The following is a 144,179-nucleotide window of genomic DNA, read 5'->3' on the forward strand; positions in this document are numbered from 1 at the left end:
TCATTGGCATTATCTCTAGGGATTCTTATGTCTAAAATATGGATGTTTTATAAAGTTTCTAAAATAATAAACATTCTAATTTTTCAATCTTCATCCTTTATCACCTAAATCTATGATTCAATACCCTCTCATTCTCATCGCAAAACTTGACTAAAAGCGCCTTGACACATTCTCAATGGTTTCTTATGTCTAAAAGATTGATGTCGTGTAAAGATTCAATAATAGTTTTACATGTTTTAGCAAAGTTATGAGATGAGGATGAGATGGAGCTTTTCCTTTGTCTAAAATATTGATATTTTATAAAGTTTCTAAAATAAGAAACATTCTTTTTTTCAATCTCCATCCTTCATCATCTAAATCTAAGATTCAATATCATCTCATACTTATCTCAAAACTTGGTCAAAAGCACCTTGACACCATTAGTAGGGTTTCCTATCTCTAAAAGATGGATGTTTTATAAAGTTTCTAAAATAAGAAACTTTCCATTTTTCAATCTCCATCCTTTATCAACGAAATCTAAGATTCAATACCATCTCATAATCTTCTCAAAACTTGGCAAAAAGCTCCTTCGCAGCATCTATAGGGTTTCCTATGTCTAAAAGATTGATATTTTATAAAGTTTCTAAACTAATAAACTTTCTATTTTTTCAATCTCCACCATTCATCAACTAAATCTAAGATTCACTTTCATCTCATCCTTATCTCAAAACTTGTCTAAACGCTCACTGACACCATCTTTATGGTTTTCTAAGTCTAAAAGATGGATGTCTTATGAATTTTCCAAAATAAGAAACTTTCTATTTTTTCAATCTCCATCTTTTATCAACTACATATAAGATTCAATATCTTCTCATCCTCTTCTCAAAACTTGGCTAAAAGCTCCTTGGCATTATCTCTAGGGATTCTTATGTCTAAAATATGGATGTTTTATAAAGTTTCTAAAATAATAAACTTTCTAATTTTTCAATCTTCATCCTTTATCATCTAAATCTATGATTCAATACCCTGTCATTCTTATCGCAAAACTTGACTAAAAGCCCTTTGACACCTTCTCAATGGTTTCTTATGTCTAAAAGATGGATGTCTGATAAAGATTCAATAGAGAGTTTTAGATGTTTTAGCAAAGTTTTGAGATGAGGATGAGATTGAGCTTTTCTTTTGTCTAAAAGATGGATGTCTTATGAATTTTCTAAAATAAGAAACATTCTTTTTTTTCAATCTCCATCCTTCATCATCTAAATCTAAGATTCAATCATCTCGTACTTATCTCAAAACTTGGTCAAAAGCACCTTGACACCATTAGTAGGGTTTCCTATCTCTAAAAGATGGATGTTTTATAAAGTTTCTAAAATAAGAAACTTTCCATTTTTTCAATCTCCATCCTTTATCAACGAAATCTAAGATTCAATACCATCTCATAATCTTCTCAAAACTTGGCAAAAAGCTCCTTTGCAGCATCTATAGGGTTTCTATGTCTAAATGATTGATATTTTATAAAGTTTCTAAACTAATAAACTTTCTATTTTTTTAATCTCCATCATTCATCAACTAAATCTAATATTCAATTTCATCTCATCCTTATCTCAAAACTTGACTAAACGCTCCTTGACACCATCTTTATGGTTTTCTAAGTCTAAAAGATGGATGTCTTATGAATTTCTAAAATAATAAACTTTCTATTTTTTCAATCTCCATCTTTTATCAACTAGATATAAGATTAAATATCTTCTCATCCTCTTCTCAAAACTTGGCTAAAAGCTCCTTGGCATTATCTCTAGGGATTCTTATGTCTAAAATATGGATGTTTTATAAAGTTTCTAAAATGATAAACTTTCTAATTTTTCAATCTTCATCCTTTACCATCTAAATCTATGATGAAATACCCTCTCATTCTCATCGCAAAACTTGACTAAAAGCGCATTGACACCTTCTCAATGGTTTCTTATGTCTAAAAGATGGATGTCTTATAAAGATTAAATAGAATGTTTTAGATGTTTTAGCAAAGTTTTGATATGAGGATGAGATGGAGCTTTTCCTTTGTCTAAAATATGGATGTTTATAAAGTTTCTAAAATAAGAAACATTCTTTTTTTGAATCTCCATCCTTCATCATCTAAATCTAAGATTCAATATCATCTCACAACTTGGTCAAAAGCACCTTGACACCATTTGTAGGATATCATATCTCTAAAAGATGGATGTTTTATAAAGTTCCTAAAATAAGACACTTTTCATTTTTTCAATCTCCATCCTTTATCAACGAAATCTAAGATTCAATACCATCTCATAATCTTCTCAAAACTTTGCAAAAAGCTCCTTCGCACCATCTATAGGGTTTCCTATGTCTAAAAGATTGATAATTTATAAAGTTTCTAAACTAATAAACTTTCTATTTTTTCAATCTCCATCATTCATCAACTAAATCTAAGATTTAATTTCATCTCATCCTTATCTCAAAACTTGTCTAAACGTTCCTTGACACCATCTTTATGGTTTTCTAATTCTAAAAGATGGATGACTTATGAATTTACTAAAATAAGAAACCTTCTATTTTTTAAATCTCCATCTTTTATTAACTAAATATAAGATTCAATATCTTCTTATCCTCTTCTCAAAACTTGGCAAAAAGCTCCTTGGCATTATCTCTAGGGATTCCTATGTCTAAAATATTGATGTTTTATAAAGTTTCTAAAATAATAAACTTTCTAATTTTTCAATCTTCATCCTTTATCATCTAAATCTATGATTCAAATCTTCTCATTCTTATCGCAAAACTTGACTAAAAGCGTCTTGACACCTTCTCAATGGTTTCTTATGTCTAAAAGATGGATGTCTTATAAAGATTCAATAGAAAATTTTAGATGTTTTAGCAAAGTTTTGAGATGAGGATGAGATTGAGCTTTTCCTTTGTCTAAAATATGGATGTTTATATAAAGTTTTTAAAATAAGAAACATTCTTTTTTTCAATCTCCATCCTTCATCATCTAAGTCTAAGATTCAATATCATCACAAAACTTGGTCAAAAGCACATTGACACCATTTGTAGGGTTTCCTATCTCTAAAAGATGGATGTTTTATAAAGTTTCTAAAATAAGAAACTTTCCATATTTTCAATCTCCATCCTTTATCAACGAAATCTAAGATTCAATACCATCTCATAATCTTCTCAAAACTTGGCAAAAAGCTCCTTTGCAGCATCTATAGGGTTTCTATGTCTAAATGATCGATATTTTATAAAGTTTCTAAACTAATAAACTTTCTATTTTTTCAATCTCCATCATTCATCAACTAAATCTAATATTCAATTTCATCTCATCCTTATCTCAAAACTTGACTAAACGCTCCTTGACACCATCTTTATGGTTTTCTAAGTCTAAAAGATGGATGTCTTATGAATTTCTAAAATAATAAACTTTCTATTTTTTCAATCTCCATCTTTTATCAACTAGATATAAGATTAAATATCTTCTCATCCTCTTCTCAAAACTTGGCTAAAAGCTCGTTGGCATTATCTCTAGGGATTCTTATGTCTAAAATATGGATGTTTTATAATGTTTCTAAAATAATAAACTTTATAATTTTTCAATCTTCATCCTTTATCACCTAAATCTATGATTCAATACCCTCTCATTATCATCGCAAAACTTGACTAAAAGCGCATTGGCACCTTCTCAATGGTTTCTTATGTCTAAAAGATGGATGTCTTATAAAGATTAAATAGAATGTTTTAGATGTTTTAGCAAAGTTTTGAGATGAGGATGAGATGGAGCTTTTCCTTTGTCTAAAATATGGATGTTTATACAGTTTCTAAAATAAGAAACATTCTTTTTTTCAATCTCCATCCTTCATCATCTAAATCTAAGATTCAATATTATCTCACACTTATCTCAAAACTTGGTCAAAAGCACCTTGACACCAGTAGTACGGTATCCTATCTCTAAAAGATGGATGTTTTATAAAGTTCCTAAAATAAGACACTTTTCATTTTTTCAATCTCCATCCTTTATCAACGAAATCTAAGATTCAACACCATCTCATAATCTTCTCAAAACTTTGCAAAAAGCTCCTTCGCACCATCTATAGGGTTTCCTATGTCTAAAAGATTGATATTTTATAAAGTTTCTAAACTAATAAACTTTCTATTTTTTCAATCTCCATCATTCATCAACCAAATCTAAGATTCAATTTCATCTCATCCTTATCTCAAAACTTGTCTAAACGCTCCTTGACACCATCTTTATGCTCTTCTAATTCTAAAAGATGGATGTCTTATGAATTTTCCAAAATAAGAAGCTTTCTATTTTTTCAATCTCTATCTTTTATCAACTAAATATAAGATTCAATATCTTCTCATCCTCTTCTCAAAAATTGGCTAAAAGCTCCTTGGCATTATCTCTAGGGATTCTTATGTCTAAAATTTGGATGTTTTATAAACTTTCTAAAATAATAAACTTTCTAATTTTTCAATCTTCATCATTTATCATCTAAATCTATGATTCAATACCCTCTCATTCTGATCGCAAAACTTGACTAAAAGCGCCTTGACACCTTCTCAATGGTTTCATATGTCTAAAAGATGGATGTCTTATAAAGATTCAATAGAAAGTTTTAGATGTTTTAGCAATGTTTTGTGATGAGGATGAGATGGAGCTTTTCCTTTGTCTAAAATATGGATGTTTTATAAAGTTTCTAAAATAACAAACATTCTTTTTTTCAAACTCCATCCTTCATCATCTAAATCTAAGATTCAATATCATCTGATACTTATCTCAAAACTTGGTCAAAAGCACCTTTACACCATTAGTAGGGTTTCCTATCTCTAAAAGATGGATGTTTTATAAAGTTTCTAAAATAAGAAACTTTCCATTTTTCCAATCTCCATCATTTATCAACGAAATCTAAGATTCAATACCATCTCATAATCTTCTCAAAACTTTGCAAAAAGCTCATTCGCACCATCTATAGGGATTCATATGTCTAAAAGATTGATATTTTATAAAGTTTCTAAACTAATGAACTTTCTATTTTTTTCATTCTCCATCATTCATCAACTAAATCTAAGATTCAATTTCATCTCATCCTTATCTCAAAACTTGTCTAAACGCTCCTTGACACCATCTTTATGGTTTTCTAATTCTACAAGATGGATGTCTTATGAATTTTCTAAAATAAGAAACCTTCTATTTTTTAAATCTCCATCTTTTATCAAATACATATAAGATTCAATATCTTCTCATCCTCTTCTCAAAACTTGGCTAAAAGCTCCTTGGCATTATCTCTAGGGATTCTTATGTCTAAAATATGGATGTTTTATAAAGTTTCTAAAATAATAAACTTTCTAATTTTTCCATCTTCATCCTTTATCATCTAAATCTATGATTCAATACCCTCTCCTTCTCATCGCAAAACTTGACTAAAAGTGCCTTGACACATTCTCAATGGTTTCTTATGTCTAAAAGATGGATGTCTTGTAAAGATTCAATAATAGTTTTAGATGTTTTAGCAAAGTTTTGAGATGAGGATGAGATGGAGCTTTTCCTTTGTCTAAAATATGGATGTTTATAAAGTTTCTAAAATAAGAAACATTCTTTTTTTCAATCTCCATCCTTCATCATCTAAATCTAAGATTCAATATTATCTCACACTTATCTCAAAACTTGGTCAAAAGCACCTTGACACCAGTAGTACGGTTTCCTATCTCTAAAAGATGGATGTTTTATAAAGTTTCTAAAATAAGAAACTTTCCATTTTTTCAATCTCCATCCTTTACCAACGAAATCTAAGATTCAATACCATCTCATAATCTTCTCAAAACTAGACAAAAACCTCATTATCACCATCTATAGGGTTTCCTATGTCTGAAAGATTGATATTTTATAAAGTCTAAACTAATAAACTTTCTATTTTTTCAATCTCCATCATTCATCAACTAACTCTAAGATTTTATTTCATCTCATCCTTATCTCAAAACTTGTCTAAACGCTCCTTGACACCATCTTTATGGTTTTCTAAGTCTAAAAGATGGATGTCTTATGAATTTTCCAAAATAAGAAACTTTCTATTTTTTCAATCTCCATCTTTTATCAACTAAATATAAGAATCAATATCTTGTCATCCTCTTCTCAAAACTTGGCTAAAAGCTCCTTGGCATTATCTCTAGGGATTCTTATGTCTAAAACATGGATGTTTTATAAAGTTTCTAAAATAATAAAGTTTCTAATTTTTCAATCTTCATCATTTATCATCTAAATCTATGATTCAATACCCTCTCATACTGATCGCAAAACTTGACTATAAGCGCCTTGACACCTTCTCAATGGTTTCTTATGTCTAAAAGATGGATGTCTTATAAAGATTCAATAGAAAGTTTTAGATGTTTTAGCAAAGTTTTGAGATGAGGATGAGATGGAGCTTTTCCTTTGTCTAAATTAAGGATGTTTATAAAGTTTCTAACATAAGAAACTTTCCATTTTTTCAATCTCCATCCTTTATCAACGAAATCTAAGATTCAATACCATCTCATAATCTTCTCAAAACTTGGTCAAAAGCACCTTGACACCATTTGTAGGGTTTCCTATCTCTAAAAGATGGATGTTTTATCAAGTTCCTAAAATAAGACACTTTCCATTTTTTCAATCTCCATCCTTTATCAACGAAATCTAAGATTCAATACCATCTCATAATCTTTCCAAAACTTTGCAAAAAGCTGCTTCGCACCATCTATAGGGTTTCCTATGTCTAAAAGATTGATATTTTATAAACTTTTTAAACTAATAAACTTTCTATTTTTTCAATCTCCATCATTCATCAACTAAATCAAAGATTCAATTTCATCTCATCCTTATCTCAAAACTTGTCTAAACGCTCCTTGACACCATCTTTATGGTTTTCTAATTCTAAAAGATGGATGTCTTATGAATTTTCTAAAATAAGAAACCTTCTATTTTTTAAATCTCCATCTTCTATCAACTAAAGATAAGATTCAATATCTTCTCATCCTCTTCTCAAAACTTGGCTAAAAGCTCATTGGCATTATCTCTACGGATTCTTATGTCTAAAATATGGATGTTTTATAAAGTTTCTAAAATAATAAACTTTCAAAATTTTCAATCTTCATCCTTTATCATCTAAATCTATGATTCAATATCCTCTCATTCTCATCGCAAAGCTTGACTAAGAGTGCCTTCACACCTTCTCAATGGTTTCTTATGTCTAAAAGATGGATGTCTTATAAAGATTCAATAGAAAGTTTTAGGTGTTTTAGCAAAGTTTTGAGATGAGGATGAGATGGAGCTTTTCCTTTGTCTAAAATATGGATGATTATAAAGTTTCTAAAATAAGAAACATTCTTTTTTTCAATCTCCATCCTTCATAATCAAAATCTAAGATTCAATATCATCTCAAAACTTGGTCAAAAGCTCCTTGACACCATTTGTAGGGTTTCCTATCTCTAAAAGATTGATGTTTTATAAAGTTCCTAAAATAAGACACTTTCCATTTTTTCAATCTCCATCCTTTATCAACGAAATCTAAGATTCAATACCATCTCATAATCTTCTCAAAACTTTGCAAAAAGCTCCTTCGCACCATCTATAGGATTTCCTATGTCTAAAAGATTGATATTTTATAAAGTTTCTAAACTAATGAACTTTCTATTTTTTTCAATCTCCATCATTCATCAACTAAATCTAAGATTCAATTTCATCTCATCCTTATCTCAAAACTTGTCTAAACGCTCCTTGACACCATCTTTATGGTTTTCTAATTCTACAAGATGGATGTCTTATGAATTTTCTAAAATAAGAAACCTTCTATTTTTTAAATCTCCATCTTTTATCAACTAAATATAAGATTCAATATCTTCTCATCCTCTTCTCAAAACTTGGCTAAAAGCTCATTCGCATTATCTCTAGGGATTCTTATGTCTAAAATATGGATGGTTTATAAAGTTTCTAAAATAATAAACTTTCTAATTTTTCAATCTTCATCCTTTATCATCTAAATCTTGGATTCAATACCCTCTCATTCTCATCGCAAAACTTGACAAAAAGCGCCTTGACACCTTCTCAATGGTTTCTTATGTCTAAAAGATGGATGTCTTGTAAAGATTCAATAATAGTTTTAGATGTTTTAGCAAAGTTTTGAGATGAGGATGAGATGGAGCTTTTCCTTTGTCTAAAATATTGATGTTTTATAAAGTTTCTAAAATAAGAAACATTCTTTTTTTCAATCTCCATCCTTCATCATCTAAATCTAAGATTCAATATCATCTCATACTTATTTCAAAACTTGGTCAAAAGCACCTTGACACCATTAGTAAGCTTTCCTATCTCTAAAAGATGGATGTTTTATAAAGTTTCTAAAATAAGAAACTTTCCATTTTTTCAATCTCCATCCTTTATCAACGAAATCTAAGATTCAATACCATCTCATAATCTTCTCAAAACTTGGCAAAAAGCTCTTTCGCACCATCTATAGGGTTTCCTATGTCTAAAAGATTGATATTTTATAAAGTTTCTAAACTAATAAACTTTCTATTTTTTCAATCTCCATCATTCATCAACTAAATCTAAGATTCAATTTCATCTCATCCTTATCTCAAAACTTGTCTAAACGCTCCTTGACACCATCTTTATGGTTTTCTAAGTCTAAAAGATGGATGTCTTATGAATTTCTAAAATAAGAAACTTTCTATTTTTTCAATCTCCATCTTTTATCAACTAGATATAAGATTCAATATCTTTTCATCCTCTTCTCAAAACTTGGCTAAAAGCTCGTTGGTATTATCTCTAGGGATTCTTATGTCTAAAATATAGATGTTTTATAAAGTTTCTAAAATAATAAACTTTCTAATTTTTCAATCTTCATCCTTTATCATCTAAATCTATGATTCAATATCCTCTCATTCTCATCGCAAAACTTGACTAAAAGTGCCTTGACACCTTCTCAATGGTTTCTTATGTCTAAAAGATGGATGTCTTATAAAGATTCAATAGAAAGTTTTAGATGTTTTAGCAAAGTTTTGAGATGAGGATGAGATGGAGCTTTTCCTTTGTCTAAAATATGGATGTTTATATAAAGTTTCTAAAATAAGAAACATTCTTTTTTTCAATCTCCATCCTTCATCATCTAAATCTAAGATTCAATATCATCTCAAAACTTGGTCAAAAGCACCTTGACACCATTTGTAGGGTTTCCTATCTCTAAAAGATGGATGTTTTATAAAGTTCCTCAAATAAGACACTTTTTATCAACGAAATCTAAGATTCAATACCATCTCATAATCTTCTCAAAACTTTGCAAAAAGCTCCTTCGCACCATCTATAGGGTTTCCTATGTCTAAAAGATTGATATTTTATAAAGTTTCCAAACTAATAAACTTTCTATTTTTTCAATCTCCATCATTCATCAACTAAATCTAAGATTCAATTTCATCTCATCCTTATCTCAAAACTTGTCTAAAGGCTCCTTGACACCATCTTTATGGTTTTCTAATTCTAAAAGGTGGATGTCTTATGAATTTTCAAAAATAAGAAACCTTTTATTTTTTAAATCTCCATCTTTTATCAACTAAATATAAGATTCAATATCTTCTCATCCTCTTCTCAAAACTTGGCTAAAAGCTCCGTGGCATTATCTCTAGGGATTCTTATGTCTAAAATATGGATGTTTTATAAAGTTTCTAAAATAATAAACTTTCTAATTTTTCAATCTTCATCCTTTATCATCTAAATCTATGATTCAATACCCTCTCATTCTCATCGCAAAACTTGACTAAAAGCGCCTTGACACATTCTCAATGGTTTCTTATGTCTAAAAGATGGATGTCTTATAAAGATTCAATAGAAAGGTTTAGATGTTTTAGCAAAGTTTTGAGATGAGGATGAGATGGAGCTTTTCCTTTGTCTAAAATATGGATGTTTATATAAAGTTTCTAAAATAAGAAACATTCTTTTTTTCAATCTCCATCCTTCATCATCTAAATCTAAGATTCAATATCATCTCAAAACTTGGTCAAAAGCACCTTGACACCATTTGTAAGGTTTCCTATCTCTAAAAGATGGATGTTTTATAAAGTTCCTAAAATAAGACACTTTTTATCAACGAAATCTAAGATTTAATACCATCTCATAATCTTCTCAAAACTTTGCAAAAAGCTCCTTCGCACCATCTATAGGGTTTCCTATGTCTAAAAGATTGATATTTTATAAAGTTTCCAAACTAATAAACTTTCTATTTTTTCAATCTTCATCAGTCATCAACTAAATCTAAGATTCAATTTCATCTCATCCTTATCTCAAAACTTGTCTAAACGCTCCTTTACACCATCTTTATGGTTTTCTAATTCTAAAAGATGGATGTCTTATGAATTTTCAAAAATAAGAAACCTTCTATTTTTTTAATCTCCATCTTTTATCAACTAAATATAAGATTCAATATCTTCTCATCCTCTTCTCAAAACTTGGCTAAAAGCTCCGTGGCATTATCTCTAGGGATTCTTATGTCTAAAATATGGATGTTTTATAAAGTTTCTAAAATAATAAACTTTCTAATTTTTCAATCTTCATCCTTTATCATCTAAATTTATGATTCAATACCCTCTCATTCTCATCGCAAAACTTGACTAAAAGCGCCTTGACACCTTCTCAATGGTTTTTATGTCTAAAAGATGGATGTCTTGTAAAGATTCAATAATAGTTTTAGATGTTTTAGCAAAGTTTTGAGATGAGGATGAGATTGAGATTTTCCTTTGTCTAAAACATTGATGTTTTATAAAGTTTCTAAAATAAGAAACAATCTTTTTTTCAATCTCCATCCTTCATCATCTAAATCTAAGATTCAATATCATCTCATACTTATCTCAAAATTTGGTCAAAAGCACCTTGACACCATTAGTAGGCTTTCCTATCTCTAAAAGATGGATGTTTTATAAAGTTTCTAAAATAAGAAACTTTCCATTTTTTCAATCTCCATCCTTTATCAACGAAATCTAAGATTCAATACCATCTCATAATCTTCTCAAAACTTGGCAAAAAGTTCCTTCACACCATCTATAGGGTTTCCTATGTCTAAAAGATTGATATTTTATAAAGTTTCTAAACTAATAAACTTTCTATTTTTTCAATCTCCATCATTCATCAACTAAATCTAAGATTCAATTTCATCTCATCCTTATCTCAAAACTTGTCTAAACGCTCCTTGACACCATCTTTATGGTTTTCTAATTCTAAAAGATGGATGTCTTATGAATTTCTAAAATAAGAAACTTTCTATTTTTTCAATCTCCATCTTTTATCAACTAGATATAAGATTCAATATCTTTTCATCCTCTTCTCAAAACTGGGCTAAAAGCTCCTTGGTATTATCACTAGGGATTCTTATGTCTAAAATATAGATGTTTTATAAAGTTTCTAAAATAATAAACTTTCTAATTTTCCAATCTTCATCCTTTATCATATAAATCTATAATTCAATATCCTCTCATTCTCATCGCAAAACTTGACTAAAAGTGCATTGACACCTTCTCAATGGTTTCTTATGTCTAAAAGATGGATGTCTTATAAAGATTCAATAGAAAGTTTTAGATGTTTTAGCAAAGTTTTGAGATGAGGATGAGATTGAGCTTTTCCTTTGTCTAAAATATGGATGTTTATATAAAGTTTTTAAAATAAGAAACATTCTTTTTTTCAATCTCCATCCTTTATCATCTAAGTCTAAGATTCAATATCATCTCAAAACTTGGTCAAAAGCACCTTGACACCATTTGTAGGGTTTCCTATCTCTAAGAGATGGATGTTTTATAAAGTTTCTAAAATAAGAAACTTTTCATTTTTTCAATCTCCATCCTTTATCAACGAAATCTAAGATTCAATACCATCTCATAATCTTCTCAAAACTTGGCAAAAAGCTCCTTCGCACCATCTATAGGGTTTCCTATGTCTAAAAGATTGATATTTTATAAAGTTTCTAAACTAATAAACTTTCTATTTTTTCAATCTCCATCATTCATCAACTAAATCTAAGATTCAATTTCATCTCATCCTTATCTCAAAACTTGTCTAAACGCTCCTTGACACCATCTTTATGGTTTTCTAATTCTAAAAGATAGTTGTCTTATGAATTTTCAAAAATAAGAAACCTTCTATTTTTTAAATCTCCATCTTTTATCAACTAAATATAAGATTCAATATCTTCTCATCCTCTTCTCAAAACTTTGCTAAAAGCTCCGTGGTATTATCTCTAGGGATTCTTATGTATAAAATATGGATGTTTTATAAAGTTTCTAAAATAATAAACTTTCTAATTTTTCAATCTTCATCCTTTATCATCTAAATCTTTGATTCAATACCCTCTCATTCTCATCGCAAAACTTGACTAAAAGCGCCTTGACACCTTCTCAATGGTTTCTTATGTCTAAAAGATGGATGTCTTGTAAAGATTCAATAATTGTTTTAGATGTTTTAGGAAAAAGTTTTGAGATGAGGATGAGATTGAGATTTTCCTTTGTCTAAAATATTGATGTTTTATTAAGTTTCTAAAATAAGAAAGATTCTTTTTTTCAATCTCCATCCTTCATCATCTAAATCTAAGATTAAATATCATCTCATACTTATCTCAAAACTTGGTCAAAAGCACCTTGACACCATTAGTAGGCTTTCCTATCTCTAAAAGATGGATGTTTTATAAAGTTTCTAAAATAAGAAACTTTCCATTTTTTCAATCTCCATCCTTTATCAACGAAATCTAAGATTCAATACCATCTCATAATCTTCTCAAAACTTGGCAAAAAGCTCCTTCGCACCATCTATAGGGTTTCATATGTCTAAAAGATTGATATTTTATAAAGTTTCTAAACTAATAAACTTTCTATTTTTTCAATCTCCATCATTCATCAACTAAATCTAAGATTCAATTTCATCTCATCCTTATCTCAAAACTTGTCTAAACGCTCCTTGACACCATCTTTATGGTTTTCTAAGTCTAAAAGATGGATGTCTTATGAATTTCTAAAATAAGAAACTTTCTATTTTTTCAATCTCCATCTTTTATCAACTAGATATAAGATTCAATATCTTTTCATCCTCTTCTCAAAACTGGGCTAAAAGCTCCTTGGTATTATCTCTAGAGATTCTTATGTCTAAAATATAGATGTTTTATAAAGTTTCTAAAATAATAAACTTTCTAATTTTCCAATCTTCATCCTTTATCATATAAATCTATGATTCAATATCCTCTCATTCTCATCGCAAAACTTGACTAAAAGTGCCTTGACACCTTCTCAATGGTTTCTTATGTCTAAAAGATGGATGTCTTATAAAGATTCAATAGAAAGTTTTAGATGTTTTAGCAAAGTTTTGAGATGAGGATGAGATTGAGCTTTTCCTTTGTCTAAAATATGGATGTTTATATAAAGTTTTTAAAATAAGAAACATTCTTTTTTTCAATCTCCATCCTTCATCATCTAAGTCTAAGATTCAATATCATCTCAAAACTTGGTCAAAAGCACCTTGACACCATTTGTAGGGTTTCCTATCTCTAAAAGATTGATGTTCTATAAAGTTCCTAAAATAAGACACTTTTTATCAACGAAATTTAAGATTCAATACAATCTCATAATCTTCTCAAAACTTTGCAAAAAGCTCCTTCGCACCATCTATAGGGTTTCCTATGTCTAAAAGATTGATATTTTATAAAGTTTCTAAACTAATAAACTTTCTATTTTTTCAATCTCCATCATTCATCAACTATATCTAAGATTCAATTTCATCTCATCCTTATCTCAAAACTTGTCTAAACGCTCCTTGACACCATCTTTATGGTTTTCTAATTCTAAAAGATGGATGTCTTATGAATTTTCAAAAATAAGAAACCTTCTATTTTTTAAATCTCCATCTTTTATCAACTAAATATAAGATTCAATATCTTCTCATCCTCTTCTCAAAACTTGGCTAAAAGCTCCGTTGCATTATCTCTAGGGATTCTTATGTCTAAACTATGGATGTTTTATAAAGTTTCTAAAATAATAAACTTTCTAATTTTTCAATCTTCATCCTTTATCATCTAAATCTATGATTCAATACCCTCTCATTCTCATCGCAAAACTTGACTAAAAGCGCCTTGACACCTTCTCAATGGTTTCTTATGTCTAAAAGATGGATGTCTTGTAAGGATTCAATAATAGTTTTAGATGTTTTAGCAAAGTTTTGAGATGAGAATGAGATTGAGCTTTTCCTTTGTCTAAAATATTGATGTTTTATAAAGTTTCTAAAATAAGAAACATTCTTTTTTTTCAATCTCCATCCTTCATCATCTAAATCTAAGATTAAATATCATCTCATACTTATCTCAAAACTTGGTCAAAAGCACCTTGACACCATTAGTAGGCTTTCCTATCTCTAAAAGATGGATGTTTTATAAAGTTTCTAAAATAAGAAACTTTCCATTTTTTCAATCTCCATCCTTTATCAACGAAATCTAAGATTCAATACCATTTCATAATCTTCTCAAAACTTGGCAAAAAGCTCCTTCGCACCATCTATAGGGTTTCCTATGTCTAAAAGATTGATATTTTATAATGTTTCTAAACTAATAAACTTTATATTTTTTCAATCTCCATCATTCGTCAACTAAATCTAAGATTCAATTTTATCTCATCCTTATCTCAAAACTTGTCTAAACGCTCCTTGAAACCATCTTTATGGTTTTCTAATTCTAAAAGATGGATGTCTTATGAATTTCTAAAATAAGAAACTTTCTATTTTTTCAATCTCCATCTTTTATCAACTAGATATAAGATTCAATATCTTTTCATCCTCTTCTCAAAACTGGGCTAAAAGCTCCTTGGTATTATCTCTAGGGATTCTTATGTCTAAAATATAGATGTTTTATAAAGTTTCTAAAATAATAAACTTTCTAATTTTCCAATCTTCATCCTTTATCATATAAATCTATAATTCAATATCCTCTCATTCTCATCGCAAAACTTGACTAAAAGTGCATTGACACCTTCTCAATGGTTTCTTATGTCTAAAAGATGGATGTCTTATAAAGATTCAATAGAAAGTTTTAGATGTTTTAGCAAAGTTTTGAGATGAGGATGAGATTGAGCTTTTCCTTTGTCTAAAATATGGATGTTTATATAAAGTTTTTAAAATAAGAAACATTCTTTTTTTCAATCTCCATCCTTTATCATCTAAGTCTAAGATTCAATATCATCTCAAAACTTGGTCAAAAGCACCTTGACACCATTTGTAGGGTTTCCTATCTCTAAGAGATGGATGTTTTATAAAGTTTCTAAATTAAGAAACTTTTCATTTTTTCAATCTCCATCCTTTATCAACGAAATCTAAGATTCAATACCATCTCATAATCTTCTCAAAACTTGGAAAAAGCTCCTTCGCACCATCTATAGGGTTTCCTATGTCTAAAAGATTGATATTTTATAAAGTTTCTAAACTAATAAACTTTCTATTTTTTCAATCTCCATCATTCATCAACTAAATCTAAGATTCAATTTCATCTCATCCTTATCTCAAAACTTGTCTAAACGCTCCTTGACACCATCTTTATGGTTTTCTAATTCTAAAAGATGGATGTCTTATGAATTTTCAAAAATAAGAAACCTTCTATTTTTCAAATCTCCATCTTTTATCAACTAAATATAAGATTCAATATCTTCTCATTCTCTTCTCAAAACTTTGCTAAAAGCTCCGTCGTATTATCTCTAGGGATTCTTATGTCTAAAATATGGATGTTTTATAAAGTTTCTAAAATAATAAACTTTCTAATTTTTCAATCTTCATCCTTTATCATCTAAATCTATGATTCAATACCCTCTCATTCTCATCGCAAAACTTGACTAAAAGCGCCTTGACACCTTCTCAATGGTTTCTTATGTCTAAAAGATCGATGTCTTGTAAAGATTCAATAATTGTTTTAGATGTTTTAGCAAAAAGTTTTGAGATGAGGATGAGATTGAGATTTTCCTTTGTCTAAAATATTGATGTTTTATTAAGTTTCTAAAATAAGAAACATTCTTTTTTTCAATCTCCATCCTTCATCATCTAAATCTAAGATTAAATATCATCTCATACTTATCTCAAAACTTGGTCAAAAGCACCTTGACACCATTAGTAGGCTTTCCTATCTCTAAAAGATGGATGTTTTATAAAGTTTCTAAAATAAGAAACTTTCCATTTTTTCAATCTCCATCCTTTATCAACGAAATCTAAGATTCAATACCATCTCATAATCTTCTCAAAACTTGGCAAAAAGCTCCTTCGCACCATCTATAGGGTTTCCTATGTCTAAAAGATTGATATTTTATAAAGTTTCTAAACTAATAAACTTTATTTTTTTTCAATCTCCATCATTCATCAACTAAATCTAAGATTCAATTTCATCTCATCCTTATCTCAAAAGTTGTCTAAACGCTCATTGACACCATCTTTATGGTTTTCTAAGTCTAAAAGATTAATGTCTTATGAATTTCTAAAATAAAAAACTTTCTATTTTTTCAATCTCCATCTTTTATCAACTAGATATAAGATTCAATATCTTCTCATCCTCTTGTCAAAACTTGGCTAAAAGCTCCTTGGCATTATCTCTAGGGATTCTTATGTCTAAAATATGGATGTTTTATAAAGTTTCTAAAATAATAAACTTTCTAATTTTTCAATCTTCATCTTTTATCATCTAAATCTATGATAGAATACACTCTCATTCTCATCGCAAAACTTGACTAAAAGCGCATTAGCACATTCTCAATGGTTTCTTATGTCTAAAAGATGGATGTCTTATAAAGATTAAATAGAATGTTTTAGATGTTTTAGCAAAGGTTTGAGATGAGGATGAGATGGAGCTTTTTCTTTGTCTAAAATATGGATGTTTATATAAAGTTTCTAAAATAAGAAACATTCTTTTTTTCAATCTCCATCCTTCATCATCTAAATCTAAGATTCAATATCATCTCAAAACTTGGTCAAAAGCACCTTGACACCGAAATGTAGGGTTTCCTATCTCTAAAAGATGGATGTTTTATAAAGTTCCTAAAATAAGACACTTTTTAATCAACGAAATCTAAGATTCAATACCATCTCATAATCTTCTCAAAACTTGGCAAAAAGCTCCTTCGCACCATCTATAGGGTTTCCTATGTCTAAAAGATTGATATTTTATAAAGTTTCTAAACTAATAAACTTTCTATTTTTTCAATCTCCATCATTCATCAACTAAATCTAAGATTCAATTTCATCTCATCCTTATCTCAAAACTTGTCTAAACGCTCCTTGACACCATCTTTATGGTTTTCTAATTCTAAAAGATGGATGTCTTATGAATTTTCAAAAATAAGAAACCTTCTATTTTTTAAATCTCCATCTTTTATCAACTAAATATAAGATTCAATATCTTCTCATCCTCTTCTCAAAACTTTGCTAAAAGCTCCGTGGTATTATCTCTAGGGATTCTTATGTATAAAATATGGATAATTTATAAAGTTTCTAAAATAATAAACTTTCTAATTTTTCAATCTTCATCCTTTATCATCTAAATCTATGATTCAATACCCTCTCATTCTCATCGCAAAACTTGACTAAAAGCGCCTTGACACCTTCTCAATGGTTTCTTATGTCTAAAAGATGGATGTCTTGTAAAGTTTCAATAATTGTTTTAGATGTTTTAGCAAAAAGTTTTGAGATGAGGATGAGATTGAGATTTTCCTTTGTCTAAAATATTGATGTTTTATTAAGTTTCTAAAATAAGAAAGATTCTTTTTTTCAATCTCCATCCTTCATCATCTAAATCTAAGATTAAATATCATCTCATACTTATCTCAAAACTTGGTCAAAAGCACCTTGACACCATTAGTAGGCTTTCCTATCTCTAAAAGATGGATGTTTTATAAAGTTTCTAAAATAAGAAACTTTCCATTTTTTCAATCTCCATCCTTTATCAACGAAATCTAAGATTCAATACCATCTCATAATCTTCTCAAAACTTGGCAAAAAGCTCCTTCGCACCATCTATAGGGTTTCCTATGTCTAAAAGATTGATATTTTATAAAGTTTCTAAACTAATAAACTTTCTATTTTTTCAATCTCCATCATTCATCAACTAAATCTAAGATTCAATTTCATCTCATCCTTATCTCAAAACTTGTCTAAACGCTCCTTGACACCATCTTTATGGTTTTCTAATTCTAAAAGATGGATGTCTTATGAATTTCTAAAATAAGAAACTTTCTATTTTTTCAATCTCCATCTTTTATCAACAAGATATAAGATTCAATATCTTTTCATCCTCTTCTCAAAACTTGGCTAAAAGCTCCTTGGTATTATCTCTAGGGATTCTTATGTCTAAAATATAGATGTTTTATAAAGTTTCTAAAATAATAAACTTTCTAATTTTTCAATCTTCATCCTTTATCATCTAAATCTATGATTCAATATCCTCTCATTCTCATCGCAAAACTTGACTAAAAGTGCCTTGACACCTTCTCAATGGTTTCTTATGTCTAAAAGATGGATGTCTTATAAAGATTCAATAGAAAGTTTTAGATGTTTTAGCAAAGTTTTGAGATGAGGATGAGATGGAGTTTTTTCTTTGTCTAAAATATGGATGTTTATATAAAGTTTCTAAAATAAGAAACATTCTTTTTTTCAATCTCCATCCTTCATCATCTAAATCTAAGATTCAATATCATCTCAAAACTTGGTCAAAAGCACCTTGACACCATTTGTAGGGTTTCCTATCTCTAAAAGATGGATGTTTTATAAAGTTCCTAAAATAAGACACTTTTTAATCAACGAAATCTAAGATTCAATACCATCTCATAATCTTCTCAAAACTTTGCAAAAAGCTCCTTCGCACCATCTATAGGGTTTCCTATGTCTAAAAGATTGATATTTTATAAAGTTTCTAAACTATAAACTTTCTATTTTTTCAATCTCCATCATTCATCAACTAAATCTAAGATTCAATATCATCTCATCCTTATCTCAAAACTTGTCTAAACGCTCCTTGACACCATCTTTATGGTTTTCTAATTCTAAAAGATGGATGTCTTATGAATTTTCAAAAATAAGAAACCTTCTATTTTTTAAATCTCCATCTTTTATCAACTAAATATAAGATTCAATATCATCTCATCCACTTCTCAAAACTTTGCTAAAAGCTCCGTGGTATTATCTCTAGGGATTCTTATGTCTAAAGTATGGATGTTTTATAAAGTTTCTAAAGTAATAAATTTTCTAATTTTTCAATCTTCATCCTTTATCATCTAAATCTATGATTCAATACCCTCTCATTCTCATCGCAAAACTTGACTAAAAGCGCCTTGACACCTTCTCAATGGTTTCTTATGTCTAAAAGATCGATGTCTTGTAAAGATTCAATAATTGTTTTAGATGTTTTAGCAAAAAGTTTTGAGATGAGGATGAGATTGAGATTTTCCTTTGTCTAAAATATTGATGTTTTACTAAGTTTCTAAAATAAGAAACATTCTTTTTTTCAATCTCCATCCTTCATCATCTAAATCTAAGATTCAATATCATCTCATACTTATCTCAAAACTTGGTCAAAAGCACCTTGACACCATTAGTAGGCTTTTCTATCTCTAAAAGATGGAAGTTTTATAAAGTTTCTAAAATAAGAAACTTTCCATTTTTTCAATCTCCATCCTTTATCAACGAAATCTAAGATTCAATACCATCTCATAATCTTCTCAAAACTTGGCAAAAAGCTCCTTCGCACCATCTATAGGGTTTCCTATGTCTAAAAGATTGATATTTTATAAAGTTTCTAAACTAATAAACTTTCTATTTTTTCAATCTCCATCATTCATCAACTAAATCTAAGATTCAATTTCATCTCATCCTTATCTCAAAACTTGTCTAAACGCTCCTTGACACCATCTTTATGGTTTTCTAAGTCTAAAAGATGGATGTCTTATGAATTTCTAAAATAATAAACTTTCTATTTTTTCAATCTCCATCTTTTATCAACTAGATATAAGATTAAATATCTTCTCATCCTCTTCTCAAAACTTGGCTAAAAGCTCCTTCGCATTATCTCTAGGGATTCTTATGTCTAAAATATGGATGTTTTATAAAGTTTCTAAAATAATAAACTTTCTAATTTTTCAATCTTCATCCTTTATCATCTAAATCTATGATGGAATACACTCTCATTCTCATCGCAAAACTTGACTAAAAGCGCATTAGCACCTTCTCAATGGTTTCTTATGTCTAAAAGATGGATGTCTTATAAAGATTAAATAGAATGTTTTAGATGTTTTAGCAAAGGTTTGAGATGAGGATGAGATGGAGCTTTTCCTTTGTCTAAAATATGGATGTTTATACAGTTTCTAAAATAAGAAACATTCTTTTTTTCAATCTCCATCCTTCATCATCTAAATCTAAAATTCAATATCATCTCACACTTATCTCAAAACTTGGTCAAAAGCACCTTGACACCAGTAGTACGGTATCCTATCTCTAAAAGATGGATGTTTTATAAAGTTCCTAAAATAAGACACTTTTCATTTTTTCAATCTCCATCCTTTATCAACGAAATCTAAGATTCAATACCATCTCATAATCTTCTCAAAACTTTGCAAAAAGCTCCTTCGCACCATCTATAGGGTTTCCTATGTCTAAAAGATTGATATTTTATAAAGTTTCTAAACTATAAACTTTCTATTTTTTCAATCTCCATCATTCATCAACTAAATCTAAGATTCAATTTCATCTCATCCTTATCTCAAAACTTGTCTAAACGCTCCTTGACACCATCTTATGGTTTTCTAATTCTAAAAGATGGATGTCTTATGAATTTTCAAAAATAAGAAACCTTCTATTTTTTAAATCTCCATCTTTTATCAACTAAATATAAGATTCAATATCATCTCATCCACTTCTCAAAACTTTGCTAAAAGCTCCGTGGTATTATCTCTAGGGATTCTTATGTCTAAAGTATGGATGTTTTATAAAGTTTCTAAAATAATAAATTTTCTAATTTTTCAATCTTCATCCTTTATCATCTAAATCTATGATGGAATACACTCTCATTCTCATCGCAAAACTTGACTAAAAGCGCATTAGCACCTTCTCAATGGTTTCTTATGTCTAAAAGATGGATGTCTTATAAAGATTAAATAGAATGTTTTAGATGTTTTAGCAAAGGTTTGAGATGAGGATGAGATGGAGCTTTTTCTTTGTCTAAAATATGGATGTTTATATAAAGTTTCTAAAATAAGAAACATTCTTTTTTTCAATCTCCATCCTTCATCATCTAAATCTAAGATTCAATATCATCTCAAAACTTGGTCAAAAGCACCTTGACACCGAAATGTAGGGTTTCCTATCTCTAAAAGATGGATGTTTTATAAAGTTCCTAAAATAAGACACTTTTTAATCAACGAAATCTAAGATTCAATACCATCTCATAATCTTCTCAAAACTTGGCAAAAAGCTCCTTCGCACCATCTATAGGGTTTCCTATGTCTAAAAGATTGATATTTTATAAAGTTTCTAAACTAATAAACTTTCTATTTTTTCAATCTCCATCATTCATCAACTAAATCTAAGATTCAATTTCATCTCATCCTTATCTCAAAACTTGTCTAAACGCTCCTTGACACCATCTTTATGGTTTTCTAATTCTAAAAGATGGATGTCTTATGAATTTTCAAAAATAAGAAACCTTCTATTTTTTTAATCTCCATCTTTTATCAACTAAATATAAGATTCAATATCTTCTCATCCTCTTCTCAAAACTTGGCTAAAAGCTCCGTGGCATTATCTCTAGGGATTCTTATGTCTAAAATATGGATGTTTTATAAAGTTTCTAAAATAATAAACTTTCTAATTTTTCAATCTTCATCATTTATCATCTAAATATATGATTCAATACCCTCTCATTCTCATCGCAAAACTTGACTAAAAGCGCCTTGACACCTTCTCAATGGTTTTTATGTCTAAAAGATGGATGTCTTGTAAAGATTCAATAATAGTTTTAGATGTTTTAGCAAAGTTTTGAGATGAGGATGAGATTGAGATTTTCCTTTGTCTAAAACATTGATGTTTTATAAAGTTTCTAAAATAAGAAACAATCTTTTTTTCAATCTCCATCCTTCATCATCTAAATCTAAGATTCAATATCATCTCATACTTATCTCAAAATTTGGTCAAAAGCACCTTGACACCATTAGTAGGCTTTCCTATCTCTAAAAGATGGATGTTTTATAAAGTTTCTAAAATAAGAAACTTTCCATTTTTTCAATCTCCATCCTTTATCAACGAAATCTAAGATTCAATACCATCTCATAATCTTCTCAAAACTTGGCAAAAAGTTCCTTCACACCATCTATAGGGTTTCCTATGTCTAAAAGATTGATATTTTATAAAGTTTCTAAACTAATAAACTTTCTATTTTTTCAATCTCCATCATTCATCAACTAAATCTAAGATTCAATTTCATCTCATCCTTATCTCAAAACTTGTCTAAACGCTCCTTGACACCATCTTTATGGTTTTCTAAGTCTAAAAGATGGATGTCTTATGAATTTCTAAAATAAGAAACTTTCTATTTTTTCAATCTCCATCTTTTATCAACTAGATATAAGATTCAATATCTTTTCATCCTCTTCTCAAAACTGGGCTAAAAGCTCCTTGGTATTATCTCTAGGGATTCTTATGTCTAAAATATAGATGTTTTATAAAGTTTCTAAAATAATAAACTTTCTAATTTTCCAATCTTCATCCTTTATCATATAAATCTATAATTCAATATCCTCTCATTCTCATCGCAAAACTTGACTAAAAGTGCATTGACACCTTCTCAATGGTTTCTTATGTCTAAAAGATGGATGTCTTATAAAGATTCAATAGAAAGTTTTAGATGTTTTAGCAAAGTTTTGAGATGAGGATGAGATTGAGCTTTTCCTTTGTCTAAAATATGGATGTTTATATAAAGTTTTTAAAATAAGAAACATTCTTTTTTTCAATCTCCATCCTTTATCATCTAAGTCTAAGATTCAATATCATCTCAAAACTTGGTCAAAAGCACCTTGACACCATTTGTAGGGTTTCCTATCTCTAAGAGATGGATGTTTTATAAAGTTTCTAAAATAAGAAACTTTTCATTTTTTCAATCTCCATCCTTTATCAACGAAATCTAAGATTCAATACCATCTCATAATCTTCTCAAAACTTGGCAAAAAGCTCCTTCGCACCATCTATAGGGTTTCTTATGTCTAAAAGATTGATATTTTATAAAGTTTCTAAACTAATAAACTTTCTATTTTTTCAATCTCCATCATTCATCAACTAAATCTAAGATTCAATTTCATCTCATCCTTATCTCAAAACTTGTCTAAACGCTCCTTGACACCATCTTTATGGTTTTCTAATTCTAAAAGATAGTTGTCTTATGAATTTTCAAAAATAAGAAACCTTCTATTTTTTAAATCTCCATCTTTTATCAACTAAATATAAGATTCAATATCTTCTCATCCTCTTCTCAAAACTTTGCTAAAAGCTCCGTGGTATTATCTCTAGAGATTCTTATGTATAAAATATGGATGTTTTATAAAGTTTCTAAAATAATAAACTTTCTAATTTTTCAATCTTCATCTTTTATCATCTAAATCTATGATTCAATACCCTCTCATTCTCATCGCAAAACTTGACTAAAAGCGCCTTGACACCTTCTCAATGGTTTCTTATGTCTAAAAGATGGATGTCTTGTAAAGATTCAATAATTGTTTTAGATGTTTTAGGAAAAAGTTTTGAGATGAGGATGAGATTGAGATTTTCCTTTGTCTAAAATATTGATGTTTTATTAAGTTTCTAAAATAAGAAAGATTCTTTTTTTCAATCTCCATCCTTCATCATCTAAATCTAAGATTAAATATCATCTCATACTTATCTCAAAACTTGGTCAAAAGCACCTTGACACCATTAGTAGGCTTTCCTATCTCTAAAAGATGGATGTTTTATAAAGTTTCTAAAATAAGAAACTTTCCATTTTTTCAATCTCCATCCTTTATCAACGAAATCTAAGATTCAATACCATCTCATAATCTTCTCAAAACTTGGCAAAAAGCTCCTTCGCACCATCTATAGGGTTTCATATGTCTAAAAGATTGATATTTTATAAAGTTTCTAAACTAATAAACTTTCTATTTTTTCAATCTCCATCATTCATCAACTAAATCTAAGATTCAATTTCATCTCATCCTTATCTCAAAACTTGTCTAAACGCTCCTTGACACCATCTTTATGGTTTTCTAAGTCTAAAAGATGGATGTCTTATGAATTTCTAAAATAAGAAACTTTCTATTTTTTCAATCTCCATCTTTTATCAACTAGATATAAGATTCAATATCTTTTCATCCTCTTCTCAAAACTGGGCTAAAAGCTCCTTGGTATTATCTCTAGAGATTCTTATGTCTAAAATATAGATGTTTTATAAAGTTTCTAAAATAATAAACTTTCTAATTTTCCAATCTTCATCCTTTATCATATAAATCTATGATTCAATATCCTCTCATTCTCATCGCAAAACTTGACTAAAAGTGCCTTGACACCTTCTCAATGGTTTCTTATGTCTAAAAGATGGATGTCTTATAAAGATTCAATAGAAAGTTTTAGATGTTTTAGCAAAGTTTTGAGATGAGGATGAGATTGAGCTTTTCCTTTGTCTAAAATATGGATGTTTATATAAAGTTTTTAAAATAAGAAACATTCTTTTTTTCAATCTCCATCCTTCATCATCTAAGTCTAAGATTCAATATCATCTCAAAACTTGGTCAAAAGCACCTTGACATCATTTGTAGGGTTTCCTATCTCTAAAAGATTGATGTTCTATAAAGTTCCTAAAATAAGACACTTTTTATCAACGAAATTTAAGATTCAATACAATCTCATAATCTTCTCAAAACTTTGCAAAAAGCTCCTTCGCACCATCTATAGGGTTTCCTATGTCTAAAAGATTGATATTTTATAAAGTTTCTAAACTAATAAACTTTCTATTTTTTCAATCTCCATCATTCATCAACTAAATCTAAGATTCAATTTCATCTCATCCTTATCTCAAAACTTGTCTAAACGCTCCTTGACACCATCTTTATGGTTTTCTAATTCTAAAAGATGGATGTCTTATGAATTTTCAAAAATAAGAAACCTTCTATTTTTTAAATCTCCATCTTTTATCAACTAAATATAAGATTCAATATCTTCTCATCCTCTTCTCAAAACTTGGCTAAAAGCTCCGTGGCATTATCTCTAGGGATTCTTATGTCTAAACTATGGATGTTTTATAAAGTTTCTAAAATAATAAACTTTCTAATTTTTCAATCTTCATCCTTTATCATCTAAATCTATGATTCAATACCCTCTCATTCTCATCGCAAAACTTGACTAAAAGCGCCTTGACACCTTCTCAATGGTTTCTTATGTCTAAAAGATGGATGTCTTGTAAGGATTCAATAATAGTTTTAGATGTTTTAGCAAATTTTTGAGATGAGAATGAGATTGAGCTTTTCCTTTGTCTAAAATATTGATGTTTTATAAAGTTTCTAAAATAAGAAACATTCTTTTTTTTCAATCTCCATCCTTCATCATCTAAATCTAAGATTAAATATCATCTCATACTTATCTCAAAACTTGGTCAAAAGCACCTTGACACCATTAGTAGGCTTTCCTATCTCTAAAAGATGGATGTTTTATAAAGTTTCTAAAATAAGAAACTTTCCATTTTTTCAATCTCCATCCTTTATCAACGAAATCTAAGATTCAATACCATTTCATAATCTTCTCAAAACTTGGCAAAAAGCTCCTTCGCACCATCTATAGGGTTTCCTATGTCTAAAAGATTGATATTTTATAATGTTTCTAAACTAATAAACTTTATATTTTTTCAATCTCCATCATTCGTCAACTAAATCTAAGATTCAATTTTATCTCATCCTTATCTCAAAACTTGTCTAAACGCTCCTTGAAACCATCTTTATGGTTTTCTAATTCTAAAAGATGGATGTCTTATGAATTTCTAAAATAAGAAACTTTCTATTTTTTCAATCTCCATCTTTTATCAACTAGATATAAGATTCAATATCTTTTCATCCTCTTCTCAAAACTGGGCTAAAAGCTCCTTGGTATTATCTCTAGGGATTCTTATGTCTAAAATATAGATGTTTTATAAAGTTTCTAAAATAATAAACTTTCTAATTTTCCAATCTTCATCCTTTATCATATAAATCTATAATTCAATATCCTCTCATTCTCATCGCAAAACTTGACTAAAAGTGCATTGACACCTTCTCAATGGTTTCTTATGTCTAAAAGATGGATGTCTTATAAAGATTCAATAGAAAGTTTTAGATGTTTTAGCAAAGTTTTGAGATGAGGATGAGATTGAGCTTTTCCTTTGTCTAAAATATGGATGTTTATATAAAGTTTTTAAAATAAGAAACATTCTTTTTTTCAATCTCCATCCTTTATCATCTAAGTCTAAGATTCAATATCATCTCAAAACTTGGTCAAAAGCACCTTGACACCATTTGTAGGGTTTCCTATCTCTAAGAGATGGATGTTTTATAAAGTTTCTAAATTAAGAAACTTTTCATTTTTCAATCTCCATCCTTTATCAACGAAATCTAAGATTCAATACCATCTCATAATCTTCTCAAAACTTGGAAAAAGCTCCTTCGCACCATCTATAGGGTTTCCTATGTCTAAAAGATTGATATTTTATAAAGTTTCTAAACTAATAAACTTTCTATTTTTTCAATCTCCATCATTCATCAACTAAATCTAAGATTCAATTTCATCTCATCCTTATCTCAAAACTTGTCTAAACGCTCCTTGACACCATCTTTATGGTTTTCTAATTCTAAAAGATGGATGTCTTATGAATTTTCAAAAATAAGAAACCTTCTATTTTTCAAATCTCCATCTTTTATCAACTAAATATAAGATTCAATATCTTCTCATTCTCTTCTCAAAACTTTGCTAAAAGCTCCGTCGTATTATCTCTAGGGATTCTTATGTCTAAAATATGGATGTTTTATAAAGTTTCTAAAATAATAAACTTTCTAATTTTTCAATCTTCATCCTTTATCATCTAAATCTATGATTCAATACCCTCTCATTCTCATCGCAAAACTTGACTAAAAGCGCCTTGACACCTTCTCAATGGTTTCTTATGTCTAAAAGATCGATGTCTTGTAAAGATTCAATAATTGTTTTAGATGTTTTAGCAAAAAGTTTTGAGATGAGGATGAGATTGAGATTTTCCTTTGTCTAAAATATTGATGTTTTATTAAGTTTCTAAAATAAGAAACATTCTTTTTTTCAATCTCCATCCTTCATCATCTAAATCTAAGATTAAATATCATCTCATACTTATCTCAAAACTTGGTCAAAAGCACCTTGACACCATTAGTAGGCTTTCCTATCTCTAAAAGATGGATGTTTTATAAAGTTTCTAAAATAAGAAACTTTCCATTTTTTCAATCTCCATCCTTTATCAACGAAATCTAAGATTCAATACCATCTCATAATCTTCTCAAAACTTGGCAAAAAGCTCCTTCGCACCATCTATAAGGTTTCCTATGTCTAAAAGATTGATATTTTATAAAGTTTCTAAACTAATAAACTTTATTTTTTTTCAATCTCCATCATTCATCAACTAAATCTAAGATTCAATTTCATCTCATCCTTATCTCAAAAGTTGTCTAAACGCTCATTGACACCATCTTTATGGTTTTCTAAGTCTAAAAGATTAATGTCTTATGAATTTCTAAAATAAAAAACTTTCTATTTTTTCAATCTCCATCTTTTATCAACTAGATATAAGATTCAATATCTTCTCATCCTCTTGTCAAAACTTGGCTAAAAGCTCCTTGGCATTATCTCTAGGGATTCTTATGTCTAAAATATGGATGTTTTATAAAGTTTCTAAAATAATAAACTTTCTAATTTTTCAATCTTCATCCTTTATCATCTAAATCTATGATGGAATACACTCTCATTCTCATCGCAAAACTTGACTAAAAGCGCATTAGCACATTCTCAATGGTTTCTTATGTCTAAAAGATGGATGTCTTATAAAGATTAAATAGAATGTTTTAGATGTTTTAGCAAAGGTTTGAGATGAGGATGAGATGGAGCTTTTTCTTTGTCTAAAATATGGATGTTTATATAAAGTTTCTAAAATAAGAAACATTCTTTTTTTCAATCTCCATCCTTCATCATCTAAATCTAAGATTCAATATCATCTCAAAACTTGGTCAAAAGCACCTTGACACCGAAATGTAGGGTTTCCTATCTCTAAAAGATGGATGTTTTATAAAGTTCCTAAAATAAGACACTTTTTAATCAACGAAATCTAAGATTCAATACCATCTCATAATCTTCTCAAAACTTGGCAAAAAGCTCCTTCGCACCATCTATAGGGTTTCCTATGTCTAAAAGATTGATATTTTATAAAGTTTCTAATCTAATAAACTTTCTATTTTTTCAATCTCCATCATTCATCAACTAAATCTAAGATTCAATTTCATCTCATCCTTATCTCAAAACTTGTCTAAACGCTCCTTGACACCATCTTTATGGTTTTCTAATTCTAAAAGATGGATGTCTTATGAATTTTCAAAAATAAGAAACCTTCTATTTTTTAAATCTCCATCTTTTATCAACTAAATATAAGATTCAATATCTTCTCATCCTCTTCTCAAAACTTTGCTAAAAGCTCCGTGGTATTATCTCTAGGGATTCTTATGTATAAAATATGGATAATTTATAAAGTTTCTAAAATAATAAACTTTCTAATTTTTCAATCTTCATCCTTTATCATCTAAATCTATGATTCAATACCCTCTCATTCTCATCGCAAAACTTGACTAAAAGCGCCTTGACACCTTCTCAATGGTTTCTTATGTCTAAAAGATGGATGTCTTGTAAAGTTTCAATAATTGTTTTAGATGTTTTAGCAAAAAGTTTTGAGATGAGGATGAGATTGAGATTTTCCTTTGTCTAAAATATTGATGTTTTATTAAGTTTCTAAAATAAGAAAGATTCTTTTTTTCAATCTCCATCCTTCATCATCTAAATCTAAGATTAAATATCATCTCATACTTATCTCAAAACTTGGTCAAAAGCACCTTGACACCATTAGTAGGCTTTCCTATCTCTAAAAGATGGATGTTTTATAAAGTTTCTAAAATAAGAAACTTTCCATTTTTTCAATCTCCATCCTTTATCAACGAAATCTAAGATTCAATACCATCTCATAATCTTCTCAAAACTTGGCAAAAAGCTCCTTCGCACCATCTATAGGGTTTCCTATGTCTAAAAGATTGATATTTTATAAAGTTTCTAAACTAATAAACTTTCTATTTTTTCAATCTCCATCATTCATCAACTAAATCTAAGATTCAATTTCATCTCATCCTTATCTCAAAACTTGTCTAAACGCTCCTTGACACCATCTTTATGGTTTTCTAATTCTAAAAGATGGATGTCTTATGAATTTCTAAAATAAGAAACTTTCTATTTTTTCAATCTCCATCTTTTATCAACAAGATATAAGATTCAATATCTTTTCATCCTCTTCTCAAAACTTGGCTAAAAGCTCCTTGGTATTATCTCTAGGGATTCTTATGTCTAAAATATAGATGTTTTATAAAGTTTCTAAAATAATAAACTTTCTAATTTTTCAATCTTCATCCTTTATCATCTAAATCTATGATTCAATATCCTCTCATTCTCATCGCAAAACTTGACTAAAAGTGCCTTGACACCTTCTCAATGGTTTCTTATGTCTAAAAGATGGATGTCTTATAAAGATTCAATAGAAAGTTTTAGATGTTTTAGCAAAGTTTTGAGATGAGGATGAGATGGAGTTTTTTCTTTGTCTAAAATATGGATGTTTATATAAAGTTTCTAAAATAAGAAACATTCTTTTTTTCAATCTCCATCCTTCATCATCTAAATCTAAGATTCAATATCATCTCAAAACTTGGTCAAAAGCACCTTGACACCATTTGTAGGGTTTCCTATCTCTAAAAGATGGATGTTTTATAAAGTTCCTAAAATAAGACACTTTTTAATCAACGAAATCTAAGATTCAATACCATCTCATAATCTTCTCAAAACTTTGCAAAAAGCTCCTTCGCACCATCTATAGGGTTTCCTATGTCTAAAAGATTGATATTTTATAAAGTTTCTAAACTATAAACTTTCTATTTTTTCAATCTCCATCATTCATCAACTAAATCTAAGATTCAATATCATCTCATCCTTATCTCAAAACTTGTCTAAACGCTCCTTGACACCATCTTTATGGTTTTCTAATTCTAAAAGATGGATGTCTTATGAATTTTCAAAAATAAGAAACCTTCTATTTTTTAAATCTCCATCTTTTATCAACTAAATATAAGATTCAATATCATCTCATCCACTTCTCAAAACTTTGCTAAAAGCTCCGTGGTATTATCTCTAGGGATTCTTATGTCTAAAGTATGAATGTTTTATAAAGTTTCTAAAGTAATAAATTTTCTAATTTTTCAATCTTCATCCTTTATCATCTAAATCTATGATTCAATACCCTCTCATTCTCATCGCAAAACTTGACTAAAAGCGCCTTGACACCTTCTCAATGGTTTCTTATGTCTAAAAGATGGATGTCTTGTAAAGATTCAATAATTGTTTTAGATGTTTTAGCAAAAAGTTTTGAGATGAGGATGAGATTGAGATTTTCCTTTGTCTAAAATATTGATGTTTTACTAAGTTTCTAAAATAAGAAACATTCTTTTTTTCAATCTCCATCCTTCATCATCTAAATCTAAGATTCAATATCATCTCATACTTATCTCAAAACTTGGTCAAAAGCACCTTGACACCATTAGTAGGCTTTTGTATCTCTAAAAGATGGAAGTTTTATAAAGTTTCTAAAATAAGAAACTTTCCATTTTTTCAATCTCCATCCTTTATCAACGAAATCTAAGATTCAATACCATCTCATAATCTTCTCAAAACTTGGCAAAAAGCTCCTTCGCACCATCTATAGGGTTTCCTATGTCTAAAAGATTGATATTTTATAAAGTTTCTAAACTAATAAACTTTCTATTTTTTCAATCTCCATCATTCATCAACTAAATCTAAGATTCAATTTCATCTCATCCTTATCTCAAAACTTGTCTAAACGCTCCTTGACACCATCTTTATGGTTTTCTAAGTCTAAAAGATGGATGTCTTATGAATTTCTAAAATAATAAACTTTCTATTTTTTCAATCTCCATCTTTTATCAACTAGATATAAGATTCAATATCTTCTCATCCTCTTCTCAAAACTTGGCTAAAAGCTCATTGGCATTATTTTTAGGGATTCTTATGTCTAAAATATGGATGTTTTATAAAGTTTCTAAAATAATAAACTTTCTAATTTTTCAATCTTCATCCTTTATCATCTAAATCTATGATGAAATACACTCTCATTCTCATCGCAAAACTTGACTAAAAGCGCATTGGCACCTTCTCAATGGTTTCTTATGTCTAAAAGATGGATGTCTTATAAAGATTAAATAGAATGTTTTAGATGTTTTAGCAAAGGTTTGAGATGAGGATGAGATGGAGCTTTTCCTTTGTCTAAAATATGGATGTTTATACAGTTTCTAAAATAAGAAACATTCTTTTTTTCAATCTCCATCCTTCAGCATCTAAATCTAAAATTCAATATCATCTCACACTTATCTCAAAACTTGGTCAAAAGCACCTTGACAGCAGTAGTACGGTATCCTAACTCTAAAAGATGGATGTTTTATAAAGTTCCTAAAATAAGACACTTTTCATTTTTTCAATCTCCATCCTTTATCAACGAAATCTAAGATTCAATACCATCTCATAATCTTCTCAAAACTTTGCAAAAAGCTCCTTCGCACCATCTATAGGGTTTCCTATGTCTAAAAGATTGATATTTTATAAAGTTTCTAAACTAATAAACTTTCTATTTTTTCAATCTCCATCATTCATCAACTAAATCTAAGATTCAATTTCATCTCATCCTTATCTCAAAACTTGTCTAAACGCTCCTTGACACCATATTTATGGTTTTCTAATTCTAAAAGATGGATGTCTTATGAATTTTCAAAAATAAGAAACCTTCTATTTTTTAAATCTCCACCTTTTATCAACTAAATATAAGATTCAATATCTTCTCATTCTCTTCTCAAAACTTGGCTAAATGCTCCTTGGTATTATCTCTAGGGATTCTTATGTCTAAAATATGGATGTTTTATAAAGTTTCTAAAATAATAAACTTTCTAATTTTTCAATCTTCATCATTTATCATCTACATCTATGATTCAATATCATCTCATTCTCATCGCAAAACTTGACTAAAAGCGCCTTGACACCTTCTCAATGGTTTCTTATGTCTAAAAGATGGATGTCTTCTAAAGATTCAATAACTGTTTTAGATGTTTTAGCAAAAAGTTTTGAGATGAGGATGAGATGGAGATTTTCCTTTGAATAAAATATTGATGTTTATATAAAGTTTCTAAAATAAGAAACATTCTTTTTTTCAATCTCCATCCTTCATCATCTAAATCTAAGATTCAATATAATCTCAAAACTTGGTCAAAAGCACCTTGACACCATTTGTAGGGTTTCCTATCTCTAAAAGATGGATGTTTTATAAAGTTCCTAAAATAAGACACTTTTTAATCAACGAAATCTAAGATTAAATACCATCTCATAATCTTCTCAAAACTTTGCAAAAAGCTTCTTCGCACCATCTATAGGGTTTCCTATGTCTAAAAGATTGATATTTTATAAAGTTTCTAAACTAATAAACTTTCTATTTTTTCAATCTCCATCATTCATCACCTAAATCTAAGATTCAATTTCATCTCATCCTTATCTCAAAACTTGTCTAAACGCTCCTTGACACCATCTTTATGGTTTTCTAATTCTAAAAGATGGATGTCTTATGAATTTTTAAAAATAAGAAACCTTCTATTTTTTAAATCTCCATCTTTTATCAACTAAATATAAGATTCAATATCTTCTCATTCTCTTCTCAAAACTTGGCTAAATGCTCCTTGGTATTATCTCTAGGGATTCTTATGTCTAAAATATGGATGTTTTATAAAGTTTCTAAAATAATAAACTTTCTAATTTTTCAATCTTCATCATTTATCATCTACATCTATGATTCAATATCATCTCATTCTCATCGCAAAACTTGACTAAAAGCGCCTTGACACCTTCTCAATGGTTTCTTATGTCTAAAAGATGGATGTCTTCTAAAGATTCAATAACTGTTTTAGATGTTTTAGCAAAAAGTTTTGAGATGAGGATGAGATGGAGATTTTCCTTTGAATAAAATATTGATGTTTATATAAAGTTTCTAAAATAAGAAACATTCTTTTTTTCAATCTCAATCCTTCATCATCTAAATCTAAGATTCAATATAATCTCAAAACTTGGTCAAAAGCACCTTGACACCATTTGTAGGGTTTTCTATCTCTAAAAGATGGATGTTTTATAAAGTTCCTAAAATAAGACACTTTTTAATCAACGAAATCTAAGATTAAATACCATCTCATAATCTTCTCAAAACTTTGCAAAAAGCTTCTTCGCACCATCTATAGGGTTTCCTATGTCTAAAAGATTGATATTTTATAAAGTTTCTAAACTAATAAACTTTCTATTTTTTCAATCTCCATCATTCATCACCTAAATCTAAGATTCAATTTCATCTCATCCTTATCTCAAAACTTGTCTAAACGCTCCTTGACACCATCTTTATGGTTTTCTAATTTTAAAAGATGGATGTCTTATGAATTTTCAAAAATAAGAAACCTTCTATTTTTTAAATCTCCATCTTTTATCAACTAAATATAAGATTTAATATCTTCTCATCCTCTTCTCAAAACTTGGCTAAAAGCTCCGTGGCATTATCTCTAGGGATTCTTATGTCTAAAATATGGATGTTTTATAAAGTTTCTAAAATAATAAACTTTCTAATTTTTCAATCTTCATCCTTTATCATCTAAATCTATGATTCAATACCCTCTCATTCTCATCGCAAAACTTGACTAAAAGCGCTTTGACACCTTCTCAATGGTTTCTTATGTCTAAAAGATTGATGTCTTGTAAAGATTCAATAATAGTTTTAGATGTTTTAGCAAAGTTTTGAGATGATGATGAGTTTGAGATTTTCCTTTTTATAAAATATTGATGTTTTATAAAATTTCTAAAATAAGAAACATTCTTTTTTTCAATCTCCATACTTCATCATCTAAATCTAAGATTCAATATCATCTCAAAACTTGGTCAAAAGCACCTTGACACCATTAGTAGGCTTTCCTATCTCTAAAAGATGGATGTTTATAAAGTTTCTAAAATAAGAAACTTTCCATTTTTTCAATCTCCATCCTTTATCAACGAAATCTAAGATTCAATACCATCTCATAATCTTCTAAAAACTTTGCAAAAAGCTCCTTCGCACCATCTATAGGGTTTCCTATGTCAAAAAGATTGATATTTTATAAAGTTTCTAAACTAATAAACTTTCTATTTTTTCAATCTCCATCATTCATCAACTAAATCTAAGATTCAATTTCATCTCATCCTTATCTCAAAACTTGTCTAAACGCTTCTTGACACCATCTTTATGGTTTTCTAATTCTAAAAGATGGATGTCTTATGAATTTTTAAAAATAAGAAACCTTCTATTTTTTAAATCTCCATCTTTTATCAACTAAATATAAGATTCAATATCTTCTCATCATCTTCTCAAAACTTGGCTAAAAGCTCCGTGGCATTATCTCTAGGGATTCTTATGTCTAAAATATGGATGTTTTATAAAGTTTCTAAAATAATAAACTTTCTAATTTTTCAATCTTCATCCTTTATCATCTAAATCTATGATTCAATACCCTCTCATTCTCATCGCAAAACTTGACTAAAAGTGCCTTGACACCTTCTCAATGGTTTCTTATGTCTAAAAGATGGATGTCTTATAAAGATTCAATAGAAAGTTTTAGATGTTTTAGCAAAGTTTTGAGATGAGAATGAGATGGAGCTTTTCCTTTGTCTAAAATATGGATGTTTATATAATGTTTCTAAAATAAGAAACATTCTTTTTTTCAATCTCCATCCTTCATCATCTAAATCTAAGAATCAATATCATCTCAAAACTTGGTCAAAAGCACCTTGACACCATTTGTAGGGTTTCCTATCTCTAAAAGATGTATGTTTTATAAAGTTCCTAAAATAAGACACTTTTTATCAACGAAATCTAAGATTCAATACCATCTCATAATCTTCTCAAAACTTTGCAAAAAGCTCATTCGCACCATCTATAGGTTTTCCTATGTCTAAAAGATTGATATTTTATAAAGTTTCTAAACTAATAAACTTTCTATTTTTTCAATCTCCATCATTCATCAACTAAATCTAAGATTCAATTTCATCTCATCCTTATCTCAAAACTTGTCTAAACGCTTCTTGACACCATCTTTATGGTTTTCTAATTCTAAAAGATGGATGTCTTATGAATTTTTAAAAATAAGAAACCTTCTATTTTTTAAATCTCCATCTTTTATCAACTAAATATAAGATTCAATATCTTCTCATCATCTTCTCAAAACTTGGCTAAAAGCTCCGTGGCATTATCTCTAGGGATTCTTATGTCTAAAATATGGATGTTCTATAAAGTTTCTAAAATAATAAAGTTTCTAATTTTTCAATCTTCATCCTTTATCATCTAAATCTATGATTTAATACCCTCTCATTCTCATCGCAAATCTTGACTAAAAGTGCCTTGACACCTTCTCAATGGTTTCTTATGTCTAAAAGATGGATGTCTTCTAAAGATTCAATAGAAAGTTTTAGATGTTTTAGCAAAGTTTTGAGATGAGGATGAGATGGAGCTTTTCCTTTGTCTAAAATATGGATGTTTATATAAAGTTTCTAAAATAAGAAACATCCTTTTTTTCAATCTCCATCCTTCATCATCTAAATCTAAGATTCAATATCATCTCAAAACTTGGTCAAAAGCACCTTGACACCATTTGTAGGGTTTCCTATCTCTAAAAGATGGATGTTTTATAAAGTTCCTAAAATAAGACACTTTTTAATCAACGAAATCTAAGATTCAATACCATCTCATAATCTTCTCAAAACTTTGCAAAAAGCTTCTTCGCACCATCTATAGGGTTTCCTATGTCTAAAAGATTTATATCTTATAAAGTTTCTAAACTAATAAACTTTCTATTTTTTCAATCTCCATCATTTATCAACTAAATCTAAGATTCAATTTCATCTCATCCTTATCTCAAAACTTGTCTAAACGCTCCTTGACACCATCTTTATGGTTTTCTAATTCTAAAAGATGGATGTCTTATGAATTTTCAAAAATAAGAAACCTTCTATTTTTTAAATCTCCATCTTTTATCAACTAAATATAAGATTTAATATCTTCTCATCCTCTTCTCAAAACTTTGCTAAAAGCTCCGTGGCATTATCTCTAGGGATTCTTATGTCTAAAATATGGATGTTTTATAAAGTTTCTAAAATAGTAAACTTTCTAATTTTTCAATCTTCATCTTTTATCATCTAAATATATGATTCAATACCCTCTCATTCTCATCGCAAAACTTGACTAAAAGCGCCTTGACACCTTCTCAATGGTTTCTTATGTCTAAAAGATGGATGTCTTGTAAAGATTCAATAATAGTTTTAGATGTTTTAGCAAAGTTTTGAGATGAGGATGAGATTGAGCTTTTCCTTTGTCTAAAATATTGATGTTTTATAAAGTTTCTAAAATAAGAAACAATCTTTTTTTCAATCTCCATCCTTCATCATCTAAATCTAAGATTCAATATCATCTCATACTTATCTCAAAACTTGGTCAAAAGCACCTTGACACCATTAGTAGGCTTTCCTATCTCTAAAAGATGGATGTTTTATAAAGTTTCTAAAATAAGAAACTTTCCATTTTTTCAATCTCCATCCTTTATCAACGAAATCTAAGATTCAATACCATCTCATAATCTTCTCAAAACTTGGCAAAAAGCTCCTTCGCACCATCTATAGGGTTTCCTATGTCTTAAAGATTGATATTTTATAAAGTTTCTAAACTAATAAACTTTCTATTTTTTCAATCTCCATCATTCATCAACTAAATCTAAGATTCAATTTCATCTCATCCTTATCTCAAAACTTGTCTAAACGCTACTTTACACCATCTTTATGGTTTTCTAAGTCTAAAAGATGGATGTCTTATGAATTTCTAAAATAAGAAACTTTCTATTTTTTCAATCTCCATCTTTTATCAACTAGATATAAGATTCAATATCTTTTCATCCTCTTCTCAAAACTTGGCTAAAAGCTCCTTGGTATTATCTCTAGGGATTCTTATGTCTAAAATATTGATGTTTTATAAAGTTTCTAAAATAATAAACTTTCTAATTTTTCAATCTTCATCCTTTATCATCTAAATCTATGATTCAATATCCTCTCATTCTCATCGCAAAACTTGACTAAAAGTGCCTTGACACCTTCTCAATGGTTTCTTATGTCTAAAAGATGGATGCCTTATAAAGATTCAATATAAAGTTTTAGTTGTTTTAGCAAAGTTTTGAGATGAGGATGAGATGGAGCTTTTCCTTTGTCTAAAATATGGATGTTTATATAAAGTTTCTAAAATAAGAAACATTCTTTTTTTCAATCTCCATCCTTCATCATCTAAATCTAAGATTCAATATCATCTCAAAACATGGTCAAAAGCACCTTGACACCATTTGTAGGGTTTCCTATCTCTAAAAGATGGATGTTTTATAAAGTTCCTAAAATAAGACACTTTTTATCAACGAAATCTAAGATTCAATACCATCTCATAATCTTCTCAAAACTTTGCACAAAGCTCCTTCGCACCATCTATAAGGTTTCCTATGTCTAAAAGATTGATATTTTATAACGTTTCTAAACTAATAAACTTTCTATTTTTTCAATCTCCATCAATATTCAACTAAATCTAAAATATGGATGTTTTATAAAGTTTCTAAAATAATAATCTTTCTAATTTTTCAATCTTCATCCTTTATCATCTAAATCTATGATTCAATACCCTCTCATTCTCATCGCAAAACTTGACTAAAAGTGCCTTGACACCTTCTCAATGGTTTCTTATGTCTAAAAGATGGATGTCTTATAAAGATTCAATAGAAAGTTTTAGATGTTTTAGCAAAGTTTTGAGATGAGGATGAGATTGAGCTTTTCCTTTGTCTAAAATATGGATGTTTATATAAAGTTTCTAAAATAAGAAACATTCTTTTTTTCAATCTCCATCCTTCATCATGTAAATCTAAGATTAAATATCATCTCAAAACTTGGTCAAAAGCACCTTGACACCATTTGTAGGGTTTCCTATCTCTAAAAGATGGATGTTTTATAAAGTTCCTAAAATAAGACACTTTTTAATCAACGAAATCTAAGATTCAATACCATCTCATAATCTTCTCAAAACTTTGCAAAAAGCTTCTTCATACCATCTATAGGGTTTCCTATGTCTAAAAGATTTGTATTTTATAAAGTTTCTAAACTAATAAACTTTCTATTTTTTCAATCTCCATCAATATTCAACTAAATCTAAGATTCAATTTCATCTCATCCTTATCTCAAAACTTGTCTTAACGCTTCTTGACACCATCTTTATGGTTTTCTAATTCTAAAAGATGGATTTCTTATGAATTTTCAAAAATAAGAAACCTTCTATTTTTTAAATCTCCATCTTTTATCAACTAAATATAAGATTCAATATCTTCTCATCATCTTCTCAAAACTTGGCTAAAAGCTCCGTGGCATTATCTCTAGGGATTCTTATGTCTAAAATATGGATGTTCTATAAAGTTTCTAAAATAATAAAGTTTCTAATTTTTCAATCTTCATCCTTTATCATCTAAATCTATGATTTAATACCCTCTCATTCTCATCGCAAATCTTGACTAAAAGTGCCTTGACACCTTCTCAATGGTTTCTTATGTCTAAAAGATGGATGTCTTATAAAGATTCAATAGAAAGTTTTAGATGTTTTAGCAAAGTTTTGAGATGAGGATGAGATGAAGCTTTTCCTTTGTCTAAAATATGGATGTTTATATAAAGTTTCTAAAATAAGAAACATCCTTTTTTTCAATCTCCATCCTTCATCATCTAAATCTAAGATTCAATATCATCTCAAAACTTGGTCAAAAGCACCTTGACACCATTTGTAGGGTTTCCTATCTCTAAAAGATGGATGTTTTATAAAGTTCCTAAAATAAGACACTTTTTAATCAACGAAATCTAAGATTCAATACCATCTCATAATCTTCTCAAAACTTTGCAAAAAGCTTCTTCGCACCATCTATAGGGTTTCCTATGTCTAAAAGATTTATATTTTATAAAGTTTCTAAACTAATAAACTTTCTATTTTTTCAATTTCCATCATTTATCAACTAAATCTAAGATTCAATTTCATCTCATCCTTATCTCAAAACTTGTCTAAACGCTCCTTGACACCATCTTTATGGTTTTCTAATTCTAAAAGATGGATGTCTTATGAATTTTCAAAAATAAGAAACCTTCTATTTTTTAAATCTCCATCTTTTATCAACTAAATATAAGATTTAATATCTTCTCATCCTCTTCTCAAAACTTTGCTAAAAGCTCCGTGGCATTATCTCTAGGGATTCTTATGTCTAAAATATGGATGTTTTATAAAGTTTCTAAAATAGTAAACTTTCTAATTTTTCAATCTTCATCTTTTATCATCTAAATATATGATTCAATACCCTCTCATTCTCATCGCAAAACTTGACTAAAAGCGCCTTGACACCTTCTCAATGGTTTCTTATGTCTAAAAGATGGATGTCTTGTAAAGCTTCAATAATAGTTTTAGATGTTTTAGCAAAGTTTTGAGATGAGGATGAGATTGAGCTTTTCCTTTGTCTAAAATATTGATGTTTTATAAAGTTTCTAAAATAAGAAACATTCTTTTTTTCAATCTCCATCCTTCATCATCTAAATCTAAGATTCAATATAATCTCATACTTATCTCAAAACTTGGTCAAAAGCACCTTGACACCATTAGTAGGCTTTCCTATCTCTAAAAGATGGATGTTTTATAAAGTTTCTAAAATAAGAAACTTTCCATTTTTTCAATCCCCATCCTTTATCAACGAAATCTAAGATTCAATACCATCTCATAATTTTCTCAAAACTTTGCAAAAAGCTCCTTCGCACCATTTATAGGGTTTCCTATGTCTAAAAGATTGATATTTTATAAAGTTTCTAAACTAATAAACCTTCTATTTTTTCAATCTCCCTCATTCATCAACTAAATCTAAGATTCAATTTCATCTCATCCTTATCTCAAAACTTGTCTAAACGCTCCTTGACACCATCTTTATGGTTTTCTAAGTTTAAAAGATGGATGTCTTATGAATTTCTAAAATAAGAAACTTTCTATTTTTTCAATCTCCATCTTTTATCAACTAGATATAAGATTCAATATCTTTTCATCCTCTTCTCAAAACTTGGCTAAAAGCTCCTTGGTATTATCTCTAGGGATTCTTATGTCTAAAATATAGATGTTTTATAAAGTTTCTAAAATAATAAACTTTCTAATTTTTCAATCTTCATCCTTTATCATCTAAATCTATGATTCAATATCCTCTCATTCTCATCGCAAAACTTGACTAAAAGTGCCTTGACACCTTCTCAATGGTTTCTTATGTCTAAAAGAAGGATGCCTTATAAAGATTCAATAGAAAGTTTTAGATGTTTTAGCAAAGTTTTGAGATGAGGATGAGATTGAGCTTTTCCTTTGTCTAAAATATGGATGTTTATATAAAGTTTCTAAAATAAGAAACATTCTTTTTTTCAATCTCCATCCTTCATCATCTAAATCTAAGATTCAATATCATCTCAAAACTTGGTCAAAAGCACCTTGACACCATTTGTAAGGTTTCCTATCTCTAAAAGATGGATGTTTTATAAAGTTCCTAAAATAAGACACTTTTTATCAACGAAATCTAAGATTCAATAACATCTCATAATCTTCTCAAAACTTTGCACAAAGCTCCTTCGCACCATCTATAAGGTTTCCTATGTCTAAAAGATTGATATTTTATAAAGTTTCTAAACTAATAAACTTTCTATTTTTTCAATCTCCATCATTCATCAACTAAATCTAAGATTCAATTTCATCTCATCCTTTTCTCAAAACTTGTCTAAACGCTACTTTACACCATCTTTATGGTTTTCTAAGTCTAAAAGATGGATGTCTTATGAATTTCTAAGATAAGAAACTTTCTATTTTTTCAATTTCCATCTTTTATCAACTAGATATAAGATTCAATATCTTTTCATCCTCTTCTCAAAACTTGGCTAAAAGCTCCTTGGTATTATCTCTAGGGATTCTTATGTCTAAAATATAGATGTTTTATAAAGTTTCTAAAATAATAAACTTTCTAATTTTTCAATCTTCATCATTTATCATCTAAATCTATGATTCAATATCCGCTCATTCTCATCGCAAAACTTGACTAAAACTGCCTTGACACCTTCTCAATGGTTTCTTATTTTTAAAAGATGGATGCCTTATAAAGATTCAATAGAAAGTTTTAGATGTTTTAGCAAAGTTTTGAGATGAGGATGAGATGGAGCTTTTCCTTTGTCTAAAATATGGATGTTTATATAAAGTTTCTAAAATAAGAAACATTCTTTTTTTCAATCTCCATCCTTCATCATCTAAATCTAAGATTCAATATCATATCAAAACATGGTCAAAAGCACCTTAACACCATTTGTAGGGTTTCCTATCTCTAAAAGATGGATGTTTTATAAAGTTTCTAAAATAAGACACTTTTTATCAACGAAATCTAAGATTCAATACCATCTCATAATCTTCTCAAAACTTTGCACAAAGCTCCTTCGCACCATCTATAAGGTTTCCTATGTCTAAAAGATTGATATTTTTATAAAGTTTCTAAACTAATAAACTTTCTATTTTTTCAATCTCCATCAATATTCAACTAAATCTAAGATTCAATTTCATCTCATCCTTATCTCAAAACTTGTCTAAACGCTTCTTGACACCATCTTTATGGTTTTCTATTTCTAAAAGATGGATGTCTTATGAATTTTCAAAAATAAGAAACCTTCTATTTTTTAAATCTCCATCTTTTATCAACTAAATATAAGATTTAATATCTTCTCATCCTCTTCTCAAAACTTTGCTAAAAGCTCCGTGGCATTATCTCTAGGGATTCTTATGTCTAAAATATGGATGTTTTATAAAGTTTCTAAAATAGTAAACTTTCTAATTTTTCAATCTTCATCTTTTATCATCTAAATCTATGATTCAATACCCTCTCATTCTCATCGCAAAACTTGACTAAAAGCGCCTTAACACCTTCTCAATGGTTTCTTATGTCTAAAAGATGGATGTCTTGTAAAGATTCAATAATAGTTTTAGATGTTTTAGCAAAGTTTTGAGATGAGGATGAGATTGAGCTTTTCCTTTGTCTAAAATATTGATGTTTTATAAAGTTTCTAAAATAAGAAACATTCTTTTTTTTCAATCTCCATCCTTCATCATCTAAATCTAAGATTCAATATAATCTCATACTTATCTCAAAACTTGGTCAAAAGCACCTTGACACCATTAGTAGGCTTTCCTATCTCTAAAAGATGGATGTTTTATAAAGTTTCTAAAATAAGAAACTTTCCATTTTTTCAATCTCCATCCTTTATCAACGAAATCTAAGATTAAATACCATCTCATAATCTTCTCAAAACTTTGCAAAAAGCTCCTTCGCACCATCTATAGGGTTTCCTATGTCTAAAAGATTGATATTTTATAAAGTTTCTAAACTAATAAACTTTCTATTTTTCAATCTCCATCATTCATCAACTAAATCTAAGATTAAATTTCATCTCATCCTTATCTCAAAACTTGTCTAAACGCTCCTTGACACCATCTTTATGGTTTTCTAAGTGTAAAAGATGGATGTCTTATGAATTTCTAAAATAAGAAACTTTCTATTTTTTCAATCTCCATCTTTTATCAACTAGATATAAGATTCAATATTTTTTCATCATCTTCTCAAAACTTGGCTAAAAGCTCATTGGTATTATCTCTAGGGATTCTTATGTCTAAAATATAGATGTTTTATAAAGTTTCTAAAATAATAAACTTTCTAATTTTTCAATCTTCATCCTTTATCATCTAAATCTATGATTCAATATCCTCTCATTCTCATCGCAAAGCTTGACTAAAAGTGCCTTGACACCTTCTCAATGGTTTCTTATGTCTAAAAGATGGATGCCTTATAAAGATTCAATAGAAAGTTTTAAATGTTTTAGCAAAGTTTTGAGATGAGGATGAGATGGAGCTTTTCCTTTGTCTAAAATATGGATGTTTATATAAAGTTTCTAAAATAAGAAACATTCTTTTTTTCAATCTCCATCCTTCATCATCTAAATCTAAGATTCAATATCATCTCAAAACTTGGTCAAAAGCACCTTGACACCATTTGTAGGATTTCCTATCTCTAAAAGATGAATGTTTTATAAAGTTCCTAAAATAAGACACTTTTTAATCAACGAAATCTAGGATTCAATACCATCTCATAATCTTCTCAAAACTTTGCAAAAAGCTCCTTCGCACCATCTATAGGTTTCCTATGTCTAAAAGATTGATATTTTATAAAGTTTCTAAACTAATAAACTTTCCATTTTTTCAATCTCCATCATTCATCAACTAAATCTAAGATTCAATTTCATCTCATCCTTATCTCAAAACTTGTCTAAACGCTCCTTGACACCATCTTTATGGTTTTCTAAGTTTAAAAGATGGATGTCTTATGAATTTCTAAAATAAGAAACTTTCTATTTTTTCAATCTCCATCTTTTATCAACTAGATATAAGATTCAATATCTTTTCATCCTCTTCTCAAAACTTGGCTAAAAGCTCCTTGGTATTATCTCTAGGGATTCTTATGTCTAAAATATAGATGTTTTATAAAGTTTCTAAAATAATAAACTTTCTAATTTTTCAATCTTCATCTTTTATCATCTAAATCTATGATTCAATATCCTCTCATTCTCATCGCAAAACTTGACTAAAAGTGCCTTGACACCTTCTCAATGGTTTCTTATGTCTAAAAGATGGATGTCTTATAAAGATTCAATAGAAAGTTTTAGATGTTTTAGCAAAGTTTTGAGATGAGGATGAGATGGAGCTTTTCTTTTGTCTAAAATATGGATGTTTATATAAAGTTTCTAAAATAAGAAACATTTTTTTTTTCAATCTCCATCCTTCATCATCTAAATCTAAGATTCAATATAATCTCAAAACTTGGTCAAAAGCACCTTGACACCATTTGTAGGGTTTCCTATCTCTAAAAGATGGATGTTTTATAAAGTTCCTAAAATAAGACACTTTTTATCAACGAAATCTAAGATTCAATACCATCTCATTATCTTCTCAAAACTTTGCAAAAAGCTTCTTCGCACCATCTTTAGGGTTTCCTATGTCTAAAAGATTGATATTTTATAAAGTTTCTAAACTAATAAACTTTCTATTTTTTCAATCTCCATCATTCATCAACTAAATCTAAGATTCAATTTCATCTCATCCTTATCTCAAAACTTGTCTAAACGCTCCTTGACACCATCTTTATGGTTTTCTAATTCTAAAAGATGGATGCCTTATGAATTTTCAAAAATAAGAAACCTTCTATTTTTTAAATCTCCATCTTTTATCAACTAAATATAAGATTCAATATCTTCTCATCCTCTTCTCAAAACTTGGCTAAAAGCTCCGTGGCATTATCTCTAGGGATTCTTATGTCTAAAATATGGATGTTTTACAAAGTTTCTAAAATAATAAACTTTCTAATTTTTCAATCTTCATCCTTTATCATCTAAATATATGATTCAATACCCTCTCATTCTCATCGCAAAACTTGACTAAAAGCGCCTTGGCACATTCTCAATGGTTTCTTATGTCTAAAAGATGGATGTCTTGTAAAGATTCAATAATAGTTTTAGATGTTTTAGCAAAGTTTTGAGATGAGGATGAGATTGAGCTGTTCCTTTGTCTAAAATATTGATGTTTTATAAAGTTTCTAAAATAAGAAACATTCTTTTTTTCAATCTCCATCCTTCATCAACTAAATCTAAGATTCAATATCATCTCATACTTATCTCAAAACTTGGTCAAAAGCACCTTGACACCATTAGTAGGCTTTCCTATATCTAAAAGATGGATGTTTTATAAAGTTTCTAAAATAAGAAACTTTCCATTTTTTCAATCTCCATCCTTTATCAACGAAATCTAAGATTCAATACCATCTCATAATCTTCTCAAAACTTGGCAAAAAGCTCCTTCGCACCATCTATAGGGTTTCCTTTGTCTAAAAGATTGATATTTTATAAAGTTTCTAAACTAATAAACTTTCTATTTTTTCAATCTCCATCACTCATCAAATAAATCTAAGATTCAATTTCATCTCATCCTTATCTCAAAACTTGTCTAAACGCTCCTTGACACCATCTTTATGTTTTTCTAAGTCTAAAAGATAGATGTCTTATGAATTTCTAAAATAAGAAACTTTCTATTTTTTCAATCTCCATCTTTTATCAACTCGATATAAGATTCAATATCTTTTCATCCTCTTCTCAAAACTTGGCTAAAAGCTCCTTGGTATTATCTCTAGGGATTCTTATGTCTAAAATATAGATGTTTTATAAAGTTTCTAAAATAATAAACTTTCTAATTTTTCAATCTTCATCCTTTATCATCTAAATCTATGATTCAATATCCTCTCATTCTCATCGCAAAACTTGACTAAAAGTGCCTTGACACCTTCTCAATGGTTTCTTATGTCTAAAAGATGGATGTCTTATAAAGATTAAATAGAAAGTTTTAGATGTTTTAGCAAAGTTTTGAGATGAGGATGAGATGGAGCTTTTCCTTTGTCTAAAATATGGATGTTTATATAAAGTTTCTAAAATAAGAAACATTCTTTTTTTCAATCTCCATCCTTCATCATCTAAATCTAAGATTCAATATCATCTCAAAACATGGTCAAAAGCACCTTGTCACCATTTGTAGGGTTTCCTATCTCTAAAAGATTGATGTTTTATAAAGTTCCTAAAATAAGACACTTTTTATCAACGAAATCTAAGATTCAATACCATCTCATAATCTTCTCAAAACTTTGCAAAAAGCTCCTTCGCACCATCTATAGGGTTTCCTATGTCTAAAAGATTGATATTTTATAAAGTTTCTAAACTAATAAACTTTCTATTTTTTCAATCTCCATCAATATTCAACTAAATCTAAGATTCAATTTCATCTCATCCTTATCTCAAAACTTGTCTAAACGCTTCTTGACACCATCTTTATGGTTTTCTAATTCTAAAAGATGGAAGTCTTATGAATTTTCAAAAATAAGAAACCTTCTATTTTTTAAATCTCCATCTTTTATCAACTAAATATGAGATTCAATATCTTCTCATCATCTTCTCAAAACTTGGCTAAAAGCTCCGTGGCATTATCTCTAGGGATTCTTATGTCTAAAATATGGATGTTTTATAAAGTTTCTAAAATAATAATCTTTCTAATTTTTCAATCTTCATCCTTTATCATCTAAATCTATGATTCAATACCCTCTCATTCTCATCGCAAAACTTGACTAAAAGTGCCTTGACACCTTCTCAATGGTTTCTTATTTCTAAAAGATGGATGTCTTATAAAGATTCAATAGAAAGTTTTAGATGTTTTAGCAAAGTTTTGAGATGAGGATGAGATGGAGCTTTTCCTTTGTCTAAAATATGGATGTTTATATAAAGTTTCTAAAATAAGAAACATTCTTTTTTTCAATCTCCATCCTTCATCATCTAAATCCTTCAATATCATCTCAAAACATGGTCAAAAGCACCTTGACACCATTTGTAGGGTTTCCTATCTCTAAAAGATGGATGTTTTATAAAGTTCCTAAAATAAGACACTTTTTATCAACGAAATCTAAGATTCAATACCATCTCATAATCTTCTCAAAACTTTGCAAAAAGCTTCTTCGCACCATCTATAGGGTTTCCTATGTCTAAAAGATTTATATTTTATAAAGTTTCTAAACTAATTAACTTTCTATTTTTTCAATCTCCATCATTTATCAACTAAATCTAAGATTCAATTTCATCTCATCCTTATCTCAAAACTTGTCTAAACGCTCCTTGACACCATCTTTATGGTTTTCTAATTCTAAAAGATGGATGTCTTATGAATTTTCAAAAATAAGAAACCTTCTATTTTTTAAATCTCCATCTTTTATCAACTAAATATAAGATTTAATATCTTCTCATCCTCTTCTCAAAACTTTGCTAAAAGCTCCGTGGCATTATCTCTAGGGATTCTTATGTCTAAAATATGGATGTTTTTTAAAGTTTCTAAAATAGTAAACTTTCTAATTTTTCAATCTTCATCTTTTATCATCTAAATATATGATTCAATAACCTCTCATTCTCCTCGCAAAACTTGACTAAAAGCGCCTTGACACCATCTCAATGGTTTCTTATGTCTAAAAGATGGATGTCTTGTAAAGATTCAATAATAGTTTTAGATGTTTTAGCAAAGTTTTGAGATGAGGATGAGATTGAGCTTTTCCTTTGTCTAAAATATTGATGTTTTATAAAGTTTCTAAAATAAGAAACATTCTTTTTTTCAATCTCCATCCTTCATCATCTAAATCTAAGATTCAATATCATCTCATACTTATCTCAAAACTTGGTCAAAAGCACCTTGACACCATTAGTAGGCTTTCCTATCTCTAAAAGATGGATGTTTTATAAAGTTTCTAAAATAAGAAACTTTCCATTTTTTCAATCTCCATCCTTTATCAACGAAATCTAAGATTCAATACCATCTCATAATCTTCTCAAAACTTGGCAAAAAGCTCCTTCGCACCATCTATAGGGTTTCCTATGTCTAAAAGATTGATATTTTATAAAGTTTCTAAACTAATAAACTTTCTATTTTTTCAATCTCCATCATTCATCAACTAAATCTAAGATTCAATTTCATCTCATCCTTATCTCAAAACTTGTCTAAACGCTACTTTACACCATCTTTATGGTTTTCTAAGTCTAAAAGATGGATGTCTTATGAATTTCTAAAATAAGAAACTTTCTATTTTTTCAATCTCCATCTTTTATCAACTAGATATAAGATTCAATATCTTTTCATCCTCTTCTCAAAACTTGGCTAAAAGCTCCTTGGTATTATCTCTAGGGATTCTTATGTCTAAAATATAGATGTTTTATAAAGTTTCTAAAATAATAAACTTTCTAATTTTTCAATCTTCATCCTTTATCATCTAAATCTATGATTCAATATCCTCTCATTCTCATCGCAAAACTTGACTAAAAGTGCCTTGACACCTTCTCAATGGTTTCTTATGTCTAAAAGATGGATGCCTTATAAAGATTCAATATAAAGTTTTAGTTGTTTTAGCAAAGTTTTGAGATGAGGATGAGATGGAGCTTTTCCTTTGTCTAAAATATGGATGTTTATATAAAGTTTCTAAAATAAGAAACATTCTTTTTTTCAATCTCCATCCTTCATCATCTAAATCTAAGATTCAATATCATCTCAAAACATGGTCAAATGCACCTTGACACCATTTGTAGGGTTTCCTATCTCTAAAAGATGGATGTTTTATAAAGTTCCTAAAATAAGACACTTTTTATCAACGAAATCTAAGATTCAATACCATCTCATAATCTTCTCAAAACTTTGCACAAAGCTCCTTCGCACCATCTATAAGGTTTCCTATGTCTAAAAGATTGATATTTTATAAAGTTTCTAAACTAATAAACTTTCTATTTTTTCAATCTCCATCAATATTCGACTAAATCTAAGATTCAATTTCATCTCACCCTTATCTCAAAACTTGTCTAAACGCTTCTTGACACCATCTTTATGGTTTTCTAATTCTAAAAGATGGATGTCTTATGAATTTTCAAAAATAAGAAACCTTCTATTTTTTAAATCTCCATCTTTTATCAACTAAATATAAGATTTAATATCTTCTCATCTTCTTCTCAAAACTTTGCTAAAAGCTCCGTGGCATTATCTCTAGGGATTCTTATGTCTAAAATATGGATGTTTTATAAAGTTTCTAAAATAGTAAACTTTCTAATTTTTCAATCTTCATCTTTTATCATCTAAATCTATGATTCAATACCCTCTCATTCTCATCGCAAAACTTGACTAAAAGCGTCTTAACACCTTCTCAATGGTTTCTTATGTCTAAAAGATAGATGTCTTGTAAAGATTCAATAATAGTTTTAGATGTTTTAGCAAAGTTTTGAGATGAGGATGAGATTGAGCTTTTCCTTTGTCTAAAATATTGATGTTTTATAAAGTTTCTAAAATAAGAAACATTCTTTTTTTTCAATCTCCATCCTTCATCATCTAAATCTAAGATTCAATAAAATCTCATACTTATCTCAAAACTTGGTCAAAAGCACCTTGACACCATTAGTAGGCTTTCCTATCTCTAAAAGATGGATGTTTTATAAAGTTTCTAAAATAAGAAACTTTCCATTTTTTCAATCTCCATCCTTTATCAACGAAATCTAAGATTCAATACCATCTCATAATTTTCTCAAAACTTTGCAAAAAGCTCCTTCGCACCATCTATAGGGTTTCCTATGTCTAAAAGATTGATATTTTATAAAGTTTCTAAACTAATAAACTTTCTATTTTTTCAATCTCCCTCATTCATCAACTAAATCTAAGATTCAATTTCATCTCATCCTTATCTCAAAACTTGTCTAAACGCTCCTTGACACCATCTTTTTGGTTTTCTAAGTGTAAAAGATGGATGTCTTATGAATTTCTAAAATAAGAAACTTTCTATTTTTTCAATCTCCATCTTTTATCAACTAGATATAAGATTCAATATCTTTTCATCCTCTTCTCAAAACTTGGCTAAAAGCTCCTTGGTATTATCTCTAGGGATTCTTATGTCTAAAATATAGATGTTTTATAAAGTTTCTAAAATAATAAACTTTCTAATTTTTCAATCTTCATCCTTTATCATCTAAATCTATGATTCAATATCCTCTCATTCTCATCGTAAAACTTGACTAAAAGTGCCTTGACACCTTCTCAATGGTTTCTTATGTCTAAAAGATGGATGCCTTATAAAGATTCAATAGAAAGTTTTAGATGTTTTAGCAAAGTTTTGAGATGAGGATGAGATGGAGCTTTTCCTTTGTCTAAAATATGGATGTTTATATAAAGTTTCTAAAATAAGAAACATTCTTTTTTTCAATCTCCATCCTTCATCATCTAAATCCTTCAATATCATCTCAAAACATGGTCAAAAGCACCTTGACACCATTTGTAGGGTTTCCTATCTCTAAAAGATGGATGTTTTATAAAGTTCCTAAAATAAGACACTTTTTATCAACGAAATCTAAGATTCAATACCATCTCATAATCTTCTCAAAACTTTGCACAAAGCTCCTTCGCACCATCTATAAGGTTTCCTATGTCTAAAAGATTGATATTTTATAAAGTTTCTAAACTAATAAACTTTCTATTTTTTCAATCTCCATCATTCATCAACTAAATCTAAGATTCAATTTCATCTCATCCTTATCTCAAAACTTGTCTAAACGCTACTTTACACCATCTTTATGATTTTCTAAGTCTAAAAGATGGATGTCTTATGAATTTCTAAAATAAGAAACTTTCTATTTTTTCAATCTCCATCTTTTATCAACTAGATATAAGATTCAATATCTTTTCATCCTCTTCTCAAAACTTGGCTAAAAGCTCCTTGGTATTATCTCTAGGGATTCTTATGTCTAAAATATAGATGTTTTATAAAGTTTCTAAAATAATAAACTTTCTAATTTTTCAATCTTCATCCTTTATCATCTAAATCTATGATTCAATATCCTCTCATTCTCATCGCAAAACTTGACTAAAAGTGCCTTGACACCTTCTCAATGGTTTCTTTTTTTTTTTGATGGGCAAGCTGGGGTTAGGCAAGACCCCGACCAGATATATTAATAAAAAAGAGAATTACAAAAGAAAAAGAACATGAAAAAACACAAGCAAAGGCAAACAGGCCAAAGAAAGAAAAACTAGAGCAACCCGATATTACATACGAATATATTTTCGCCCACCCTTATCTAAGTTGATAATATCTAGTAAAATGGGGGGAGAAAGAGAAGGGTGAATGTAATCTCCTTTGCATATGCAGTCTCTTTTAGACAAAAAATCAGCAGCCATATTCCCTTCTCTCCACAGGTGAGTGATTTTCCAAGCATGAAAAAGAGCTAGCTGATGCCGGATAGCCTCCATATCTTCATGCAACTTCCATGGGTGTTTGGTGCGGCCATTAATACACTCCACCGCCAACATTGAATCAGATTCAATCCAAAGAGAATGAGAAGGATGATTGCTTGCTAGATCAATGCCTCGTTTGATAGCCAAGATTTCCAAATTACCAATGGTATCAGTAGGAACGTTGACGGAAAACATTCCAAGAACAGACCCAACATTGTCACGAAGAATTCCCCCAAGACCACCTCCCTCATCATCTAATGAAGCATCCGTATTTATTTTCAGCATACCTTGATCAGGAGGGATCCATCGACATTCTTTCAAGGTACCCTGATTCTGCCTTAGCTTGTATCCCAAATTAGCCGCAATTTGCAGATTTTTGTCTGTCTCAATATCTGTGGTATCAATGTCTCCCATTTTCCGTTTAATTTCAGCAAGAATATCCCGGAGAAGGAGTTCTTTGGGGCGGGAAATCTTATCAAAGATACGCTTGTTTCTCTCAATCCAAATTTTATGAATGGCATATGAGAAACAAAGCCGAATCCCCGTAGCAGCCTGTCCATCTCCCGTAAAATGAGATCTGATCCACTCTTCCTCCTCAAAGAGCGATTTAGAAGCTTTTCTTTTTGAGCATGCTCTCCACAGAATGGAACTCCAAATCCAAGAGGAATAACCACACCTGAAAAAGAGATGATTTACAGTTTCCCTTTCTCTATTACATAGCACACAGTTTAGGTCAGCATTAGAATCTAGAAAAGGAAGTCTGTCTTTTGTTGGGAGCTTATTTTGAACGGCCTTCCAAGCGGTAATTCTGTACCTTGGAATATTCCAAGCGGTAATTCTCAATGGTTTCTTATGTCTAAAAGATGGATGCCTTATAAAGATTCAATAGAAAGTTTTAGATGTTTTAGCAAAGTTTTGAGATGAGGATGAGATGGAGCTTTTCCTTTGTCTAAAATATGGATGTTTATATAAAGTTTATAAAATAAGAAACATTCTTTTTTTCAATCTCCATCCTTCATCATCTAAATCTAAGATTCAATATCATCTCAAAACATGGTCAAAAGCACCTTGTCACCATTTGTAGGGTTTCCTATCTCTAAAAGATTGATGTTTTATAAAGTTCCTAAAATAAGACACTTTTTATCAACGAAATCTAAGATTCAATACCATCTCATAATCTTCTCAAAACTTTGCAAAAAGCTCCTTCGCACCATCTATAGGGTTTCCTATGTCTAAAAGATTGATATTTTATAAAGTTTCTAAACTAATAAACTTTCTATTTTTTCAATCTCCATCAATATTCAACTAAATCTAAGATTCAATTTCATCTCATCCTTATCTCAAAACTTGTCTAAACGCTTCTTGACACCATCTTTATGGTTTTCTAATTCTAAAAGATGGAAGTCTTATGAATTTTCAAAAATAAGAAACCTTCTATTTTTTAAATCTCCATCTTTTATCAACTAAATATAAGATTCAATATCTTCTCATCATCTTCTCAAAACTTGGCTAAAAGCTCCGTGGCATTATCTCTAGGGATTCTTATGTCTAAAATATGGATGTTTTATAAAGTTTCTAAAATAATAAACTTTCTAATTTTTCAATCTTCATCCTTTATCATCTAAATCTATGATTCAATACCCTCTCATTCTCATCGCAAAACTTGACTAAAAGTGCCTTGACACCTTCTCAATGGTTTCTTATGTCTAAAAGATGGATGTCTTATAAAGATTCAATAGAAAGTTTTAGATGTTTTAGCAAAGTTTTGAGATGAGGATGAGATGGAGCTTTTCCTTTGTCTAAAATATGGATGTTTATATAAAGTTTCTAAAATAAGAAACATTCTTTTTTTCAATCTCCATCCTTCATCATCTAAATCTAAGATTCAATTTCATCTCAAAACTTGGTCAAAATCACCTTGACACCATTTGTAGGGTTTCCTATATCTAAAAGATGGATGTCTTATGAATTTTCAAAAATAAGAAACCTTCTATTTTTTAAATCTCCATCTTTTATCAACTAAATATAAGATTTAATATCTTCTCATCCTCTTCTCAAAACTTTGCTAAAAGCTCCGTGGCATTATCTCTAGGGATTCTTATGTCTAAAATATGGATGTTTTATAAAGTTTCTAAAATAGTAAACTTTCTAATTTTTTAATCTTCATCTTTTATCATCTAAATATATGATTCAATACCCTCTCATTCTCATCGCAAAACTTGACTAAAAGCGCCTTGACACCTTCTCAATGGTTTCTTATGTCTAAAAGATGGATGTCTTGTAAAGATTAAATAATAGTTTTAGATGTTTTAGCAAAGTTTTGAGATGAGGATGAGATTGAGCTTTTCCTTTGTCTAAAATATTGATGTTTTATAAAGTTTCTAAAATAAGAAACATTCTTTTTTTCAATCTCCATCCTTCATCATCTAAATCTAAGATTCAATATCATCTCATACTTATCTCAAAACTTGGTCAAAAGCACCTTGACACCATTAGTAGGCTTTCCTATCTCTAAAAGATGGATGTTTTATAAAGTTTCTAAAATAAGAAACTTTCCATTTTTTCAATCTCCATCCTTTATCAACGAAATCTAAGATACAATACCATCTTATAATCTTCTCAAAACTTGGCAAAAAGCTCATTCGCACCATCTATAGGGTTTCCTATGTCTAAAAGATTGATATTTTATAAAGTTTCTAAACTAATAAACTTTCTATTTTTTCAATCTCCATCATTCATCAACTAAATCTAAGATTCAATTTCATCTCATCCTTATCTCAAAACTTGTCTAAACGCTCCTAGACACCATCTTTATGGTTTTCTAAGTCTAAAAGATGGATGTCTTATGAATTTCTAAAATAAGAAACTTTCTATTTTGTCAATCTCCATCTTTTATCAACTAGATATAAGATTCAATATCTTTTCATCCTCTTCTCAAAACTGGGCTAAAAGCTCCTTGGTATTATCTCTAGGGATTCTTATGTCTAAAATATAGATGTTTTATAAAGTTTCTAAAATAATAAACTTTCTAATTTTTCAATCTTCATCCTTTATCATATAAATCTATGATTCAATATCCTCTCATTCTCATCGCAAAACTTGACTAAAAGTGCCTTGACACCTTCTCAATGGTTTCTTATGTCTAAAAGATGGATGTCTTATAAAGATTCAATAGAAAGTTTTAGATGTTTTAGCAAAGTTTTGAGATGAGGATGAGATGGAGCTTTTCCTTTGTCTAAAATATGAATGTTTATATAAAGTTTCTAAAATAAGAAACATTCTTTTTTTCAATCTCCATCCTTCATCATCTAAATTTAAGATTCAATATCATCTCAAAACTTGGTCAAAAGCACCTTGAGACCATTTGTAGGGTTTCCTATCTCTAAAAGATGGATGTTTTATAAAGTTCCTAAAATAAGACACTTTTTAATCAACGAAATTTTTGATTCAATACCATCTCATAATCTTCTCAAAACTTTGCAGAAAGCTCCTTCGCACCATCTATAGGGTTTCCTATGTCTCAAAGATTGATATTTTATAAAGTTTCTAAACTAATAAACTTTCTATTTTTTCAATCTCCATCATTCATCAACTAAATCTAAGATTCAATTTCATCTCATCCTTATCTCAAAACTTGTCTAAACGCTCCTTGACACCATCTTTATGGTTTTCTAATTCTAAAAGATGGATGTCTTATGAATTTTCAAAAATAAGAAACCTTCTATTTTTTAAATCTCCATCTTTTATCAACTAAATATAAGATTCAATATCTTCCCATCCTCTTCTCAAAACTTGGCTAAAAGCTCCGTGGCATCTCTAGGGATTCTTATGTCTAAAATATTGATGTTTTATAAAGTTTCTAAAATAATAAACTTTCTAATTTTTCAATCTTCATCCTTTATCATCTAAATCTATGATTCAATACCCTCTCATTCTCATCGCAAAACTTGACTAAAAGCGCCTTGACACCTTCTCAATGGTTTCTTATGTCTAAAAGATGGATGTCTTGTAAAGATTCAATAATAGTTTTAGATGTTTTAGCAAAGTTTTGAGATGAGGATGAGATTGAGCTTTTCCTTTGTCTAAAATATTGATGTTTTATAAAGTTTCTAAAATAAGAAACATTCTTTTTTTTCAATCTCCATCCTTCATCATCTAAATCTAAGATTCAATATCATCTCATACTTATCTCAAAACTTGGTCAAAAGCACCTTGACACCATTAGTAGGCTTTCATATCTCTAAAAGATGGATGTTTTATAAAGTTTCTAAAATAAGTAACTTTCCATTTTTTCAATCTCCATCATTTATCAACGAAATCTAAGATTCAATACCATCTCAAAATCTTCTCAAAACTTGGCAAAAAGCTCCTTCGCACCATCTATAGGGTTTCCTATGTCTAAAAGATTGATATTTTATAAAGTTTCTAAACTAATAAACTTTCTATTTTTTCAATCTCCATCATTCATCAACTAAATCTAAGATTCAATTTCATCTCATCCTTATCTCAAAACTTGTCTAAACGCTCCTTGACACCATCTTTTTGGTTTTCTAAGTCTAAAAGATGGATGTCTTATGAATTTCTAAAATAAGAAACTTTCTATTTTTTCAATCTCCATCTTTTATCAACTAGATATAAGATTCAATATATCTTTTCATCATGTTCTCAAAACTTGGCTAAAAGCTCCTTGGTATTATCTTTAGGGATTCTTATGTCTAAAATATCGATGTTTTATAAAGTTTCTAAAATAATAAACTTTCTAATTTTTCAATCTTCATCCTTTATCATCTAAATCTATGATTCAATATCCTCTCATTCTCATCGCAAAACTTGACTAAAAGTGCCTTGACATCTTCTCAATGGTTTCTTATTTCTAAAAGATGGATGTCTTATAAAGATTCAATAGAAAGTTTTAGATGTTTTAGCAAAGTTTTGAGATGAGGATGAGATGGAGCTTTTCCTTTGTCTAAAATATGGATGTTTATATAAAGTTTCTAAAATAAGAAATATTCTTTTTTTCAATCTCCATCCTTCATCATCTAAATCTAAGATTCAATATCATCTCAAAACTTGGTCAAAAGCACCTTGACACCATTTGTAGGGTTTCCTATCTCTAAAAGATGGATGTTTTATAAAGTTCCTAAAATAAGACACTTTTTAATCAACGAAATCTAAGATTCAATACAATCTCATAATCTTCTCAAAACTTTGCAAAAAGCTTCTTCGCACCATCTATAGGGTTTCCTATGTCTAAAAGATTGATATTTTATAAAGTTTCTAAACTAATAAACTTTCTATTTTTTCAATCTCCATCATTCATCAACTAAATCAAAGATTCAATTTCATCTCATCCTTATCTCAAAACCTGTCTAAACGCTCCTTGACACCATCTTTATGGTTTTCTAATTCTAAAAGATGGATGTCTTATGAATTTTCAAAAATAAGAAACCTTCTATTTTTTAAATCTCCATCTTTTATCAACTAAATATAAGATTTAATATCTTCTCATCCTCTTCTCAAAACTTTGCTAAAAGCTCCGTGGCATTATCTCTAGGGATTCTTATGTCTAAAATATGGATGTTTTGTAAAGTTTCTAAAATAATAAACTTTCTAATTTTTCAATCTTCATCTTTTATCATCTAAATATATGATTCAATACCCTCTCATTCTCATCGCAAAACTTGACTAAAAGCGCTTTGACACCTTCTCAATGGTTTCTTATGTCTAAAAGATGGATGTCTTGTAAAGATTCAATAATAGTTTTAGATGTTTTAGCAAAGTTTTGAGATGAGGATGAGATTGAGCTTTTCCTTTGTCTAAAATTTTGATGTTTTATAAAGTTTCTAAAATAAGAAACATTCTTTTTTTCAATCTCCATCCTTCATCATCTAAATCTAAGATTCAATATCATCTCATACTTATCTCAAAACTTGGTCAAAAGCACCTTCACACCATTAGTAGGCTTTCCTATTTCTAAAAGATGGATGTTTTATAAAGTTTCTAAAATAAGAAACTTTCCATTTTTTCAATCTCCATCCTTTATCAACGAAATCTAAGATTCAATACCATCTCATAATCTTCTCAAAACTTGGCAAAAAGCTCATTCGCACCATCTATAGGGTTTCCTATGTCTAAAAGATTGATATTTTATAAAGTTTCTAAACTAATAAACTTTCTATTTTTTCAATCTCCATCATTCATCAACTAAATCTAAGATTCAATTTCATCTCATCCTTATCTCAAAACTTGTCTAAACGCTCCTTGACACCATCTTTATGGTTTTCTAAGTCTAAAAGATGGATGTCTTATGAATTTCTAAAATAAGAAACTTTCTATTTTTTCAATCTCCATCTTTTATCAACTAGATATAAGATTCAATATCTTTTCATCCTCTTCTCAACTGGGCTAAAATATAGATGTTTTATAAAGTTTCTAAAATAATAAATTTTCTAATTTTTTAATCTTCATCCTTTATCATATAAATCTATGATTCAATATCCTCTCATTCTAATCGCAAAACTTGACTAAAAGTGCCTTGACACCTTCTCAATGGTTTCTTATGTCTAAAAGATGAATGTGTTATAAAGATTCAATAGAAAGTTTTAGATGTTTTAGCAAAGTTTTGAGATGAGGATGAGATGGAGCTTTTCCTTTGTCTAAAATATGGATGTTTATATAAAGTTTCTAAAATAAGAAACATTCTTTTTTTCAATCTCCATCCTTCATCATCTAAATCTAAGATTCAATATCATCTCAAAACTTGGTCAAAAGCACCTTGACACCATTTGTAGGGTTTCCTATCTCTAAAAGATGGATGTTTTATAAAGTTCCTAAAATAAGACACTTTTTAATCAACGAAATCTATGATTCAATACCATCTCATAATCTTCTCAAAACTTTGCAGAAAGCTCCTTCGCACCATCTATAGGGTTTCCTATGTATCAAAGATTGATATTTTATAAAGTTTCTAAACTAATAAACTTTCTATTTTTTCAATCTCCATCATTCATCAACTAAATCTAAGATTCAATTTCATCTCATCCTTATCTCAAAACTTGTCTAAACGCTCCTTGACACCATCTTTATGGTTTTCTAATTCTAAAAGATGGATGTCTTATGAATTTCAAAAATAAGAAACCTTCTATTTTTTAAATCTCCATCTTTTATCAACTAAATATAAGATTCAATATCTTCTCATCCTCTTCTCAAAACTTGGCTAAAAGCTCCGTGGCATCTCTAGGGATTCTTATGTCTAAAATATTGATGTTTTATAAAGTTTCTAAAATAATAAACTTTCTAATTTTTCAATCTTCATCCTTTATCATCTAAATCTATGATTCAATACCCTCTCATTCTAATCGCAAAACTTGACTAAAAGCGCCTTGACACCTTCTCAATGGTTTCTTATGTCTAAAAGATGGATGTCTTGTAAAGATTCAATAATAGTTTTAGATGTTTTAGCAAACTTTTGTGATGAGGATGAGATTGAGCTTTTCCTTTGTCCAAAATATTGATGTTTTATAAAGTTTCTAAAATAAGAAACATTCTTTTTTTTCAATCTCCATCCTTCATCATCTAAATCTAAGATTCAATATCATCTCATACTTATCTCAAAACTTGGTCAAAAGCACCTTGACACCATTAGTAGGCTTTCCTATCTCTAAAAGATGGAAGTTTTATAAAGTTTCTAAAATAAGTAACTTTCCATTTTTTCAATCTCCATCCTTTATCAACGAAATCTAATATTCAATACCATCTCATAATCTTCTCAAAACTTGGCAAAAAGCTCCTTCGCACCATCTATAGGGTTTCCTATGTCTAAAAGATTGATATTTTATAAAGTTTCTAAACTAATAAACTTTCTATTTTTTCAATCTCCATCATTCATCAACTAAATCTAAGATTCAATTTCATCTCATCCTTATCTCAAAACTTGTCTAAACGCTCCTTGACACCATCTTTATGGTTTTCTAAGTCTAAAAGATGGATGTCTTATGAATTTCTAAAATAAGAAAATTTCTATTTTTTCAATCTCCATCTTTTATCAACTAGATATAAGATTCAATATCTTTTCATCCTCTTCTCAACTGGGCTAAAAGCTCCTTGGTATAATCTCTAGGGATTCTTATGTCTAAAATATAGATGTTTTATAAAGTTTCTAAAATAATAAACTTTCTAATTTTTTAATCTTCATCCTTTATCATATAAATCTATGATTTAATATCCTCTCATTCCAATCGCAAAACTTGACTAAAAGTGCCTTGACACCTTCTCAATGGTTTCTTATGTCTAAAAGATGAATGTCTTATAAAGATTCAATAGAAAGTTTTAGATGTTTTAGCAAAGTTTTGAGATGAGGATGAGATGGAGCTTTTCCTTTGTCTAAAATATGGATGTTTATATAAAGTTTCTAAAATAAGAAACATTCTTTTTTTCAATCTCCATCCTTCATCATCTAAATCTAAGATTAAATATCATCTCAAAACTTGGTCAAAAGCACCTTGACACCATTTGTAGGGTTTCCTATCTCTAAAAGATGGATGTTTTATAAAGTTTCTAAAATAAGACACTTTTTAATCAACGAAATCTATGATTCAATACCATCTCATAATCTTCTCAAAACTTTGCAGAAAGCTCCTTCGCACCATCTATAGGGTTTCCTATGTCTCAAAGATTGATATTTTATAAAGTTTCTAAACTAATAAACTTTCTATTTTTTCAATCTCCATCATTCATCAACTAAATCTAAGATTCAATTTCATCTCATCCTTATCTCAAAACTTGTCTAAACGCTCCTTGACACCATCTTTATGGTTTTCTAATTCTAAAAGATGGATGTCTTATGAATTTCAAAAATAAGAAACCTTCTAATTTTTAAATCTCCATCTTTTATCAACTAAATATAAGATTCAATATCTTCTCATCCTCTTCTCAAAACTTGGCTAAAAGCTCCGTGGCATCTCTAGGGATTCTTATGTCTAAAATATTGATGTTTTATAAAGTTTCTAAAATAATAAACTTTCTAATTTTTCAATCTTCATCCTTTATCATCTAAATCTATGATTCAATACCCTCTCATTCTCATCGCAAAACTTGACTAAAAGCGCCTTGACACCTTCTCAATGGTTTCTTATGTCTAAAAGATGGATGTCTTGTAAAGATTCAAAAATAGTTTTAGATGTTTTAGCAAAGTTTTCTGATGAGGATGAGATTGAGCTTTTCCTTTGTCCAAAATATTGATGTTTTATAAAGTTTCTAAAATAAGAAACATTCTTTTTTTTTCAATCTCCATCCTTCATCATCTAAATCTAAGATTCAATATCATCTCATACTTATCTCAAAACTTGGTCAAAAGCACCTTGACACCATTAGTAGGCTTTCCTATCTCTAAAAGATGGATGTTTTATAAAGTTTCTAAAATAAGTAACTTTCCATTTTTTCAATCTCCATCCTTTATCAACGAAATCTAAGATTCAATACCATCTCATAATCTTCTCAAAACTTGGCAAAAAGCTCCTTCGCACCATCTATAGGGTTTCCTATGTCTAAAAGATTGATATTTTATAAAGTTTCTAAACTAATAAACTTTCTATTTTTTCAATCTCCATCATTCATCAACTAAATCTAAGATTCAATTTCATCTCATCCTTAACTCAAAACTTGTCTAAACGCTCCTTAACACCATCTTTATGGTTTTCTAAGTCTAAAAGATGGATTCTTATGAATTTCTAAAATAAGAAACTTTCTATTTTTTCAATCTCCATCTTTTATCAACTAGATATAAGATTCAATATCTTTTCATCATCTTCTCAAAACTTGGCTAAAAGCTCCTTGGTATTATTATCTCTAGGGATTCTTATGTCTAAAATATAGATGTTTTATAAAGTTTCTAAAATAATAAACTTTCTAATTTTTCAATCTTCATCCTTTATCATCTAAATCTATGATTCAATATCCTCTCATTCTCATCGCAAAACTTGACTAAAAGTGCCTTGACACCTTCTCAATGGTTTCTTATGTCTAAAAGATGGATGTCTTATAAAGATTCAATAGAAAGTTTTAGATGTTTTAGCAAAGTTTTGAGATGAGGATGAGATGGAGCTTTTCCTTTGTGTAAAATATGGATGTTTATATAAAGTTTCTAAAATAAGAAACATTCTTTTTTTCAATCTCCATCCTTCATCATCTAAATCTAAGATTCAATATCATCTCAAAACTTGGTCAAAAGCACCTTGACACCATTTGTAGGGTTTCCTATCTCTAAAAGATGGATGTTTTATAAAGTTCCTAAAATAAGACACTTTTTAATCAACGAAATCTATGATTCAATACCATCTCATAATCTTCTCAAAACTTTGCAGAAAACTCATTCGCACCATCTATAGGGTTTCCTATGTCTCAAAGATTGATATTTTATAAAGTTTCTAAACTAATAAACTTTCTATTTTTTCAATCTCCATCATTCATCAACTAAATCTAAGATTCAATTTCATCTCATCCTTATCTCAAAACTTGTCTAAACGCTCCTTGACACCATCTTTATGGTTTTCTAATTCTAAAAGATGGATGTCGTATGCATTTTCAAAAATAAGAAACCTTCTATTTTTTAAATCTCCATCTTTTATCAACTAAATATAAGATTCAATATCTTCTCATCCTCTTCTCAAAACTTGGCTAAAAGCTCCGTGGCATCTCTAGAGATTCTTATGTCTAAAATATTGATGTTTTATAAAGTTTCTAAAATAATAAACTTTCTAATTTTTCAATCTTCATCCTTTATCATCTAAATCTATGATTCAATACCCTCTCATTCTCATCGCAAAACTTGACTAAAAGCGCCTTGACACCTTCTCAATGGTTTCTTATGTCTAAAAGATGGATGTCTTGTAAAGATTCAATAATAGTTTTAGATGTTTTAGCAAAGTTTTGAGATGAGGATGAGATTGAGCTTTTCCTTTGTCTAAAATATTGATGTTTTATAAAGTTTCTAAAATAAGAAACATTATTTTTTTTCAATCTCCATCCTTCATCATCTAAATCTAAGATTCAATATCATCTCATACTTATCTCAAAACTTGGTCAAAAGCACCTTGACACCATTAGTAGGCTTTCCTATCTCTAAAAGATGGATGTTTTATAAAGTTTCTAAAATAAGTAACTTTCCATTTTTTCAATCTCCATCCTTTATCAACGAAATCTAAGATTCAATACCATCTCATAATCTTCTCAAAACTTGGCAAAAAGCTCCTTCGCACCATCTATAGGGTTTCCTATGTCTAAAAGATTGATATTTTATAAAGTTTCTAAACTAATAAACTTTCTATTTTTTCAATCTCCATCATTCATCAACTAAATCTAAGATTCAATTTCATCTCATCCTTATCTCAAAACTTGTCTAAACGCTCCTTGACACCATCTTTATGGTTTTCTAAGTCTAAAAGATGGATGTCTTATGAATTTCTAAAATAAGAAACTTTCTATTTTTTCAATCTCCATCTTTTATCAACTAGATATAAGATTCAATATCTTTTCATCCTCTTCTCAAAACTTGGCTAAAAGCTCCTTGGTATTATCTCTAGGGATTCTTATGTCTAAAATATAGATGTTTTATAAAGTTTCTAAAATAATAAACTTTCTAATTTTTCAATCTTCATCCTTTATCATCTAAATCTATGATTCAATATCCTCTCATTCTCATCGCAAAACTTGACTAAAAGTGCCTTGACACCTTCTCAATGGTTTCTTATGTCTAAAAGATGGATGTCTTATAAAGATTCAATAGAAAGTTTTAGATGTTTTAGCAAAGTTTTGAGATGAGGATGAGATGGAGCTTTTCCTTTGTCTAAAATATGGATGTTTATATAAAGTTTCTAAAATAAGAAACATTCTTTTTTTCAATCTCCATCCTTCATCATCTAAATCTAAGATTCAATATCATCTCAAAACTTGGTCAAAAGCACCTTGACACCATTTGTAGGGTTTCCTATCTCTAAAAGATGGATGTTTTATAAAGTTCCTAAAATAAGACACTTTTTAATCAACGAAATCTAAGATTCAATACCATCTCATAATCTTCTCAAAACTTTGCAAAAAGCTCCTTCGCACCATCTATAGGTTTCCTATGTCTAAAAGATTGATATTTTATAAAGTTTCTAAACTAATAAACTTTCTATTTTTTCAATCTCCATCATTCATCAACTAAATCTAAGATTCAATTTCATCTCATCCTTATCTCAAAACTTGTCTAAACGCTCCTTGACACCATCTTTATGGTTTTCTAAGTCTAAAAGATGGATGTCTTATGAATTTCTAAAATAAGAAACTTTCTATTTTTTCAATATCCATCTTTTAACAACTAGATATAAGATTCAATATCTTTTCATACTCTTCTCAAAACTTGGCTAAAAGCTCCTTGGTATTATCTCTAGGGATTCTTATGTCTAAAATATAGATGTTTTATAAAGTTTCTAAAATAATAAACTTTCTAATTTTTCAATCTTCATCCTTTATCATCTAAATCTATGATTCCATATCCTCTCATTCTCATCGCAAAACTTGACAAAAAGTGCCTTGACACCTTTTCAATGGTTTCTTATGTCTAAAAGATGGATGTCTTATAAAGATTCAATAGAAAGTTTTAGATGTTTTAGCAAAGTTTTGAGATGAGGATGAGATGGAGCTTTTCCTTTGTCTAAAATATGGATGTTTATATAAAGTTTCTAAAATAAGAAACATTCTTTTTTTCAATCTCCATCCTTCATCATCTAAATCTAAGATTCAATATCATCTCAAAACTTGGTCAAAAGCACCTTGACACCATTTGTAGGGTTTCCTATCTCTAAAAGATGGATGTTTTATAAAGTTCCTAAAATAAGACACTTTTTAATCAACGAAATCTAAGATTCAATACCATCTCATAATCTTCTCAAAACTTTGCAAAAAGCTTCTTCGCACCATCTATAGGGTTTCCTATGTCTAAAAGATTGATATTTTATAAAGTTTCTAAACTAATAAACTTTCTATTTTTTCAATCTCCATCATTCATCAACTAAATCTAAGATTCAATTTCATCTCATACTTATCTCAAAACTTGTCTAAACGCTCCTTGACACCATCTTTATGGTTTTCTAATTCTAAAAGATTGATGTCTTATGAATTTTCAAAAATAAGAAACCTTCTATTTTTTAAATCTCCATCTTTTATCAACTAAATATAAGATTCAATATCTTCTCATCCTCTTCTCAAAACTTAGCTAAAAGCTCCGTGGCATTATCTCTAGGGATTCTTATGTCTAAAATATGGATGTTTGATAAAGTTTCTAAAATAATAAACTTTCTAATTTTTCAATCTTCATCCTTTATCATCTAAATCTATGATTCAATACCCTCTCATTCTCATCGCAAAACTTGACTAAAAGCGCTTTGACACCTTCTCAATGGTTTCTTATGTCTAAAAGATTGATGTCTTGTAAAGATTCAATAATAGTTTTAGATGTTTTAGCAAAGTTTTGAGATGAGGATGAGATGGAGGTTTTCCTTTGTCTAAAATATTGATGTTTTATAAAGTTTATAAAATAAGAAACATTCCTTTTTTCAATCTCCATCCTTCATCATCTAAATCTAAGATTCAATATCATCTCATACTTATCTCCAAACTTGGTCAAAAGCACCTTTACACCATTAGTAGGGTTTCCTATCTCTAAAAGATGGATGTTTTATAAAGTTTCTAAAATAAGAAACTTTCCATTTTTTCAACTCTATCAACGAAATCTAAGATTCAATACCATCTCATACTTATCTTAAAACTTGGTCAAAAGCACCTGGACACCATTAGTAGGCTTTCCTATCTCTAAAAGATAGATGTTTTATAAAGTTTCTAAAATAAGAAACTTTCAATTTTTTCAATTTCCCTCCTTTATCAATGAAATCTAAGATTCAATACCATCTCATAATCATCCCTAAACTTGGCAAAAAGCTCCTTCGCACCATCTATACGGTTTCCTATGTCTGAAAGATTGATATTTTATAAAGTTTCTAAACTAATAAACTTTCTATTTTTTCAATCTCCATCATTCATCAACTAAATCTAAGATTCAATTTCATCTCATCCTTATCTCAAAACTTGTCTAAATGCTCCTTGACACCATCTTTATGGTTTTCTAAGTCTAAAAGATGGATGTCTTATGAATTTTCCAAAATAAGAACCTTTCTATTTTTTCAATGTCCATCTTTTATCAACTAAATATAAGATTCAATATCTTCTCATCCTCTTCTCAAAACTTGGCTAAAAGCTCCTTAGCATTATCTCTAGGGATTCTTATGTCTAAAATATGGATGTTTTATAAAGTTTCTAAAATAATAAAGTTTCTAATTTTTCAATCTTCATCCTTTATCATCTAAATCTATGATTCAAATCCTCTCATTCTAATCGTAAAACTTGACTAAAAGCGCATTGACACCTTCGCAATGGTTTCTTATGTTTAAAAGATGGATGTCTTATAAAGATTCAATAGAAAGTTTTAAATGTTTTAGCAAAGTTTTGAGATGAGGATGAGATGAAGCTTTTCCTTTGTCTAAAATATGGATGTTTTATAAAGTTTCTAACATAAGAAACATTCTTTTTTCAATCTCCATCCTTCATCATCTAAATCTAAGATTCAATGTCAACTCATACTTATCTCAAAACTTGGTCAAAAGCACCTTAACACCATTTGTACGGTTTCCTATCTCTAAAAGATGGATGTTTTATAAAGTTTCTAAAATAAGAAACTTTCCATTTTTTCAATATCTATCATTTATCAACGAAATCTAAGATTCAATACCATCTTATAATCTTCTCAAAACTTGGCAAAAACCTTCTTATCACCATCTATAGGGTTTCATATGTCTGAAAGATTGATATTTTATAAAGTTTCTAAACTAATAAACTTTCTATTTTTTCAATCTCCATCATTCATCAACTAAATCTAAGATTCAATTTCATCTCATCCTTATCTCAAAACTTGTCTAATCGCTCCTTGACACCATCTTTATGGTTTTCTAAGTCTAAAAGATGGATGTCTTATGAATTTTCCAAAATAAGAAATTTTTTATTTTTTCAATCTCCATCTTTTATCAACTAGATATAAGATTCAATATCTTTTCATCCTCTTCTCAAAACTTGGCTAAAAGCTCCTTGGTATTATCTCTAGGGATTCTTATGTCTAAAATATAGATGTTTTATAAAGTTTCTAAAATAATAAACTTTCTAATTTTTCAATCTTCATCATTTATCATCTAAATCTATGATTCAATACCCTCTCATTCTCATCGCAAAACTTGACTAAAAGCGCCTTGACACCTTGTCAATGGTTTCTTATGTCTAAAAGATGGGGATGTCTTGTAAAGATTCAATAGATAGTTTTAGATGTTTTAGCAAAGTTTTGAGATGAGGATGAGATGGAGCTTTTCCTTTGTCTAAAATATTGATGTTTTATACAGTTTCTAAAATAAGAAACATTCCTTTTTTCAATCTCCATCCTTCATCATCTAAATCTAAGATTCAATATCATCTCATACTTATCTCAAAACTTGGTCAAAAGCACCTTGACACCATTAGTAGGGTTTCCTAACTCTAAAAGATGGATGTTTTATAAAGTTTCTAAAATAAGAAACTTTCCATTTTTTCAATCTCCATCATTCATCAACGAAATCTAAGATTCAATACCATCTCATAATTTTCTCAAAACTTGGCAAAAAGCTCATTCGCACCATATATAGGGTTTCCTATGTCTAAGAGATTGATATTTTATAAAGTTTCTAAACTAATAAAATTTCTATTTTTTCAATCTCCATCATTAATCAACTAAATTTAAGATTCAATTTCATCTCATCCTTATCTCAAAACTTGTCTAAACGCTCCTTGACACCATCTTTATGGTTTTCTAAGTCTAAAAGATGGATGTCTTATGAATTTTCTAAAATAAGAAACTTTCTATTTTTTCAATCTCATCTTTTATCAACTAAATATAAGATTCAATATCTTCTCATCCTCTTCTCAAAACTGGGCTAAAAGCTCCTTCGCATTATCTCTAAGGATTCTTATGTCTAAAATATGGATGTTTTATAAAGTTTCTAAAATAATAAACTTTCTAATTTTTCAATCTTCATCCTTTATCATCTAAATCTATGATTCAATACCATCTCATTCTCATCGCAAAACTTGGCTAAAAGCGCCTTGACACCTTCTCAATGGTTTCTTATGTCTAAAAGATGGATGTCTTGTAAAGATTCAATAGAAAGTTTTATATGTTTTAGCAAAGTTTTGAGATTAGGATGAGATGGAGCTTCTCCTTTGTCTAAAATATTGATGTTTTATAAAGTTTCTAAAATAAGAAACATTCTTTTTTTCAATCTCCATCCTTCATCATCTAAATCTAAGATTAAATATCATCTCATACTTATCTCAAAACTTGGTCAAAAGCACCTTGACACCATTAGTAGGGTTTCCTATCTCTAAAAGATGGATATTTTAGAAAGTTTCTAAAATAAGAAACTTTCCATTTTTTCAATCTCCACCCTTTATCAACGAACTCTAAGATTCAATACCATCTCATAATCTTCTCAAACTTGGCAAAAAGCTCCTTAGCACAATCTATAGGGTTTCCTATGTCTAACAGATTTATATTTTATCAATTTCTAAACTAATAACCTTTCTATTTTTTCAATCTCCATCATTCATCAACTAAATCTAAGATTCAATTTCATCTCATCCTTATCTCAAAACTTGTCTAAACGCACCTTGACACCATCTTTATGGTTTTCTAAGTCTAAAAGATGGATGTCTTATGAATTTTTTAAAATAAGAAACTTTCTATTTTTTCAATCTCCATCTTTTATCAACTAAATTTAAGATTCAATATCTTCTCATCCTCTTCTCAAAACTTGGCTAAAAGCTCCTTCGCATTATCTCTAGGGATTCTTATATCTAAAATATGGATATTTTATAAAGTTTCTAAAATAATAAACTTTCTAATTTTTCAATCTTCATCCTTTATCATCTAAATCTATGATTCAATACCCTCTCATTCTCATCGCAAAACTTTACTAAAAGCGCCTTGACACCTTCTCAATGGTTTCTTATGTCTAAAAGATGGATGTCTTATAAAGATTGAATAGAAAGTTTTAGATGTTTTAGCAAAGTTTTGAGATGAGGATGAGATGGAGCTTTTCCTTTGTCTAAAATATGGATGTTTTATAAAGTTTCTAAAATAAGAAATATTCTTTTTTTCAATATCCATCATTCATCATCTAAATCTAAGATTCAATATCATCTCATACTTATCTCAAAACTTAGTCAAAAGCACCTTGACACCATTAGTAGGGTTTCCTATCTCTAAAAGATAAATGTTTTATAAAGTTTCTAAAATAAGAAACTTTCCATTTTTTCAATCTCCATCCTTTATCAACGAAATCTAAGATTCAATACCATCTCATACTTATCTTAAAACTTGGTCAAAAGCATCTGGACACCATTAGTAGGCTTTCCTATCTCTATAAGATGGATGTTTTATAAAGTTCCTAAAATAAGAAACTTTCAAATTTTTCAATGTCCCTCCTTTATCAATGAAATCTAAGATTCAATACCATCTCATAATCATCTCAAAACTTGGAAAAAAGCTCCTTCGCACCATCTATAGGGTTTCCTATGTCTGAAAGATTGATATTTTATAAAGTTTCTAAACTAATAAACTTTCTATTTTTTCAATCTCCATCATTCATCAACTAAATCTAAGATTCAATTTCATCTCATCCTTATCTCAAAACTTGTCTAAACGCTCCTTGACACCATCTTTATGGTTTTCTAAGTCTAAAAGATGGATGTCTTATGAATTTTTCAAAATAAGAACCTTTCTATTTTTTCAATGTCTATCTTTTATCAACTAAATATAAGATTTAATATCTTCTCATCCTCTTCTCAAAACTTGGCTAAAAGCTCCTTAGCATTATCTCTAGGGATTCTTATGTCTAAAATATGGATGTTTTATAAAGTTTCTAAAATAATAAACTTTCGAATTTTTCAATCTTCATCCTTTATCATCTAAATCTATGATTCAAATCCTCTCATTCTAATCGCAAAACTTGACTAAAAGCGCCTTTACACCTTCTCAATGGTTTCTTATGTCTAAAAGATGGATGTCTTATAAAGATTAAATAGAAAGTTTTAGATGTTTTAGCGAAGTTTTGAGATGAGGATGAGATGAAGCTTTTCCTTTGTGTAAAATATGGATGTTTTATAAAGTTTTTAAAATAAGAAACTTTCTTTTCTTCAATCTCCATCCTTAATCATCTAAATCTAAGATTCAATATCATCTCATACTTATCTCCAAACTTGGCCAAAAACACCTTGACACCATTAGTAGGGTTTCCTATCTCTAAAAGATAGATGTTTTATAAAGTTTCTAAAATAAGAAACTTTCCATTTTTTCAATCTCTATCCTTTATCAACGAAATCTAAGATTCAATACCATCTCATACTTATCTTAAAACTTGGTCAAAAGCATCTGGACACCATTAGTAGGCTTTCCTATCTCTATAAGATGGATGTTTTATAAAGTTCCTAAAATAAGAAACTTTCAAATTTTTCAATTTCCCTCCTTTATCAATGAAATCTAAGATTCAATACCATCTCATAATCATCTCAAAACTTGGAAAAAAGCTCCTTCACACCATCTATAGGGTTTCCTATGTCTGAAATATTGATATTTTATAAAGTTTCTAAACTAATAAACTTTCTATTTTTTCAATCTCCATCATTCATCAACTAAATCTAAGATTAAATTTCATCTCATCCTTATCTCAAAACTTGTCTAAACGCTCCTTGACACCATCTTTATGGTTTTCTAAGTCTAAAAGATGGATGACTTATAAATTTTCTAAAATAAGAAACTTTCTATTTTTTCAATCTCCATCTTTTATCAACTAAATATAAGATTCAATATCTTCTCATCCTCTTCTCAAAACTTGGCTAAAAGCTCCTTGGTATTATCTCTAGGGATTGTTATGTCTAAAATATGGATGTTTTATAATGTTTCTAAAATAATAAACTTTCTAATTTTTCAATCTTCATCCTTTATCATCTAAATCTATGATTCAAATCCTCTCATTCTCATCGCAAAACTTGACTAAAAGCGCCTTGACACCTTCTCAATGGTTTCTTATGTCTAAAAGATGGAGGTCTTATAAAGATTCAATAGAAAGTTTTAGATGTTTTAGCAAAGTTTTGAGATGAGGATGAGATGGAGCTTTTCCTTTGTCTAAAATATGGATGTTTTATAAAGTTTCTAAAATAAGAAATATTCTTTTTTTCAATATCCATCCTTCATCATCTAAATCTAAGATTCAATATCATCTCATACTTATCTTAAAACTTGGTCAAAAGTACCTTAACACCAGTAGTACGGTTTGCTATCTCTAAAAGATGGATATTTTATAAAGTTTCTAAAATAAGAAACTTTCAATTTTTTCAATCTCCATCCTTTATAAACGAAATCTAAGATTCAATACCATCTCATAATCTTCTCAAAACTTGGCAAAAACCTCCTTATCACCATCTATAGGGTTTCCTATGTCTGAAATATTGATATTTTATAAGGTTTCTAAACTAATAAACTTTCTATTTTTTCAATCTCCATCATTCATCAACTAAATCTAAGATTCAATTTCACCTCATCCTTATCTCAAAACTTGTCTATACGCTCATTGACACCATCTTTATGGTTTTCTAAGTCTAAAAGATGGATGTCTTATGAATTTTCTAAAATAAGAAACTTTCTATTTTTTCAATCTCCATCTTTTTATCAACTAAATATAAGATTCAATATCTTCTCATCCTCTTCTCAAAACTTGGCTAAAAGCTCCTTGGCATTATCTCTAGGGATTCTTATGTCTAAAATATGGATGTTTTATAAAGTTTCTTAAATAATAAACTTTCTAATTTTTCAATCTTCATCCTTTATCATCTAAATCTATGATCCAATACCCTCTCATTCTCATCGCAAAACTTGACTAAAAGCGCCTTGACACCTTCTCAATAGTTTCTTATGTCTAAAAGATGGATGTCTTGTAAAGATTCAATAGAAAGTTTTAGATGTTTTAGCAAAGTTTTGAGATGAGGATGAGATGAAGGTTTTCCTTTGTCTAAAATATTAATGTTTTATAAAATTCTAAAATAAGAAACATTCATTTTTTCAATCTCCATCCTTCATCATCTAAATCTAAGATTCAATATCATCTCATACTTTTCTCCAAACTTGGTCAAAACCACCTTGACACCATTAGTAGGGTTTCCTATCTCTAAAAGATAGATGTTTTATAAAGTTTCTAAAATAAGAAACTTTCCATTTTTTCAATCTTCATCATTTATCAACGAAATCTAAGATTCAATACCATCTCATACTTATCTTAAAACTTGGTCAAAAGCATCTGGACACCATTAGTAGGCTTTCCTATCTCTATAAGATGGATGTTTTATAAAGTTCGTAAAATAAGAAACTTTCAATTTTTTCATTTTCCCTCCTTTATCAATGAAATCTAAGATTCAATACCATCTCATAATCATCTCAAAACTTGGAAAAAAGCTCCTTCGCACCATCTATAGGGTTTCGTATGTCTGAAAGATTGATATTTTATAAAGTTTCTAAACTAATAAACTTTCTATTTTTTCAATATCCATCATTCATCAACTAAATCTAAGATTCAATTTCATCTCATCCTTATCTCAAAACTTGTTTAAACGCTCCTTGACACCATCTTTATGGTTTTCTAAGTCTAAAAGATGGATGTCTTATGAATTTTCCAAAATAAGAACCTTTCTATTTTTTCAATGTCCATCTTTTATCAACTAAATATAAGATTCAATATCTTCTCATCCTCTTCTCAAAACTTGGCTAAAAGCTCCTTAGCATTATCTATAGGGATTCTGATGTCTAAAATATGGATGTTTTATAAAATTTCTAAAATAATAAACTTTCTAATTTTTCAATCTTCATCTTTTATCATCTAAATCTATGATTCAAATCCTCTCATTCTAATCGCCAAACTTGACTAAAAGCGCCTTGACACCTTCTCAATGGTTTCTTATGTCTAAAAGATGGATGTCTTATAAAGATTCAATAGAAAGTTTTAGATATTTTAGCAAAAATTTGAGATGAGGATGAGATGGAGCTTTTTCTTTGTCTAAAATATGGATGCTTTATAAAGTTTCTAAAATAAGAAACATTCTTTTTTTCAATCTCCATCTTTCATCATCTAAATCTAAGATTCAATATAATCTCATACATATCTCAAAACTTGGTCAAAAGCACCTTGACACCATTTGTAGGGTTTCCTATCTCTAAAAGATGGATGTTTTATAAAGTTTCTAAAATAAGAAACTTTCCATTTTTTCAATCTCCATCCTTTATCAACGAAATCTAAGATTCAATACTATCTCATAATCTTCTCAAAACTTAGCAAAAACCTCCTTATCACCATCTATAGGGTTTCCTATGTCTGAAAGATTGATATTTTATAAAGTTTCTAAACTAATAAACTTTCTATTTTTTCAATCTCCATCATTCATCAACTAAATCTAAGATTCAATTTCATCTCATCCTTATCTCAAAACTTGTCTAAACGCTCCTTGACACCATCTTTATGGTTTTCTAAGTCTAAAAGATGGATGTCTTATGAATTTTCCAAAATAAGAAATTTTCTATTTTTTCAATCTCCATCTTTTATCAACTACATATAAGATTCAATATCTTATCATCCTCTTCTCAAAACTTGGCTAAAAGCTCCTTGGCATTATCTCTAGGGATTCTTATGTCTAAAATATGAATGTTTTATAAAGTTTCTAAAATAATAAACTTTCTAATTTTTCAATCTTCATCCTTTATCATCTAAATCTATGATTCAATACCCTCTCATTCTCATCGCAAAACTTGACTAAGAGCGCCTTGACACCTTCTCAATGGTTTCTTATGTCTAAAAGATGGATGTCTTATAAAGATTCAATAGAAAGTTTTAGATATTTTAGCAAAAATTTGAGATGAGGATGAGATGGAGCTTTTCCTTTGTCTAAAATATAGATGCTTTATAAAGTTTCTAAAATAAGAAACATTCTTTTTTTCAATCTCCATCCTTCATCATCTAAATCTAAGATTCAATATCATCTCATACTTATCTCAATACTTGGTCAAAAGCACCTTGACACCATTTGTAGGGTTTCCTATCTCTAAAAGATGGATGTTTTATAAAGTTTCTAAAATAAGAAACTTTCCATTTTTTCAATCTCCATCCTTTATCAACGAAATCTAAGATTCAATACTATCTCATAATCTTCTCAAAACTTGGCAAAAAGCTCCTTCGCACCATATATAGGGTTTCCTATGTCTGAAAGATTGATATTTTATAAAGTTTCTAAACTAATAAACTTTCTATTTTTTCAGTCTCCATCATTCATCAACTAAATCTAAGATTCAATTTCATCTCATCCTTATCTCAAAACTTGTCTAAACGCTCCTTGACACCATCTTTATGGTTTTCTAATTCTAAAAGATGGATGTCTTATGAATTTTCTAAAATAAGAAACCTTCTATTTTTTAAATCTCCATCTTTTATCAACTAAATATAAGATATAAGATTCAATATCTTCTCATCCTCTTCTCAAAACATGGCTAAAAGCTCCGTGGCATTATCTCTAGGGATTCTTATGTCTAAAATATGGATGTTTTATAAAGTTTCTAAAATAATAAACTTTCTAATTTTTCAATCTTTATCCTTTATCATCTAAATCTATGATTCAATACCCTCTAATTCTCATCCCAAAACTTGACTAAAAGCGCCTTGACACCTTCTCTATAGTTTCTTATGTCTAAAAGATGGATGTCTTGTAAAGATTCAATAGAAAGTTTTAGATGTTTTAGCAAAGTTTTGAGATGAGGATGAGATGGAGCTTTTCCTTTGTCTAAAATATGGATGCTTTATAAAGTTTCTAAAATAAGAAACATTCTTTTTTTCAATCTCCATCCTTCATCATCTAAATCTAAGATTCAATATAATCTCATACTTATCTCAAAACTTGGTCAAAAGCACCTTGACACCATTAGTAGGCTTTCCTATCTCTAAAAGATGGATGTTTTATAAAGTTCCTAAAATAAGAAACTTTCCCTTTTTTCAACTCCATCCTTTATCAACGAAATCTAAGATTCAATACCATCTCATAATCTTCTCAAACTTGGCAAAAAGCTCCTTAGCACCATCTATAGGGTTTCTTATGTCTAAAAGATTTATATTTTATAAAGTTTCTAAATTAATAAAGTTTCTATTTTTTCAATCTCCATCATTAATCAACTAAATCTAAGATTCAATTTCATCTCATCCTTATCTCAAAACTTGTCTAAACGCTCCTTGACACCATCTTTATGGTTTTCTAAGTCTAAAAGATGGAAGTCTTATGAATTTTCTAAAATAAGAAACTTTCTATTTTTTCAATCTCATCTTTTATCAACTAAATATAAGATTCAATATCTTCTCATCCTCTTCTCAAAACTGGCCTAAAAGTTCCATGGCATTATCTCTAGGGACTCTTATGTCTAAAATATAGATGTTTTATAATGTTTCTAAAATGATAAACTTTCAAAATTTTCAATCTTCATCCTTTATCATCTAAATCTATGATTCAATACCCTCTCATTCTCATCGCAAAACTTGACTAAAAGCGCCTTGACACCTTCTCAATGGTTTCTTAAGTCTAAAAGATGGATGTCTTGTAAAGATTCAATAGAAAGTTTTAGATGTTTTAGCAAAGTTTTGAGATGAGGATGAGATGGAGGTTTTCCTTTGTCTAAAATATTGATGTTATATAAAGTTTCTAAAATAAGAAACATTTCTTTTTTCAATCTCCATCCTTCATCATCTAAATCAAAGATTCAATATCATCTCATACTTATCTCAAAACTTGGTCAAAAGCACCTTGACACCATTAGTAGGGTTTCCTATCTCTAAAAGATGGATATTTTAGAAAGTTTCTAAAATAAGAAACTTTCCATTTTTTCAATCTCCACCCTTTATCAACGAAATCTAAGATTCAATACCATCTCATAATCTTCTCAAAACTTGGCAAAAAGCTCCTTAGCACTATCTATAGGGTTTCCTTTGTCTAAAAGATTGATATTTCAATCTCCATCCTTTATCAACTAAATCTAAGATTCAATTTCATCTCATCATTATCTCAAAACTTGTCTAAACGCTCCTTGATACCATCTTTATGGTTTTCTAATTCTAAAAGATGGATGTCTTATGAATTTTCTAAAATAAGAAACTTTCTATTTTTTCAATCTCATCTTTTATCAACTAAATATAAGATTCAATATCTTCTCATCCTCTTCTCAAAACTGGGCTAAAAGCTCCTTGGCATTATCTCTAGGGATTCTTATGTCTAAAATATGGATGTTTTATAAAGTTTCTAAAATACTAAACTTTCTAATTTTTCAATCTTCATCCTTTATCATCTAAATCTATGATTCAATACCCTCTCATTCTGATCGCAAAACTTGACTAAGATCGCCTTGACACCTTCTCAATGGTTTCTTATGTCTAAAAGATGGATGTCTTATAAAGATTCAATAGAAAGTTTTAGATATTTTAGCAAAAATTTGAGATGAGAATAAGATGGAGCTTTTCCTTTGTCTAAAATATGGATGCTTTATAAAGTTTCTAAAATAAGAAACATTCTTTTTTTCAATCTCCATCTTTCATCATCTAAATCTAAGATTCAATATCATCTCATACTTATCTCAAAACTTGGTCAAAAGCACCTTGACACCATTAGTAGGCTTTCCTATCTCTAAAAGATGGATGTTTTATAAAGTTCCTAAAATAAGAAACTTTCCATTTTTTCAACTCCATCCTTTATCAACGAAATCTAAGATTCAATATCTTCTCATCCTCTTCTCAAAACTTGGCAAAAAGCTCCTTCGCACCATATATAGGGTTTCCTATGTCTGAAAGATTGATATTTTATAAAGTTTCTAAACTAATAAACTTTCTATTTTTTCAATCTCCATCATTCATCAACTAAATCTAAGATTCAATTTCATCTCATCATTATCTCAAAACTTGTCTAAACGCTCCTTGACACCATCTTTATGGTTTTCTAATTCTAAAAGATGGATGTCTTATGAATTTTCTAAAATAAGAAACCTTCTATTTTTTAAATCTCCATCTTTTATCAACTAAATATAAGATATAAGATTCAATATCTTCTCATCCTCTTCTCAAAACTTGGCTAAAAGCTCCGTGGCGTTATCTCTAGGGATTCTTATGTCTAAAATATGGAAGTTTTATAAAGTTTCTAAAATAATAAACTTTCTAATTTTTCAATCTTCATCCTTTATCATCTAAATCTATGATTCAATACCCTCTCATTCTCATCCCAAAACTTGACTAAAAGCGCCTTCACACCTTCTCAATGGTTTCTTATGTCTAAAAGATGGATGTCTTGTAAAGATTCAATAGAAAGTTTTAGATGTTTTAGCAAAGTTTTGAGATGAGGATGAGATGGAGCTTTTCCTTTGTCTAAAATATGGATGCTTTATAAAGTTTCTAAAATAAGAAACATTCTTTTTTTCAATCTCCATCCTTCATCATCTAAATCTAAGATTCAATATCATCTCATACTTATCTCAAAACTTGGTCAAAAGCACCTTGACACCATTAGTAGGCTTTCCTATCTCTAAAAGATGGATGTTTTATAAAGTTCCTAAAATAAGAAACTTTCCATTTTTTCAACTCCATCCTTTATCAACGAAATCTAAGATTCAATACCATCTCATAATCTTCTCAAACTTGGCAAAAAGCTCCTTAGCACCATCTATAGGGTTTCTTATGTCTAAAAGATTTATATTTTATAAAGTTTCTAAATTAATAAAGTTTCTATTTTTTCAATCTCCATCATTAATCAACTAAATCTAAGATTCAATTTCATCTCATCCTTATCTCAAAACTTATCTAAACGCTCCTTGACACCATCTTTATGGTTTTCTAAGTCTAAAAGATGGAAGTCTTATGAATTTTCTAAAATAAGAAACTTTCTATTTTTTCAATCTCATCTTTTATCAACTAAATATAAGATTCAATATCTTCTCATCATCTTCTCAAAACTGGCCTAAAAGTTCCTTGGCATTATCTCTAGGGACTCTTATGTCTAAAATATGGATGTTTTATAATGTTTCTAAAATGATAAACTTTCTAATTTTTCAATCTTCATCCTTATCATCTAAATCTATGATTCAATACCCTCTCATTCTCATCGCAAAACTTGACTAAAAGCGCCTTGACACCTTCTCAATGGTTTCTTAAGTCTAAAAGATGGATGTCTTGTAAAGATTCAATAGAAAGTTTTAGATGTTTTAACAAAGTTTTGAGATGAGGATGAGATGGAGGTTTTCCTTTGTCTAAAATATTGATGTTTTATAAAGTTTCTAAAATAAGAAACATTTCTTTTTTCAATCTCCATCCTTCATCATCTAAATCAAAGATTCAATATCATCTCATACTTATCTCAAAACTTGGTCAAAAGTACCTTGACACCATTAGTAGGGTTTCCTATCTCTAAAAGATAGATATTTTAGAAAGTTTCTAAAATAAGAAACTTTCCATTTTTTCAATCTCCAGCCTTTATCAACGAAATCTAAGATTCAATACCATCTCATAATCTTCTCAAAACTTGGCAAAAATCTCCTTAGCACTATCTATAGGGTTTCCTTTGTCTAAAAGATTGATATTTTATAAAGTTTCTAAACTAATAAACTTTCTATTTTTTCAATCTTCATCCTTTATCATCTAAATCTATGATTCAATACCCTCTCATTCTCATCGCAAAACTTGACTAAAAGCGCCTTGACACCTTCTCAATGGTTTCTTATGTCTAAAAGATGGATGTCTTGTAAAGATTCAATAGAAAGTTTTAGATGTTTAAGCAAAGTTTTGAGATGAGGATGAGATGGAGGTTTTCCTTTGTCTAAAATATTGATGTTTTATAAAGTTTCTAAAATAAGAAACATTCTTTTTTTTCAATCTCCATCCTTCATCATCTAAATCTAAGATTCAATATCATCTCATACTTATCTTAAAACTTGGTCAAAAGCACCTTGACACCATTAGTAGGGTTTCTTATCTCTAAAAGATGGATGTTTTATAAAGTTTCTAAAATAAGAAACTTTCCATTTTTTCAATCTCCATCCTTTATCAACGAAATCTAAGATTCAATACCATCTCACAATCTTCTCAAAACTGGGCAAAAAGCTCTTTCGCACCATATATAGGGTTTCTTATGGCTAAAAGATTGATATTTTATAAAGTTTCTAAACTAATAAACTTTCTATTTTTTCAATCTCCATCATTCATCAACTAAATCTAAGATTCAATTTCATCTCATCCTTATCTCAAAACTTGTCTAAACGCTCCTTGATACCATCTTTATGGTTTTCTAATTCTAAAAGATGGATGTCTTATGAATTTTCTAAAATAAGAAACTTTCTATTTTTTCAATCTCATCTTTTATCAACTAAATATAATATTCAATATCTTCTCATCCTCTTCTCAAAACTGGGCTAAAAGCTCCTTGGCATTATCTCTAGGGATTCTTATGTCTAAAATATGGATGTTTTATAAAGTTTATAAAATAATAAACTTTCTAATTTTTCAATCTTCATCCTTTATCATCTAAATATATGATTGACCCTCTCATTCTCATCGCAAAACTTGACTAAAAGCGCCTTGACACCTTCTCAATTGTTTCTTATGTCTAAAAGATGGATGTCTTGTAAAGATTCAATAGAAAGTTTTAGATGTTTTAGCAAAGTTTTGAGATGAGGATGAGATGGAGCTTTTCGTTGGTCTAAAATATTGATGTTTTATAAAGTTTCTAAAATAAGAAACATTCCTTTTTTCAATCTCCATCCTTCATCATCTAAATCTAAGATGTTCTGAATGAGCTTTTATCCAAGTTTTGAGAAGAGGATGAGATGGTATTTAATCTTTGATTTAGTTGGTGAATGATTGAGATTGAAACAATAGAAAGTTTCTTATTTTAGAAACTTTATAAAATATCCATCTTTTAAACATAAGAAACCCTAGAGATGGTGTCAATGAGCTTTTAGCCAAGTTTTGATATGAGGATTAGATGGTATTGAATCTTATTTTTACTTGATCATGTATAGAAATTGAAAAAATAGAAAGTTTTAAAATTTAGAAACTTTATCAAACATCCACCTTTTAGACATAAGAAACCCTATAAATAGTGTGAAGGAGATTTTAGCCAAGTTTTGAGATGAGGATAACATGGTATTTAATCATTGATTTAGAGTATGATGGATGGAGATTGAAAAAATAGAAAGTTTATTATTTTAGATACTTTATAAAACATTAATCTTTTAGACTTAGGAAACCCTACAGATGGTGTCAAGGAGCATTTAGCCAAGTTTTGATATGAGGATTAGTTGGTATTGAATCTTAGATCTAGTTGATAAAAGATTGATATTGAAAAAATAGAAAGTTTATTATTTTAGAAACTTTGTAAAACATCCATCTTTTGAACATAGGAGATCCTAGAGATAATGACAATAGCATTGAGCCAAGTTTTAAGATGAAGATGAGATGGTATTGAATCTTAGATTTAGTTGAAGAAGGATGGAGATTGAAAAAATAGAAAGTTTCTTATTTTAGGAACTTTATAAAACATCCATCTTTTAGACGTAAGAAACCCTAGAGATGGTGTGAAAGAGCTTTTAGCCAAGTTTGGTGATGAGGTTGCGATGGTATTGAATCTTAGAATTAGTTGATTAAGTTTTTTATTTTAGAAATTTTATAAAACATCAATCTTTTAGACATATGAAACCTTATAGATGGTGTGAAGGAGCTTTTAGCCGTGTTTTGAATTGAAGATTTGATGGTATTGAAGCTTAGATTTAGTTTATCAAGGATGGAGTTTGAAAAAATATGAAATTTCTTAATATAGAAAATTTATAAGACATCAATCATTTTGACATAGGAAACCCCATAGATGATGTGAAGGAGCTTTTAGCCAAGTTTTTAGATGAGGATTAGATGGTATTGAATCTGAGATTTAGTTGATCCAGGTTGGAGAATGAAAAAATAGAAAGTTTCTTATTTTGTAAACTTTATAAAACATCCATCTTTTAGACATAAGATACCCTAGAGATGGTGTCAACGAGCTTTTAGCCAAGTTTTGAGATGATGATGAGAAACTTCATGAAACATTAATCTTTTAGAAAGAGAAAACCCTAGAGATGGAGTGAAGGAGCTTTTAGCCAAGTTTTGAGATGAGGATGCGATGAAATTGAATCTTAGATTTAGGTGATGAATGATGGAAATTGAAAAAATAGAAAGTTTCTTATTTTAGAAACTTTATAAGACATCCATCTTTTAGACATAGGAAAACCTAGAGATGGTGTCAAGGAACTTATATCCAAGTTTTGACTTGAGGATGAGATGGTATTGAAACTTGGATTTAGTTGATAAAAGGTGGAGATTGAAAAAAAAATTATAAGTTGCTTATTTTTTAAACTTTAAAAAAGATCCATCCTTTAGACATACGTGACCTTAGAGATGGTGTCAATGACCTTTTAGCCATGTTTTGGGATGAGGATAAAATGATATTGAATCTTAGAATTAGTTGACGAAGAATGGAGATTGAAAAAAATTGAAAGTTTCGTTTAGTAGAGACTTTATAAAACATTAATTTTTTAGACATAAGAGACCCTAGAGATGGTTTGAAGGAGCTTTTAGCCAAGTTTTGAGAGGAGGATGAGAAGGTATTGAACCTTACATTTAGATGATAAAGAAATTGAAAAAATAGAAAGTTTCTTATTTTAGAAACTTATTAAAACATCCATCTTTTAAGCATAAGAGACCCTAGAGATGGTGTCAAAGAGCTCTTAGCCAAGTTTTGAGATTATGATCCGAAACTTTATAAAACATCCATCTTTTAGACAAAGAAAACCCTAGAGATGATGTGAAGGAGCTTTAAGCAAAGTTTTGAGGTGAGGATAAGATGATATTGATCTTAGATTTGGTTGATGAATGATGGAAATTGAAAAAAAAGAAAGTTTCTTATTTTAGAAACTATATAAGACATCCATCTTTTAGACATAGGAAAACCTAGAGATGGTGTTAAGGAGCTTTTAACCAAGTTTTGCGATGAGGATGAGATGGTATTGAATCTTAGATTTAGTTGATAAAGGGTGGAGATTGAAAAAATTGTAAGTTGCTTATTTTTTTAACTTTATAAAACATCCATCTTTTAAACATACGAGACCTTAGAGATGGTGTCAAGGAGATTTTAGCCATGTTTTGGGATGAGGATAAGATGATATTGAATCTTAGATTTAGTTGACGAAGTATGGAGATTGAAAAAAAAAAAAGAAAGTTTCATATATTAGAAACTTTATAAAACATTCATCTTTTATACATAGGAGACCCTAAGAGATGGTGTCAATGACCTTTTAGCCAAGTTTTGGGATGATGATAAGATGGTATAAAATCTTAGATTTAGTTTATTAAGGATGGAGATTGAAAAAGTAGAAAGTTTCTTATTTTAGAAACTTTAGAAAACATCCATCTTTTTTATATAGGAAACCCTAGAAATGACGTCAACGAGCTTTTGGCCAAATTTTGGGATGAGAATGAGAGGGTATTGAATCTTAGATTTAGTTGATGAAGGATGAATATTAAAAAAATAGAAAGTTTCTTATTTTAGAAAACTTATAAAACATCCAGCTTTTACACATAGGAAACCCTAGAGATGGTGTGAAGGAGCTTTTAGTCAAGTTTAAGATGAGGAGGAGATGGTATTGAATCTTAGATCTAGTTAATGAAGGATGGAGATTGAAAAAATAGAAAGTTTCTTATTTTAGAAACTTTATAAAACATCAAGCTTTTAGACATAGAAAACCCTAGAGATGGTGTAAATGAGCTTTTAGCCAAGTTTTGAGAAGAGGTTTAGATGATATTTAATCTTAGATTTAGTTAATCAAGAATAATGATTGGAAAAATAGAAAGTTTCTTATTTTAGAAACTTTAAAAAACTTCCGACTTTTAGACGTAGGAAACTCTAGAGATGGTGTCAATGAGCTTTTAGCTAAGTTTTGGGATGAAGATGAGATGGTATTGGATCTTATATTTAATTGATAAAGGATAGAGGTTGAAAAAATTAAATGTTTCTTATTTTAAAAACTTTATAAAACAACCATATTTTAAACATAGGAAACCCTAGAGATTGTCAAGGAACTTTTAGCCAAGTTTTGAGATGAAGATGAGATGATATTGAATCTTAGATTTAGTTGAGAAATGATGGAGATTGAAGAAATACAAATTTTCTAATTTTAAAAACTTTATAAAACATCCATCTATTAAACATATGAAACCTCATTGATTTTAGCCAAGTTTTGAGATGAGGATTATATGGTATTGAATATTAGATTTATTTGATAAATGATGGAGATTGAAAAAATAGAAAGTTTTTTATTTAAGAAACTTTTTAAAACATCCATCTTTTAGACGTAGGAAACCCTAGAAATGTTTTGAAGGAGAGTCTAGCCAAATTTTGCGAGGAGGATAAGATGGTATTTAATCTTAGATTTAGTTGGTGAAGGATTGATATTGAAAAAATAGAAAGTTTCATATTTTAGAAACTTTACAAAATATCTATCTTTTAAACATAAGAAACCCTAGAGATGGTGTAAAGCGGCTTTTAGCCATGTTTTGAGATGAGGATTAAATGGTATTAAATCTTAAATTTTTTTATTCACGGATAGAAATTGGAAAAACAGAAATCTTCGAATTTAAGAAACTTTATAAAACATCCACATTTTAAACATAAGAAACCCTATAGATGGTGTGAAGGAGCTTTTAGCAATGTTTTGGGATGAGGATGACATGGTATTGAATCATAGATTTAGAATATGAAGGATGGAGATTGAAAAAAATAGAAAGTTTATTATTTTAGAAACTTTATAAAATATTAATCTTTTAGAATTAGAAAACCCTATAGATGGTGTCAAGGAGTTTTTAGCCAAGTTTTGAGATGAGGATTTGTTGGTATTGAATCTTATATTTAGTTGATAAATGATAAAGATTGAAAAAATAGAAAGTTTATTATTTTAGAAACTTTGTAAAACATCCATCTTTTGGACATAGGAGATCCTAGAGATAGTGTCAATGAGCTTTTAGCCAAGTTTTGAGATGACGATAAGATGGTATTGAATCTTAGATTTAGTTGAAGAATGATGGAGATTGGAAAAGTAGAAAGTTTCTTATTTTAGAAACTTTATAAAAAAATCCGCCTTTTAGACGTAAGAAACCCTAGAGATGGTGTGAAGGAGCTTTTAGCCAAGTTTGGTGATGAGGTTGCGATGGTATTGAATCTTAGAATTAGTTGATTAAGTTTCTTATTTTAGAAACTTTATAAAACATCAATATTTTAGACATAAGAAACCCTATAGATGGTGTCAAGGAGCTTTTATCCATGTTTAAAAATGAGGATTTGATGGTATTGAAGCTTAGATTTAGTTGATCAAGGATGGAGATTGAAAAAATAGAAAATTTCTTATTATAGAAAATTTATAAGATATCAATCTTTTAGACATAGGAAACCCAATAGATGGTGTCAAAGAGCTTTTAGCAAAGTTTTGAGATAAGAATTAGATGGTATTGAATCTTGGATTTAGTTGATCAAGGGTGGAGATTGAAAAATTAAAACTTTCTTATTTTAGAAACTTTAGAAAACATACATATTTTAGACAAAGGAAACCTTAGAGATGGTGTGAAAGAGCTTTTAGCCAAGTTTTGAGATGAAGATGAGATGATATTTAATCTTAGATTTAGTTGATTGAGGATGGAAAATGAAAAAATTTAAAGTTTCTTATGTTAAAAAACTTCATAAGACATCCATTTTTTAGACATAGAAAACCTCGAGATGGTGTTAAGGAGCTTTTAGCCAAGTTTTGAGATAAGGATGAGAACGTATTGAATCTTAGATTTAGTTGATAAAAGATTGAGATTGAAAAAATAGAACGTTTCTTATTTTAGAAACTTTATAAAACATCCATCTTTTAGACATAGGAAACCCTAGAGATGGTGTCATGGAGCTTTTAGCCAAGTTTAGGGATGACAATGAGAGGGTATTGAATCTTAGAATTAATTAATGAAGGATAGAGATTGAAAAAAATAGAAAGTTTGTTATTTTATAAACTTTCTGAAACATCAATTTTTTAGACTTAGTAAACCCTAGATATGGTATAAAGTTGCTATTAGCCACGTTCTGATTTGAGGATGAGATGATATTAAATCTTAGATTTAGTTGACGAATGATGGAGATTGAAAAAATAGAAAGTTTCTTATTTTTCAAACTTTATAAAACATCCATCCTTTAGACGTATGAAACCCTAGAGATGGTGTCAATGAGCTTTTAGCCAAGTTTTGAGATGAGGATGAGATGGTATTTAATATTAGATTTAGTTGATGAAAGATGGAGGTTGAAACAATAGAAAGTTTCTTATTTTAAAAATTTTATAAATTATCAATCTTTTCGATTTAGTAAACCCAAGAGATGGTGTGAAGGAGCTTTTAGCCAAGTTTTAAGATGATGATGAGATGGTATTGAATCTTAGATTTAGTGTGTGAAGGATGGAGATTGAAAAAATAGAAAGTTTCTTCTTGTAGAATTTTTTTAAAATATCTATCTTTTAGACCATAAAAATCGTAGAGATAGTGTGAATGAGCTTTTATCTAAGTTTTGAGATGAGGATGCGATGGTATTAAATCATAGATTTAGTTGATGAAGGTTGGGATTGTAAAAAATGAAAGTTTCTGAATTTAGAAACTATATAAAACATCCATCTTTTAAACATAGAAAACCCTGAGATGATGTCAACGAGCTTTTAGCCATGTTTTGAGATGAGGATTAGATTGTATTGAATCTTAGATTTAGATGATTAAGGATAGAGATTGAAAAAATAGAAAGTTTCTGATTTTAGAATATTTATAAAACATCAATCTTTTAGACTTAGTAAACCCTAGAGATTGTGTGAAGGAGCTTTTAGCCAAGTTTTGAGATAATGATGAGAGGATATTGTATCTTAGATTTAGTTGATTTTTGAGATGATGATGAGAGGGTATTGTATCTTAGATTTAGTTGATTAAACTTGGAGATTTAAAAAATAGAAAGTTTCTTATTTTAGAAACTTTATAAAACATCAATCTTTAAGACATAGGGAACCCTAGTGATGGTATCAAGGATGTTTTAGCCATGTTTTGAGATGGGGATGAGATGATATTGAATCTTAGAATTTGTTGATAAAGGATGGAAATATAAAAATAGAAAGTTTCTTATTTTAGATTTTAGAAACTTTTTAAATCATCCATCTTTTAGACAAAAGAGACCCTAGATAATGTCTCAGGGTGCGTTTAGCCATGTTTTGGGAAGAGGATAAGTTGACATTGAATCTTAGATTTAGTTGATAAAGGATGGAGATTGAAAAAATAGAAAGTTTCCTATTTTAGAAACTTTATAAAACAATAATCTTTTAGACATAGGAAACCCTTGAGATGGTGTCAAGGAGCTTTCTGCCAAATTTTGAGATGAGGATGAGATGATATTGAATCTTAGATTTAGTTGATAAATGATGGAGATTGAAAAAATAGAAAGTTTCTTATTTTAGAAACTTTATAAAACATCCATCTTTTAGACATAAGAAAAGCTCCATGTCATCCTCATCTCAAAACTTGGCTAAAACATCCAAAACTTTCTGTTGATTCTTTATACGACACTCATCTTTCAGACTTAAGAAACCATAGAGATGACGTCAATGCGCTTTTACCCAAGTTTTGAGATGAGATTGAGAGGGTAATGAATCCTAGATTTAGATGATGAATGATGGAGATTGAAAAAATAGAAAGTTTCTTATTATAGAAACTTTATAAAACATCCATATTTAGATATAAGAATCCCTAGAGATGATGTCAAGGAGCTTTTAGATAAGTTTTGAGATCACGATTAGATGATATTGAATCCTAGATTTAGTTGATTGAGGATAGAGATTGAAGAAAATAGAAAGTTTCTTATTTTAGAAACTTTATAAGACATCCATCTTTTAGACATAAGAAACCCTAGAGATGTCTAGGAGCTTTTAGCCAAATTTTGGGTTAAGGATGAGATGAAATTGAATCTTAGATTTAGTTGATGAAGGATGGAGATTGAAAAAATATAAATTTTCTTAGTTTATAAACTTTATAAAATACCAATCTTTTAGACATAGGAAACCCTAGAGAATGTGCAAAGAAGCTTTTTTAGCAAAGTTTTGAGAAAATGATGAGATGGTATTGAATCTTAGATTTAGTTGATAAAGGATGAAGATTGAAAAAATAGAAAGTTTCATATTTTAGAAACTTTATAAAACATCCATCTTTTAAACATAGGAGAACCTAGAGATGGTGTTAAGGAGCTTTTAACCATGTTTTGGGATTAGGATGAGATGATATTTAATCTTAGATTTAGTTGATGAAGGATGGAGAAGGAAAGAATAGAAAGTTTCTTATTTTAAAAAGTTTATGAAACATCAATCTTTTAGACAGGAGACCCTAGAGATGGTGTCAATGAGCTTTAGTCAAGTTTTGGGGTGATGATGAGAAGGTAATGAATCTTATATTCAGTTGAGGAAGGTGGAGATTGAAAAAATAGAAAGTTTTTTATTTTAGAAACTTTATAAAACATACATCTTTCAGACATAGGAAATCCTAGAGATGGTGTCCTTTTAGCCATGTTTTGGGATAAGAATAAGAGGGCATTGAATCTTAGATTTAGTTGATTAGGGATAGAGAATGAAAAAATAGAAGGTTTGTTATTTTAGAAACTTTATAAAACATCAATTTTTTAGACTTTATAAACCATAGATATGGTGTAAAGTTGTTATTAGCCAGGTTTTAAAATGCGGATGAGATGGTATTGAATCTTAGATTTAGTTCATAAAGGATGGAGATTGAAAAAATAGAAAGTTTGTTATTTTACAAACTTTATCAAACATCCATCCTTTAGACATAGGAAACCCTAGAGATGGTGTCAAGGAGCTTTTAGTTAAGTTTTGAGATGAGGATGAGATGCTATTAAATCTTAGATTTAGTTGATGAAGGATGGAGATTGAAAAAATAGAAAGTTTCTTATTTTAGAAATTTTATAAAATATCATTCTTTTAGACTTATTAAACCCTAGAGAAGTTGTAAGGGGGCTTTTAGCCACGTTTTAAGATAAGGATGAGATGATATTGCATCTTAGATTTAGTTGATGAAGGATGGAGATTGTAAAAACATCCATCTTTTAAACACAGGAGACCCTAGAGATGGTGTCAAGGAGCTTTTAGCCAAGTCTTGGGATGACAATGAGATGGTTTTGAATCTTAGGTTTAGTTGATGAAGGATGGAGATTGAAAAAATAGAAAGTTTATAAAACATCCATCTTTTTGACATAGAAGACCCTAGAGATGGTGTCATGGAGCTCTGTGGCAAGTTTTGGGATGATGATGAGTTGGTTTTGAATCTTAGATTTAGTTGATGAAGGATGGAGTTTGGAAAAATAGAAAGTTTCTTATTTCAGAAACTTTATAAAACATAAATCTTTTAGACATAAGAAACCCTAGAGATGATATCAACGAACTTTTAGCCAAGTTTTGAGACTAGGATGAGATGGTATTGAATCTTAGATTTAGTTGATAATTGATGGAGATATAAAAAATAGAAAGTTTATGTTTTTAGAAGCTTTATAAAACATCCATCTTTTAGACATAAAAAATCCAAGAGATGGTGTTAAGGAGCTTTTAGCCAAGTTTTGAGATGAGGATGAGATGGTATTAAATCATAGATTTAGTTGATGGAGGATGGAGATTGAAAACATAGAAAGTTTCTTATTTTAGAAATATTATAAGACATCAAACTTTTAGACTTAGTAATCCTTAGAGATGGTGTGAAGGAGCTTTCATCCAAGTTTTAAGATGAGGATGAGATAGTATTGAATCTTAGATTTAGTTGATGAGGGATGGAGATTGAAAAAAATAAAAAAGTTTCTTATTTTGAAAATTATATAGAATATCTAGCTTTATGACATATAAAACCCTAGAGATAGTGTCAATGAGCTTTTAGCCAAGTTTTGATATGAGGATGCGATGGTATTGAATCTTAGATTTAATTAATGAATGATGGAGATTGTTAAAAAAGAAAATTTCTCATTTTAGAAACTTTATTAAACATCCATCTTTTAAGCATAAGTCACCTTAGATATGGTGTCAATGAGCTTTTAACCATGTTTTGGGATGAGGATAAGATGATATTGAATCTTAGATTTAATTGACGAAGGAAGAAGATTGAAAAAATAAAAAGTTTTTTATTATATAAACTTTATAAAACATCCATCTTTCAGACATAGAAAACCATAGAGATGATGTAAATGAGCTTTTAGCCAAGTTTTGAGATGATAATTAGAGGGCTTAGATTTAGTCGGTTAAAGATGAAGATTGAAAAAAAAAATTTCGTACTTTAAAAACTTTATAAAACATCTATCTTTTAGACATAGGAAACCATAGATATGGAATTAATGAGCTTTTAGCGAGTTTTGAGATGGTGATGAAATGATATTAAATCTTAGATTTAGTTGATGAAGGATGGAGAATGATAAATAGAAAGTTTCTTATTTTAGAAACTTTATAAAACATCAATATTTTAGACTTAGTAAACTGTGGAGATGGTGTTAAGGAGCTTTTAGCTATGTTTTAAGATGAGGATAAGAGGGTCTTGAATCTTAGATTTAGTTGATGAAGAATGGAGATTGAAAAATTAGAAAGTCTCTGATTTTAAAAACTTTATAAAACATCCATCTTTTAGAAATAAGAGACCTTAGAGATGGTGTCAAGGTGCTTTTAGCCATGTTTTGGGATGAGGATAAGATGATATTGAATCTTAGATTTAGTTGATGAATGATGGAGATTGAAAATATTGAAAGTTTCTTATTATAGAAACTTTATAAAAAAATCAACTTTTAGACATAGGAAACCCTAGAGATGGTGTGAAGGAGCTTTTAACCAAGTTTTGGGATTAGAAAGAGATGGTATTGAATCTTAGATTTAGTTGACGATGGATGGAGATTGAAAAATATAAAGTTTCTTATTTTAGAAACTTTATAAAATATCTACCTTATAGACCTAGAAAACCTTATAGATGGTGTCAAGGTGCTTTTAGCTGAGTTTTGAGATGAGGATTAGATGGTTTTGAATCTTAGATTTAGTTGATCAAGGATGGCGATTGAGAAAATAGAATGTTTCTTATTTTAGGAACTTTATAAAACAACAATCTTTTAAACAAATGAAATCTCATATCAACTAAATCTTAGAGATGGTGTCAAGGAGCTTTTAGCTATGTTTTGAGATGAGGATGAAATGATAATGAATCTTTGATTTAGTTGATGAAGGATGGAGATTGAAATAATAGAGAGTTTTTTATTTCAGAAACTTATAAAACATCCATCTTTTAGACATACGAAACCCTAGAGATGGTGTCAAGGTGCTCTTAACCAAGTTTTGGGATGAGGATGAGATGGTACTGAATCGTAGATTTAGTTGGTGAAGGATGGAGATTGAAAAATAGAAAGTTTCTTATCTTATAAACTTTATAAAACATCCATCTTTTAGACAAAGGAAACCGTAGAGATTGTGTGAAAGTGCTTTTAGCTAAGTTTTGAGATGAGGATGAGATGATATTGAATCTTTGATTTAGTTGATGAAGGATGGAGATTGAAAAAATAGAAAGTTTCTTATTTTAGAAGCTTATAAAAACATCTATCTTTTAGAAAAAATATAGATGGTGTCAAGGAGATTTTAGCCAAGTTTTGGGATGAGAATGAGAGAGTATTGAATCTCAGATTTAGTTGATGACGGATAGAGATTGAAAGATCAAAAGTTTCTTATTTTAGAAACTTTATAAAACATCATTCTTTTTTACATAGGAAACCCTACAGATGATGTCAACGAGCTTTTAGCCAAGCTTTGTGATAAGAATGATAGAGTACTGAATCATAGATTTAGTTGATTAAGTATCGAGATTGAAAAAATAGAAAGTTTCTTATTTTAGAAACTTTTTAAAAATCCATCTTTTAGACATAGGAAATCCTAGAGATGGTGACAAGGAGCTTTTACCCAAGTTTTGAGCTAAGGATGAAATGGTATTTAATCTTAGATTTAGTTGATAAAAGATGATGGTGGAAAGAATAGAAAGTTTCTTATTTTAGAAACTTTATAAGACATCCATCTTTTAGATATAGGAAACCCTATAGATGGGGTCAAAGAGCTTTTAGCTCAGTTTTGAGATGAGGATGAGATGATATTGAATCTTAGATTTAGTTGATAAATGATGAAGATTGAAAAAATAGAAAGTTTCTTATTTTAGAAACTTCATAAATCATCTATATTTTAGAGATAGACCTAGAGATGGAGTCAAGGTGCTTTTAGCGAAGTCTTGGGATGAGGATGAGATGGTATTGAATCGTTGATTTAGTTGGTGAAGGAAGGAGATTGAAAAATAGAAAGTTTATTTTTTTAGAAACTTTATAAAACATCCATCTTTTAGACATATGAATCCCTAGAGATGATGTCAAGTGGCTTTTAGCAAAGTTTTGGGATGAGGATGAGATGGTATTTAATCGTAGATTTAGTTGGTGAATGATGGATATTGAAAAATAGAAGGTTTCATATTTTAGAAACTTTAGAAAACATCCATCTTTAGTCATAGGAAACCTTAGAGTTGGTGTGAATGAGGTTTTAGCTATGTTTTGATATGCGGATGTGATGATATTGAATCTTAGATTTAGTTGATTAAAGAGTGAGATTGAAAAAAAAAGTTTCTTATTTTAAAAATTGTATAAGACATCAATCTTTTAGACATATGAAATCCAACAGATGGTGTGAGGGAGCTTTTAGCTAAGTTTTGAGATGATGATGAGATGATATTGAATTTTATATTTAGTTGACAAATGATGAAGATAGAAAAATTAGAAAGTTTCTTATTTTAGAAACTTTATAAAACTTCCATCTTTTAAAGATAGGAGACCCTAGACTGTGAAGGAGCTTTTAACGATGTTTTGGGATAACGATGAGATGATACTGAATCTTAGATTTAGTGGATGAAGGATGTGAATTGAAAAAAAGAAGAAAGTTTCTTCTTTTAGAAACTCTATAAAACATCAGCTTTTAGACATATGAAACCCTAGAGATGGTGTCAAGGAGCTTTTAGCTAAGTTTTTAGATGAGTATGAGATGATATTAAATCTTAGAATTAGTTGATGAAGGATGGAGACTAAAAAATAAAAAGTTTTTTTATTTTAGAAACTTTATAAAAAATTCACCTTTTAGACATAGGAAACTTTATAGATGGTGTCAACGAACTTTTAGCCCTGTTTTTGAGATGAAGATTAAAGGTTATTGAATCTTAGATTTAGTTGATCAAGGATGGAGATGGTAAAATAGAAAGTTTCTTATTTTAGAAACTTTATAAAACATCAATCTTTAAGACATAGGAAACCCTATAAATGGTGTGAAGGAGCTTTTAGCTAAGTTTTGATATGAGGATTATATGGTATTTAATTTTTGATTTATATGAACAAGGATGGAGATTGAAAAAATAGAAAGTTCTAATTTTAGAAACTTTAGAAAACATTAATCTTTTATACATAGGAAACAGTGGAGATGGTGTAAAGGAGCTTTTAGCTAAGTTTTGAGATATGGATGAGATGATATTGAATCTTAGATTTAGTTGATGAAGGATGTAGATTGAAAAAAAAAAGTTTTTTTATTTTAGAAACTGCATAAGATATCAATCTTTTAGACATAGGAAACCCAACAGATGGTGTGAATGCGCTTTTAGCCAAGTTTAGAGATGAGATGAGATGGTATTGAATCTTATACTTAGTTGATAAAGGATGACGATTGAAAAAATAGAAAGTTCCTTATTTTAGAAACTTTATAAAACGTCCAACTTTTACAGATAAGTGACCTTAGACACGGTGTCAAGGAGCTTTTAACCATGTTTTGGGATAACGATGAGATGATACTGAATCTTAGATTTAGTTGATGAAGGATGGGAATTCAAAAAATAGAAAGTTTCTTATTTTAGAAACTTTATAAAACATCTATTTTTTAAGACAAATGAAACCCTAAAGAATATGTCAACGAGCTTTTAGCCAAGTTTTGGGATAAGAATGAGAGGGTACTAAATCATATATTTAGTTTACTAAGTAAGGATATTGAAACTTTATAAAAATCCATCTTTTAGACATACAAAACCCTAGAGATGGTGTCAAGGAGCTTTTAGCCAAGTTTTGAGATTAGGATGAGATGGTATTGGATCTTAGATTTAGTTGACGATGGATGGAGATTGAAAAAATAGAAAGATTTTTATTTTAGAAACTTTATAAAAAAACAATCTTTTAGACATAAGAAACCTCATATCAACTAAATCTTAGAGATGGTGTCAAGGAGCTTTTAGCTATGTTTTGAGATGAGGATGAGATGATATTGAATATTTGATTTAGTTGATGAAGGATGGAGATTGAAATAATAGAAAGTTTCTTATTTTAGAAACTTATAAAACATCCATCTTTTAGACATAGGAAACCTTAGAGATGGTGTCAAGGTACTTTTAGCCAAGTTTTGGTATGATGATGAGATCGTATTGAATTCAGATTTAGTTGGTGAAGGATGGAAACGTAAAAATAGAAAGTTTGTTATTTTAGAAACTTTGTAAAACATCTATCTTTTAGACATTGGAAACCCTAGAGATGGGCTCAAAGAGCTTTTAGCTAAGTTTTGAGATGAGGATGAGATGATAGTGAATCTTTGATTTAGTTGATGAAGGATGGAGATTGAAAAAATAGAAAGTTTTTTATTTTAGAACCTTATAAAACATTCATCTTTTAGACATATGTGACCCCAGAGACAGTGTCAAGGGAATTTTAGCCAAATTTTGGGATGAGAATGGGAGAGTATTGAATCTCAGATTTAGTTGATGACTGATGGATATTGAAAAATAGAAAGTTTTTTATTTTAGAAACTTTATAAAACATCCATCATTAAGATATAAGAAACCCTTGAGATGATGTCAATGAGCTTTTATTCAAGTTTTGTGATAAGAATGAGAGGGTACTGAATCATAGATTTAGTTGATTTAGTACAGAGGATGAAAAAATAGAGAGTTTCTTATTTTAGAAACTTTATAAAAATCCATCTTTTAGACATAGAAAATCCTAGAGATGGTGACAAGATGCTTTTACCCAAGTTTTGAGATGAAGGTGAGATGGTATTGAACCTTAGATTTAGTTGATAAAATTTAGAAATGGAAAAAGTAGAAAGTTTCTTATTTTAGAAACTTTATAAGACATTCATCTTTTAGACATAGGAAACCCTAGAGCTGGGGTCGAGGAGCTTTTACCTCTGTATTGAGATGAGGATGAGATGGTATTGAATCAAATTTAGCCGATAAATGATGAAGATTTGAAAAAAAGAAAGTTTCTTATTTTAGAAACTTTATAAAACATCCATCTTTTAGACATAAAAAATTCTAGAGATGGGTTCAAGGAGCTTTTAGCTAAGTTTTGAGATTAGGAGCTTTTTTTCAAGTTTTGGGATAAGAATGAGAGGGTACTGAATCATAGATTTAGTTGATTTAGTATAGAAGATGAAAAAATTGAAAGTTTCTTATTTTAGAAACTTATAAAACATCAATCTTTTAGACATACGAAACCCTAGAGATGATGAAGTCAAGGGGCTTTTAGCCAAGTTTTAGGATGAGGATGAGATGCTATTGAATCTTAGATTTAGTTGGGGAATGGAGATTGAAAAATAGAAAGTTTTGTTTTTAGAAACTTTATAAAACATCCAATTTTTGACGTAAGAAACCGTAGAGATGGGTCAAGGAGCTTTTAGCCAAGTTTTGGGGTGAGGATGAGATCGTATTGAATCGTAGATTTAGTTGGTGAATGATGGATATTAAAAATAGAAAGTTTCATATTTTAGAAACTTTAAAAACCATCCATCTTTTAGATTTAGGAAACCCTAGAGATGGTGTTAAGGAGGTTTTAGCTAAGTTTTGAGATGCGGATGAGATGATATTGAATCTTAGATTTAATTGCTTAAGGGGTGTGATTGAAAAAAAAAGTTTCTTGTTTTAGAAACTGTGTAAGACATCAATCTTTTAGACAGAGGAAACCCTACAGATGGTGTGAAGGAGCTTTTAGCTAAGTTTTGAGATGAGGGTGTGGTATTGAATCTTATATTTAGTTGATTAATTATGAAGATTGAAAAAATAGAAAGTTTATTATTCTAGAAACTTTATAAAACATCCAACTTTTAGAGATAAGTGACCCTAGACATGGGGTCAATGAGCTTTAAACCAAGTTTTGGGATAACGAAGAGATTATATTGAATCTTAGATTTAGTTGATGAAAGATGAGAATATAAAAAATAGAAAGTTTCTTATTTTAAAAACTTTATAAAACATTTATCTTCTAGGAAAAGGAAACCCTAGAGAATATGTCAACGAGCTTTTAGCTAAGTTTTGGGATAAAAATGAGAAGGTACTGAATTATAAATTTAGTTGATTAAGTAAGGAGATTGAAACTTTATAAAAATCAATATTTTAGACGTAGAAAACCCTAGAGATGGTGTGAAAGAGCTTTTAGCCAAGTTTTGGGAAGATGATGAGATGGTATGGAATCGTAGATTTAGTTGGTGAAGGATGGCGATTCAAAAGTATAAAGTCTCTTATTTTAAAAATTTTATAAAACATCAATTTTTTAGACATAGGAAACCCTAGAGATAGTGTGAAGGGGCTTTTAGCTAAGTTTTGAGATGGAGATGAGATGATATTGAATCTTTGATTTAGTTGACGAAGGATGGAGATTGAAAAAATTGAAAGTTTCTTATTTTAGAAACTTTATAAGACATCCAATTTTTAGACTTACGAAGCCTTAGAGATGGGGTCAAGGAGCGTTTAGCTAAGTTTTGAGATGAGGATGAGATGGTATTGAATCTTAGATTTAGTTAATAAATGATGAAAATTGAAAAATAGAAAATTTCTTATCATAAAAACTTTATAAAACAACCTTATTTTAGACATAAGAGACCCTAGAGACGGTGTGAATGAGCTTTTAGCCATGTTTTTTGAAGAGGATGAGGTGATATTGAATCTTAAATTTAGTTGATGAAGGATGGAGATTGAAAAAATACAAAGTTTCTTATTTTAGAAATTTTATAAAACATTAATTTTTTAGAGTTAGTAAACCCTAGAGATGGTGTCAATGAGCTTTTAACCAAGTTTTGAGATTAGGGTGAGATGGTATTAAATCTTAGATTTTAGGTCATAACGATTGAAAAACTAGAAAGTTTCTTTTTTTAGAAACTTTATAAAACATTAAGTTTTTAGACTTTGTAAACCCTAGAGAAGGTGTCAAGGAGCTTTTAGCCAAGTTTTGAGATTAGGGTGAGATGGTATTAAATCTTAGATTGAGGCTATAAAGGATGGAGATTGAAAAACTAGAAAGTTTCTTATTTTAGAAACTTTATAAAATATCCATCTTTTAAATATAGAAAATCATAGAAATGGTGTCAATGAATGGGCTTTTAGCCAAGTTTTGAGATAAATATGAGACGGTATTGAATCTTAGATTTAGATGATAAAGGAGATTGAAAAATAGAAAGTTTCTTATTTTATAAACTTTATAAAACAACCATCTTTTAGACAAAGGTGACCCTAGAGATGGTGTAAATGAGCTTTTAGCCTAGTTTTGAGATGATGATAACATGGTTTTGAATATTAGGTTTAGGTTATCATGGATGGAGATTGAAAAAATAGAAAGTCTCTTATTTTAGAAACTTTATAACACATCTATATTTTAGACAAAGGAAACCCTAAAGATGATGTCAACGAGGTTTTAACCAAGATTTGGGATGAGAATGAGAGGGTGTTGAATCTTAGATTTAGTTGATGAGGGATGGAGATTGAAAAAATAGAAAACTTCTTATTCTAGAAACTTTAAACCCTAAAGATGGTGTCAAGGAGCTTTTAGCTTAGTTTTGAGATGAGGATGAGATGGTATTCAATCTTAGATTTGGTTGAAGAAGGATAGAGATTGAAAAATAGAAAGTTTCTTATTTTAGAAACTTTATAAACCATTAGACATAGGAAACCATAGAGATGGTGTCAAGGAGATTTTAGTTAAGTTTTTAGATGAGTATGAGATGATATTAAATCTTAGAATTAGTTGATGAAGGATGGAGACTAAAAAAATAAAAAGTTTCTTATTTTAGAACTTTATAAGACATCAATCTTCTAGACAGAAAAACCCCTACAGATGGTGTCAAGGAGCTTTTAGCCAAGTTTTGAGATGAGGATGAGAGGGTATTGAATCTTAGATTTAGTTTAATAAATGATGAAGATTGAAAAGTTAGAAAGTTTATTATTTTAGATACTTTATAAAACATCCATCTTTAACACATAAGAGACCCTAGAGACGGTTTTATATAGCTTTTAACTATGTTTTGGGGTGTGGATGAGATGATCTTGAATCTTAGATTTAGTTGATGAAGGATGGAGATTGAAATTATAGTAAGTTTATTATTTTGGAGATTTTATATAAACATCTATCTTTTAGTTATAGGAACCCTAGAGAAGATGTCAACGAGCTTCTAGCCAAGTTTTGGGATGAGAATGAGAGGGTACCGAATCATAGATTTAGTTGATTAAGGATGGAGATTAAAAAAATAGAAAGTTTCATATTTTTGAAACTTTAAAAAACATACGTCATTTAGATATAGGAAACCCTAGAGATGGTGTCAAGGTGCTTTGACCCAAGTTTTGGGATGAGGTTGAGATGGTATTGAATCGTAGATTTAGATGGTGAAGGATAGAGATTAAAAAATAAAAAGTTTTTTATTTTAGAAACTTTATAAGAAATCCACCTTTTAGACATAGGAAACTTTATAGACGGTGTCAACGAGCTTTTAGCCCTGTTTTTTAGATGAAGATTAAAGGTTATTGAATCTTAGATTTAGTTGATCAAGGATGGAGATGGTAAAATAGAAAGTTTCTTATTTTAGAAACTTTATAAAACATCAATCTTTAAGACATAGGAAACCCTATAAATGGTGTGAAGGAGCTTTTAGCTAAGTTTTGAGATGAGGATTAGATGGCATTTAATTTTTGATTTATATGAACAAGGATGGAGATTGAAAAAATAGAAAGTTTCTAATTTTAGAAACTTTAGAAAACATTAATCTTTTATACATAGGAAACCGTGGAGATGGTGTAAAGGAGCTTTTAGCTAAGTTTTGAGATGCGGATGAGATGATATTGAATCTTAGATTTAGTTGATCTTCGTAGATTGAAAAAAAAGTCTTTTATTTTAGAAACTGCGTAAGATATCAATCTTTTAGACATAGGAAACCCAACAGATGGTGTGAATGAGCTTTAGCCAAGTTTAGAGATGAAGATGAGATGGTATTGAATCTTATACTTAGTTGATAAAGGATGATGATTGAAAAAATAGAAAGTTCCTTATTTTAGAAACTTTATAAAACGTCCAACTTTTAGAGATAAGTGACCTTAGACATGGTGTCAATGAGCTTTTAACCATGTTTTGGGATAACGATGAGATGATACTGAATCTTAGATTTAGTTGATGATGGATGGGAATTCAAAAAATAGAAAGTTTCTTATTTTAGAAACTTTATAAAATATCTATCTTTTAGACAAATGAAACCCTAAAGAATATGTCAACGAGCTTTTAGCCAAGTTTTGGGATAAGAATGAGAGGGTACTGAATCATAGATTTAGAACTAAGTAAGGAGATTGAAACTTTATAAAAACCATCTTTTAGACATACAAAACCCTAGAGATGGTGTCAAGGAGCTTTTAGCCAAGTTTTGAGATGAGGATGAGATGGTATTGGATCTTAGATTTAGTTGACGATGGATGGAGATTGAAAAAAAGAAATTTTTTTATTTTAGAAACTTTATAAAAAAACAATCTTTTAGACATAAGAAACCTCATATTAACTAAATCTTAGAGATGATGTCAAGGAGCTTTTAGCTATGTTTTGAGATGAGGATGATGAGATGATATTGAATCTTTGATTTAGTTGATGAAGGATGGAGATTGAAATAATAGAAAGTTTCTTATTTTAGAAACTTATAAAACATCCATCTTTTATACATAGGAAACCTTAGAGATGGTGTCAAGGTACTTTTAGCCAAGTTTTGGTATGACGATGAGATGGTATTGAATCGTAGATTTAGTTGGTGAAGGATGAAAACGTAAAAATAGAAAGTTTGTTATTTTAGAAACTTTGTAAAACATCCATCTTTTAGACATTGGAAACCCTAGAGATGGGGTCAAAGAGCTTTTAGCTAAGTTTTGAGATGAGGATGAGATGATAGTGAATCTTTGATTTAGTTGATGAAGGATGGAGATTGAAAAAATAGAACCTTATAAAACATCCATCTTTTAGACATATGTGACTCTAGAGACAGTGTTAAGGGAATTTTAGCCAAATTTTGGGATGAGAATGGGAGAGTATTGAATCTCAGATTTAGTTGATGACTGATGGATATTGAAAAATAGAAAGTTTTTTTATTTTAGAAACTTTATAAAACATCCATCATTAAGACATAAGAAACCCTTGAGATGATGTCAACGAGCTTTTATTCAAGTTTTGGGATAAGAATGAGAGGGTACTAAATCATAGATTTAGTTGATTTAGTAGAGAGGATGAAAAAATAGAAAGTTTCTTATTTTAGAAACTTTATAAAAATCCATCTTTTAGACATAGAAAATCCTAGAGATGGTGACAAGATGCTTTTACCCAAGTTTTGAGATGAGGGTGAGATGGTATTGAACCTTAGATTTAGTTGATAAAATTTAGATATGGAAAATGTAGAAAGTTTCTTATTTTAGAAACTTTATAAGACATTCATCTTTTAGACATAGGAAACCCTAGAGATGAGGTCGAGGAGCTTTTACCTCTATTTTGAGATGAGGATGAGATGGTATTGAATCAAATTTAGCTGATAAATGATGAAGATTTGAAAAAAGAAAGTTTCTTATTTTAGAAACTTTATAAAACATCCATCTTTTAGACATAAAAAATTCTAGAGATGTGTTCAAGGAGCTTTTACCTAAGTTTTGAGATGAGGAGCTTTTATTCAAGTTTTGGGATAAGAATGAGAGGGTACTGAATCATAGATTTAGTTGATTTAGTATAGAGGATGAAAAAGTTGAAAGTTTCTTATTTTAGAAACTTATAAAACATCATACTTTTAGACATAGGAACACTAGAGATGGAGTCAAGGGGTTTTTAGCCAAGTTTTGGGATGAGGATGAGATGCTATTGAATCTTAGATTTAGTTGGCGAATGGAGATTGAAAAATAGAAAGTTTTTTTTTTAGAAACTTTACAAAATATCCAATTTTCGACATAAGAAACCGTAGAGTCAAGGACCTTTTAGCCAAGTTTTGGGGTGAGGATGAGATGGTATTGAATCGTAGATTTAGTTGGTGAAGGATGGATATTGAAAAATAGAAAGTTTCATATTTTAGAAACTTTAGAAAACATCCATCTTTTAGACTTAGGAAACCCTAGAGATGGTGTTAAGGAGGTTTTAGCTAAGTTTTGAGATGCGGATGAGATGATATTGAATCTTAGATTTAATTGCTTAAGGAGTGAGATTGAAAGAAAAGTTTCTTATTTTAGAAACTGTATAAGACATCAATCTTTTAGACAGAGGAAACCCTACAGATGGTGTGAAGGAGCTTTTAGCTAAGTTTTTAGATGAGGATGTGGTATTGAATCTATTATTTAGTTGATTAATTACAAAGAATGAAAAAATAGAAAGTTTATTATTTTAGAAACTTTATAAAACATCCAACTTTTAGAGATAAGTGACCCTAGACACGGGGTCAATGAGCTTTAAACCAAGTTTTGGGATAACGAAGAGATTATACTGAATCTTAGATTTAGTTGATGAAGGATGAGAATAGAAAAAATAGAAAGTTTCTTATTTTAAAAACTTTATAAAACATCTATCTTCTAGACAAAGGAAACCCTAGAAAATATGTCAACGAGCTTTTGGCCAAATTTTGGGATAAAAATGAGAAGGTACTGAATTATAAATTTAGTTGATTAGGTAAGGAGATTGAAACTTTATAAAAATTAATATTTTAGACGTAGAAAACCCTAGAGATGGTGTGAAAGAGCTTTTAGCCAAGTTTTGAGAAGAGGATGAGATGGTATTGAATCGTAGATTTAGTTGGTGAAGAATGGCGATTCAAAAATATAAACTCTCTTATTTTAAAATTTTTATAAACATCAATTTTTTAGACATAGGAAACCCTAGAGATAGTGTGAAGGAGCTTTTAGCTAAGTTTTGAGATGGAGATGAGATGATATTGAATCTTTGATTTAGTTGATGAAGGATGGAGATTGAAAAAATTGAAAGTTTCTTATTTTAGAAACTTTATAAGACATCCAACTTTTAGACTTACGAAACCTTAGAGATGGGGTCAAGGAGCGTTTAGCTAACTTTTTGAGATGAGGATGAGATGGTATTGAATCTTAGATTTAGTTAATAAATGATGAAAATTAAAAAATAGAAAGTTTCTTATTATAAAAACTTTATAAAACAACCATATTTTAGACATAAGAGACCCTAGAGACGGTGTGAATGAGCTTTTAGCCATGTTTTTGGATGAGGATGAGGTGATATTGAATCTTAAATTTAGTTGATGAAGGATGGAGATTGAAAAAATACAAAGTTTCATATTTTAGAAACTATATAAAACATTAATTTTTTAGAGTTATTAAACCCTAGAGATGGTGTCAATGAGCTTTTAACCAAGTTTTGAGATTAGGGTGAGATAGTATTAAATCTTAGATTTAGGTCATAAAGGATGGAGATTGAAAAACTAGAAAGTTTCTTTTTTTTCTTTATAAAACATTAACTTTTTAGACTTTGTAAACCCTAGAGATGGTGTCAAGGAGCTTTTAGCCAAGTTTTGAGATTAGGGTCAGATGGTATTAAATCTTAGATTTAGGTTATAAAGGATGGAGATTGAAAAACTAGAATGTTTCTTATTTTAGAAACTTTATAAAATATCCATCTTTTAAATATAGGAAATCATAGAAATGGTGTCAATGGGCTTTTAGCCAAGTTTTGAGATGAGTATGAGATGGTATTGAATCTTAGATTTAGATGATAAAGGATGAACATTGAAAAAATAGAAAGTTTCTTATTTTATAAACTTTATAAAACAACCATCTTTTAGACAACCTAGAGATGGTGTGAATGAGCTTTTAGCCTAGTTTTGGGATGATTATAACATGGTTTTGAATCTTAGGTTTAGGCTATCATGGATGGAGATTGAAAAATAGAAAGTCTCTTATTTTAGAAACTTTATAAAACATCTATATTTTAGACAAAGAAAACTCTAAAGATGATGTCAACGAGGTTTTAACCAAGATTTGGGATGAGAATGAGAGGGTGTTGAATCTTAGATTTAGTTGATGAGGGATGGAGATTGAAAAAATAGAAAACTTCTTATTCTAGAAACTTTAAACCCTAAAGATGGTGTCAAAGAGCTTTTAGGTTAGTTTTGAGATGAGGATGAGATGGTATTCAATCTTAGATTTGGTTGATGAAGGATGGAGATTGAAAAATAGAAAGTTTCTTATTTTAGAAACTTTATAAACCATAGAGATGGTGTCAAGGAGCTTTTAGCTAAGTTTTTAGATGAGTATGAGATGATATTAAATCTTAGAATTAGTTGATGAAGGATGGAGACTAAAAAAATAAAAAGTTTCCTATTTTAGAACTTTATAAGACATCAATCTTCTAGACATAAAAACCCATACAGATGGTGTCAAGGAGCTTTTAGCCAAGTTTTGAGATGAGGATGAGAGGGTATTGAATCTTAGATTTAGTTTAATAAATGATGAAGATTGAAAAGTTAGAAAGTTTATTATTTTAGATACTTTATAAAACATCCATCTTTAACACATAAGAGACCCTAGAGACGGTGTTATAGAGCTTTTAACTATGTTTTGGGGTGAGGATGAGATGATCTTGAATATTAGATTTAGTTGATGAAGGATGGAGATTGAAAAAATAGTAAGTTTATTATTTTTGAGATTTTATATAAACATCTATCTTTTAGTTATAGGAACCCTAGAGAAGATGTCAACGAGCTTTTAGCCAAGTTTTGGGATGAGAATGAGAGGGTACCGAATCATAGATTTAGTTGATTAAGGATGGAGAATAAAAAAATAGAAAGTTTCTTATTTTTGAAACTATAAAAAACATACGTCATTTAGATATAAGAAACCCTAGAGATGGTGTCAAGGTGCTTTGACCCAAGTTTTGGGATGAGGATGATATGGTATTGAATCGTAGATTTAGATGGTGAAGGATAGAGATTAAAAAATAAAAAGTTTTTTATTTTAGAAACTTTATAAGAAATCCACCTTTTAGACATAGGAAACTTTATAGATGGTATCAACGAGCTTTTAGCCCTGTTTTTTAGACGAAGATTAAAGGTTATTGAATCTTAGATTTAGTTGATCAAGGATGGAGATGGTAAAATAGAAAGTTTCTTATTTTAGAAACTTGATAAAACATCAATCTTTAAGACATATGAAACCCTATAAATGGTGTGAAGGAGCTTTTAGCTAAGTTTTGAGATGAGGATTAGATGGTATTTAATTTTTGATTTATATGAAATAGGATGGAGATTGAAAAAATAGAAAGTTTCTAATTTTAGAAACTTTAGAAAATATTAATCTTTTATACATAGGAAACCGTGGAGATGGTGTAAAGGAGCTTTTAGCTAAGTTTTGAGATGCGGATGAGATGATATTGAATCTTAGATTTAGTTGATGAAGGATGTGGATTGAAAAAAAAGTTTTTTATTTTAGAAACTGCATAAGATATCAATCTTTTAGACATAGGAAACCCAACAGATGGTGTGAATGAGCTTTTAGCCAAGTTTAGAGATGAGGATGAGATGGTATTGAAACTTATACTTAGTTGATAAAGGATGACGATTAAAAAAATAGAAAGTTCCTTATTTTAGAAACTTTATAAAACGTCCAACTTTTAGAGATAAGTGACCTTAGACATGGTGTCAAGGAGCTTTTAACCATGTTTTGGGATAACGATGAGATGATACTGAATCTTAGATTTAGTTGATGAAGGATGGGAATTCAAAAAATAGAAAGTTTCTTATTTTAAAAACTTTATAAAACATCTATCGTTTAAACAAATGAAACCCTAAAGAATATGTCAACGAGCTTTTAGCCAAGTTTTGGGATAAGAATGAGAGGGTACTGAATCATAGATTTAGTTTACTAAGTAGGGAGATTGAAACTTTATAAAAATCCATCTTTTAGACATACAAAACCCTAGAGATGGTGTCAATGAGCTTTTAGCCAAGTTTTGAGATGAGGATGAGATGGTATTGGATCTTAGATTTAGTTGATGAAGGATGGAGATGGAAAAAATAGAAAGTTTCTTATTATGGAAACTTTATAAAACATCAATCTTTTAAACATAGGAAACCTTATAGATGTTGTCAACAAACTTTTAGCCAAGTTTTGGGATGAGAATGAGAGGGTATTAAATCTTAGATTTAGTTGATAAAGGATGGAGATTAAAAAAATTGAAAGTTTCTTACTTTACAAGCATTAAAGCATCATTCTTTTAAACATAGGAGAACCGACAGACGATGTCAATGAGCTTTTAGCCGTGTTTTGGGATGAGGATGAGAAGATATTTAGTCTTAGATTTAGTTGATTTAGGATGGATTTTGAAAGAATAGAAAGTTTCTTATTTTAGAAACTTTGGAAAACATACTTCTTTTAGACATAGGAAACCCTAGAGATGATGTCAACGAGCTTTAAGCTAAGTTTTTGGATGAGAAGTAGAGGGTACTGAATCATAGATTTAGTTGATTAAGGATGGAGATTGAAAAATTAGAAAGTTTCTTATTTTAGAAACTTTATAAAATATCCATCTTTTAGACATAAGAAACCCTAGAGATGGTGTTAAGAAGCTTTTAGCTAATTTTTGATATGAGGATGAGATGATATTGAATCTTTGATTTAGTTGATGAAGGATATAGACTAAAAAATAGAAAGTTTCTTATTTTAGAAACTTTGTAAAACATCCATCTTTTAGACATAGGAACCCTCTAGTGATGGTGTCGAGGAGCTTTTAGCCAAGTATTGAGATTAGGATGAGAGGGTATTTGATCTTAGATTTAGTTGATAAAGGATGGAGATTGAAGAAATATAAAGTTTCTTATTTTAGATACTTTATAAAATATCCATCTTTTACACATAAGAGACCCTAAAGATGATGTCAATGTGCTTTTAGCCGTGTTTTGGGATGAGGATGAGATGGTATTGAATCGTAGATGTTGTTGGTGAAGGATTGAGATTAAAAAATAGAAAGTTTCTTACTTTATAAACTTTATAAAATATCCAGCTTTTAGACATAAGGAACCCAATAGATGGTGTCAACCAGCTTTTAGCTATGTTTTGAGATGAGGATTAGATGGGTTTTAATTTTAGATTTAGTTGATCAAGGATAGAGATTGTAAAATGGAAAGTTTCTTATTTTAAAAACTTTATAAAACATCAATCTGTTAGACATAGGAAACCTCATAAATGGTGTGAAAAAACTTTTAGCTAAGTTTTGAGATGAGGATTAGATGGTATTCAATCTTTGATAAATTTGAACAAGGATGGAGATTGAAAAAATAAAAAGTTTCATATTATATAAACTTTATAAAACATCAATCTTTTAGACATAGGAAATCATAGAGATGATATCAACGAGCTTTTAGCCATGTTTTGGGATGAGAATGAGAGGCTATTAAATCTTATATTTAGTTGATGAAGGATGATGATTGAAATAGAAAGTTTCTTATTTTAGAAACTTTATAAAACATTCTTGTTTTAGACATAGGAGAACCTAGAGACGGTGTCAAGGAGCTTTTAGCAGTGTTTTGGGATGAGGACGAGATAATATTGAATCTAATATTTAGTTGATTAAGGATGGAGATTGAAAATATGGAAAGTTTATTATTTTAGAAACTTTGTAAAACATCCATCTTTTAGACATAAGAAACCCTAGTGATGATGTCAACGAGTTTTAAGCTAAGTTTTGGGATGAGAATAAGAGGGTATTGAATCTTAGATTTAGTTGATGAAGAATGGAGATTGAAAAATTAGAAAGTTTTATATATTAGAAACTTTATAAAACATCCATCTTTTAGACCTAGGAAACCCTAGAGATGGTGTCAATGTGCTTTTAGCCAAGTTTTGGGATCAGGATGAGTTGGTACTGAATCGTAGATTTAGTTGGTGAAGGATGGAGATTGAAAAATAAAAAGTTTCTTACTTTAGGAACTTTGTAAAACATCCATCTTTTAGACATAGGAAACCCTAGAGATGGTGTCAAAGAGCTTTTAGCTAAGTTTTGAGATGATGATGAGATCATATTGAATCTTTGATTTAGTTGATGAAGGAAGGAGATTGAAAAAATAGAAAATTTCTTATTTTAGAAACTTTAAAAGACATCCATCTTTTAGCCATTGGAGATCTTAGAGATGGAGTGAAGGAGTTAGTATACGTTTTGATATAAGGATGAGATAGTATTGAATCTTAGATATACTTTATAAAGGATGAAAATTGAAAAAAGAGAAAGTTTCTTATTTTAGAAACTTTATAAAACATCCATCATTTAGACGTAAGAGACCCTAGAGACGGTGTCAAGGAGCTTCTAGCCATGTTTTTAGATATAGATGAGATGATATTGAATCTTAGATTTAGACGATGAAGATTGGAGATTGAAAAAATAGAAAGTTTTTTATTTTAGAAATTTATAAGATATTAATTTTTTTGACTTAGTAAACCCTAGAGAAGGTGTCAATGAGCTTTTAGCCAAGTTTTGATATTAAGGTGAGAAGGTATTAAATCTAGGATTTAGGTTGTAAATGATGGAGATTGAAAAAATAGAAAGTTTTTCATTTTAGAAACTTTATAAAACATCAATCTTTTAAACATAAGAAATCCTAGAAATGGTCGTAATGACCTTTTAGCCAAGTTTTGAGATTAGGATGATATAGTATTAAATCTTAGATTTAGTTGATAAATGATGGAGATTGAAAATATAGAAAATTTCTTATTTTAAAAACTTTATAAAACAACAATCTTTTAGACGTAGGAGACCCATGGATGGTGTGAAGGAGCTTCTAGCTTAGTTTTGGGATTATGATAAGATGGTTTTGAATCTTAGATTTCGTTGATCATGGATGGAGATTGAAAAAATAGAAAGTTTCTTATTTTAGAAACTTTATAAAGTATCTATCTTTTAGACATAGGAAACCCTAGAGATGATGTCAAAGAAGTTTTAACCAAGTTTTTGGGATGAGAATAAGAGGGTAATGAGTCTTAGATTTAGTTGAAGAATGATGGAGATTGAAAAAATAGAAAGTTTCTAATTTTAGAACTTTATAAAACACCTATCTTTTAGACTTAGTAAACCCTAGCGATGGTGTCAAGAGTCTTTCAGCCAAGTTTCGAGATGAGGATGAGTTGGTATTAAATCTTAGATTTAGTTGATGAAGGATGGAGATCGAAAAAATAGAAAAGTTTCTTACTTTAGAAACTTTATAAAACATCCATCTTTTAGACATAGGAACCCCTAGAGATGGTGTCAAGGAGCTGTTAGCTGAGTTTTGAGATGAGGATTAGATGATATTGAATCTTAGAGTTAGTTTATGAAGGATGTGGACTAAAAAAATAGAAAGTTTCTTATTTTAGAAACTTCATAAGACATCCATCTTTTAGACATTCGAACCCGTAGAGATGGTGTCAAGGAGCTTTCAGTAAAGTTTTGAGATTATGAAGTTTCTTATTTTATAAACTATATAAAATAACCATCTTTTAGACATAAGAGATCTTAGAGATGGTGTGATGGAGCTTTTAGCCTAGTTTTAGGATGATGATAAGATGGTTTTGTATCTTAGATTTAGTTGATCATGGATGAAAATTGAAAAAATAGAATGTTTCTTATTTTAGAAACTTTATAACTATCTTTTAGACATAAGAAACCGTAGCGATAATGTCAACGAGGTTTTAACCAAGTTTTGGGATGAGAATGCGAGGGTATTGAATCTTAGATTTAGTTGATGAAGGATGGAGATTGAAAAAATAGAAAGTTTCTTATGTTAGAAACTTTATAAACTATTAATATTTTAGACTTAGTAAACCCCAGAGATGGTGTAGATGAGCTTTTAGCCAAGTTAGGAGATGAGGATGAGATGGTATTGAATCTTAGATTTAGTTGATAAGGGGTGGAGATTGAAAAATAGAAAGTTTTTTATTTTAAAAACTTTATAAAACATCTATCTTTTAGACATAGGAAATCCTAGAGATGATGTTAACGAGCTTTTAGCCAACTTTTGAGATGAGAATGAGAGGGGATTGAATCTTAGATTTAGTTGATTAAGGATGGAGATTGAAAAAATAGAAAGAAAAGACATCCATCTTTTAGACATACGAAATCCTAGAGATGTTGTCAAGTAGATTTTAGCCAAGTTTTGAGATGAGGATGAGATGGTATTGAATCTTAGATTTAGTTTATGAAGCATGGAGATTGAAAAAATAGAAAGTTTCTTATTTTAGAAACTTTATAAAACATCTGTCTTTTAGACATAGGAAGCCCTAGAGATAATACCAACGAGCTTATAGCCAAGTTTTGAGATGAGAATGAGAGGGTATTGAATATTAGATTTAGTTGATGAAGGATTGAGACTGAAAAAGTAGAAGATTTCTTATTTAAAAACTTTACAAAATATCAATCTTTTAGACTTAATAAACCTTGGAGATGGTGTCAATGAGCTTTTAGCCAAGTTTTGAGATCAAGATGATATGGTTTTGAATCTTAGATTTAGTTTACGACCAATGGAGATTGAAAAATTGAAAGTTTCATAGTTTATAAACTATATAAAACATCAATCTTTTTAGAGATATGAAACCCTATAGAGAATTTTTTGTTTTAGAAACTATATAAAAGATCAATCTTTTAGCCAAGTTTTGGGATAAGAATGAGATGGTATTGAATCTTATATTTAGTTGATGAAGGATGGATATTTAAAAAATAGAAAGTTTTTTTTATTTTAGAAACTTTATAAAACATCCATCTTTTAGACATATGAAACCCCAGAGATGATGTCAACGAGCTATTAGCCAACTTTTGAGATGAGAATGAGAGGGTATTGAATCTTATATTTAGTTGATTAAGGATGGATATTGAAAAAATAGAAAGTTTTTTATTTTAGAAACTTTGTAAGACATCCATCTTTTAGACATAAGAAACCCTAGAGATGGTGTCATGGGGCTTTTAGCTAAGTTTTGAGATGAGGATGAGATGATATTGAATCTTAGATTTACTTTATAAAGGATGGAGTTTGAAAAAAATAGAAAGTTTCTTATTTTAGAAACTTTATAAAACATCCATCTTTTTTAGACATAGGATACCCTATATATGGTGTCAATGAACTTTTAGCCGAGTTTTGAGATGAGGATGAGATGAGATTAAATTTTAGATTTACTTGATGAGGAATATAGATTTAAAATAGATGGTTTCTTATTTTAGAAACTTTGTAAGACATCTATCTTTTAGCAAATGAAACCTTAGGGACGGTGTCAAGGAGCTTTTAGCCAAGTTTTGAGATGAGGAATAGATGGTATTGAATCGTAGATTTAGTTGATAAAGGATAGAGATTGAAAAAATAGAAAGTTTTTTATTGTAGAAAGTTTAAAAAACATCAATCTTTTAGACATATGAGACCCTAGAGACGGTGTCAATGAGCTTTTAGCCATGTTTTGGGATGAAGATGAGAGCGTATTGAATTTTAGATTTAGTTGATTAATGATGGAGATTGTAAAAATAGAAAGTTTCTTATTTTAGAAACTTTATCAAACATCCATCTTTTAGACATAAGAAGCCCTAGAGATGATATCAACGAGCATTTAGCCAAGTTTTAGGATGAGAATGAGAGAGTATTAAATCTCAGATTTAGATGATGAAGGATGGAGATTGAAAAAATAGAAAGTTTCTTATTTTAGAAACTTTATAAAATATCAATCTTTTAAACTTAGTAAACAGTAAAGATAGTGTCAATAAGTAGCCAAGTTTTGAGTTGAGGATGAGATGGTATTGAATCTTAGATTTAATTGATGATGGATAGAGATTGAAAAAATAGAAAGTTTCTTATTTTAGAAACTTTATAAAACAAACATCTTTTAGACATAACAAACCCAAGATATGCTGTCAAGGTGCTTTTAGCTAAGTTTTGAGATGAGGTTGAGTTGGTATTGAATCGTAGATTTAGTTGGAGAAGGATAAAGATTGAAAAATAGAAAATTCTTATTTTAGAAACTTTATAAAACATCCACATTTTCGACATAGGAAACCCTATATATGGTGTCCCTGAGCTTTTAGCAAAGTTTTGAGATTATGATTAGATGGTATTAAATATTAGATTTAGTTGATCAAGGATGGATATTGTAAAATAGAAAGTTTTTTATTTTAGAAACTTTATAAAACATCAATCTTTTAGACATAGGAAATCCCCAATGATGGTGTCAAGGAGCTTTTTGCAAAGTTTTGATATGGGGATGAGATGATATTGAATCTTAGATTTAGTTGATGAAGGATGAATATTGAAAAAATAGAAAGTTTCTTATTTTTGAAACTTTATAAGCCATCAATCTTTTAGACATAGGAAACCCAAAAGATGGTGTCGAGGAGCTTTTAGCCAAGTTTTGAGATGTGGATGAGATGGTAATTAATTTAAGAATTAATTTATAAAGGATGAAGATTGAAAAAAATAGAAAGTTTCTTATTTTAGAAACTTTATAAAAAATCAATCTTTTAGATGTAGGAGACCCTAGACACGGTGTCAAGGAACTTTTTGCCATATTTTGGGATGAGGATAAGCTGATATTGAATCTTAGATTTAGTTGATGAATGATGGAGATTGAAAAAATAGAAGGTTTCTTGTTTTAGAAACTTTATATAACATCCGTCTTTTAAACATAGGAAGCCCTAGAGATGATATCAACGAGTATTTAGCCAAGTCTTAGGATGAGAATGAGAGGGTATTGAATCTTAGATTTAGTTGATGAATGATGAAAATTGAAAAAATAGAAGGTTTCTTATTTTAGAAACTTTTCAAAATATCAATCTTTTAGACTTAATAAACCTTAGAGTTGGTGTCAAGGAGTTTTTAGTCAAGTTTTGAGATGAAGATGATATGGTATTGAATTTTAGATTTAGTTTACGACGGATGGAGATTGAAAAATATGAAGTTTCTTATTTTAATAACTTTTTAAAACATCCATCTTTTAGACATATGAAACCCTAGAGATGATGTCAACGAGCTTTTAGCCAAGTTTTGGGATCAGAATGAGAGGGTATTGAATCTAAGATTTCGTTAATGAAGGATCGAGGTTGAAAAAATAGAAAGTTTCTTATTTCAGAAAATTTGTAAAACATCAATCTTATAAACTTAGTAAACCATAGAGATAGTTTAAATAAGGTTTTAGCCTAGTTTTGAGACATAGGAAACCCTAGAGATGGGGTCAAGGAGCTTTTAGCCAAGTTTTGGGATGAGGATGAGATGGTATAGAATCGTAGATTTAGTTGGAGAAGGATAGAGATTGAAAAATAGAAAGTTTCTTATTATAGAAACATTATAAAACATCCACCTTTTAGACATAGGAAACCCCATAGATGGTGTCAACGAGCTTTTACCCAAGTTTTGAGATTATGATTAGATGGTATTGAATCTTAGATTTAGTTGATCAATGATGGAGATTGTAAATTAGAAAGATTCTTATTTTAGAAACTTTATAAAACATCAATCTTTTTGACATAGGAAACCCCATAGATGGTGTCAAGGAACTTTTAGCCAAGATTTGAGATGAGGATTTAGATGGTATCGAATCTTTGATTTATTTGAACAATGATGGAGATTGAAAAAATAGAAAGTTTCTTATTTTAGAAACTTTATTAAACATCTAATTTTTAGACATTAGAAACCCTAGAGATGGTGTGAAGGAGCTTTTAGCTAAGTTTTGAGATGAGGATGAGATGGTATTTAATCTTAGATTTAGTTTATAAATGATGGAGATTGAAAAAAAAAAGTTTCTCATTTTAGAAACTTTACAAACATCAATCTTTTAGAGGTAGGAGACCTAGACATGGTGTCAAGGAGCTTTTAACCATGTTTTGGGATGATATGAGATGATATTGAATCTAAGATTTGGTTGATAAAGGATGCAGATTGAAAAAATAGAAGGTTTCTTATTTTAGAAACTTTATAAAACATATATCTTTTAGACATAGGTAGCCTTAGAGGTGGTATTAATGAGCTTTTAGCCAAGTTTTGGGATGAGAATGAGAGGGTATTTAATTTAGATTTAGTTGATGGAGGATGGAGATTGAAAAAATAGAAGGTTTCTTATTTTAGGAACTTTACAAAATATCAATCTTTTAGACTTAATAAACGCTACAGATGGTGTCATACAGCTTTTAGCCAAGTTTTGAGATGAGAATGATATAGTATTGAATCTTAGATTTAGTTTACGACGGGTGGAGATTGGAAAATTGAAAGTTTCTTATTTTAGAAACTTTATAAAACATCCATCATTTAGACATATGAAACCCTAGAGCTGATGTCAACGAGTTTTAGCCAAGTTTTGGGATCAGAATGAGAGGGTATTGAATCATAGATTTTGTTGATGAAGGATGGAGATTGAAAAAATAGAATGTTTCTTATTTTCGAAACTTTATAAAACATCAATCTTTTAGACTTATAAACCCTAGAGATGGTGTAAAGAAGGTTTTTGCCAAGTTTTGAGATGAGGATGTATTTGTTTTCATTCTTAGATTTAGTTGATGATGGATGGAGATTTAAAAAAATAGCTTATTTTAGAAACTTTATAAAGCATCCTTCTTTTAGACATTGGAAACCCTAGAGATGGTGTCATGGAGTTTTTTGCCAAGTTTTTAGGTGAGGATGATACGGTATTGAGTATTAGAATTAGTTGATAGAGAATGGAGATTGAAAAAATTGAAAGTTTCTTATTTTAGAAACTTAAAAAAACATCCATCTTTTACACAGAGGAGACCCTGGATATGGTGTCAAGGGGCTTTCAGCCTAGTTTTGGGATGATGATGTGATGGTATTGAATCTTAGATTTGGTTGATGAAGGATGGAGATTGAAAAAATAGAAAGTTTCTTATTTTGAAAACTTTATAAAACATCAATCTTTTAGACATAGGAAACCGTAGAGATGATGTCAACGTGCTTTTAGCCAAGTTTTGGGATGAGAATGAGAGGGTATTGAATCTTAGATTTAGTTGATGAATGATGGAGATTGAAAAAATAGAAAGTTTCTTACTTTTGAAACTTTATAAAACATCAATCTTTTAGATTTAGTAAACCTTAGAGATGGTGTGAATGAGCTTTTAGCCAAATTTTGAGATAACGATGAGATGGTATTGAATCTTAGATGTAGTTGATGAAGGATGGAGATTGAAAAAATAGAAAGTTTTTTATTTTAGAAATTTTATAAAGCATCTATGTTTTAGACATTCCTAGAGATGGTTTCCACATATCACATATAACATCTATGCCTAAAAAGAGTTGGTATCAGTATCATCTATCATCAGAATGAGCACTAGAGATCCACCGTCTCTCAGGGAGGCGGAGAAGCCTAGAGCCAATCCAATGCCAAATAACCAATCTACCTGCCTCCACATATCACATCTAATCCTAACTCATCACATCTAAGAAAGCGGTAAACAAACGCATGCATAGCTATAGCTAAAGAGACAAACCTATTCAGTGAGCAAATGCCAGTAGATGATAGCAAAAGTAATAATCAGCAATAGTAAAGAGCTACAGCTAAGCATGTGAGTAATCAAATAAGAAAATAATCCTAGTCTGAAAGAAGACATACTGTCATGGTCTTATGCAAGAAACAATGATAACTACAAACACAAACCCTATAGCACTAACAACAAACCCTAAGACTCTAATTATTTTTTTGCCTGAATCTTGGATTGTCTGATGTTCATCTGAAGCAGCCTACGCATCCTTGCCTCTACAGGAATTAAGGCCACATAGTTCTCGCACCAATTCTAAACTACAATGTCTAACAAATCTGAGACTGCTATCCTAGACTCAATCAACTAGACTTGACTAATTGTTAATAGCTTATTGCATATGATTAGTTAGGTTCCACTTGTTTGTAAGTTTTAAGACTCCCTATATGTCCTAACTAATGCTAGTTAGCCCTAAACTAATGCAGGTGGGCCTTATATCCTATGTGCATTGGGCTGTGATCCTAAAGAAGATAATGAGCTATTGAGCAATTAGCCAAGTTTTGGGATGAGGATGAGATGGTAGTGAATCTTAGATTTAGTTTATTACGGATGGCGATTGAAAAATTGGAAGTTTCTTATTTTTATTTTTATTTTTTATTTTTTATTTTTTTGATGGTTAAGCTGGGGTTAGGCAAGACCCCTACCAAATATCATTAATAAAGGAAAGATACATCAAGGGGGCCAAATATCCAGCCAGAGGGGAACAGACTCCCAATAGGCTATCCACATAATGGCAAATGGAAAACAAGAAAAACAGCCTATACAGGCAAACATGGGAAATAGGAAAAGATAGAACATGAACATCAGGGAATCAATTCCAGTTTTTCATTCTGTGGTACATGGTTTTCTCTCTATCAGATTTGACAACAGCAAGGAGATCGTCAGGAACTCTCGTCTGAAATGTGGAATGTCCTTTAAAAGGACATTCTCTCTTGGATAAAAAGTCGGCTGCCATATTGCCCTCTCTCCAGATGTGGGAGATTCTCCACGTCATTCCTGCCAGCTCACTCCAGGCTCTATGGATCGCTGGGATTTTTTTCCACGGAGGAGAGGAGATTTTGTTAAAAGAGTTGACAGCAAAAGAAGAGTCAGCTTCGATCCAAAGGGAAGTGATACCCAGATTTTTTGCAACAGCCACTCCTTCGCATATAGCTTGAATTTCCAAGGCGAAAATCTCTTCCCCATCGGTAATTTTAGAGAAAAAGTGGATTATTTCGCCATCCTTGTTTCTAATTATTCCTCCAATCCCTCCTCCAGCATCTGCTAAAGAAGCATCAGTATTAAGTTTGAATTCTCCCAAACAGGGGGAACCCAACAGCAGAATTTCAGGTCTTTCTCTTTTACAGAGAGCTTGTAGCCAAAGTGATTTGCAACTGCAGCCGTGTGCTCTTCTTTACTGTCCCCGAGATTGAGGCTGTTAACTCTTGTCTTTACATCGTCAAGAATCATACGGAGAATTCTGGTCTTATGATTTGATTTTTTTTCAAAGATTCTCATGTTTCTCTCCTCCATAACCTGTAGATTGCAGAAGCAAAAGCGATTTTCATGGCCGTGGAACTTTGAGACTTGCCTCTACAATGAGTTCTTAACCACTCTTCTTCTTCCTGGATGGTTTTCTTCGGTTTTCTTCTAGATCCATACCGCCACAAAATGGACCTCCAGACCCAAGCTGAGAATCCACACCTGAAGAATAAGTGATTAATTGTCTCCTTTTCTGATTTACAGAGAGGACACCTATCATCCATCACTCTATTTCTGAAAATCTGGTGATCTCTAGTAAGCAGCTTCTTGTGAAGAACTTTCCAAGCAGATAACGCTTGCCTTGGTAAATGACCCGTAAACCAGACTGAAGAGGCCCATGGGGTATCCACTTTATGCTTCTTGATAGAGTTCCAAGCACTTCTAACAGAGAAATATCCATCAATACTAGGCTTCCAGATTGCTCTGTTTTCATCGTCCTCCTGAAAAAACAACTTTTGTAAAATAGCTTTTTCCTGAATGAGAGAGGATTTGTTTATGATTGGATTCCAGCCTTCCTTTGAATGCATCTCACCCAGACATTTCATCGAGGAGAGGGAATAATCAGTCTCTGATTTAGAAATAATTTGATCCAGGACTCCATCCGGATGCCAAGGTTGAGTCCATAGATCAATTTCAGCTTCGTTCCCAACTAAGTAGCAAATCTTATCTTTGAGAATATCTCGTGCTCGAAGGATGCTCCGGAAAGCCCAAGATGGTCTGGAGGGAACCTTCATGGACCAAATGTTCTTGTTTTGAATGTATTTAGCAAAGATCCATTGTCTCCACAAAGAATTATTTCCCTGAATAAGTCTCCACAGTAATTTGCACTGGAGAACCGAGTTAATGTCTCTCAGATTTCGGATACCCAGGCCACCTTCTTCCCTAGGTCTGCATATAGTTTCCCAAGCCACCATATGAACTTTCTTAGCTTTCTCACTTCCAGCCCATACAAAATCTCTGCATAGTCTTTCAAGCTTGTCTATAACTCCCGATGGGAGATTAAAAGAGGAGGACCAAAAGACTTGATAAGAGTGAAGGACAGATTTCACCAACTCAATACTTCCTGCAGAGGAAAGAAAACTACTACTCTATCCATTGATTTTTTGAGTGACCTTCGAGATGATCGGGAAACAATCGTTTGAAGAAAGTCTTGAAGAGGTCAAGGGGAGTCCAAGATATTTGATTGGCAGTTTTCCTTCTGGGATGTGCAGAATTTTTGAGATTTCCATTCTTTCTCTGTAACTAGTTTATTATTTTAGAAACTTTATAAAACATCCATCTTTTAGACATCGGAAACCCTAGAGATTATGTCAACGAGCTTTTAGCCAGGTTTTGGGATCAGAATGAAAGGGTATTAAATCTTAGATTTAATTGATGAAGGATAGAAACTGAAAAATAGAAAGTTTCTAATTTTTGAAACTTTATAAGACATCCATCTTTTAAAAATACGAAACCTTAAAGATGGTGTCAAAGAGCTTTTACCTAAGTTTTGAGATGAGGATGGGATGGTATTAAATCTTAGATTTAGTTGACAAATGATGGAGAATGAAAAAATAGAAAGTTTCTTATTTTAGAAACTTCATAAAACATCTATCTTTTAGACATAGGAGACCCTAGAGAAGGTGTCGATGAGCTTTTAGCCATATTTAGGGCTGAATATTAGATGATATTGAATCTTAGATTTAGTTGATGAATGATGGAGATTGAAAAAATAACAAATTTCTTATTATAGAAACTTTATAAAACATTCATCTTTTAGACATAGGAAACCCTAGAGATGATGTCAACAAGCTTTTAGAAAAAAATTTCGATGAGAATGAGAAAGTATTGAATTTTAGATTTAGTTGATGAAGAATTTAGATTGAAACAAATAGAAAGTTTCTTATTTTAGAAACTTTTTACAACATCAATTTTTTAAACTTAATAAACCTTAGAGATGGTGTCAATGAGCTTTTAGGTAAGGTTTGAGATGAGGATGAGATGGTATTGAATCATAGATTTAGTTGATAAAGTATGAAATTGAAAAAATAGAAAAACATCCATCTTTTAGACGTTGGAAACCCTAGCGGTGGTGTCAAAGAGCTTTTAGCCAAGTTTTGAGATAAGGATGAGATGGTATTGAATCTGAGATTTAGTTGATAAAGGATGGAGATTGAAAAACTAGAAAGTTTCTTTTTTTAAAAAGCTTATAAAACATCCATATTTAGATATAGGAGACCCTAGAGATGGTGTGAATGAGCTTTTACCTAAGTTTTGGGATGATGATAAGATGGTATTATATCGTAGATTTAGGTGATGAAGTTTGGAGATTGAAAAAATAGAAAGTTTCTTATTTTAGAAACTTTATAAAACATCAATCTTTTTTACATAGGAAACCCTAGAGATGGTGTGAAGGAGCTTTTGGCCAAGTTTTGAGATGAGGATGAGATGATATTGAATCTTAGATTTAGTTAATGAATGATGGAGATTGAAAAAATATAAAGTTTCTTATTTTAGACACTTTATAAAACATCAATCTTTTAAACTTAGTAAACCCTAGAGATGGTGTCAAGGAACTTTGCCAAGTTCTGGGATGAGGATGAGATGGATAAAAGCTCCTTGACACGATCTCTACGGTTTCTAATGTCTAAAAGATTGATGTTTTGTAAAGTTTATAAAATCTGATACTTTCTATTTTTTCAATATCCATCCTTCATCAACTAAATCTAAGATTCAATACCCTCTCATTCTCACCCAAAACTGAGCTAAAAGCTCGTTGACATCATCTCTAGGGTTTTAATACCATAAAAGATGGATGTTATATAAAGTTCAAAAAATAAGAAACTTTATATTTTGTCAATCTCCATATCAACTAAATCTAAGATTCAATAACATTTCATCGCCATCTCAAAACTTGGCTAAAAGCTCATTGACACAATCTTTAAGGTCTCTTATGTTTAAAAGATGGATGTTTTATAAAGTTTCTACAATAAAAAATATTCTATTTTTTCAATCTCAATCATTTATCAACTAAATCTAAGATTCAATGCTATCTCATCCTCATCTAAAAATTGGGCTAAAACCTCATTGACACCATCTTTAAGGTTTCCAATGTCTAAAAGATGGATGTTGTATAAAGTTTCAAAAATCAAAAACTTTCTTCTTTTTCGATCTCCATCCTTGATCAACTAAATCTAATATTCAATACCATCTAAAATCTCAAAACTTAACTAAATGCTCCTTGACACCATATAGATGTTTTCTTATGTCTAAAAGATGGATGTTTTATAAAGTTTCTTTAGATCAGAAACTTCCTATTTTTCAATCTCCATCCTTCCTCAACTAAATCTAAAATTCAATACCATCTCATCCTCATATCAAAACTTGGCTAAAAGCTCCTTGACACCATCCCTAGGGTTTCTTATGTCTAAAAGATAGATATTTTATAAAGTTTTTAAGATAAGAAACTTTTTATTTTTTCTCCATCCTTCATCAACTAAATTTAAGAATCAATACCATCGCTAACTCATTCAAACACATGGCTAAAAGATGGATGTAGGGCTCACATGTCTAAAAGATGGATGCTTCATAAAGTTTCTAAAATAAGAAATTTTTTATTTTTTCAATCTCCATCCTTTATCAACTAAATCTAAGACTCAATACCCTCTCATTCTCATCTCAAAACTTGGCTAAAAACTCGTTGACATGATCTCTAGGATTTAGATACCCTAAAAGATGAATCTAGAAGCTCATTGACACCATCTCTATGGTTTACTAAGTCTAAAATATTGATGTTTTATAAAGTTTCTAAAATATTGATGTTTTATAAAGTTTCTAAAATAAGAAACTTTCTATTTTTTTAATCTCCATTCTTCATCAACTAGATCTAAGATTCAATACCCTCACATTCTCATCTCGAAACTTGGCTAAAAGCACCTTTTTTTTTTATTGGCAAGCTGGGGTTAGGCAGGACCCCCACCAGATATATTAAAAATAGAAATGAGAGTTACAAGGGGGCCCGCAAGAGCAGCATAAACACAAAAGGAGAACCAACAAAAGAGAACGAAGAAGAGGTCTGGGGGGACTGTTATAGGCGCAGATATTGGGATCCTTTTCCATCTTCATCAATAATGTTGGAAAGCTCATAAGTGGATCTCGAACAGGGCACATTCCAACCTTTTATAGGACAATTCCTCTTTGAGAGGTAATCAGCAGCAGAGTTTGCCTCCCTCCAGATGTAGGTTATCTTGTGATGGATGAAAGCACAAAGAGCAAATTTAATTCTTCGGATTCTCATTGTCTGTCTCCATGGCTAAAAGCATCTTGACATCATCTCTAGGGTTTCTTATGTCTAAAAGATGAATGTTATGAAAAGTTTCTAAAATAAGAAACTTTCTATTTTTTCATCTCTATCCTTAATCAACTAAATCTAAGATTCTATATCATTTCATCATTATCTCAAAACTTGCCTAAAACCTCCATGACACCATCAGTAGGGCTTTCTATGTCTAAAAGATAGATGTTTTAGAAATTTTCTAAAATCACAAACTTTCTATTTTTTCAGTCTCCATACTTCATCAACTAAATCTAAGATTCATTACCATCGCATCCTCATCTCAAAACTTGGCTAAAAGATCCTTTACACCATCTCCAGGGTTTCATATGTCTAAAAGATAAATGTTTTATAAAGTTTCTAAAATAAGAAATTTTTTATTTCTTCCTCATATTTCATCAACTAAATCTATGATTAAATACCATCGCTAACTCATCCTAAAATTTGGCTCAAAGCTCCCTGACAACATCTCTAAGGTTTACTAAGTGTAAAAGATTGTTGTTTTCTAAAGTTTCAAAAATAAGAAATTTTATATTTCTTCAATCTCCATCCTTCAAGAAGTAAATCTAAGATTCAATACCGTCTCATTCTTATCCCAAAACTTGGCTAAAAGCTTGTTGACATCATCTCATCCTAATCCCAAAACTTGGCTAAATGCTCCTTAACACCATCTCTAGGGTTCCTATTTTTAAAAGATGGATGTTTTATAAAGTTTCTAAAATCAGAAACTTTCTATTTTTTCAATTTCCATCCTTCATCAACTAATTAAGATTCAATACCCTCTCATTTTCATCCCAAAACTTGGCAAAATGCTCGTTGACATCATCTCTAGGGTTTACTAATTTTAAAAGATTGATGTTTTATAAAGTTTCTAAAATAATAAACTTTTTATTTTCTCAATCTCCATCATTCACCAACTAAATCTAAGATTCAATATCATCTCATCCTCATCTCAAAACATGGTTAAAAGCTCATTGACACCATCTCTAAGGTTTAGTAAGTCTAAAAGATGGATATTTTAACGTTTCTAAAATAAGAAGCTTTCTATTTTTTCAATCTCCATCCTTCATCAACTAAATCTAAGATTCAATACCACTGCATCGCTATCTCAAAACATGGCTAAAAGCTCCTTGACACCATTTCTACGGTTTTATATGTCTTAAACATGATGTTTTATAAAGTTTCTAAAACAAAAAACTTTTTATTTTTTCTCCATCCTTCATCAACTAAATCTAAGATTCAATACCATCGCTAACTCATCCCAAAACTTGGCTCAAAGCTCCATGACACCATCTCTAGGTTTACGAAGTGTAAAAGATTTATGTTTTATAAAGTTTCTAAAATATGAAACTTTCTATTTTCTCAATCTCCATCCTTCATCAACTAAATCTATGATTCAATACCCTCTCATTCTCATCCCAAAACTTGGCTAAAAGCTCGTTGACACCATCTCATCCTCATCCCAAAACTTGGTTAAAAGCTCCTTAACACCATTTCTAGGGCTTCCTATGTCCAAAAGATGGAATTTTTTATAAAGTTTCTGAAATAAGAAACTTTCTTTTTTTCAATCTCCATCCTTCATCAACTAAATCTAAGATTCAATACCATCTAAACCTCATCTCAAAACTTGACTAAAAGCTCCTTCACACCATATAGATTGTTTCCTATGTCTAAAAGATGGATGTTTTATAAAGTTTCTTTAGATCAGAAACTTCCTGTTTTTCAATCTCCATCCTTCCTCAACTAAATCTAAAATTCAATATCATCTCATCCTTATCCCAAAACATAACTAAAAGCACCTTGACACCATCTCTAGGGTTTAGTAAGTCTAAAAGATTGATGTTTAATAAAGTTTCTAATCTAAGAAACTTTCTACTTTTTCAATCTGGATCCTTAATCAACTAAATCTAAGATTCTATACCCACTTATTCTCATCCCAAAACTTGGTTAAAAGCTCGTTGACCTCATCTGTAGGGTTTCCTATGTCTAAAAGGTGGATGTTTCATAAAGTTTTTAAAATAAGAAACTTTCTATTTTTTCAAACTCCATCCTTCACCAACTAAATCTAAGATTCAATATCATCCCATCCTCATCCCAAAATCATCTCATCAATCTTTGATTTAGTTGATGAAAGACCATCTTTTATGTTATTGAAACCCTAGAGATGATGTAAACCAGCTTTTTGCCAAGTTTTGGGATGAGAATGAGAGGGTATTGAATCTTAGATTTAGTTGATGAAGGATGAAGATTGAAAAAATAGAAAGTTTCTTCTTTTAAAAACTTTATAAAACATCCATCTTTTTTATATAGGAAACCCTAAAGACGATGTCAATGAGCTTTTAGCCAAGTTTTAAGTTGGGAATGAGAGGGTGTTAAATCTTAGATTTTGTTGCTGAAGGATGGGGATTGAAAAAATAAAAAGTTTCTTATTTTAGAAACATTATAAAATATCATTCTTTTACACTTAGTAAACCCTAGAGATGTTGTCAAAGTGCTTTTAGGCAAGTTTTGAGATGACGATTGGATGGTATTGAATCTTAGATTTTGTTGATTAAGGATGGAGATTGAAAAAATAGAAAGTTTCTTAAAACATCCATTTTTGAGACATAGGAAACCCTTGAGATGGTGTTAAGGAGGTTTTAGCGAAGTTTTGAGATGAGGATGAGATGGTATTGAATCTAACATTTAGCTGATAAAGGATGGAAATAAAAAAATAGATAGTTTCTTACTTTAGAAAGTTTATAAAATATCCATCTTTTAGACATAGGAAGCCCTAGAGATGGTGTGAAGGAGCTTTTAGCCAAGTTTTGAGATGAGAATGAGATGGTATTGAAACAGAGATTTAGTTGATGAAGGACCATCTTTTATGATATTTAAACCCTAAAGATAATGTCAACGAGCTTTTAGCTAAGTTTTGGGATGAGAATGAAGGGTTGTGAATCTTAGATTTAGTTAATGAAGGACGGAGATTGAAAAAATAGAAAGTTTCTTATTTTAAAAACTGTATAAAACATCTATCTTTTAGAGATAGTAAACCCTGGAGATATTGTGAAGGTGCATTTAGCCAAATTTTGAGATGAGAATGACAGGGTGTTTTGATTTAGTTGATGAAGGATGGAGATTTAAAAAGTAGAAAGTTTCTTATTTTAGAAACTTTATGAAAGATTAATCTTTTACACTTAATAAACCCTAGAGATTGTGTGAAGGAGCTTTTAGCCAGGTTTTGAGATGAAGATGAGATTGTATTGAATCATAGATTTAGTTGATTAAGGACTATCTTTTATAGTATTGAAACCCTAGAGATGATGTCAACGAGCTTCTAGCAAAGTTTTAGGACGCGAATAGAGGGTATTGAATTTTAGATTTAGTTGATTAAGGATGGAGATTGTAAAAATAGAAAGTTTCTTATTTTAGAAACTTTTTAAAACATCCATCTTTTAGACATAGGAAACCCTAGAGATAGTGTCAAGGTGCTTTAAACAAAGTTTTGAGATGAGAATTAGAGAGTACTGAATCTTAGATTTATTTGCTTAAGGATGGAGGTTGAGATTAGGATGAGATGGTATTGAATCTTTGATTTAGTTGATTAAAGACCATCTTTTATGGTATTGAAACCCTAGACATGATGTAAACCAGCATTTTGCCAAGTTTTGGGATGAGAATGAGAGGGTATTGAATCTTAGATTTAGTTGATGAAGGACGAAGATTGAAAAAATAGAAAGTTTCTTCTTTTAAAAACTAAAACATCCATCTTTTAGACATATGAAACCCTAGAGATGATGTCAATGAGCTTTTAGCCAAGTTTTGAGTTGGGAATGAGAAGGTATTAAATCTCAAATTTAGTTACTGAAGGATGGGGATTCAAAAAATAAAATGTTTCTTATTTTTGAAACTGTATAAAACATCTATCTTTTCCACTTAGTAAACCCTACAGATGCTGTTAAAGAGTTTTTAGCCAAGTTCTGAGATGAGGATTATGTGGTATTGAATCTTAGATTTAGTTGATGATGGATGGAGATTGAAGAAATAGAAAGTATCTCATTTTAGAAACTTTATAAAAAATCAATCTTTTAGACATAAGAAACCCTCATGTTGTGTTAATGAGCTTTTTGCTAAGGTTTGAGATGAGGATGAGATGGAATTCAATCTTAGATTTAGGTTATAAAGTTTGAAGATTGAAAAAATAGAAAGTTTCTTAATTTAGAAACTTTATAAAACATTCATCTTTTAGCCATTGGAGACCCAAGAGATGGTGTCAATGAGCTTTTAGCCAATTTTTGAGATGAGGATGAGATGGTATTGAATCTTAGATTCAGTTGATAAAGGGCCATCTTTTATGGTATTGAAACCCTAGAGATAAAGTCAACCAGCTTTTAGCCAAGTTTGGGATGAGAATGAGAGGGTATTGAATCTTAGATTTAGTTGATAAAGGATGGAGATTGAAAAATTAGAAAGTTTCTTATTTTAAAGGATGGACATAGGAAACCCTAGAGATGGTGTTAAGGAGCTTTTAGCCATGTTTTGATATTAGAATGAGATGGTATTTAATCTTAGATTTAGTTGCTGAAGGATTGAGATTGAAAAAATAAAAATTTTATTCTTTTAGAAACTTTATAAAACATCAATCTTTTAATTTAGTAAGCCCTGAAGATGGGGTCAAAGAGCTTTTAGCTAAGTTTTGAGATGAGGATTAGATGATATTGAATCCTAGATTTAGTTGATGAAGGATGGAGACTGAAAAAATAAATAAAAAATTTATTTTAGAAACTTTATAAAACATCCATCTTTTAGAAATAGAAAAACCTCGAGAACGTGTTAAGGGGCTTTTAGCCAAGTTTTGAGCTGAGAATGAGATGGTATTGAATATTAGATTTGGTTAATGAAGATTGGAATTTTAAAAAATAGAAAGTTTCTTATTTTAGAAACTTTATAAAACATCAATCTTTTACGAAGCAGTCAAGGAACTTTTTGACATGTTTTGAGATGAGGATCAGATGGTATTGAATCTTAGATTTAGTTGATGAAGACGATCCCATCTTATTCATGTTTGTCAAGAAGACGATCCCGTCTTATTCTTAGATTTATACTGGATTAAACCAATGAATTGGAACAAGTCAACTGACCCTATTTTATACTATGGTTACATTTAGACTATTATGGTTCCATAGGAATTCCAAAATTCCTTTCTAGTTTCAGATTTCTCAACAACAATTCCTCTCATGAGCTACCCCACGATCTATTACAAATTCATGAATCGTCCCATGGATTTTTTTGATATTTTGATTGCGTGGTGTATACACACTATGCACAAAAAATGGAGATTGAAAAAATAGAAAGTTTCTTATTTTAGAAACTTTATAAAACATACATCTTTTGGGCATAGGAAACCCTAGAGATGGTGTTAAGGAGTTTTTAGCCAAGTTTTGATAAGAGGATGAGATGGTATTAAATCTTAGATTTAGTTGATAAAGGATGGAGATTGAAAAACTAGATAGTTTCTTATTTTAGAAACTTTATAAAACATCCATCTTTTAGATATAGGAGACCCTAGAGATGATGTGCAGGAGCTTTTAGCCAAGTTTTGAGATGAAGATGAGATGATATTGAATCATAGATTTAGTTGATGATGGACCATCTTTTACGGTATTGAAACCCTATTGTCAACGAGCTTTTAGCCAAGTTTTGGGATGAGAATGAGAGGGTATTGAATCTTAGATTTAGTTGATGAATGATGGAGATTGAAAAATAGAAAGTTTCTTATTTTAGAAACTTTATAAAACATCCATCTTTTGGACATAGGACACCCTAGAGATGGTGTCAAGTAGCTTTTAGCCAAATTTTGAGATGAGAATGAGAGGGTCTTGAATCTTAGGTTTGGTTGTGAAGGATGGAGATTGAAAAAATAAAAAATTTCTTATTTTAGAAACTTTGTAAAACATAAATCTTTTACACTTAGTAAACCCTAGAGATGGTATCTAAGAGCTTTTAGCCAAGTTTTGAGATTTGGATTAGATGATATTGAATCTTAGATTTAGTTGATGAAGGATGGAGATTGAAGAAATATAAAGTTTCTTATTTTGGAAACTTTATAAAACATCCATCTTTTAGACATAGGAAACCCTCGTGATTGTGTTAAGGAGCTTTTAGCCAAATTTTGAGATGGGCATAAGATGATATTGAATCTTAGCTTTAGTTGATAAAGGATGAAGATTGAAAAAATAAAAAGCTTCCTATTTTAGAAACTTTATAAAACATCAATCTCTTAGACATAGGAGACCCTAGAGATGGTGTGAAGGAGCTTTTAGCCAAGTTTTGATATTAGGATGAGATGGTATTGAATCTTAGATTTAGTTGATGAAAGACCATATTTTATGGTATTGAAACCCTAGAGATGATGTCAACCAGCTTTTTGCCAAGTTTTGGGATGAGAATGAGAGGGTATTGAATCTTAGATTTAGTTGATGAAGGATGGAGATTGCAAAATTAAACGTTTCTTATTTTAGAAACTTTATAAAACATCCATCGTTTAGACATAGGAAACCCTATGATGATGTCATGGAGCTTTTAGGGATGTTTTGAGTTGAGAATGAAAGCGTATTAAATCTTATATTTAGTTGCTGAAGGATGGAGATTGAAAAAATAAAAAATTTCTTATTTTAGAAACTTTATAAAACATCAATCTTTTACACTTAGTAAACCCTAGAGATGGTGTCTAAGAGCTTTTAGCCAAGTTTTGAGAGTTAGATTAGATGGTATTGAATCTTAGATTTTGTTGATGAAGGATGGAGATTGAAAAAATAGAAAGTTTCTTATTTTAGAAACTTTATAAAACATCCATCTTTAAGACATAGGAAACCCTCGAGATTGGGTTAAGGAGCTTTTAGCCAAATTTTGGGATAAGAATGAGATGGTATTGAATCTTAGATTTAGTTGATAAAGGATGAAGATTGAAAAAATAAAAAAGTTTCATACTTTAGAAACTTCATAAAACATCAATCTTTTCGACATTAGAGACCCTCGAGATGGTGTGAAGGAGTTTTGGCCATGTATTGAGATTAGGATGAGATGGTATTGAATCTTAGATTTAGTTGATGAAATACCATCTTTTATCGTATTGAAACCCTAGAGATGATGTCAACCAGCTTTTCGCCAACTTTTGGGATGAGAATGAGAGGGTATTTGAAGTACATGTGTGAGAATCTAAAAGGGGGGGTGAATTGGTCAATTAGAAATTTTAGGCTTAATTAAGGAAGATTAAAAATTAATCTTCTAATTAATCACTAATTAGTCTATCCCTTGTTCAAATATGTATATCAATAAAAGCTAGGATTTAGACTTTCTAATCATGCACATTTACTAACCCTTGTTCAAATGGATATCATAATGCAATTAGGGTTTATAACATTTAACACAAGTGCATTTACTAACTCATGTTCAATTAAAGCATAACAAAAGTAAGGTTGAAAATTACCAATCACCACACGTGCAAGAGAGAGAAGGAGAGAAAAGAGCAAGCATCCACAAGGCACAAGATTTATACTGGTTCGGTCACAACTTGACCTACTCCACTCTTCCAAGTTTACCTCCTTGGGATCTCCACTAAAATGATCAAGCCGTACACCCGACTCCTTCATCTCCAAAGGGAACAAACCCTTTCTTTTACATTCTCAAGGGCCAAAGTGAAGCCCCTCGCACGAGCCTTGGCAAGGGAATCAAACCCTCACACATGATTCACCGTTCTTCATGAGCCACATCAAAGACCCTTTTCTTCACCTTTCTTTACGGGCCGAAGAGAAGACCCTCTCATGAAGAACAAATTAAATATAAAACTCTCAATGCCTCTTAATAGGAGGATTACAACTATGTGTAAGCACACATTCACTCAAAGAAATAAACAAATAAAAGCGCTATGGAGTGCCTCTTGATAACACGTAGAAATGGAAGATCAAAGAGGTTTTTAGCATTTGAAATAGAATGTTGAAGCTCAAGGAGAAATGGGATTTTATCTTTATCAAAATGTTCAAAAGCTTATAGAGAGATTTTAATAATGTATATATAGTGTATTTGAAAATATGACCATTTTGTGTAAAATTGTAAATAAACAGCTTGAAAAAGTCAAGCAGAAAATGCCCCAACGGCTAGTTTGCTCGACCGCGGCGGTCGACCGGGCTACGGCGGTCGTCCACCTCTATCGGGTGCCCTATTCTATTTTCAAATTTCTTACCGTCGCGGTCGATCGGCCACACAGCGGTCGCCCGGCAAAGGCTAACTGTTTGCTCAAAAAATTTAGCTCAAAAACCTATCCCGGTTGACCGACCCGCGGCGTTCGTCCGTCCAAACCATGTAGGATTGTTTTGTTTTGAAACAAACACATATCCGCGGTTGCCCGACTTAACCCGGTCGACCGGCCCGATAAAATTCGAGATGGCCTGGATTTCTAGGTTCTATCCCGCGGTCGCCCAGCCTAGCCCGGTCTACCGGCCTAGTAAAAATTCCATTTTAACTTTAAAGATCAGGGGCTTTTGGGCTATGGTCTTTGGGCTTAAGTCCAAGGTTTTCAAACACATTTTTGGGTGTGTTGATGGTTTTCAAAGATGTAAAATGTTAAGTATAAAAACCATTTGAAAACCTTTTGAAAGTGCATTTAATCATAAAATCAAGAGGACTCCAAATACATTCTAAAAATAAGAACCTTGAGTCTTCTTGGAATGTCTTGGCTCCTTTGCACTTTCTTGGACTTCTTTAGCTTAGGTGAACATCTTGTCCTTGTCTTGGCTCTAGTGACTTGTCCTCCAATCTTCAATGCATGTTGAGGTACATGAGGTGTCACCATGTCATGTTCAACTCCAAGCTCCTTCTTGACACTTGCTTAGGGAACTTGTGGAATCTTCATGATGAGCTTCTTGATTCGAACATCTTCAAATGAGGATGTCTTCAATGTCGGTACAAGCTCTTGGTTCCTTTGCTCCTTGATCCACAAGCCATGTGTTGTGAAGAGTTGTGTAATGGCGACTATGACATGAAAATCCTGTATACAACACAACACCTCAAAGCAACACATCAGTCCATAAATGCTAATCAATTTAGTTTGCTAGTATCAAAACAAGAAGGTAAGGTAATGATTAACGCATGGAAACCCTTGGGCTTATAGTATTGAATCATAGATATAGTTGATGAAGGATGGAGATTATATAGTTGATGAAGGATGGAGATTGAAAAAAATATAAAGTTTCTTATTTTAGAAACTTTATAAAACATCCATCTTTTAGACATAGGAAACCCTAGAGATGGTGTCAATGAGCTTTTAACCAAGTTTTGAGTTGAGAATGAGAGGGGTATTTGTAAGCCCAATGGTTCCATCCTTGGCATTACCTTCTTGTTTTGATGATTCCATACACAAGTGATTTTATATCACTAATGTGCTTTTGATTGTCTAAGTTGTAGATCTCATTAGTGTGCAATCAAGGAAGCTTGGATCAAGGCATTGAAGCTAAATTGGAATGCATTTGGAGTGCCAAAGCTAGGATGATCCAAGAAGCTTGGTGGACTTGAAGCCTTGAAGACCAAGAGAAGATTGTAGTGCTTTTCAAGTCAATAGAGTTTGTACTCCTCTCTTTGTTTTTAGAGATGTCAAAGGCATTAAACATAGGATAAAATGTATTTGAAATTGTATTTGAAAATGTAGGATTAAATCCCAAAGTCCATGGCCCAAAAGTCCCAAAAGTTTTTAAAGTAAAAAAGGAATTCATATAGGGCCGGTCGACTGGGCTATGCCGGGCGAGCGCGAGATGGAACCTGGAATTTCAGGCATCTCGTAACTTATCGGGGCCGGTCGACCGATGTAGTCCCGGCCGACCGCGGATGTGTTGTTGTTTCATACAGAAACAATCCAGCATGGTTGGGGCGGACAACCGCCAAGAGTCGGTCGACCGCGTAAAGGTTTTGAGCCGAATTTTTTGAGCGAACAGGTAGTCCTCGCCAGACGACCGCCATTGGGTCGGTCGACTGCGACGATAGAGAATTTGAAAATAAAAAAAGGCGACCGCTGTGGCCCGGTCGACCGTAGCGGCCTGGCAAAAGTGCCTTTGGGGCTTTTTCTTGTTTACTTTTTCAACTCCATTTTTACAGTTTTACCCCCAAACGGTCATATTTTCAAATGGGCTTTATATACACTATCTAAACCTTTCTAAACCATCTTTGAACATTATTTTGAACATTCTAAAGATCAAACAAAAGTGTTCTTAGTGCCTCTCTCATCTCTAACCAAGGAAGTGGATTAGGCTTAAATTTGTACATCTACATCCATCCCTTGTAACCCTTGTAAAGGGATTTTTAGTTTTCTTTCTTTGAAGAACATTGTATTTTTGGCGAGTGCGAAGAGAAGTGTAGCCATCTCAAGAGCGAATGTTGGAGACGCACAGCTTTCTCCGGTTTGTGGCGAGTCTTGCAAGGCGGAGCGGAACCATTGTAATTTGGTTGATTCCCCGCCATTAAGGGAATCCGTAGTGAAAGCACCAAGAGGTCTTGGTGGAGTGGAGTAGGTCCTTGAGTGACCGAACCACTATAATCTCGGGTGTACTCTATGTATTTCTCTCACTCTCTTATTTTGTGATTGTGCATTTGTGGTTTATTTTCATTTGTGTTTAAAGTTTTAATTTGCCATATAGTTTTTCATTTCCGCAATTTTTTTGGCAAAGTTTTTTTTAAAAAAAACCTAATTCACCACCCCTCGGGTTGCCATCACCCTAGATTTCACTTGGTATCAAAGCACAGGGCTCTTATTTAGGTTTTTGAAAACATTTTCAAAAATAGAAGAGAAAAAGATAATGGCAACCCCATCCGGATATGTTGAAGGACAATCCGTTTATAGACCCACATACTTTAATGGTTCAAATTGTGGGTATTGGAAAACTCGGATGGATTTCTTTTTACAATCCTTAGACTTTGAAATGTGGGAGTTGTTAATTGAAGATGGATACATTCCTCCCACAAGTGATAGAAGTGAGTGGTCGGCCGCTCAAAATAAGAGAGCCGCATGGAATGCTAAAGGAGTGAACACAATCTTTTGTTCTCTATCTCCCGACGAATTCAATCGGGTGTCTACTTGTAATACGGCTAAGGATATATGGACAATCCTTGAAACCACTCATTAGGGGATTTCACAAGTTAAAAAGTCTAATGTTAGTCTTCTAGTTAGTGATTTAGAAGCTTTTAAAATGAACGAAAATGAATCCATTTTCGAAATGTATTCTCGTTTTACTAATATTGTTAATGAGCTTGAAGGTTTAGGTAAAACCTATGCAAATTTAGAATTGGTGATGAGGCTTCTCCGGTGTCTTCCATTTAGTTTGGGACCCCAAGGTCACGGCGATCGAAGAATCTAAAGATCTTGACAATGTGAAGTTAGGTAAGTTAGTTGGATCCCTCATTACACATGAAATGAAGATGAAGAGAAGGGAAAACCAATAAGCCGAGGCTTCAAAACTCAAGGAGAAAGACAAAGGAAAATCCATTGCCTTCACCGCCAAATCATCATTCTTCTTCCTCAAGTTCCGATAGTGATGAATTGGAAGCTTTCAAGAAGTTTAAGAAGATGTGGAAGAAGAAATGAAGAAAATATAAGAAGAAAAAGGAGGAAAAGAAGAAGGAGGAGGACCCCATAAAATGCTATGAATGTGGCAAATCCGGACACATAAAGCCGGAATGCCCTCTCCTCAAGAACTAGAAGAAGAAATATGGGAAGAAGTTTAGAGCACACGAGACAAATTGGGATTGGCTTAGTGATAGCACTAGTTCATCATCAAGTAAGAGCGCCAAGGAAGAAAAATCAAACTTATGTATCTCGGCCCATGTTGAACCAACCGTATGTCTAATGGCCAACATCGAAGAAGATAAAAATGAGGTATGCTCCCATCCATCTTCTAGTTCAAGTTCTAATGATAATGAAATGAATTATAATGAAGTTTGTGAAACCTTGGATTTGGAAATGTTAAAAAATAAAGCTTTAAAGAAAAATCTTTCTCATATTAAAAAAGAACTTGAATCTTTAAATCAAAACTTTTCTTCTAAGTTTCAAGCCAAGCCAAAATGGAAGGAGATTTAAAGTTTGAAAATGATACCCTTAAGGGTCGCTTGAGTGAACTTGAGACTCATGTTTTGAGCTTTCAAAACATGGCAAGTTCATCCAAGTCTTTTGAAGATGAAAGATTTGAGTTTTCAAACTATTTAAATCATCTTCAAAATGAAAATGAGAGGCTAAGGATGTGTCTATATGGTTTTATGAATGGAGACAAAATTATAGATATAATCCTTAGAAAGGCTAGTTTAAGATGTAGAAGTGTATATCATAATGTAACTAGCCTAGCTAACCCCTCAATTCGATGCCATTATTGCGGCCTTCATGGGCATTATCAATTCCAATGTGCATCAAAATTGAGTAGGGATAGCATTGGGACCAAAATTTCTTGGGTTCCCAAAGCCCCAACTTAATTTCATTTTGAAATTGGTTTAGTATTAGGGGCTTGTGCTAAATCTTGAATATCCGTTGCATTTAATGATATAAAGCCCAAGGTTCAAATGTATTCTTGGTTATTTGCTTACCTTGGCAGGTTTTGTTTTATATATAAAAAAAAATCCCTCTTGTTTCGAGTGTTTGTCTTTGATAGGAAGAGTTATTTTCATAAAAGGGGAGAGATTTAAACTTAGTTTGTATATTTTTTTCCAATCCCTCATTTATTATATTTGTCAATTAAATAGGGGGGGTATATGTGTGCATGTTTTCCTTGATTTAGGGGGAGTTTTCATATTACATATCTTTTCCCTTGTTATTGTCTCTTTCCCCATCTTTTTGTTGATGCCATGGGGGGAGAGAAATGTATGTGCTTATTAGCAAATCTCTTGTGAATGTCACCATAAAAAAGGGGTTGAATGTAAACCCAATGGTTCCATCCTTGGCATTACCTTCTTGTTTTGAAGATTCCATACACAAGTGATTTTATATCACTAATGTGCTTTTGATTGTCTAAGTTGTAGATCTCATTAGTGTGCAATCAAGGAAGCTTGGATCAAGGCATTGAAGCTAAATTGGAATGCATTTGGAGTGCCAAAGCTAGGATGATCCAAGAAGCTTGGTGGGCTTGAAGCCTTGAAGACCAAGAGAAGATTGTAGTGCTTTTCAAGTCAATAGAGTTTGTACTACTCTCCTTGTTTTTAGAGATGTCAAAGGCACTAAACATAGGTAAAATGTATTTGAAATTGTATTTGAGGACCCAAACCTTTCTCTTCCCTTCCTCCCTCCTGGGGAGCTAATTTGTTTTCGGTTTCTTGGGTGGTTTGGAGGGTTTCCAGGCCATGGAGATTCCTCCTGACCCAGGCAAAGGCCCTGTGGAAGGCCGTTTCTGGGCCAGTCCCAAAACTGATGGGTATGGCACCCCTCCTTCATCCCATGGATCTGTGCCTAAAACAGCTCGTGAGCTTGAGGAAATCTACCATTTCGATGGCCTTTCTTCTATTGCTGCACCCCAGCTACCACCTCTATTCGAACCAGGTAAGAGCTCCCCCTCTTCCCATGGAAATGTGTTTCCAGCAGCTAGTGAGCTGGAGGATACCCATGAGTTTGAAACGCTCCCCATCTATGTTGGACCAAAGGCTTCTTCTCTCTCTGAAAAAGGTGCAAACTCTGCCCAGCGTATTGCATACCTAAAGAACTTGTTTCCTCTTGATGACCCCCCTGGAAATGATCATGATCCCTCAACTCACTTCAAGCGAGGTACTCGAATGCACAAAAGGTTCACTAAAAACCCAGCTCAGCCTTCCCTCTCTCAAAAAAAATCAAAGAAGTCGACTGGTTCATCTTCCAAAACCCTTCCTCCTCGAAAATCCCACACCCCTCAAGCCATCCTTTGTGCTCCACCCTCACCCACCCTCAACAACTTCCTACCTTTGGAATGGCAAAATGGAGAAGATGAGAATGATGGAGAGAAACATTCCTTATTTGGCAGTTCCTCCATTGATCCAGAAAACCAGGGAACAAACCACCCCATTCAGGGAAAAGGGTATTGTCCAGCAGTCTGTTCTGTGAACCCTGTCAGTCAACACCTACCCTCTGCTGTCTCCTCTGTCCCAATATTATCTGTCCCCAATCCTTTAACCCCAGGTCACAGCCCTATCCTCAACCAAAAGCTAATTGCAGCTGCTAAAGGGGACAATATTCACCAACCACTGCCTCGAGTTCCTCAACTCACCAACCCAGCAGTGTTGACTGACGAGAGACCAGGTCTGATCTCTGCCTCCTCTGCTGGAAATGGAAAAGGCATCTTTACCCCTGGGAGGGAAAGTGAATTCCCTGTCCTTGAAACCAATTCGAATTCTACAGCAACTAAAGAGAAACCTGCAAAATCTCTGTCTACCTCAGAATCCAATGCAAACCCAACTTGGTCTACCCTATTCTCTAATCCTTCATCTTCTTCCCCTGAAATCCCTCCATTACCTTATTCAAAACCAGAGATTGCAGAGGATGGATCTCCATGCTTTGAATTTGAAGAACCAGAGTTCAATGAATCCTCCAGCAGATGGATCAACTGCCTTATTGGATATTACCTTGGAAAAAGACCGTATTTCCCTGCCCTTAAATCTCATCTGCTCAAAGCCTGGAAATTAAAAGGAGATTTCGAACTGTTTGCCCTTGCAGGGGGTTTCTTTCTTTTCAAATTCAGAAACGAAGAAGATTGCAACTCCATTCTCCAATCCCATCATTCTTACGGAGGCCACCCCCTAATTCTGAGGAAATGGCTCCATGATATGCCCTTTGAAAAACTAAGCTTATCTTTTATTCCTGTGTGGATCAGACTCCTTGGCCTTCATTTGAAATTCTGGACAACCACAAACCTCTGTAAAGTCGCGAGTGGTGTGGGCAAACCAATGTATATGGATCCTTATACTTTAAATGGTACTCGGCTTACCTATGCCAGGATTTGCGTAGAAGTCGATGCTTCCTCTGATTTCCCAACTCATGTTACTCTAAAAACTCCTTCTGGAGTCATAAAGCAGCCAGTCGAATATGACTGGAAACCTTCACCATGTCAAGCTTGTAAAACCTTTAGTCACTCCCCGGCAAATTGCTCTCATACTCCCAAAGAAAATCCCAAAGAAAAGGTTGAGAAAAAACAATGGAAACTGAAAGCTAAATCTGACCCGATTCATTCCACTCCCCCTGCTGTTGAGGGCCAGGAGATTTTTGTGGATGAGCAATCCCGAACCACTTTCCTTCCTTCCTTTCAGCATCTCCCTGAAAAAATCAATCAGTCAGCTCCAATCCCTCTTTGCTCCAAAGAAATCCCGCCTAATAGTTCTGAGCCTAAATCACCCTCTCAATCCATTGATCTCTCTTTTCCAAAAGTTCACAATTCTTTCTCCATTTTGGAGGAACTTGATGAATCATTTGAATCTCCCCAGAGTATTCCAAAAGAACAAGTGTGTACCACTTTCCAAAGCCTCACAGGCCGTTCTCCCACTCCTAAATCTGTCATTGATGATGAAGATCGCGGCTTGGAACGTTAGGGGTCTCGGGTCTCAAATAAAGAGGAAGGATATCGGCAATGTCCTTCTCAAAAATAAAATTCCCCTCATCTGTGTATCTGAAACCAGAGCTCCTAAAGGAAAAATGGAAGAATATATCTCTGATATAAAAGATGGCTGGCTTTCCATTGACAATTATGATCACGCCGAAAATGGTCATATCTGGATCATCTGGGACCCAAATCTGCTCCACTTTCAGCTCCAGGAAAGTTCCCCTCAATTCATTCAGGGTAACGTTTCTTTTCTGCAATCAAATTTTTCTTTCCTGCTAACTGTTGTGTATGCTCACAATTCTGGCTCTAGCCGAAGAATTTTATGGGAAGATATTAGGCTTATTGCGTCCGGGCATTCAGAAAATTGGATTGTCTTAGGGGATTTCAACACTACTAGATTCTCCGATGAACGATTAGGAGGAGCTCTTCCGGTCAGTAAAGATCTTGAGGATTTTAACAACTGTATCGATGACTGCTCCCTAACAGATTTAAAAGCCCTCGGCTCTCAATTCTCCTGGAACAACAAATCCCGATCCAATAACTTAAAGCTCCGAACCCTTGATAGAGCCTTAGTTAATCACGATTGGATTAACTCTTTCCCCCTTTCAACTGCTCAATTTCTCCCTCCCGGTCTTTCTGATCATGCCCCAATCGTTGTTAACCTCCAAAACCACCAAAGTTTGGGTGCTAAACCCTTCAGATTTCATAATATGTGGACTGAAGATATATCCATCTTCCCCATTGTTGAGAAAGCCTGGAATAGGAAAATTGTCGGCAACCCAATGTATCGTTTGACCCAGAAGCTGAAATTTGTGAAGAATGAAATTAAAAACTGGAATGCTCACATTTTTGGTAGAATCGATGTATTGGCCCCTTTGTACCGCAAAGAGTTGGAAGAGATTCAAATGAAAGCTGCTGCTGACCCTGGGAACAATACTCTAAAAGAAGAAGAACGCCAAACTAACGAAAAATTCCTCCGCACTGCAAAGTTGGAAGAATCTCTGCTTCGACAGAAATCCCGGATTGATTGGCTAAATCTTGGAGATTCAAATTCTCATTTCTTTCATACCGTGATAAACTCCCGCCGGAACTCAAATACCATTCAGGGTCTTGCAAATGGCAGTGGTGAATTCACTACAGAACCTGATCAAATCTCCAATATTCTGGTTTCCTATTTCAAAAACATTCTCAACTCTCAGCCCCCCAACCAGATCCTCTCAACCCCTGAGCCTAGTCGCACTATCTCTGCTGCTGTGGCTGAAGAGCTTACGGCTGAGTTCTCCTCAGAAGAAATTGAAGCAGTCGTATACTCTTCAAGGGAGGACAAAGCCCCTGGGCCTGACGGATTTAATGGTCATTTCTTCAAAAAATTCTGGTATCTTGTTGGAAATGACACCATTGAAGCCATACAAAATTTTTTCAAATCTGGAAAGTTGCTCATTGAAATGAATGCTACATTTATCTCTCTTATTCCCAAATGTTCCGGAGCTTCTTCACCTGATCAATACAGGCCTATTTCCTTATGCAACTTCATTTATAAAGTGATAACCAAACTGTTGGCCAATCGGTTAAAAAGGAGCATGAATCTGATCATCAGTCCGGCACAATCCGCATTCATCAAGGGCAGACTTATCTAAGATAACATTTTGCTAGCTCATGACCTCTGCCACAGATTCCATTGTAAAAGATTCAAAAATGCCATGTGTGTTAAAATGGATCTAAGGAAAGCTTTTGACAATGTCAGGCATGATTCCCTCCTTGATTTCCTGAAAAAGATTGGATTTAATGAAAAGTGGAGAAATTGGATCAGACAATGCATTTCGACCCCCTGCTTTTCTGTCCTCGTCAACGGTACGCCGAAAGGGTACTTCAAATCTTCCAATGGCCTCAGACAAGGTGACCCTCTCTCCCCTCTTTTGTTTTGCATAGTTATGGAAATGTATTCTGTCATTATCGAAGCCTCGGCTCTCCAAGCCAGCAATCCCCCCTCATTCTCTAGAGGCCCTCTTCGCATATCCCATTTGCTGTTTGCTGACGATGTGCTGCTGTTCTCGGAAGCTTCCCTAACCGCTGTCTCGGAGATCAACAACTGCCTCTCTGAATTCAAGAAAAGTACTGGCTTGGATGTCAATAGAAGCAAATGTGAAGTTTTTTTCGCCGCAGTGCCCCTCTCCCTGAAAAGAAGAATATGTAATTCACTCACTATTACTGAAGGCTCCCTACCAGTAAAATATTTGGGATTGCCCCTCTTCTCCTCTCGGATGACTGCAAAAGAATGCTCCCCCCTGATATCTAAAATCAGGAAAAGAATATCTCTCTGGTCTAATCGATTTCTCTCCAGGGCTGGCAGGATTGAGCTCATCAAGTCTGTCCTTAATTCCTTCCAGCTGTTTTGGTCTGCTGCTTTCAATATCCCTGTGAGGGTGCTAAACTCCATTGAAAAAAAATTTAGGGACTTTTTATGGGCTGGCTCTTCTATGCACAAGAAATATCATTCTATCGCTTGGGAAACTATCTGTCGCCCAAAAGATGAAGGAGGTCTGGGCATCAGAAAACTGGGAGATCTAAATTCTGCAGCTCAGCTCCCTACTCAAGTTACTTTGGCATATCGTTGACAAAAGAAATACTCCCTGGGTTCAATGGTTCTATCTGAAATATATTCAAAAAAAGAATTTCTGGCAGATGCCCATTCCCTCAAATCCATCCTCGGTGGCTCGAAGTATCCTCAATTCCAGAAAAGAGGCTCAAAAGTTCATTTGTTATGCTGTGGGAGCTGGAAAAGGCATAAATTTTTGGAAGGACCCCTGGCACCCAAATGGTCCAATTGATTCTCAAACTTCAGTGGGAAGGATGATCTACAACATCCCTCGCAATGCAACCATTGAAGACGTTCGGCTGAATGGAACTTGGGATACCGCTCTTATCTCACCCCCGTATAATTTGGGTAGCATCCTTAACTCGGCTATTTATCATCTATCCCCTGTTGATAACACTGTTATTTGGAAACCAGAGACGAATGGTACATTCTCTATACGAAGTGCTTGGGAGCAAATTCGTCACAAAAATGAAAAACCTTGCTGGTTTCGATCCATCTGGTTCCATGGATATATCCCTCGGCATTGTATGATAGCTTGGCAAGCGATTCAAGGTAAACTCAGCACTATTGATCGTCTCCAATTTCTGGGCAGCTCAAGAGATCCTCGGTGCATCTTGTGTAACCAAGAACAAGAATCTCATGATCACTTATTCTTTAACTGTGCATTCTCTTCCTGGATTTGGAGAAAAGTTTTACGGAGGTTCAAGCAGAGAAGAAAACCAGCAAACTCCCTGAGAGCGGAAGAAGAATGGATGCGGTTCACATTTCAAGGAAAAAATCAGATATCCACCGCCATTAAAGTTGCGTTCTCGGCTGCGATTTATAGCATTTGGGCTGAAAGAAATTCCAGATTATTTAACCAGAAGTCGACCCACAAGCAAATTGTTCTGCGAAACATCCTATTCGTAATCCAAAATAGAATATCCTACCTGCTGCTATATGACTTGAAATCTGAGAGGAACGAAGATATCGCTGCCAATCTCAGGATATGTCTGCTTCCTCGCCCATGCTTTCCAAAGTTTTGTAGCTGGATTCCCCCAAGCCTTCCCTTCCTCAAGCTGAATTCTGATGCTTCGCTCTCCGGGGATTATGGATCAATTGGAGGTATTGTTCGAAATGAAAAAGGAGAACCGTATGTTATGTATTCTGTCAATAGGCTGCCCGAATCCATAAATGTGCTTGAGATGGAAGCTATTGCATTTGGTCTTAAATCTGCCCTTCAATTGAACATTCAACACATCTGGATCGAAACTGATTCCTCAATTGCTGAAAAAATTATATCGGGAGTCCTTCGCTGCCCTTGGAAAATGCTTACTACGCTGGATTCTATAAAACTCTCCCTCTCCTTTTTCACAGCGTGGAAAATCTCCCATGTCTGGAGGGAGGCAAATAGAGCAGCTGATTTTTTGTCCAAAGTGGATTGTACGTGCAAAGGAACAAATATAGATACCAATCTTATCCCCTCTGCTCTTGCTGATATTCTCACTGATGACTTCTCCGGGAGGGTATACACTCGGCTGTAACATGGGCGCAGATCCTGCTCATTTTCCCAGTTCTTGGGCTCCTTCCCATAGTCCCAATGTCGATTATTTTGAGTCTTCCTGCTGGATCCCTATTTGGTCGGGAAGGTCCTTTCCCATATCTCAAGGGATCGAATGGATCCAATCCTCAATTCAAATGCTATGGATGTTGGACTGCAGAGAGGATGTTCCCTTCGGAAACTTGGTCACTCCTCCGAATGGCATTTGTTTTTTCTATTATTTTTCTTGGCTGTTGATGTGCTGGGAGCTTGTTCCCTTCTTGTTGGCTTTTGAGCCTCCTTAGTTTGTATTTCTTATTTCCTTTTAATGAATCTGGTAGGGGTCCTGCCTAACCCCAGCTTGCCAACCCAAAAAAAAAAAAAAAAAAAAAAAAAAAATTGTATTTGAAAATGTAGTATTAAATCTCAAAGTCCATGGCTCAAAAGTCCCAAAAGTTTTTAAAGTAAAATAGGAATTTCATACAGGGCTGGTCAACCGAGCGAGCGCGAGATGGAACCTGGAATTCCAGGCATCTCGAAACTTATTGGGCCGGTCGACCGGGTAGTCCTGGCGGACCGTGGATGTGTTGCTGTTTCATACAGAAACAATCCAGCATGGTTGGGGCGGACAACCGCAAAGGGTCGGTCGACCGCGTAAAGGTTTTGAACTGAATTTTTTGAGCGAACAGGTAGTCCTCGCCGGACGACCGCCACTGGGTCAGTCGACCGTGACGATAGAGAATTTGAAAATAAAACAAGGAGCCCGATAAGGGCGAGCGACCGCTGTGGCCCGGTCGACCCCCACGGCCTGGCAAAAGAGCCATTGGGGCTTTTTCTCGTTGACTTTTTCAACTCCGTTTTTTTCAGTTTTACCCCCAAACGGTCATATTTTCAAGTGGGCTATATATACACTATCTAAACCTTTTTAAACCATCTTTGAACATTATTTGGAACATTCTAAAGAACAAACCAAAGTGTTCTTAGTGCCTCTCTCATCTCTAACCAAGGAATTTCAGTATTAGAAACTCTATAAAACATCAATCTTTTAGACTTAGTAAACCCTAGAGATGTTGTCAACCAGCTTTTAGATTGATCTTTTATAGTATTGAAACTCTACAGATGATGTCAACGAGCTTTTAGCCAAGTTTTGAAATAAGAATGAGAGGGTAATGAATCATAGATTTTGTTGATAAAAGATGGAGATTGAAAAAATAGAAAATTTCTTATTTTAAAAACTTTATTAAACACCAATCTTTTAGACATATGAGACCCTAAAGATGGTGTCAAGGAGCTTTTAGCCATGTTTTGGGATGAAGATAAGATGATTTTAAATCTTAGATTTAGTTGTTGAAAAATAGAGATTGAAAAAATAGAAAGTTTCTTATTTTAGACCTAGGAAACCCTAGAGATGGTGTCAATGAGCTTTGAACTAAGTTTTGGGATGAGTTTGCTTTGGTATTGAATCTTAAATTTAGTTGATGAAGGATGGCAAAAAAATAAAATATTTCTTATTTTAGAAACTTTATAAAAAATCTATCTTTTAGACACATGAAACCCTAGGAGATGGTGTCAAGGAGCTTTTAGCCAACTTTTGGGATGATGATGAGATGGTATTGAAGCTTAGATTTTATTGATGGATGGAGGTTGAAAAATAGAAAGTTTCTTTTTTAAGAAACTTTATGAAACATCCATCTTTTAGACATAGGAGACCCTAGAGATGGTGTCAATGTTCTTTTAGCTAAGTTTTGGGATGATAAAGAGATGGTATTGAATCTTAGATTTAGTTGATGAAAGATGGAAATTGACAAAATAGAAAGTTTCTTATTTTAGAAACTTTATAAAACAACCATCTTCGGATGAGAATGATAGGGTATTGAATCTTATATTTAGTAGATGAAGGATGGATATTGAAAAAACAAAAAGTTTCTGATTTTTAGAAACTTTATAAAACATCAATCTTTTACACATAGCAAACCCTAGAGATGATGCCAACCAGCTTTTAGCGAAGTTTTGGGATGAGAATGAGAGAATAATGAATCTTAGATTTACTTGAATGATGGAGATTGAAAATAGAAAGTTTCTTATTTTAGAAACTTTGTAAAACATCAATCTTTTACACTTAGGAAACCCTAGAAATTGTATCAATGAGCTCTGAGCCAAGTTTAGGGATGAGTTAGCGATGGTATTGAATCTTAGATTTAATTGATGAAGGATGGGGAGAAACTAAAAAGTTTCTTATTTTAGGAACTTTATAAAACATCTATCTTTTAGACATATGAAACCCTAAATATTATGTGAATGAGCATTTAGGCATGTTTTGAGATGAGGATGGTAATGAATCTTAAATTTAGTTGATGAAGGATGGAGAAAGAAAAAACAGAAAGTTTCAGATTTTAGAAACTTTATAAAACATTAATCTTTTAGACATAAGAAACCCTGTAGATGGCGTCAATGAGCTTTTAGCCAAGTTTTAGGTTGATGATGAGAATTGAAAAAACTGAAAGTTTCTGATTTTAGAAACTTTATAAAACATACATCTATTAGACATAGAAAACCCTACAGATGCTGTGAAGGACCTTTTAGCCAAGTTTTGAGATGAGGATGAGATGAATTTGAAACTTAGATTTAGTTGACGCAAGATGGTGATTGAAAAAATAGAAAGTTTCTTAATTTATAAACTTTTTAAGACATCCATCTTTTAGACATAGGATACTCTAGAGATAGTGTCAAAGAGCTTTTAGGCAAGTTTTGGGATGAGGATGAGATGAAATTTAATCTTAGATTTAGTTGATGAAGGATGGAGATTGAAGAAATAGAAAGCTTCTTATTTTAGAAACTTTACAAAATATTCATCTTTTAAACATAGAAAACCCTAGAGATGCTGTCAAGGAGCTTTTAACCAAGTTTTGAGATGAGGATGACATGATATTGAATCTCAGATTTAGTTGACGTATGATGGAGATTGAGAAAAAAGAAAGTTTCTTAATTTAGAAACTTTATAAGACACCCATCTTTTAGACATAGAAAACCCTAGAGATAGTGTCTAGGAGCTTTTTGCCAAGTTTTGGGATGGGGATGAGATGAAATTGAATCTTAGATTTAGTTGATAAATGATGGAATAAGAACTATAATGTTTCTTATTTTAGAAACTTTATAAAACATTCATCTTTTACACTTAGTAAACCCTAGAAATGTTGTGAAGAAGCTATGAGCCAAGTTTTGGGAGGAGTTAGGGATGGTATTGAATCTTACATTTAGTTGATGAACGATGGAGAAAAAACAAAAAGTTTCTTATTTTAAAAACTTTATAAAACATCTATCTTTTAGATATATGAAACCCTAGAGAGTGTGTCAATGAGCTTTTAGCCAAGTTTTGAGATTCGGATCCGATGGTAATGAATCTTAAATTTAAATGATGAAGGATGGAGAATGAAAAAACAAAAATTTTCTGATTTTAGAAACTTTATAAAACATCCATCTTTTAGACATATGAAACCCTATAGATGTTGTGAATGAGCTTTTAGCCAAGTTTTAGAATGAGGATGAGAATTGAAAAAACAGAAAGTTTCTAATTTTAGAAACCATATAAAACATACATCTTTTAGACATAGAAAATCCTAAAGATGTTGTCAATGAGCTTTTAGCCAAGTTTTGAGATGAGGATGAGATGATATTAAATCTTAGATTTAGTTGTCGCATGATGGAGATTTAAAAAGTAGAAAGTTTCTTAATTTAGAAACTTTATAAGACTTCCATCTTTTTGACATAGGAAACCGTAGAGATAGTGTTAAGGAGCATTTAGCCAAGTTTTGGGATGAGGATGAGATGAAATTTAATCTTAGATTTTGTTGATGAAAGATTAAGATTGAAGAAATAAATAGTTTCTTATTTTGAAAACTTTACAAAACATTAATCTTTTAGACATAGGAAACCTTAGAGATGGTGTCAAAGAGCTTTTAGCCAAGTTTTTAGATGAGAATGAGATGATATTGAATCTTAGATTTAGTTAACGGATGAGGGAGATTGAAAATATAGAAAGTTTCTTATTTTAGAAACTTTTTAAGGCATCTATCTTTTAGACGTAACAAACCCTAGAGATGGTGTCATTGAGCTTTTAGCCAAGTTCTGGGATGAGTATGAAATGAAATTGAATTTTAGATTTAGTTAATGAATGATGGAGATTGAAAAAATAGAAAACCCTAGAGATGATTCAAGGGGCTTTTAGCCAAGTTTTGAGTTGAGAATGAGGGTATTTATTCTTAGATTTAGTTGATGAAGAATGGAGATTGAAAAAATGGAAAGTTTCGTATTTTAGAAACTTTATAAAACATCAATCTTTTAGACTTAGTAAACCCTAGAGATGTTGTCAATGAGCTTTAAGATTGTTCTTTTATAGTATTGAAACTCTACAGATGATGTCAACGAGCTTTTAGCCACAATTTGAGATGAGAATGAGAGGGTAATGAATCATAGATTTAGTTGATAAAAGATTGAGATTAAAAAAATAGAAAATTTTTTATTTTAGAAACTTTATTAAACATCCATCTTTTAGACATATGAGACTTTATAGATGGTGTAAAGGAGCTTTTAGCCAAGTTTAGGGATGGAGATAAGATGATTTTGATTCCAGATTTAGGTGATGAAAAATAGAGATTGAAAAAATAGAAAGTTCCTTATTTAGACACTTTATAAAACATCCACCTTTTAGACATAAGAAACCCTAAAGATGGTGTCAAAGAGCTTTGAACCAAGTTTTGGGATGAGTTAGCGATGGTATTGAATCATAAATTTAGTTGATGAAGGATGGCGAAAAAATAAAAAATTTCTTATTTTAGAAACTTTATAAAAAATCTATTTGTTAGACATATGAAACCCTAAGAGATGATGTCAAGGAGCTTTTAGCCAAGTTTTGATACAAGGATTAGATGGTATTGAATCTTAGATTTAGTTAATGAAGGATGGAGATTGAAAAACAGAAAGTTTCTAATCTTAGAAAATTTATTAAACATCCATCTTTTAGACATAGGAAACCCTCTAGATGGTGTCAAGGAGCTTTTACCCAAGTTTTGAGATGAGGATTAGATAGAAT

General features: G+C 30.8%; 1 protein-coding gene across 1 annotated transcript; it reads right to left on the reverse strand.

Annotated features, from left to right (window-relative positions):
- Positions 1-51,104: 51,104 nt before the first annotated feature.
- On the reverse strand, positions 51,105-115,022 carry LOC143878956 (uncharacterized). Its single transcript, XM_077381169.1, has 5 exons — positions 114,890-115,022; positions 114,413-114,833; positions 114,245-114,331; positions 113,436-113,525; positions 51,105-52,284 (listed from the first exon to the last, which is right to left on the reverse strand). The coding sequence occupies exons 1-5, from the start codon at positions 115,020-115,022 to the stop codon at positions 51,240-51,242; spliced, it is 1,776 nt and encodes a 591-aa protein (XP_077237284.1). The 3' UTR covers positions 51,105-51,239.
- Positions 115,023-144,179: the final 29,157 nt, after the last annotated feature.

The sequence above is a fragment of the Tasmannia lanceolata genome, unplaced genomic scaffold, assembly GCF_043159265.1.
Source record: "Tasmannia lanceolata isolate RefF3 unplaced genomic scaffold, GAP_Taslan_0.1 ptg000006l, whole genome shotgun sequence".
NCBI classification, from domain to species: Eukaryota; Viridiplantae; Streptophyta; class Magnoliopsida; order Canellales; family Winteraceae; genus Tasmannia; species Tasmannia lanceolata.

Excerpts from the sequence above, each read along its gene's own strand:
- LOC143878956 (XM_077381169.1), bottom strand. The coding sequence starts at position 115,022 with ATGATTCTTGACGATGTAAAGACAAGAGTTAACAGCCTCAATCTCGGG. Across the intron at positions 114,332-114,412 it reads TCTGATAGAGAGAAAACCAT|GCTGTTTTTCTTGTTTTCCA; the intron begins GTACCACAGAAT and ends TTGCCTGTATAG. Across the intron at positions 113,526-114,244 it reads GGATATTTGGCCCCCTTGAT|GTTTGTCTCTTTAGCTATAG; the intron begins GTATCTTTCCTT and ends CTCACTGAATAG.